General features: G+C 41.9%; 9 protein-coding genes and 1 non-coding gene across 12 annotated transcripts; 5 read left to right on the top strand and 5 right to left on the bottom strand.

The window, feature by feature from the left end:
• The first annotated feature begins 8,950 nt into the window (after positions 1 to 8,950).
• LOC136955443 (E3 ubiquitin-protein ligase arih1) lies at positions 8,951 to 18,713 on the top strand. Its single transcript, XM_067249153.1, has 14 exons — positions 8,951 to 9,378; positions 10,513 to 10,580; positions 10,828 to 10,972; positions 11,231 to 11,323; positions 11,655 to 11,710; positions 11,863 to 11,929; positions 12,457 to 12,563; positions 12,738 to 12,780; positions 12,909 to 12,980; positions 13,401 to 13,531; positions 15,560 to 15,617; positions 16,115 to 16,375; positions 16,478 to 16,590; positions 16,808 to 18,713. Exons 1-14 carry the CDS (start codon positions 9,103 to 9,105, stop codon positions 16,890 to 16,892), a joined length of 1,575 nt encoding a protein of 524 aa, XP_067105254.1. The 5' UTR covers positions 8,951 to 9,102; the 3' UTR covers positions 16,893 to 18,713.
• Positions 18,714 to 18,793: 80 nt separating this feature from the next.
• On the top strand, positions 18,794 to 22,785 carry LOC136955448 (very-long-chain (3R)-3-hydroxyacyl-CoA dehydratase-like). Of its 2 annotated transcripts, none has more exons than XM_067249158.1 (11): positions 18,794 to 19,184; positions 19,854 to 19,896; positions 19,990 to 20,063; positions 20,250 to 20,414; positions 20,583 to 20,634; positions 20,864 to 20,974; positions 21,167 to 21,294; positions 21,445 to 21,557; positions 21,657 to 21,763; positions 22,008 to 22,139; positions 22,402 to 22,785. In XM_067249158.1, the coding sequence occupies exons 1-11, from the start codon at positions 19,104 to 19,106 to the stop codon at positions 22,476 to 22,478; spliced, it is 1,083 nt and encodes a 360-aa protein (XP_067105259.1). In that variant the 5' UTR covers positions 18,794 to 19,103; the 3' UTR covers positions 22,479 to 22,785. The 2 variants fall into 2 exon arrangements, with proteins under 2 accessions (XP_067105259.1, XP_067105258.1); XM_067249157.1 differs by having other exon boundaries at positions 18,794 to 19,196.
• A 1,810-nt stretch (positions 22,786 to 24,595) lies between these two features.
• Positions 24,596 to 32,913, top strand: LOC136955442 (sodium/potassium/calcium exchanger 1-like). The gene is made up of 7 exons (XM_067249152.1): positions 24,596 to 25,564; positions 27,375 to 27,483; positions 30,948 to 31,076; positions 31,215 to 31,462; positions 31,727 to 31,816; positions 32,066 to 32,232; positions 32,664 to 32,913. The coding sequence occupies exons 1-7, from the start codon at positions 24,596 to 24,598 to the stop codon at positions 32,911 to 32,913; spliced, it is 1,962 nt and encodes a 653-aa protein (XP_067105253.1).
• A 1,461-nt stretch (positions 32,914 to 34,374) lies between these two features.
• Positions 34,375 to 66,739, bottom strand: LOC136955458 (C-myc promoter-binding protein-like). Its single transcript, XM_067249167.1, has 32 exons — positions 66,415 to 66,739; positions 65,071 to 65,317; positions 63,482 to 63,551; positions 61,479 to 61,648; positions 59,694 to 59,989; positions 59,291 to 59,357; positions 59,055 to 59,113; positions 58,762 to 58,906; positions 58,374 to 58,549; positions 57,333 to 57,433; positions 56,094 to 56,309; positions 54,337 to 54,482; positions 53,977 to 54,015; positions 50,637 to 50,770; positions 50,413 to 50,545; positions 50,074 to 50,280; positions 49,706 to 49,834; positions 48,098 to 48,242; positions 46,677 to 46,796; positions 44,638 to 44,757; positions 44,211 to 44,366; positions 42,887 to 44,058; positions 42,089 to 42,302; positions 41,095 to 41,204; positions 40,573 to 40,748; positions 40,069 to 40,236; positions 39,188 to 39,374; positions 38,681 to 38,935; positions 37,918 to 38,035; positions 36,987 to 37,149; positions 36,777 to 36,841; positions 34,375 to 36,627 (listed from the first exon to the last, which is right to left on the bottom strand). Exons 1-32 carry the CDS (start codon positions 66,723 to 66,725, stop codon positions 36,491 to 36,493), a joined length of 5,952 nt encoding a protein of 1,983 aa, XP_067105268.1. The 5' UTR covers positions 66,726 to 66,739; the 3' UTR covers positions 34,375 to 36,490.
• An 8,611-nt stretch (positions 66,740 to 75,350) lies between these two features.
• trnaq-cug (transfer RNA glutamine (anticodon CUG)) lies at positions 75,351 to 75,422 on the bottom strand. Its single transcript has one exon. It is a non-coding gene; the product is annotated as a tRNA-Gln (tRNA).
• Positions 75,423 to 79,001: 3,579 nt separating this feature from the next.
• Positions 79,002 to 87,643, bottom strand: LOC136955455 (calcium and integrin-binding family member 2-like). Its single transcript, XM_067249165.1, has 6 exons — positions 87,295 to 87,643; positions 86,489 to 86,523; positions 83,365 to 83,476; positions 81,779 to 81,926; positions 81,473 to 81,668; positions 79,002 to 80,034 (listed from the first exon to the last, which is right to left on the bottom strand). The coding sequence occupies exons 1-6, from the start codon at positions 87,343 to 87,345 to the stop codon at positions 80,013 to 80,015; spliced, it is 564 nt and encodes a 187-aa protein (XP_067105266.1). The 5' UTR covers positions 87,346 to 87,643; the 3' UTR covers positions 79,002 to 80,012.
• Positions 87,644 to 88,149: 506 nt separating this feature from the next.
• On the top strand, positions 88,150 to 92,333 carry LOC136955447 (isocitrate dehydrogenase [NAD] subunit alpha, mitochondrial). The gene is made up of 11 exons (XM_067249156.1): positions 88,150 to 88,217; positions 88,570 to 88,632; positions 88,802 to 88,885; positions 89,007 to 89,121; positions 89,454 to 89,641; positions 90,345 to 90,478; positions 90,600 to 90,702; positions 90,796 to 90,860; positions 91,050 to 91,134; positions 91,416 to 91,568; positions 91,837 to 92,333. The coding sequence occupies exons 1-11, from the start codon at positions 88,191 to 88,193 to the stop codon at positions 91,918 to 91,920; spliced, it is 1,101 nt and encodes a 366-aa protein (XP_067105257.1). The 5' UTR covers positions 88,150 to 88,190; the 3' UTR covers positions 91,921 to 92,333.
• Positions 92,334 to 92,643: 310 nt separating this feature from the next.
• LOC136955454 (ras-related protein Rab-8B) lies at positions 92,644 to 102,084 on the top strand. Of its 2 annotated transcripts, XM_067249164.1 has the most exons (8): positions 92,644 to 92,843; positions 96,957 to 97,017; positions 97,414 to 97,474; positions 98,764 to 98,841; positions 99,111 to 99,200; positions 99,327 to 99,392; positions 99,507 to 99,557; positions 99,679 to 102,084. In XM_067249164.1, the coding sequence occupies exons 1-8, from the start codon at positions 92,720 to 92,722 to the stop codon at positions 99,769 to 99,771; spliced, it is 624 nt and encodes a 207-aa protein (XP_067105265.1). In that variant the 5' UTR covers positions 92,644 to 92,719; the 3' UTR covers positions 99,772 to 102,084. The 2 variants fall into 2 exon arrangements, with proteins under 2 accessions (XP_067105265.1, XP_067105264.1); XM_067249163.1 differs by having other exon boundaries at positions 99,507 to 102,084.
• A 536-nt stretch (positions 102,085 to 102,620) lies between these two features.
• Positions 102,621 to 111,069, bottom strand: LOC136955689 (transient receptor potential cation channel subfamily M member 1-like). The gene is made up of 16 exons (XM_067249421.1): positions 111,012 to 111,069; positions 110,700 to 110,800; positions 110,436 to 110,606; positions 109,889 to 110,023; positions 109,086 to 109,226; positions 108,518 to 108,813; positions 108,136 to 108,364; positions 107,715 to 107,846; positions 107,478 to 107,609; positions 107,153 to 107,281; positions 106,774 to 107,025; positions 106,324 to 106,498; positions 104,979 to 105,123; positions 104,510 to 104,712; positions 104,150 to 104,282; positions 102,621 to 103,884 (listed from the first exon to the last, which is right to left on the bottom strand). The coding sequence occupies exons 1-16, from the start codon at positions 111,067 to 111,069 to the stop codon at positions 102,621 to 102,623; spliced, it is 3,696 nt and encodes a 1,231-aa protein (XP_067105522.1).
• Positions 111,070 to 112,405: 1,336 nt separating this feature from the next.
• Positions 112,406 to 115,434, bottom strand: LOC136955450 (transient receptor potential cation channel subfamily M member 1-like). Its single transcript, XM_067249160.1, has 7 exons — positions 115,396 to 115,434; positions 114,608 to 114,803; positions 114,170 to 114,383; positions 113,813 to 113,937; positions 113,501 to 113,672; positions 112,822 to 112,996; positions 112,406 to 112,676 (listed from the first exon to the last, which is right to left on the bottom strand). Exons 2-7 carry the CDS (start codon positions 114,785 to 114,787, stop codon positions 112,541 to 112,543), a joined length of 1,002 nt encoding a protein of 333 aa, XP_067105261.1. The 5' UTR covers positions 114,788 to 114,803; positions 115,396 to 115,434; the 3' UTR covers positions 112,406 to 112,540.
• Between the last annotated feature and the right edge of the window lie 4,819 nt (positions 115,435 to 120,253).

The raw sequence follows: 120,253 nt of genomic DNA, 5'->3' as shown, positions 1-120,253 counted from the left end.
GTAAAATATTTGAATTCTTTGCCGGGGCCAACTTACAGGCAAGAGGATGTAACTTTAGACCTGTCCCAATCCGACTGTCCCTCTCATTCTCTCTCTCTTTCTCTCACCCTTTCGTCTGTACATGACAGCAGCCATCAGTCAATAGGCCTCTTCGATGTCTGCATTTAAGAGATGATTACACAGGGCACACATTATTATGTTTACCAACCCCTTCAATTTGCATTGCCCTTTTTTTTCTTCTGGCATCCAAATTCCATCTCAATTTCTTCCTGTATATTTGATCTATGTGATTGCCCCCCTGTTCAAAATGACTACCAGTATTTGCAGAAATGCCCTGTCGCCCATTAACTCCCACTTACCTCTTTTCTTTTTTAGATCATCCCTTTTTCAATGACTGCACAAGGAAAGTGGTGGCTGACAGAATAATGATGCTTTGGTTTGGTCAAATTTCGTTCATTCATGAGGGATCCTATGAATTATTAAGTGTTCAGAATCACTGTACTTAAATCATTACAGCACCATTTACATAAGCACATAAAGAGGACATTCAACAGGGACTACAAGAGTCATGCCACTCAGAAGCAAGGTACAAGCAAGGTTTGCTAAAAGCCTGCCTATTAGAGCCTAGTTAGGACATTCATCTTATTGCATATTCTGAAGCACACAAGACAAATTTGAGTAGAAAGTACAGTTACTTGAAAATAGCTATAAGCTATCATACGGCTTGTCAAGCAACTATCATATAGTTGCTTGTAACACAAAGCCTGCATTTTGGCGCCTTCACAACTTTCTGTTGATTTCATCATTTGTTTGTTCCTTCATACAGTTGAGTGGCTTCTGTGAATGATCTTAATCTGAAGAGGACGCGCTCAACAATATGTACCAGCTTGAATTTTCTGTATTTTCTGTTACATGGCACAAAAAGTGGCATCAGTCTTTGGCATCTGTTTAAGTAATAAACCTTTCTTTTGTTTTTATGTTTGTGTCGTTTTTCTGTAACTGAAACAGGAAAGAACTGCAGCATCCCATAATAACCCAGATTATTTTAAAGATAGATTTATTTTGAATTGTTCAACATTATTCGTCATTAAAAAGATTGATCAGAAATATGTTATGGATAGAATATCTTTGCGCACAACTTTTCATTATCCCTGTACTACTTATATTCTCACTGAAACCCGTCAGTTTATGCTGTGAATGTATTAGTGCACAAAGTGCTTGGAGAGCATATTAAGTGTGAATGTCTGCAACCAAGGTCTCAAGCAAAGATGCAAAAAAGTGTGTCACACTGCAAAATATTTACTGGTTGCTTCAGTTCCATAGGATAGGAGAGAAAAAAACAATTAGCCCAAAAGATTAACAGTGTGGTCCTTGTGGCTTCTTCAGCCATATGGTGGCTGCTCTCTGCATCCTTGCCAGACTTTGTGCTGACCTTTGCAAGATTTTATCATGATTAGTTTCCTCTGGCTTTTTTCTTTGATTTATATAATTAAACACTTAAGTGGTAAGTCATTGAGGGCTGTGGCAAGGCTGTTGCACATGTCATATTTGTTGTCTATTTGGCTGTTGTTTTTCTGGAATTACTTGAAAACTGAGTCCAATATATTTACATCAGTCACCCATAGCTAACATAAGGAGTTTCTGTATTAATTGTTTTCCTTGAGAAGTATTCTTGGTCCCATGGTAAATGTGAGCAGTGGTCCTAATTTATGACAGTAATTATTGATTCAAAATGCTGTCTTTAAAGTACTTGGTAATGATATATAAAATGTACTCACAAATAATTAAAAACATTCCACAGCTATATAAACACATCTGCATGAAAGAGCATTCAATGCAGGTCAGTTTTCTCAAAAGCCACAATATGAACCTTTCACCATGGCTTCATGGCATACGTTTAGCATATACTGCAAAAGAAAATTGAATAGCCCTGCTAAAAAGGATAATGATCCCTAACAGTGTGATGGCATACATTTGAACAAAATATAATGTAATCTAAGCAATATCTAATCTGACAATCAACAGGTATGCTTTTTATGAAGGTATATGTCGAAATCTACAAGTCTACAATATTAATAATACAAGGTTAATAAACATTATGCCATTGCATTTGAGTGTACAATGTATACAATTTATGAAAGTATTTTTTATTTATTTTTATAATGTTAGAACATTCAAATATACAACGTGTATTGATAATTAATTCTGAAATCATTAATCAGCTATTCTTTTAAATCCACAACTGGCATAATGGGTGATAAACCTAATCCCCTGGTCTTTGGAGTATGTAGGATCCAAATTTAGAAAATGAAACACAATGTACCTGTTGTTCACAAAATGACCACCTGTTAGTAGTTAGATCAGGCACAAACAAAGTATTATGGTTTACATAACAAGCTCCTAGCAAGCAATGCATATGACACCAACACAAGTTTTAAGTGTAGACTTGCTTAGATGAGCAGGCCAGAGATTATGGCAAGACAAAGAGATTAGAATGGGAGCAACCTAATATTAGAATTCAAAGTATGATTAGAGCTGCTGTGTTATGTAATGATATTAACGACCGCCTATTAGATTTTGCATATATTGAGGACATGTCCTTAGTGACACCAAGTCTGACCATTTATCACTTACCCTACCTTATTGCTACTATCTTTTTGCAGTCATGTTTTACTGTATGATTTTTTAAATAATTGATTACAATGACAAATATTTTACCGTTTTTAAATTCCTTCAGACAGCTATACATTCACTTTTATTGATGGAGTTGGGTGCAGTGTCACATATATTTACATTTAGTCATTTAGCAGACGCTCTTATCCAGAGCGACTTACAGTAAGTACAGGGACATTCTCCCCGAGGCAAGTAAGGTGAAGTGCCTTACCCAAGGACACAACATCATTTGGTTTGCATAGCCAGGAATCGAACCAGCAACCTTTGGATTACTAGCCCAGTTCCCTAACCGCTCAGCCACCTGAATCCTTTTATTGTTTTAATGCTTAATCAAATTCAATATCACTGTTTCCATTTTATGGATTTTTATTTAATTCAATAAACAATTTTTGAATGATGAATACACTGTATACCATATGTAAAGTTATACCAATACAGCAAGTATAAAAGTTGAATTATTTAATCATTTCAGTAAACTCACGTCAGGCACTGTGGCAGACTCTTTGATTACGTCACATTTTTTAGTCTTTAAATTATAAATGGGATACAAAAGAATGCTGATTCATCCTCAACCAGAAGGCTGCTAGATGTGATCTTCGGATCAAGAGCAGATCTTGAGGCACAGAGGAGGAGTTGGGGTCCTAAATCTGATATTGCTGGTGCTGACGATGGCAGTGTGGCGGTTACAACTTTGGTGTGTGTTTATGTGTGTATTGTATGTTTGTGTGCTTTTTTCAATGTGTATGTGTGTACAAGTTTGTTATATAACCAGGTGACAAAGCTGTCTGTGGGATCTGACCTGTAGAATTTGAGCCTCTTACCTGTACGTCAGGGGAAAGCTCCAGGACGTCAGATTCACAAGCACCACAAAGCTCAGGCCTCCCTTGCATTCAGCTTATGAGCAGATCTCAATAAAGATTTCGATCCCTTGGGTTAGAACCTAGGATCTGGTTATGAAAATATGACCCTGGCACTCTGACCCCGCCTGATGTGGACCCACATGAACCTTGACCACTGTGTCCACTTGTCCACCGAGATATTCTTTGGAAAAGTAGTTTGGTCTTGAACCTTTATCAATTCAATTAAATTGAAATTAATTTACCAATTACTGTAACTTGGCCTTGGATGCATAAGTATAAGACATGACATTGAGTTTTAATCCTCACTTAAATTACAAAAGTAAAAGTTATGACTGCAAAGTGGAATCATCGACCAAATTTCCACAATTAGATAACATAATCGCTGGGACACAAAAAGGTTCAAGTAGAATTCTTCCTCCAGTACGAACCTGCTTCCACAGCAAGAGCTGACACCCTGTCTCGACCTAGATCTCTGACAGTAAACAGCTGCTTCCCAAAGCGACGTGGTGCTGCCATCAGCAGAACAGCCGCGGAGGAGGAGAGCAGGTGAGATGGGGGTATAGATGTGTGGGGAGGGGGTTCAGGGCTGAGGGAGATAAGTGTCAGATTGGACCTCCGTTGAGCCTTTTGACGGAGCTCATACCCCCTGTGCTTGTTTAGAAGATCCAACAGCACGTTAACAACTAGCTGTTACTGCTGCTCACACAGCATTGCGTTTAAGGGATTCTATTTAGACAATGGAAACAGTATTACTGACAACTTGCATTCTCTGCCAAGCCCATCCTAGGCCAAATATCAGCTTTTCATTGTAGTTTAGCAAACAGTGAGCTTTAATCAAGGTCACCGCTTGCTTCAGTCAGAGGTTTGAGTTATTAGTTTGATTGAAAGTTCATTCATTCATTCAAAACATAGATGCTGAAATGCGTTTTTTAAAATAATGTGGTGGAGTATGGTCTAGAAAGCCTGAGGATTTTCTTCAGGGATTTCCACATCCATCTTTATCCATTTGTTTTTTTTAAATGATGTTACCTTGAAAAGCATTGAAATATATTAACTTCACAGTTAGAGAATACATGACTCTTCTTCTTCATTCCCAATCAACCTAAGAAGAATTGTATGTAAACCTTTTAAATATCAGCTCTTGTCAAATAGTTGGATTAAAGATTTGGGGTAATCTATTGTTTTCAGGACCGCACATTAGAAGTTACAAGACTTGAAATATAACTGTTGCTGAGTTCACACTGTCCTAAAAATCCATGATGAAAAAAAGCTTTAGTTGTACAAATGTTTTGGTAATACTCCCAGTAAAATTATAGATTGACGATATTGATTATTTCAACAATAATGATGAGTCAAATATAGGTTAGGGCCATGAGATATTCAATTGTTTTAACAAAATCTGAAAAATGAATTTTATTTATTAACTTACTACGGTAAGATTGCACAGAAAGATACCACATAAAGATGTAATTTACCTTAACCATCACCATCGAGGAGCCCCTTTGAAATATGGAGAAGTAAAATTGTTGCAGAAGATGGGAATTACCTTATATTATATCCAAGTACATTAGTTCTGTTACAACTGGTTTATCCAACAGGTGGGTTTACAGAGTCAAACAAACAGTTTAAACCGTAATAGGATGGCAATTATTAGTAACTGATCTAATTTGCAACTTTTTGTTAATAATTGCTTGAATAATGGTGAGGTGTTCATTTTCTTATAGGACTTTTGCAAACAAATGTATTTTTTGTGGATAAATGTGCTTAGCTAAAACCAATTCAACCTGAAAAGGCAAAGCAGATAAGGGTTATATGACAGGGGGTAGCAGGGACCTGGTGTGGGCGTGGGTCAAACTAGTGGCCAGCTGGGATTATCCAGAAGCCCACCATCTGCCACCATGAGCATAATTATCAAAATGAGAAAATCAATTGCTAGTAAATATCACAGGCATGTAAGCTCATTTCACCAAGTAAATTAAACATTAGTATGACTTAACTTAAAGACCATTTACTGCTGACAGAGGACTAGTGGGCTTATTGTGTGTTTGTGTGTGCGTTTATATGGGTGTGCGTGTCAAGATGAATACATTTTATACGTAATATCACTATATAAATATTTGACATTTGAAAATGTATTTTTATGTTATCAGGGTATGTGTCCAGTATATTCATTTAACAGAGTTTGGATGGATATATGGATGGAGCGTAACAATATCTTCAAGCAAAGACAACAAGTCTGTCTTGCGTCACACCAACTCAAAAACACTATCATGAATGCACTCACAGATGTCACACAGATGTCTTCGAATGAGTCACCCTAACAAAACCAAACACATTCCAGTAACAAAAGCTTACTGACAGTAATTCAACCAGATGCCCTACTTGGCACAAGTTTGTCAAATTCATCATATTTCTACCTAATCATCCATATCAAGATTAAAACATTATCTTTTCATATGAGCTATATTAGCTTGAAACAGTCCGTTTTGTAAACCCGCTTAGTGGTTAATCTGAGACAATGTTATTAAGTATAGACCAATAATGTGCTTACGGTAAGGGGAAAATCAACTTTATGTCCTAAAATATGGTCTAATCCATTTATAAATGGTACTTAATGGGTAAATGGATTTGCAGAAAACAATATGGCTGCCCTTAGATGCAATAGCAACGGCTTGTGTGATGTTGCATAAACCTGTTGCAAGCCAAGCCAGATCCAGGGATCTGGTCAGGTATTGTTCTCTTATCTATTGTGACGCTATGAAGAGGCGTTGGTGGAGGATTATGGAACAGTGGCACATGTCAGGGAGTGAGAGTGTGGTTAGGAGTGTGCCAGACAGACAGAGCCTTATGGGTCTTAGTCTATGACACATGGGACACACTTCAAATATGGGTGATACTAAGCGGCAAGATTTAAACTGGCTGGGCCATACACACGTGAAATGCTTCACTCGCAGATGGTGCAGCAACAGCTAATCGCCTTAAGAGATATGGATGGTAATTATTTGGGGACTGAGATTCTCTGATTCAAGTTTGTATGTTTATTGAGTTAGAGTAAATAAGCAAAAAGTTGACTTAGCAAAATAAAATAAAATTGTTGATTTACAATTATAATCTCACACAATTTGTTACAAAAAGACCATTCCGATACACAAATATCCATTTGATGGCATGATTCAATTCAGTAATGTGAAGTAGCTTCATCAAATAAAAACAAAACCCAATTAGCTTCCAGGTGAATTAAGACGATTCTCTGGACACAAATATATGATTTCTGGTTAGCTCATTCACCCGAAAGCTACCAGCAATGTTCGGGCATTCACACTATCACATTGACTGGCACTGTATGCTCAGGCTAGATGAAAGTCAGCCATGTCATATAATCAGGACTGGAACCTGAGCTGTGCCTCCACAAGCCACTGTGGCCCCACTCATTATCTTATCTCCCATTGTAACCCTCTGTAATTCCCCCTCTCATGATTGATGATGTCGCTGTCTGATTACACTGGGACAAAACCTCCTGAGATCACCTTTCCTGTCTGTGGGGTGGAGGAGTGTGTGTGTGTGTGTGTGTGTGTGTGTGTGTGTGTGTGTGTGTGTGTGTGTGTGTGTGTGTGTGTGTGTGTGTGTGTGTGTGTGTGTGTGGAGAGGAGGGGTTAGCGGCTGAGATGAGGGGCCATTTTAGTTACTCTCTTGCCACATGCTGAGCTACGTTCATCTGATCATACACTCATGGCCTGTCACCCGACCAAAGCAAAATGTTGTTATTTTTTTCAGACTTCAATGAGTTTTCCAGTGTGTACATTTTCCTGTAAAGCAAATGTCTAAGGAAACTCCTTTTCCATACAACCCATGATGCACAAACTGATATTGATAAATTCCAATGGAAAGCCAGACACAAAACTACCACTGCGATTAAAGACATAAACACTGGTGGAACCATGGTATAAATCATTCAAAATGAGTGTCTATTGGCTGAGATCAGGTCACTGCCTTGCCTTGTATAAATCAGATTGGTAACCTGTGCTCTTTATAAGCCAGACAGAGAGTCCCATCTCTCTATGCCCCTGGTGGGGACAGATGCCTCATTATCCATGCCACTGGGGACAAAGCCAGACCAGCACCCGATGCCCCCACAGCGGCGTCTAGTTTCCCAGGTGACGACACACGCCAACCCCAGGCCGCTGTCGAACCGGCTCATCTCTGACCTCTGCGAACACAGGCCACTCACCAAATAACATTAAAGATTCAGAGGGCCCAAAGATCCCCATCAGGTGTGTTAACAACAGCATTGTCCCTGTTACCCCCCTGCTCAAGATCCAGTCTAGAAAGGCACCTGTGTACCCCCCCCCCCCCCCCCTCGACACACATAATGCCAAGACCCCCTCAAAGATACAATGACCAACCGACCAAGCTTTATGTGTGTGCGTGTGTGTGAGAGTATTCAGTATGTACCCCAGGGAGCTTGTACTGAAATTAAGTTGCATTTGCAGTTACATAGGCCTACCAAAATTGAGTATTGCAGTCACTTCCATTGGTTAACTACAGGCACTATTTTTAAGTAACAATTTGTTACATACATGTGCACTCAAAGAGGAGAAGATTAAGACAACTATGAACAGAAGAATGCAAAAGAAGGATGAGTTGACAATAAGAAAATGCAGAAACTTTTTTCTTCTTTTTTTCTTTAACACACAGCGACATATATTAAGAAGAATACAATTTTATTTTTTACCTTTCTTGCACACAAAGCTCTACAGTAAAGTCAAAAGTAAAACTAACAATCATAACAAATAATTAACAGTAATAATAAGAACAGACTCAATTAAATTAACATTATTAAACCTGATTAACCTATTGAAAAAGTAGGTTTTAAGCACATTCTTAAATTGGCCTAGCGAAGAAGCATTTCTGATAGAAACAGGTAGTGAGTACCACAGTCTTACTTCTAAATAAACCTATTATAATATAGACCAATAGTCATTGAACAGACTGGTTGATTGTACAGCTCTCCCTCATCACTTTACAATTAGGTGGCTAGCTACGTGGTGTCATCTAGTGGTGAGAAAAAGCTCTCCTGTGTCATGCTCTTATGCAGGGCAAAAATACGCTGGAAAGATTTTTTGTGAATGGCACAAGTGACATTAAACAACACTCACTCATATTTCCAAAGTAGCCTATATGCCAAATGTGTCCTTTTAGACGGTATACCTTAAATGGGCGCATTTTTATTGAGACATTTATTTTGTAACGCATTACACTTCAAATATTCATGTGATACTAAATCACACCATCATTAAAACAGTATAAGAAGTATATTGAGGTTGAATATGAATAAACAATTTAAACTTCACAAAAGTTTTTCATATGTAGTGACGTAAGTTGGCCGTCAGTTACTGACGCCGCGTCTCTTTGTTGGTGTAGCAGCAGCTGCGCTCATGTTGTTGTACTCCGGCTACGGAAATATTTTCCCCTCTCGAAATATATCGTCTCCTGTTACGGCGAAGTCCACACATATATTAACGTTTTCAGTTCATATATTACTTTGCTATAATACGAAGTTGGCAGAGTAATGGACTCAGACGAGGGTTATAACTATGAATTCGACGACGAGGAGGAGGAATGCAGCGAAGACAGCAACGAAGAGGATCCCGACGACGACACCCTGGAAGTGGAGTTGGTTGACCCTGTTGTGGCCGGTGGTGAACGAGATGAATGTGGGGAGACTGGTGGCAGTGGCTTAGGCCCCGGCCAAGACGAAGAGGACTATCGATTCGAAGTACTGACTGCTGAACAGATCCTTCAGCATATGGTGGAGTGTATCAGGGAGGTCAACGAGGTCATCCAGGTGAGTGTTTGGAGGCATACTGATCTAAGGAAAGGCCGTGGATGTTGTATATCGATAGGCCGCAGGTTATTAAACATAAACACAGCGATGTCGGCTTGCTAGTTGTGGTAATATAGGTGATTGAATGTTAGGTACGTATGTTGGATAACTACCTTGTGTATAACCCACATTCACTGATACATGTGTCAACTAAGCGATTTACTGGCAAATATACTTGTCGGGTAAATTAGCCTACGTTAGCCTAGCTTGTTAAGCGTAGGCGAGCTTGTTAGCTAGCTAGTTGTTGGCTAGCAAGCTATCTAGGTCAGGAACTTTTGTACAGTAATTGACATTTGGTACAGTTGGATAGTCAGCTTGGTAGTTTACTGTCATGTTATGTGAATTATATATCTAGAAATCCAATTGAGAATCAACGTGAAGTTTGCTTATATTAAGCTAACTAGACTAGGTTGTATGAGACTGATACGGTTGGCCAAGTTGGCAAGCTCTTGAAAGCTAGTTATCTAGATAACTATCTCGTCTGAAAGCTTAAATTCGCTAGCTAGCTGGTTAGCAAGCCGACATGCTATAGCACAACTAGCTGAGAAGACAGAAGATCCATCAACCTAGTGATCTCGATAGTCATGTCATTACACTTAATATCGTGTAACTGGACAATTAGGGATGAAAGTAGGTCAGCATGTTTATGGTTCAAATCGTTTATTATTAGTTGAAGAGAATGTTGATTTTCATAAATATTAGTAAAAACTTTCTTTGGGGATTAGTGCTACAGTAGCTAGCAAGCGGGAGTAGCTAGCTACAAATTCCACCTGAGTCACAGCCATCTGACATGTAAACTAATTTCTGTGGTTGCAAGCTATCAAGGCCTTAAACAACATGGCCGAATTCAGAATCTTTGCTACTTCTGCCAGCCATTAAGTTTGACTTCAATGAAATTAGAAGGCTTATTTACGTGTATTGGTTGTCGTGGTTAACTTGCCTCCATTAAATGGAAGTAATGTATTCTATCAAGTATCTCCGACATGTGGTGTTATTGCTACAACCTGTCTTTAACAAAGTAGCTTTTGGTTTGTGGCATAGACTAGTTATATATAAATGTTTGTTTTTTTTCTCCCAACTTCTACTGTTCTGTAGAACCCTGCTACAATAACAAGAATACTTCTTAGTCATTTCAACTGGGACAAAGAGAAACTGATGGAAAGGTTAGTTTGTGAATGTATTATTAATCAGCCATTTTCTGTACTGAATTGACACTAAAGCTTAATATAATACAATTGGTTGCCATGGCCAGAAACGTATCTTAAATTTTTTGTTCAATTAGGTTATTGATGGTTACATTTCTTTACTCTTGCTATGGGACCCATGAAATGGGTTTCATTTAGGTTACAACTTGAGTACTATAAAGTATCATACCTTTGCAAAAATGTTTAATACTTTCTTGTCATCCAGGTATTTTGACGGGAACCTCGACAAGTTGTTCTCAGAATGCCATGTCATCAATCCCAGTAAGAAATCAAGGACACGATTGATGAACACAAGGTCTTCAGCTCAGGATATGCCCTGTCAAATCTGCTATCTGAACTACCCTAACTCGGTTAGTACCAGGAACACATTTTTGTCAGTTCGTTATAGACACTAGTTTGATTCACTTTGCAATCACAGCCAGTAGCCCTCCTTACTATGTACTTTTTGAAAAACAAAGTCTTACCCACAACGGTTTGCTTAAATGTATAGTCTCTTACAGCATGTTTTGCCAAAATACTGTTGTCATGCTACTTAAGTTGGCGTACGATAGCGATGTAAAAGTCGTTCCCCCCCGAATCGTGTTTTAAGAATTTGTTTCCATTTATAGTACTTCACTGGCCTGGAGTGTGGACACAAGTTCTGTATGCAGTGTTGGGGGGACTACTTGACTACTAAAATCATTGAGGAGGGAATGGGACAGGTAGGAGCCACACAGAGTGCTGTTATCCCCTCACACAGTTGATGTTTTGATGATTTATCTGTATGAAAGTAGTGTGAAGAATCCTATAGCTGTAAAAAAGTAAAAGTGTGCTGATTCCAGCATTCAAATTATTGAGCCACAATTTAGTAATCTCTTAGTTATCAAAGGATATGGTTTCAATGCGTTTGTTAGTTTCTTTGCATTCTGTGCATAGTATGGATTTTCCAGTGGCTCCCAGATCAGTTGTTTATTTACATTTACCTAACAGTTGTATAAAACCAGATTCTCTACTTATTTATCTGTTAAATTTCATTTTTTTCTCCTTTTAAAGACAATCTCCTGTCCTGCTCACAGCTGTGATATATTGGTGGATGACAACACAGTCATGTAAGTAATCAGTTGCAAATAGTTACTTTTCTTTTCAAGTGAACAGCAGGAGCATACACACCCCACAATACCAATTTAGTGGGAAATTATGTAATTCTATCCATCAAGTCATGATAAAATCTCCCTCATCTACAATTAATTTATTTTCACAGGCGACTGATAACAGAGTCCAAGGTTAAGTTGAAGTACCAACACTTGATTACCAATAGTTTTGTAGAGGTAAGTCTAATAGAGCATTCACATATGCAGCGGCGTGGGTTCCATGCTGTGCAGTGCTGTGTTGGTATCAATTTAATGCTCTGTGGGGATGTTGACAAAGTGAAACTGTGCAGCTAGTTATGTTCATTAGGTATTGGTCTACTTGTTTCCGTGGTCTGTTTTATAATAAACAGATAAACTACATTCAGTTTAAATCTCGGTAATCATACCCCAAAAAATTATATTGCATTGGGACTATTATAACAGGAAGTAAATGGACATCGTGCCTCAACATCACTGAGAAGTGAAACATTTCTCATATTTTTTTCACCCCCTTTTCATTGCTCAAATCCGATGCTCCTCGTCTCCTCTCCCAATCTGGAATTACTAACGTATTAACGTATTGCAACACACCATTCTATGCCACTCTAATACAGTATATGTGAATGCTCCATAAGGATCTGGAAAGCTTGACATATACACAGACTAAAAATGATTGATTAAATGAATCTTCTGAATCAATGCTCCTTTCTGTTTTCTTGTCTCAGTGCAATCGACTGTTAAAATGGTGTCCAGCACCTGACTGCCATCATGTTGTCAAAGTCCAGTACCCAGATGCCAAGCCTGTGAGATGCAAATGTGGACGGCAGTTCTGGTAAGGGATAACTAGTCATAGTCAACACATCATAGTGTTTTGGCGGATGGTTAAAAAAAAAAAAAATTCTCAAGCATTTTCTCCATGATTAGTTACATCTTTCATTTTGGAATGTTAAGTCAGAAAGGATCAGTGTATTGACCTGATTTTATTCTTATTTACACACCATTGCAGCTTCAATTGTGGTGAGAACTGGCACGATCCTGTCAAATGTAAGGTATGTTATATATACAGAACCTGCACATGGCCGTGGCAGATACTCCAAAGAAAGAGTTCCTTAAATATTCTTACGTATGTCCTACATGATTTTAAACTTTCTGTAAATTTTTTCTCCATATTATTTAGTGGTTGAGAAAATGGATCAAAAAATGTGACGATGACAGTGAAACGTCCAACTGGATCGCAGCAAATACAAAGGTATTTAAAGGGATACTTCACTCAAAATGCAAATTGACCTCACTTTATGTACACAAAGCAAGATTATTCAATCTTGAGAGTCAGAGACCAATATATGGCATAGTTTTCTCAGTGTTCTCACCCACCCCTTTCTTAATTGTTGAATGGAAAACAGTGATGGTGCACTGACAAATGATGGCATACTCCAGCATAAATATGTAGTTGGATTATGCCATTGCAGATCATGGCACTTTTATTGTCATTTTTTCAATGTTAAGTTGTGGGTACGCAAACTAGGCCATACAATATGTCATACCTGACTCTGACATGAAATGAGGTGAATGTGTATTTTGAGTGGGCTATTCCTTTAACCATCTTAAAACGTATTTGGTCCACTGCAATGTGTGACCGGACAAGTCAACTTTCAACTTTGGCCGTCAGGAGTGCCCCAAATGCCATGTGACCATTGAGAAGGATGGAGGGTGCAATCACATGGTGTGTCGAAACCAGAACTGCAAAGCAGAGTTCTGTTGGGTGTGCTTGGGACCCTGGGAGCCGCATGGATCTGCTTGGTGGGTGCATTTCCATCTCAACTAGAAATTTACAAGTTTCACCTATTCTGGTGACCCTTTAATTTGCTTTGCTTGTTGTCCACTCCCTAATTAAGTTTGTCACTGCCATCAAAGAGTTTTTATCTTTTTGTCAAGTCCTACATTTCCACTCCTTAAGTCATCTTCTTTTATATATATTTTTATTATATATAACTTAGCGCTAGATCACACAGTAGTTGTGGGTAAAATACAAACTGAGCACACGGTCTGTCCTACTTTGTCTGGGTTAGTTATATTTTCTATGCTAGCATTCAAAGGAAGCTCAATGTCTCAAGCTCAATTTGCAGCAGACAACCCCGGGCATGAGTTTACATTTACATTTAGTCATTTAGCAGACGCTCTTATCCAGAGCGACTTACAGTAAGTACAGGGACATTCCCCCCGAGGCAAGTAGGGTGAAGTGCCTTGCCCAAGGACACAACGTCAGTTGCATGACCGGGAATCGAACTGGTAACCTTCGGATTACTAGCCCAATTCCCTCACCGCTCAGCCACCTGACTCCCAGACTTAAATCTCCAGATAGTGATAGTGGGCAGTGCAATTATGGGATGTGTTGCCAGTGAATTTTATATATTGTTGAACAATTGGGCAGGATGAAGGACAGAGGCTGAAAAGTTATGTTCGCTCAAGCATTTGTATTTCCTCCAACTGTGCCAGACACATTTAGACTCGTATTACACCAACACAAATATACTTTTCAGGAAGCCTGCCTAACCAAAACAAATGGGGAGTCTAACAGTCTATCTCAGTTTTCATGTTATCACTTGCATGCATGGCCAGTGTGAGCTACTCTCAAGTCAAAAATGGTCTTAAAAGGAAACATGCAGAGTAGTCACCATCTGTCCTGTCCCCTGAGACACGACTACTTGAAAAGTGTGTGTGTATATCTTTTTTTACACACAGACACACGCATAACTCCTCAAAAAAGTTCTGAAACTTTATTTCGGTCGATTATTCCTCCCCTTCAATAATACCAATTGGTATTGTATTTTATATAGCTGGAAAGCCTGATTAGTCACCTTTACAACGAGGTACAACTTGTAAGGATCGTGCATTCGTGGAATGAGCAACACAGCTAACCGTGTGGGTAGCTGCCCAATATTTGTTTTTGCCATAATCCCCTGGAATATTCTTCTTTTGGTATTCACTCTCGTTTTGAGCTTCAAGTGGGATCAGCTTGGGCGTGCTGTACGTGCCAGAGTGACCAACGCAAACATGTTGGCTGAATTGCGACAAATCCTGGTTGAGGAATGGGATGCCATCCCACAGGATGGCATCCCATTCTGACCAGCATGGTGACCAGCATGAGGAGGAGGTGCCAAGCTGTTGTGGCTGCGTATGGATCTTCCACACGCTACTGAGGTCCCTGACAGTGTAAAATGAATAAAGTGTAAAAATGGCCAATATGTGTTTGGTTTTTTCCCTTATTACTGTGGGAGAGTTCATCCAATCCACCAAGCAACTCGAAACGAGAGTGAATATCAAACAAAAGAATATTTCAGGGGATTTTGGCAAAGAATTTTGGGCCGCTACCCAGACGGTTAGCTGTCTTGCTCATTCCACGAATACACGATCCTTACAAGTTGAACCTCATTGTAAAGGTAACTAATCAGGCTTTCCAACAATATAAAATACAATTTGATTGAAGAGTCAATTTAGATTTATACTTTCAGAATGAGAAAGAAGTTGTAAGAATGTAGCCTGCATATAGTTGCAGGCTACATTAAGACATATTGACTCAAACCAACCTCAGATTCACATTCTGCTTTACAATGAAAAAGAATGATCAGTTCAAATGAACTATAACTCATAGATAAAGCCAGATACTAAGGCCATTCCAAATTATTATGTCACACTTATTATCTTCATCATTCAGCAGGTGCAGGAAGCTATTTTGAACCTTGTGCCATACAAAGATATTTCTACGTATTTAATCACAGCCGTTGCAATTTTTCTCACACTCGGCTAATTAATTGCTGTGTTTTGTAGGTACAACTGCAACCGCTACAATGAGGATGATGCCAAGGCAGCGAGGGATGCCCAAGAGGTAATATGAACCATAGTCTTAATGAACCTCATTCTGGCACAGTACCACCACAGACAAACATAGTGGCCTCATAAACCTACGTCTTCTTTTTGTCATTCATTTATTTCATTCGTTTTGTTTGTAGTAGTGATCTTCAGGTTCCTTTATTTTACATACATTCTCCGTTGGAAGTATTTACTATCAACATTTTGTGGTTTGGATTTTTTATATGAATACCTAGTGGTATTCATAAAGATTAAATAGTCCCTATCCTTTTAAATGTTTAGTAAATGCAGATGATACATCTGTTATTTGTATGTAGAACATTCTTCTTTCTGTAGCCTACACAAGTCCAAAGTAATGAGCCTCAAAACTAGCACTCTTTAAGACCCTTTGCCTTTCACACCTAATGCCTTGTCAGTGTAGAGCACGCTTGCGTTAGGCGTGTCTCCCTAGTCTGCCAGGCCCAGCTACTAGTTCTGATTAAGAGCCAGGTGTTGTGCTCCGTCCTTCTCCAGCGTTCCCGAGCTGCCCTGCAGAGGTACCTGTTCTACTGCAACCGCTACATGAACCACATGCAGAGCCTGCGCTTTGAGCACAAGCTGTACGCCCAGGTGAAGCAGAAGATGGAGGAGATGCAGCAGCACAACATGTCCTGGATTGAGGTGCAGTTCCTGAAGAAGGCCGTGGACGTGCTGTGCCAGTGCCGCTCCACGCTCATGTTCACTTACGTGTTCGCTTTCTACCTCAAGAAGAACAACCAGTCCATTATCTTTGAGGTAGGAAAGAGTCAGTTTATTATGCACATCCCATACACTCTGCAATTGGCCTTAGCAGAAAATGTTCAAGATAGTGTTTTATAATTCTATATATATTTTTAGAACAATCAAGCAGACTTGGAGAATGCCACCGAGGTGTTGTCTGGGTATCTGGAGCGGGACATTTCCCAGGATTCACTGCAGGACATAAAACAGAAAGTACAAGACAAGTACAGGTGAGGGGGCATTTAGTCACGGGGACAGCTATCCCTAAAACTGTAATATACCTTGAGGTTTACTTGCTATTTTGTGCACATTAGGTCGTCATCTTTGTTGTAAATGTAACGTTTTAACCCAAACTTTCAAAGGCATGTTTGAAATGAACTGTTGAACTCCAGTGAACTACCTTGGCTTGTTTGCTAGGTTTTCATTGACCTTTGTTCACTACCTTAGATACTGTGAGAGTCGGAGACGAGTGCTGCTGCAGCATGTGCACGAGGGCTACGAGAAGGACCTCTGGGAGTACATTGAAGATTAAGGATAGACTTTTAAGAATCTACCAACTAGAGTGCTGATGCAAAGCGTTTGGGGCAGCACTGGTCTCAGCCATAGCTGTTGATTGTCCCAATATTGCGTTTCTTTTGTTTGTTTTTTCTTCTTGGATTTGTTTTATGGCAAGATTAAATAAATTATATCAAAATAAAAAGATAGACTATTTAAAAAAGAAAAAAAGGTTAATTGTACAACAGTATTGTTTGTAGAAAATTTGATCGTGAGGACGAAAAAAAGAAAAAAAACTCCCCCTCAATTGGTCAAGTTGTAACATCATCACTCCTTTTCAGGTCATTTTTATGTTTTTCATTTTTCTTCAAAATTCCCTTGTGTGGTTTTGTGTCCAGCTCAATGCTACATGTTCAAGCCATGTCTTGTTAGATCCTGTTTTGGGTTTTCGAATGTTGATTTGCTGATTGTAAGGTGCAAAACTATGGTTGTAAAGCAAAAAAAATAATAAGCATAGGGTGTGCAGTATAGAAAGATTTTTTCTTTTCCCCAAATGTAAATAATGCATATGCATGCGACAGCAAGTGTGGCACACATTTCTTTTTTTTCTACAACTTAGAAATATTTATTCTTTGCAAATATTCAGTATAGTTGCTGCGTAGAAGACATGTTCCTCTTGCTTCTTTTGAATCAATTCTTTGTTAGGGTTTTGGAAGCTGCATAGCTAGTGTACACAGGACGCTGGAAACGGTTATTTGATGTTTGCTGGAGTTTGGATGAGGTTGTAACAGGTTTAAAACTATTCTGACTACATGTATGGAAACTTTCATGAAAGGATTCCTGTAGGTATGACTAAACCAACCTTTTTCTAAAATCTTGTCCAATTTTGGTCCAGAAACAGGCAATGCAGATGTTGAACTTGTAACCCTGGGTTTGAAAAAAACAAAATCCCTTTGGAGGCATTTTGAAAGAAGAAAACTGGACTAGGAAAGGAGTCCTGTCTGTTTGATCCTTTTTGTTCACCTTTCTCTCTGTATTGTTTACTAGCCCTTCTGTTTTTCCCTAGACATTCTAATGTTACGATAACACACTACCAACTGTTTCATGAGAGCCAAATTGAGTGACATTCACTCATTGTTAAAAGAAAAAAGACAAAAAAAAACACTTTAACAGACTTGAGCTTTTACTCATATGGTTTTGTATGCACCTTGGTAATGAGGAAGATGATTATATCCTGAAAGCACTGTTCAACTTTGGAGTCTGCATTATCTAGGTCTAAAGAACTAGAAGCTGTGACAGAGCTACAGTCAATGCTTCCTTGTTTTCCTTTTCTTATTGTCGTGACGAGGAGTATTGCTTTCGATAGCACAATACAATTGGGCTATAATAACTGCTTTGTGGGCTTTAAGGAAAGTCTTGTCATACAGCTGCATATTAAATAAAGACAAACACGCATAGAGATCTGCTTAGATGTCTGCCGTAAAGCGCTGGCATTTAGGCTGTGATGAGAGTGGCGTTTACACTGGGTTGTACAAATAGGCTAAAAGCCAATTACCTTTGTAACACTTTCCAGTTTTTTTTATGAGCTTACGAGGTCCAAAACAAGACAGCCCTGGAGGTGTGGTGAGGCACAGCGCTTTTCTCTCAGTGTTTGTTGGCATTTAGGATGTTGATGCTGCTGGCAAAGAAAGAAATCTTCACCAAAGCGTGAGTCACCTGAAAAATGATATTTTTATCTCTGTTTCTGACACTTCTGGGAAATAGAAGTTCAGATACAGTTGCTTTCATGTATTGTAACCGTTCTTACAAAAAGAAGTCCTATTTAAGTAAATGTCATTAAAAAGGAACTGTGTAGGTCTTTTGTGTTCTGTTGATATTGTAGTTAAGTACCACCTCTCACTCTTAAAAGTACAATAAACAACCAATAATCAAGGCAATTATGTAAATAAACAACCAATAATCAAGTCATTTATGTAACCCACCTTTAGCCAAGATTTGTATTGTGTCAGCAGCAACACTATTAACATACAGTGAACATACGACTGAAACGCGCACGTAGGCAGTGAACGTGCTGGGGCTGGGCCAGTCAGAATGTGCCAGTCTTGGGAACGCCCAGAGAATGGAACGTCTCACTTCTGTTTCCTGCTTCCGTTTCGGTCGTCAGGATGGACTATGAGAATCTCCATCCTCACTTTAAAGTGCACTGCTTATGATATTTTTTTAAACACTGAAGCTATAAACCACAGCGATGCAGACACTCACACCACACGTGTACTGGGCACAACGTCATAGCGAAATTTACCTGCGCGTTGAACTCTGTGATGCCAAGGTAAGCGAGCCAGTAAGTGATGATGATGACCTGTCGAACCCTCAAACCTACAAAGTAAGACAGCTTATATTACTGCAGCCAGCTATCCAGTAAGCTAAAGATTCCGGCCACGATGGATTGATTGCGAAAGGGCTCTAACTAACTAGAAAAATGTATGGCTCTTTGAATGTCATCTTGTCATGAACTAGTGTTTAATCATGGTTCCAAAACATATTTGGGTGTAATTGCCATCAGCCCAGAGGGTTAGCTAACTTTGCTAGCTACAACGTAAGGCTTAGCTAACCAATTGATTGCTTGCCTATGATTGCTAAAGAAGTACATTTAAATGCATTGCATCCTGAAACATCCACGAGCTTGCTCGTTCTTCTCTCAGACCTGGTACGATTGAGTACCTCATTCTCTCTCATTCCGCATATGTTTGACTAACAGATTCCTTATGAAAGATTAATAGTGATGACTGACATGTCGTATAGCATTACCTCTCTTTCTAGCAAGTCACTGAATATATGCATGATGAATTAGTGATAGTGCTCGGGTAACACGGTATCTATAGATTCATGTTCATTATTGTTAATTGTGTGCTCCATCCACTCTTGAGTCACACATTCTTATCTTTCTAGGGTGGGTCATAGCTGTAGTTGCTCATTAATAAATTATCCTCCGTTTCAGAATATTGACATCAGTGTGCAAGAGAACACCCTTCAATTTAGAGGTTGGCAATTTATTGTATTCTATTTGAATTTTTCTTGTGTACATTTATTTTATGCAGCAAAAAATATTTTTAAATATATGAATTATTTCTCAGCACGGGGGCATGGAGCCAAAGGAGAAAATGAATATGAGTTCAGCCTGGATTTTCTAGGGCCTGTAAAACCAGAGGTACCTTGTTTGAATTTTTACATTAGACTACCAATCTTTTTCAGCAAAGAGCATGTGGAGAGTAAACTAAATGGCAATAGGGCACATGCATCAGGATGTGTGTGTCAGGAACAACTTTGTCAGAGCTCATAACATTCAGTCTGCTATCATCTCACACTGTCTCACTGTTTGTGTGTCCCTCCACAGGTGCGTCACAAGTCTACCCAGCGTCAGGTGAACATTTTGGTGAAGAAGCAGGAGCACTGCTGGTGGGATCGACTAACTCTGCAGGAGAGGAAGCCTCTCTTCCTCGTCCCAGACTTCGACCGCTGGCTGGACGAATCAGATGCAGAGATGGAGCTTCAGGCTAAGGTGAACCCCTATTTGGTTGTCCCTGTAATAAGTGGGTGGGAAAGAAAAATGATTTACTGGCTTACTTTTAAGAAAGACAAGAAAGACATAATGATCTGAGTTTTCTTTATTGATGTTTTCTTTTGGCAAAGTTGAGGATATTTGTCCATTTAAAACTTTCTTTCCCAGGAGGAAGAAAAAATAAACAAGGTCAGCATAGAATCAAGAGTTCGTAAAGATCGTGAGTACCCAGTTGCTTCTACTTCTGTTTGACACTAAAGGTGTCCTTTTTATATTTTGATATCATGGTCTTCATTATTTTAGAACTTTTAATTCAAATATTATATTGAGTCATACTGACAATACTATCCCGGACATTTACTGTACATTGTCTTTGCTTGAATCACTCATGTAATAGTCCAGTTGGTTTGCTTCCATTTTGTAATACATTTCCTGTTTTGACTCTCCAGCATACCTTGGTCTGAAGAAGGGCTATCTATTTATGTACAACCTGGTGCAGTTCCTTGGCTTCTCCTGGATCTTTGTCAACATGACTGTTCGCCTGTTCATACTCGGTCAAGGTCAGTATTCAAGGTCAAAGACAAGTAAAAAAAATACAGTTTTCTGTTCTTGGAGAAGATACAATATGCCTTTTGTTCTGACAAGGGAGTGCTCTCTATTTATAAATATGCTTATTTGAATATACAATAAAGCAACACTGACACTGCATTTGTATTGCAAATGACTGAGGACAATACTTCTTTCTCTTTTAGATTCCTTCTACGACACATTTCACACCACGGCTGATATGATGTACTTCTGTCAAATGATGGCTGTGGCTGAAGTCATTAACCCTGCACTGGGCCTGGTCAGGACAGGGGTCCTCCCAGCCATGATTCAGGTACAGGACAAAATCATTCATGGTGTCCCAGGCACATGTAAAGCCCAAATCAACATAAATTCGCATTCTGGATGAGAAGTGGCCCAAAGAGAGAGAATGTTTCCTGGCACAGAATTTCGGATCAGTGATATCTGTTTTATTAATCGACAGGTTGCAGGGAGGAACGTGATCTTGTTTGTCATTTTTGGAAGCCTAGAGGAAATGCAGAACAGGCCTGTTGTCTTTTTTGTGTTCTACTTGTGGAGCTCCATTGAGATCTTCAGGTATTTGTCTACTACAATTGGCTTTTGGACAATATTGCAGGTCTTAAATCTAACCACATAGCTACATGGTAATACCATGTGTTCCCCTCTTTGCTGTAGATACCCATTCTACATGCTGGCATGCATTGACACTGAATGGAAACTTCTAACCTGGCTGAGATACACTATCTGGATGCCACTTTACCCAATGGGGGTTGTGGCAGAGGGTAAGTTGGACAAAATCAATGCACCTATTTATAAGCAGCTTTTATTTTCTTGTATATAATCTTAAAGATGGGGGTTGCACAACACAATCTTTCCCAGCCTGCTTCCTAGAAAAATCCATGGTCACTGTTTCCTCATTCACCCAAACCACATTCAAACAATTTTTCAAAGGCTTTTATGAATACTTTATAATACATTTTATGAATCCCTCTGCACCGATATTTCTCCCTCTGTCTCTACATGTAGCCGTAGCTGTGATCCAGTCTCTGCCGATCTTCGACGAGACGCTCATATACAGCATTCCCCTCCCCAAAGCCCTGGGCCGGTCCTTCAGTTTCTCATATACACTGCGGCTCTACCTTCTCCTCATGTTTTTGGGTGAGTCATTGTTACAGAGAAATCCCACTGCCTCTCCAACTGCCACACACTCTGGCCGTCAGACAATGAAACACATGAAGGACAATGACATAGCACTCTGGAACAGAAGCAAACATTGAGGTTTGGTGTGGCCTCAATCTTTTGGCTAAAGGTGTTCCATTTGTATTAATAATTTATTTTGCCGTAAATTCCCGTTCCAGGATAATCCTGGCAAACAGAATAATCATGCAGATGAAAATGTGAGTTTTGAAATCATTCTCAGGTCTTTTCATCAACTTCCGTCACCTGTATAAGCTGAGGAGAAGACGATTCCGCTCCAGGAAGAGGAAAATGAACTGAAGACGAGGAACATGTCCTCATTCTACCTTCACCCCCCCCCCCACCCCCCACCCCCCCCCCCCCCCCCCACCCTTAAACCAGAATGGATCTCCTCGGTCTCACTGCTGGTTGCCTTCTCTCACCTCTTAAGCAAAATCACTCCCCTTCATTTAGTAAAGTTTATTTGAAATTATCCTGCCATGGAAGGATACACTGGCCTGTTACACCCAGTAAAAACACACAGATCAGGCAGTATTAGACCTAGTCTATCGAAGGGCAAAGTGGACACTGTATTGTCATGTTTGTAATAATAAAAAAAGTAACTGTTCTAATTGAGGCTTGATTTGGAGCACGCAAATCACGGTGAAGTTCATTCATATCATTGGTCATTAATATGACTTGTGTCAAGTAATTTACAAAGCCATATGGTTATTTACATTCATGAACACGTATGTACAGTGAATGACATTGGAGAAAATCTTGTGATACTGTGTTATGATACTGTACATGTAACTGGACAGTACACAATTTTTTTTCCCCCACTGGACAGTCACTACATAATTGTATACCTTTCTTTTTTGCTTAATATTTATTAATTGTTGGTAAAGACATTCTGTTTTTATCTCTTGAAGCACTATTGGTCACTGAAAGTATACATCTTCAGCAGAAAGGCTTTTCGACTGAATACTGTAGAAACTTCCCTTTTCCCAATGTCAGTAAATAGGTTCTCATAGCCATGTGATGTGAGATGTACTGTATTCATCTCTTTGCTCTTATTCTCTGTCACTGCTGAATGTTCATTTGCTTACTGACCGAAGACCCAGAACCTCTTGGAAAGTGGACAATTAAAAAAGGGATTATTGAGTTGTTATCTGGTTATGAACGGTTGACAGATCAGCACTGCATTGCTGTAATAAAGCTGCGTGGGGGGAGAAGTTACATTTGTGTATTTTATATACAAAATTCCCTAGAAAACATTTAATGTGTGCTATTAAAGCACATATCAAACTAGTCCAAGCTACAGAACTACCACCTTTGCAAGGGATGCTCTCACTGTTTTCCTTTAATTCTGTTATAAAATAAATCCTGTGTCACTAAAACTCATCATTCCCAAACCAAACCCCGCCTGCCAGACCTCTCAATTGCAATTATTCCTTGGTGACCGAAGCAGACGTGCTTGGATTTCATTTAGCGTCGCAAAGCCTACTTTATCATGACTAAATCAACTGCAATTCCTTGAATTAACAGCACAGTATATGTGTTAATGAGAATTTGAGAGCTGTACACCTAATCCTCTTACAAGACTACAGGTATTATGCTGAGCTACGTTGCAGAATTGACCCGCGGTGCGCCCTTGTAGCTGCCCAAAATCTAGTGTCAGCATCTCTCAATCCATTACGCACAGCTGGAGTGACCTCGGATACAGAGGACTGGGAAACAAGCCTGGGAAATAAGGTAGGCTGTGGTTATGTGTTATAAAAAATTACTACGTTGTTGTTTTCTTATAGCAGAGCCTAGATTAAGATTTTTCTGGAATGTATTTGACCTTGAATCGCCTCCTCAGCTGTCTTTACAATATTTAATCATCTTTTGCAACATCTCCATACGATTTTTTGGCACTTTAATTCACACGTGCACACTGGTTCGTGGATTGAATTTTAATCATGGCTGTTAGGATTTCGTTATCTAGATATCATCACGTTCTGTTTGGTTCTTTTGTCACTGTAAAGACTAAATAACATGCCAAATAATCGCGAGACACATTGTGTTGTTTTGTCTAATACACGTGGCTTTTATTTTCTGCTCCCATCGAGAAAACCGAAAGCTCCTGTTATGTAGCCATAGTAACAGGTGGCTGTATCTTTCCCCTTCTCTACCTTGCCGTTAAGCATATGGCTACTGAGGCTGCACACGAAGCTGCGTGGATAAAAATATAAAATAACATTCATTTATCTGTTCCCTTGTCCTAGGTTGATGCTGGGACATAATACTACACCCAGAAAAACACAATGCTAAAGTGTGTTCACCTCTCCCTGGGCTGTGTTATTTTGCCAAATGATAGTGCCAGGACCAAACAAAGTCAATCATGTGTCTGACATAATTTGCGCTTGGACTCGACAAGCGTTCCGGCAGTGACCATGCATCTGCCTCAAAGAAGGAGACTCCATCATAGTCGCATACTCTTCTTCCTCTCAGGTGTGTTGTTATGCTGCATCTACACACTAACTTTCAAGGCCAGGCTCTCAGAGCCATGGCTAGCCCTCCAGACAGCGAAGGACGCTGGGGGAAAGGAGGACGATGATAGCGTTTTAAAGATAGACACACGGGACCTTACTGTGTCTAATGTGACTGAGGTAGATGTTATGTCTGAGAGTACCCAGGCACCCCTAGTAATAACCGTCAACAGGACTGACCTCAAACACTGTATCTATGTGGACCACGAGCCTCCAGAGCTCACTTCAGCTCCAACTCCCACAACCCCTGCACCAACCACCATCCCTTCGAACCCCGAAGAACCCCCTCACAGAAAGGGAGAGTATCCAGAAGACATCTTTTCCGTGGAACAACGTAAAGAAGGCTGGGTGGTTCTACACATCCTAGGGATGATCTACATGTTTGTTTCCCTTGCCATCGTTTGCGATGAGTTCTTTGTGCCTGCGCTGGGCGTCATTACTGACAGGTTGAAGATCTCTGACGATGTCGCTGGGGCAACATTTATGGCCGCTGGTGGCTCGGCCCCTGAGCTTTTCACCTCTCTAATAGGGGTCTTCATCTCCCATAGCAATGTTGGCATCGGCACCATTGTTGGCTCAGCTGTCTTCAACATCCTGTTTGTGATTGGCATGTGTGCCGTCTTCTCCAGGGAGATGTTGTATCTCACCTGGTGGCCCCTGTTCAGGGATGTGTCCTTTTACATTGTGGATCTCCTAATGCTAATAGTCTTTTTTCTGGACAACACCATTATGTGGTGGGAAAGCATGATGCTAGTTGGTGGGTATGTGTCCTACGTGAGCTTCATGAAGTTCAACGTTCAGATTGAACATGCTGTCAAGACACAGCTCAACAAGCACATGAGCAGCGTCAAAGCCCTGGAAGAGCCAGAGAAGGTTAGTAAATGTCGAGAAGAAATTGACATTACAAAAACACCAACTTGCTAAAAGAGCCTCAAGTAATAACACCCATTGACAGGAAAAATATAGGTGCTCTCAGATACAACAATAGCAACATACAGACAAATCACAGAACAAGTTCAATATCAATGTGGTACACCTTTGTGGCAAACTTTAATGCGTAGCTATGCAACTTGAGACAAAATGTTCCCTCAAATGCAAACAGAAACTGTAGCCACTGTATGCATGCACTGAACCGTTGACAATGATTTGCCCCTATGTTTATTCATCTGGGCCCTTGAGCAGGTCATGGAGAGGCAGTGTTTGTGTGGCAGCCTTTGATGAGGCTGAGCTGAATGGATCCCAGGTGTCAGTGGGTGTGTGACGGTGATGAGATGTAAAGTAATGTGAATGTCATGTCTGAAGCACTCATGGAAACATGGAGAAGCTTGCTCAACTGCCTTTTGCTAAATAGCCTCAATAGTCCTATAAGTTTCTGCTCCATTTATGTTCATGTGAATTGATTTTCTTTCAAAAAAAAGAAGGAGCAATAATTAAATTAGGATCGATCCGTGAAGAGTTGATTTGAGGTTATGGTCTTCAACTATGACAGCAATGACATATTGACACCCACTGAAGCATCTGCACAGGGCACACCATTGTTAAACCCTTGGTTCTGATGTAATGCTAGAATAGAATATAGCCTCTATAATGGCCCTCACAGAACCTATAAAGCTACCATAACGCTCATTAATTTCCATCCACACACTCCAGAAAACACTCCTGCAATCAAAATGTAATGAGTGTAGGAAGAACGTGACTCTGCACCAAATGGGTGTCTTGGGTCAAGGAGCTCGGCATTTTGCTTGGAGAATAAGTACCCTTCAAGTCCATTCTACAGGCTATCTTTCAGTCTCTTACGTCTTACTAAAACATAGCATCTAAAGCGAGATTAAGAAAGAGATTTCTGAGTTTTGATTTGATTGCCACTGTGATTTAAACAGGATCTGTTTGCCTTTTGTAACTTAATGGTTTGCAGGTGATGTATTGGTTATCATCAAATCAGTAAACTACACACAAAGACAGTTTCATGGGGAGCTAGTATTTTGGGTGTGGTGTCAGAGCTGAAAATCTTTCAAATGCTAAAGGAAATGTGATTGTGCTTTAAAAACATGCTATTCTTGTTCTATTTGGTCTTAATGGTCCACAACAAATATTACATTGTTTCTTTCATTCATTGTGCATCTGAATGTGCAGGAGAGTGGACCACAACCCCCTCCGGATCCGAAACAAAACAACCAACCAAAACCACACAACCCGCCATCGCCACAGCCTGCAGGGGACCATGCCAAATTAAAGGTATTCATTTGAAAAAACACACCTTTTCGCACACTTCAACCATTTAAGGGAGTCAGGTGGCTGAGCGGTTAGGGAAGCGGGCTAGTAATCCGAAGGTTGCCAGTTCGATTCCCGGTCATGCCAACTGACGTTGTGTCCTTGGGCAAGGCACTTCACCCTACTTGCCTCGGGGGAATGTCCCTGTACTTACTGTAAGTCGCTCTGGATAAGAGCGTCTGCTAAATGACTAAATGTAAATGTAAATTTAAAATGCACCAGTCTGATGAGAATCCAAAATAACTGTGGAACTTGGATGTTCTTCTTGGATGTTCTTCATAATTGACGCTTAGATGTTTACTTTAATCAATTCATGTTTGTTTGTGACCCAGTTTTGTACGGCTTGTCAGAATGTGTTTGTATATGTGCTCAACGTCAGTGTGAGTGTGTATCATGTTCTCCTCTTCCTTAGGTGAAGCCTATTTTACAGCGAGGGGGCAGTAATGCTTCCCTCCACAACAGCAACTTGAGGAACACCATCTTCCAACTCATGATCCACACTCTGGACCCAGTGGGAGAAGGTAATGTACGACTTTCCTGGATTTTGTAAAGAAAAGTAAATGTTTATACACTGGTTGATCAAATAAAGTTTCTGTTTCCTAAAAGAACAGTTGTGGCTTTGATCCAAACACAATTGTCTGGGATGTCCCAGCAGCTTTTTTAAACCTCCTACATTTTAGGTAGTTAGCAGAAACCTTCAGAGATTGGTGCACATTGTTATTGGTTGGCTAAAATTAAACTCCTTTTGTGCAGGGGAAGATCTATATAAATATTCATGGGGTGGTAGGAGATTTTGAAGGGTTGGATTTTGACTTAAAAAAATTGTAATTTGTTGATGGTCCCTAAACAACGTGTGTGTTTAGGGACCGGTCGTAGCGGTGCTAATCACCGGTTAAAATAACACAATACTGGGCGTCCGAATATCTGTTGAATATCGAACTTCAAACTAACTTTACCACGGTCATCTGCTTTCCCAAAGCATTCACGAGTTAACGTCATTAACCTCAATTCAACTCCATGCCGACAATTGCTTCCTTGAGTTGGAGTCTCCTATGGTCAGTTTGCGCCTTCCTTGCGTTCAAATTAAAGCAACTTCGGTCGGTGTTGTGGGGAGGGTGGATGGAGTCGTCTCGTGCTGCATTTACTTGCATTCGGATATTAGAAATTCGCTCTCGCAAATGTCCGATGAGCCACAACTTTTCTTTGTTTTCAAAGCTGCCAAATGGGGTGGCAGCTGGGGTGGCAAGGCTATTTTTAGGGTGGCAGTTGCCACCTCATGCCACCCCGGTAGACCCGCCCCTGCTTTTGCGCAAAATGAAAACAAACTTTATTGCACAGGTAGTGCAAGTACAGTAGGTACAATTATAAGTGAATCTTGTGAATATCATCTTACAATGCCAGCCTGTCCTTCATACCATGAATTGGCCATAAGAACTTCATTGAAACAAACATGCACAGCCGGTAAAAAACTTGCAAAGTAGGAAGGAACATGTAGAACCTGATGTTTAAGTTAAAACATATTTGAATAATTATTCACTAAATCTACCCCAAACCCTAACCATAACCAGTCGTTGCCTTTTATTAGACTTGTTAGTTTGATGGTAATTTTTTAATTTGATGTCACAGCTTCACCCAATGCTAATACTAACAACCAAATGACACAAAGACTCTTTCTCACTTGGGTTGGGCTCATTGTGGTTATTTAGGATTGCTCCTGAGTGGCTTCATCTCAAGGACTGTTTAAGAACTGGTAGCCCGATGACTGTTTAAGAACTGGTATCCCAAGGACTGTTCTTCCTCAGCCGCACCGCCCTCATTATTTATTTGTACCTGTACCTTCCGGCAAGGGAGTGACCTTCAGTCTGCCCTCAGGCTGGCCAGGCCCTCTCCCCACCTCACCTCTCCTAGCTGTGGCTGATCCTTAATCAGCTTTTCAATACCGGCTAATAAAAGCTGGTTAAGAGCCAGCCTCCTAGCAGCTCAATCTCTTTATCTCAATAGGACTGTATTGTTCTGTACTGGTCACAGCTCTAATGTGATGAAACTGCAAGTCATTGTCACTCTTGCGACTTGCAGACAGGAGAACTTGGGTTTGAGACTTTGAGTCACTCGTAAGTCGAGAAGAAATTGACTTGAGTCTCAACTAAGACTTGTGATCAGTTGACAGCTCTGTAATTTACACATCTATTTGCTCCTGCATGTACCTTGAATCAATCATTTTACAGCAACTCTGTTACATACAAATTGCATTAACTGGCCAATTACGAGTTCCGTAAGAGCAGCTAAATAACTTATAGCTCTACTGTAGGTAGAGTGTTGTCAGAGATGTTACCCATGTCTGTATGTTCAAATACGGTTTTTGTACAAAAACCTTTAACCCTCCAGATCCAGATTTGGATATCACTGGTCATTGTGTGTGTTGTTGTGGATTTACTATGACTTTAGTTGTTGACACAGTACACTGTTACTACAGTGTTAAATGACAGCTGTAAGAGATGTGTTCTGTCGTTTTCATCATAGATACAGTCTTTAGAGGGGACATTAGAGGCCCCGGCCAGAGGAGAACTAGACGAGGTAAGAGGGGCATGAAAACGTTCTGCTTATCAAATCCTCACCTCATGCCACCCAAACCCGTTCTATTTGGGCTCCATACTCTTCCAGAGTTTTTCCGTTCCCCTGTAATGGAGAGTGGTGTGATGCTTTTGCATGCTCATTCACTCATACATGATGAGTAAATAGGTGCATCGTGTGATTGTGGTGACTGTTCTCCGTGTCTGAAAATTAGATACAGCCTTTAACGGAGATGTCAGGGTGGAAGGGTCAGTGCAAGGGAGAGGTCAGTTGAATAATGCTTGTTGTCATGTTTCGTGGTTTTCAATGGTGTTGTGACATGTTGTTTTTGGCTTTTTCGCAATTCTGTTATGTAAAGGAATATGCTGCAGGAGTTATTTATTCAGCACATTTTCAGTAACAGTGGATTTAGTTGTGTATTGTTTGTCTTGTGACTGTTGTGTGTCTTGGCTTTGGAATGTTTTCTAAGAGACACATAGCACTGTGCATCAGTTGCATGTTGTTGTAAAGATCTGTCAGAAATATTCATTCTGTTTGGGCAATGTGTTGCTTGTAGAGGTGACAGGCTTGTTTCTTATGGCTGATAAACATTTACCTCGAAGCTGTGAATTGTATCAGGGAGAAACTTTCTTGTTTGCAGTGAGAAAAAAAATCAAGACTGAGGTGTTGAACCCCCAGGTCAGAGAGAAGTTAGAATGCAAGTCCCACTGCAAAGCTGAAGGTGAGATGTGAATTGTGAGTCTATTGTGAGTCTCTCCACCACTGTCTGGTCTTGGTCTCAGCGTCTCACATCATCTTTATGTTTTGTCTGTGAATTGTAAGTAGTATGATGGAGGGTGGGTTGATTTTGGCTAGTTCCCCTCAATCAGTTGGCCTCTCAGTGTGTGTGTGCAGACGTCACAGTGAAAGGCAATTAGGTGCTTCAGTGCCTGGGGTGATTGTTATTGCCACTTGCACTGGAGTGTAGCAACAAGGGGCCCTGTGACCATAGCCTAGAGTGGCCCCTACCCAGACTCAATCAACTCAGGGATTAGCATGCAGATGGGTACTTTGTGTGTGTGTTTGTGTGTAAAAGAGAGCTATTGTGTATATTTTGAATGCACGTTTATGGGATGTTTGTGCATGAGCAGGGGTAAATATACATTTCAAAACAATAATGACTAAAGAATAATATATTCATATTATGATATAATATAACATGTGCATTGTCTAACTAGTTTGTGGATTTAAAGTAAGTTATAAATCAGTCAATGTGTGTGCAGTGAATGACAATTCATGATCGAACTATCCCCTGCTGACCTCAAACAAGGGATTTTTCAATTCATGAATTGAGATAAGTAAAATTGAATTGAATTCCAATTGTCCCCAGCCCTGTCGGGTTGTGTCTACTTTTTCTGTCCTCGTTCAGGTATAGACAAGAAGCCTGATCAGGCCAACTCTGTCAGTGTGCAGGTGAGCCCCGTGGCCGAGCCCTCCACATCTGAGCCCACCAAGATGGAAGAGAAGGAGAAAACAGAGCAGCCAGAGAAAACAGAGCAGCCAGACAAACAACCAAATGAGATACTCTCTGAGGTGGGAAGGTCCTACTGTAATATTTTAAATAAATCTCAAAATGAATTTCAGTAAATAATTCTGCCTATGTGTTTCTTCCCTGTTTTGAAACAGGTTGCAGCAGTCTGCCCAGGTGAGGATGAAGACCTGGGGGGCAGCGATGAAGATGAGAGCAGTGATGATGATGAAGATGATGACGATGACGACAGTGGGGATCAAGATGATGAAGAGGCGGGGGAGGAGCAAGAAGAGGAAGAAGAGGTTGAAGAACCACTGTCATTAGAATGGCCAGAAACTAGGCGCAAACAGATCACCTATCTCCTGCTGCTGCCCATTGTGTTCCCTTTGTGGCTCACTGTGCCTGATGTTCGCAATCCAGTACGTAACACAGACCATTGTGTTTCTACAATACATCACCTGTGTTCATGGACTGTGTTTGTATATCCCTCAATGACTATGAAAGTTTATCTGGCCCTACTAATGTTCTGCACACGTACAGTATTCACTTTGTTCATAAGCATGACAGCAGTCTATCATTACATCTTAATGTATTTCTGCTTGTGAGAGTTCAGAGCGCTTTTCAAACACAGTGTTGTTCTACCTGAATGCATCTAATGTTGGTTACTTATTTTGTTTTTGCAGGGATCGAGAAAGTACTTTGCTATGACGTTCATCGGCTCTATCATGTGGATTGCAATATTTTCTTATCTAATGGTGTGGTGGGCTCATCAGGTTAGTTAGTCGAGAATTATGTGATTTTGTTGGCTATGGTTTTTGTTTGTTTTTAGGCATATATGTAAACTGGAATCAATACCGCTTCCATGGCTAGTGAACATACTGTTCAGTCCATCTCCATGGAGATCTGCATACAAAAGCAGACAACAAAACAGACATTTAGGGATGTAACTCGGTACACAACGTGTGTAAAGTTGACAAAAAACATTTTCTGCATTGTGTCAACACCATCTTCACCTGCCCTAGGTGGGTGAGACTATAGGCATCTCAGAAGAGATCATGGGCCTGACCATCCTGGCGGCAGGCACCTCCATTCCGGACCTCATCACCAGCGTGATCGTGGCTCGTAAAGGCCTGGGAGACATGGCTGTGTCCAGCTCGGTCGGCAGCAACATCTTTGACATCACTATGGGGTATTCAACATCATTATCATTTTGACATGATCCTAGTTTACCTGCTGTGTCTCCGCCATTGATGTTCATATTGACACGCATAGGCGAGGTATAGTTCTCTGAAAAGAGGTAGAGGCGTCACATTCCATGTACCTCGACCTGTCAGTCCTTGGCGGAAACCATATGGATGTATCCATAAGTGGTCTAAGTGAGTGAAATATTCTGTCATAGTCAGTATTACTGCGGGGTGTTTGGCATGTGTGCTCATATATAAAATGTATCTGCTGTACCTACATATTGTACATACAGTATGTACGTATATGCATGTCGCTTGTTAAATTTGCATGTCGCTTTGGATTAAAACAATCAGCTAAATTGAATAAACAAATTGAAGTAAAATGTGTGTAATATTGACCTTTGGTTTGTTATCTACGCTGTTTTTCTGACACTAGCCTTCCAGTCCCCTGGCTCATGTTCTCCATGTTACATGGCGGTGTGCCTGTGGCGGTCAACTCCAACGGCCTCTTCTGCGCCATCGTGCTGCTGTTCCTCATGCTGCTCTTCGTGATCATCTCCATCGCAGCCTGCCACTGGAAGATGAGCCGTGCGCTGGGCTTCACCATGTTCCTGCTCTACTTTGTGTTCCTGATCCTCAGCGTCATGCTCGAGGACCGCCTCATCATCTGCCCCATTTCCATTTGAACACAAGCAGGACTGCAGGGGGTCAGAGAGCACAGCTTCTAAATGAAAGAAGTACGGTCTAGCATGCCGCACTGTTAAAAGTGATGTATGATGGCTTACAGGTTTAACCAATTGGTTTGGTACATTAGGTCAAACAAAGTTTAAAGCTTTTAAAACAGTTAACACAGACTTACACATTTTTTCATCAACGGAACAATACAGTATTGTCAGCTCTATTTTAACAGCTGTACAAAGCGCTTTTGTTTGAGTAATTGTTTGCCCCTTTTTTTAAGTATTCCACTCCACAAGATGTCTTCATTATGTATTTTCTTGTATGCAAAACTATTTTCATTACTGTTCTGGAGGTGTAACCTCATATCTGGCCTGTTCATCACATATTGTTGAATTTACCATACACTATAGGCACAAACTGTAGAGTATCAAATACACTAGCAGTTATTTTTTTACTTTGATGAGCAAAGCTTGTGTGAAATCTGAATTAAGTTTTGATGTTTGTTTAAAGAGGGAACTGTTTCAAAATGACAATGCATTGAATGTCGTCAACTGAAATTTGTCATTATAATTTAAAAAGGTTATTGAAATATTTCTATATGTTGAAAACTAGATTATAGTGCAACTTAACACCATGTTGATGGGGAAAATGTTGTTAAAATCCAACCTTTTTTTATATATAAAGGAATGTATCGTTGATGTAGAAATGTGGTATTATTTTGACAAGATTAATATTACAGTCAAAATGGTGAGTGTTAACAGAATGTGGCAAAAATGTGTGCAAGATTATTATTTTTTAATAATTATTTAAAATAAACCAGGTCATAGTTAACAATTCACTTCAGAACAAAATGTCTATAAGGTAAAAAAAAAGAAAATAATCCCTATTCACTGTGAAGTGGTTGGCTTGACATGAAACTGCCTTCACAGGCTCACATTTTATAGAAGTTAGAATTGGGTAGTGTTGTTTTCACAAGAATCTGTTTTATTTATCCCTCACTCACTTTTCTTTTAACAGGGAAACATTGCAAAACATTATACTACAAATGTAATGGTAGTCCATGTAAAAGTAAAAAATGCTGTAAAATCCATAAAAGAATACTAATAACACAACAAATGTTTGACAGGTGCACAGGCGCTTGTTATGTCCATAGAATGTTCTGTCTTGGAAAATCATAAAAAATAAAACACTTGTAATCATTGTTGAATCACCTGTCAGAATTATTGTGTTGAATGTAAATTGTGAAATGCACTTGTGTGGGTAAGATGGATACAAATGTATTATTGATAGGGTAACTATCAAATGCTGTACTTACAATTCATGCTGCAATAAAATTATTTTAACACATTCAATTAAGGTTCAAGGCACTGTATTTTAAATCAAGCCTCGTCAGTTTTATTACTTATCTAATATTGGTAAAATAATATTCCCGTCGATTTTACTGAAGGACAGTGAAGGAACTGACTACGCACAGTATAAGTGTTTTTATTTACAGTCAAAGATCACCCTGAAGATCCAGTCAAAGGTACATTATCTTCACCAGATCCAAAGACCTGTACAAGTACAGATGTGTAAACACTATGAAGATTTACAAAATGTTTTTTTCTACAAAGGTCAGATAAAATATACATGGACCTAAATACAATGCAACATTTACATTTTCTTTTAAACAACAAATATATAACACACAAACTGACAGCACAGCTTTTGCAAGCTGCTGGTGCCCTTTTACTTGTTACTTCATCTTCTGAACTCATAGGGTTTTGATTTTACAGACAGGCTGTAAAGAATCTCAAGCTTTCAAAACAAAAAAAGTGACACATCCTGATGGATTGCATAGCACTATTCTAGGCCTGGTGACCTCAGCTGTCAATCACTGAAGTGGCCAGTGCTCATTGGACGCTACTTGATAAGAGGTCCTCCTCCAGCCATCACATTAGTCTGTTGAGTTTTGACTACAAGTCAAGAAACATAACTGTACCTCACTTCAAGTGAGAAACCTCTTTAATGTAAACCCATGAGATGAACAAAGCCACTCCGTTACAAACACATTCTGATACAAGAGGGTATCAAAATGAAGTTGTAAAAATACATTTAATCCTGGCTTTGAAGGGGTTCCATTGCTTGATGATAATGCTCTGCTACACTTAAAATGAGGGGTTTGGGGCACAATTTGAAATGCGTGCCTGTACAGTTGACAAAAGCCGAGCTTTAAAATAAAGAGGTGTCTACTTCAGGTGGTGAGAGACTATTCAAACAAACATTCTTTATCATATTTCAAGGCAAAACTGTGCCTAAAGGCTGAGATTTGTCCTATTCATTTGAACTGTATCAACACAGCTACTGATATCCTGGTGCATTCATCTTTTGTCTTCACTGAAGTACTGCGTGTATCACATAACATTCTGCTGTGCTTTTGCACAACCATTAACTGGTTTTGCTGATCCTACCACATGTAGTTTAAACTATACTGCAGTCTAATGTTAATACAGAATACTTAATTAGATATTTGTCTGCAAAATGAACATGTAAAGCTTTTAAGGATGTATCAAGGAAAGGATGAGCTTTGAGTTCATCCATCTGGACGACAACTGAACTGTTCCTTAGATCAGTATGGTTACTTGGACCAACACTGTACAGTTTCTGATGTGTGAGAGAGGGGTAATCAGTTACTGTATCAACTGTGGTGTGATTCATCACATCTATAACAGACCGTAACCACATACCATCTATCATCCATACAATCTGTTGTACCATCTTTGGACAATAGAATGTTGGTTTGCTGAGCAAAAATACTAGAAACTACTGTACAGAAAATGTATCCTCACTGATTTGTATAGATGTCTACAAAAAAACTCATGTAATATGAAGGGAAGAACCACAGATATTTAAGACAGAAATAGTAGTATTGCATGTGTATTACATTTGGGTAGAAACAATATTCTCTTCATTGGACCACAGACCAAATGCAGTTAATGTGTCTGACTATATTAATACTAATACTGCTGTCTGACGTTCCATTTTCTACAGCATAATGTCCTATTGAGGAAGTAAAAAAAAAATTGCAACAATAAAAAGTTTAAAGCTAAACCTTCAAATGTTTCCCGGTAACATACGTTTTCGTAAAAGAGGAGCACAAATTCCACATTATAAAATTGACTTTTGACCGATTTAAAATGACTTTAGTGCATCCGTTCACTTCTCTATTTTAGAAATTCAGATGTTTAAACTGTGTCTAACTTATGCAAGTTGTGAGTATAAAGTCTCTGCCTAGTTGTACAAGTTGATAAACAGGATGCTCTAGCAACAGAAGCTACATAACACTAACATTGGTTTGTCAGGGATCTCCTCATCCCCACTGCTGCTTGTCTGCTCATTACGTGGGTGACCAAAACACGATCTCCTTACGGTCACTCACATTCACAGGTTCTTTTTTCTTCCTGAGCTTGTCTTAAAGTGATCCTCTCGTCTTCTGTCTTCAGTTACCTGTAGTCTTGGTTGTGAGCTGAGCCAGGCGCACGAGGGCGTGTGCCGTAGGTCCGGGGTCACACATCGAAGGTGAGGTGATTGGGGGGGGGGAAGAGGTTAAAGGTAGGGTTCGCCAAATGTCTTGCGGCACTCCATGACTCCGGTGCTGGGGGGACGGTCGCAGTTATGAGTGAGTTTGACCAGGTTTGGAGTGAGGCGGTCATATGCCATCTTGTACTCACGGTCAAACGCGTCTGAGGAGGGAGGGGAGGAGAGAGTGAGCAGACCAATGTCATGTTCATACAAATAAAGAAGGATACTTACATTGATAATACCCATTTCCATTGGACGTAAACAGTAGAAGTTAATAGATACATAATTTGTATGGATTAATGGAACTCACCAATATCTATATTATCCTTTCCCAAAGCTACCAAGGACAGGAAGAGAATATCTCTGTACAAACTCCTGTGAAACACAGAGCACGACAACAGTAAACAAACACGTTTCCTTCCCACCGACTTCTGCATCATCCAATCAAGTGTATATTGCAACATTCTACGAAGCCCTTCAAGGCCTCCTCCATGTTTCTATGGCCTGGGCGCCCCCTGACCTGTGCCTCCTGACGCCCAGCGTGTGGCCCAGCAGCTGGAGCAGCTGGCCCATGGGCCGCGTCACGTCGTTCCTCTGGATGCTCTTCACCACGCTCTGCAGGAGCTCCTCCCCAAACGGCCTCTCCTCCTCCCTCACCGGCCGCGCCAGCGGGTAGCCCACGTCTGCACAGGACACAGGGGCAGGGTGGGGAGAGAGTCAGGGTGGATGTGGCCGACTCTTCCACCTCGTGTGTACGTTCAAACACGCACACGCCTCGTCATATACAGTGTATATTCACCTGTATGTACACTCACACAAGCAGCAGACATAAACCAAAAATGCAAAACTCTTCCTCAAATACATTGGTGTATTTGAGATCCAACAACATTACGACAAACATAAAGCGTTCCATAAATAATTGATCACCACCACTAATATGAATATAATCATAGTTTCACTCGAATCACCACAAAGACCATCATTCCAACCATGACTAAACAAAAATGGAGCTGCTGGATTGACAACACTCCATCTGTATATCCAGCAAAGTTGTGTACGAAAATACATTTTGACAACAGAAATGCACTTGAAAGTTGGACTTTCCAAAACATACTTTTTAAAACGCACAAAGAACAAAACAAAGGACAGGTAACAAACAATGGGACTCATGTGGAAAGCCCAGGACGCAAATCGACACTCACTGTCTAACAAAAGCGTACAATTATGCCCTGCAAGACAAGGAAACAAGACTTCTGTTAGCCAATAATCAGAGGACATCACAGTCATGACATGTCCCAGACTCCTAGTATGGCATGTTCCTAATGCAAGATTGGAACAAGGTTTGGATATGTTACATAAAAAAATAAAATAAACTGTTTTAAAATAGACAAAATGGCCCATGCCTTTGGAAAGACGTGGTCTGAGTCCCTGTGGCGAGGGTGAGGACTTACTGTGTGTGTTCCAGAGGATGTAGAAGGGCTGGACGGGGTCCTGGTGAAGCTTCAGGTTGTCCCACAGGATCTGGATGAGCACGTGCTTACTGTCCTCGGACATCCAGCTCCGGGGGACCTGGGGGCAGGGGACCAGGGTCTTGAGCCACGCGTGCAGGAAGACACAAGCGTATGCAGACACAGCACCTCTTGCACTGTACACCAACAACCCCACTGAGGAACACATCTCACAACTTCATGTGAATCATCATCATCACCATTACAAACTAATGAAACGTAAATCTGCCTGTTCTGTGCCCTGTTCCTCTGAGGCAGTAAAGAAAAGACAGAGTTTCAGAGGTAAGGCAGTGTATTTCTGGATGGAAGGTACTGAATCTAAATGGTTGTGATTGCTCTCCAGCTCTTGACCGCTCTGTCCTTGGAACATGTTGAGCCATACGCACGCCAGGACAAAAGAAAGTACTCGGTTCGCTGTTTGAGCCAACCGTTGTGCTACTGTTTTCAAAAAGCTTTATGTTTGTTTCTATCACTTGACTAATGGAGGCTGTGCCACTCTCACAACTCTTGCCAAATGGCAGGAGATAATGCCTGTTGGTCCAGGTTACAGTCATACGAAACCTTATTAATCTATTTTTGGAGTTTTGCCAAAGATTCTTAATCATACAACAGAATCAGGATTCCCATATGAAGAAATGTTTCCCCACGCCTAGTGTATCTATCGAGTGTGTGCAGTACGTGTGTGTGTGTGTGTGTGTGTGTGTACCTGAGAGCCCCTGTTGCAGTGCTCAGAGGTGAGGATGAGGCCTGGCAGGTTGCTGGGCAGGTCCAGCCGTCTGAAGTACCACACCAGGTTCCAGTAGATGATGGGATGGTGGTCCACCATGTTGGATGCTGTGATGACGGCGTCGCCCTCGTTCTCCAGAAGACTCTCCAGCTCTTTCCACAGCACCAGGGGGCTCAGGTAGGGCACCGTCACGGGCTCAGGGTTGTGAAGACGCCACTCCATGCTCAGCGGGTCCTGGGGGGTCGGGGGGGGGGGGGGGGGAGAGAGACAGGAAGGACAGAGAAGGGAAACGGACATGGTTAGACCTCCCGATATATTGTTTTTAGTCAATGGTACAAACAACATGAGGTGTTTGTTGAGAAGTACGTCTCAGGATTTTGAGGGTTTATGAAAACACACTTTACGGAGTCAGTACATATTGTGAGAGCGTGCGAGAGAGAGCGTCAGAGTGTGAGTGAGGGTGTGCATAGGTGTGTTTGTGCTCACGGTGGCTTCGTTGAGGCGGCTGGGCAGGCTGCCGCTGGTGGGGAGCCAGTGGTTGAGTCTGGGGGGCTCGTCCATGGGGCCGAAGGCGCTGACGCTGCGAGCCATGGGGGCCCCCGGAGACAGGGTCCCCTGGCGACGCTCGCTGGGGATCTCTATGCACTGGGCTCTGGATGAGGACAAAACTCTGCTGGAGAAACACACACACAAACACACACACACATACAGAAAGACACATAAGCAATCTGGTGGATCCTCACACAGGCACACACACACAAACAGATAAGCATTTGTTTTGGCAGACTGGTACACAAGCCCACGACATGCTGTAGCAGGAGCCAGGTGTGTCAGATTGGGAGACTGCTGCTGTTTTACAATGCAGATGAACAACATGTGGATGCTGAGCGGCGACTTCAAAAGCATTCTCTAATGAGACAACAGAAGAGGGTCGGGCCTCTGGCTGAATATCCAGTAAACAGACAGAGGGCCCAAACACCTGGGCAGGTCCCTCCACGCTGGCCTCGTCCAGCCTGGTCAGGGCTTTTCAAATCCAATCACATTTGATTTTCATGGTGTTTTACCTACGACACAAGAGGCTAAGCTCATGCAATGTCTTGCGTGACCATAACCAATATCCAAAGCCGTCGCAGCTTGATTATGTCAGCTTACTGGGCGGTTTTCTTTCAGGATGAAGACCCGAGCACCAAGTCAGCGCTCCTATGTAGCTACTTGGCCTGGTCTCGGAAAGGGTCCAGAGCTTTATGATGGATTAAGTACTCAAGACCATCGTCATTAGTGAACAGAGAAAAGCTAGCTGGTCTACTCTAACAAAGGGTCACTCTAAGGAGGACGATTCAACTGGGGTTGGGGGGGGGGGCAGTTACCTGCTATTCCCCACACACTCCTGGATGGTGATCCTGGGGGAGGGGGGGGAGAGGGCGGTGGTGGGACAGGGGGTGGAGAGCGTGGACGTTCCCGTGTCGAGGCCCGTGGACACAGAGTAGGAGGAGGAGGCCGCCTCGTCTGCAGACGGGCTGCTCTTCAGGAAGAACCTGGAGGGGAGGGAGGGGAGGAGAAATAGAGAGGTGGAGGGAGACGAGGAGAAATGGAGAGAGGCAGATGGGAAATAGTGTTTGTGGTAGTGATATGATTTCAAAACAAGGGCAGATACGTAGAGAAGGGACAAGAGACATTTAGTCTTTTTTTTTTTTTGCAGACGCTCTTATCCAGAGACAGAAGAGAATGATAGGGAGAGAGAAAGGGGAACAACAGGAGAGGAGGACGAATGGTAATATGAAATCCAATCGGGAACAATCTCTTAAATGCAAGGGACATACATGAACAGCATTGTCATGTAAAACGAGTGCTGGTGTTCAGCGGTGTCGTACCTCCCAGGGCCGCGCAGGTCCCTGATCTCCACGTTGAGGAAGGGGAGGAAGGGGTTGCCGCAAAAGGGGCAGGTGGTGTTCAGGTTGGAGTCGTCGGCCGTCCAGCCGGCCATGATCTCCTCGTCGTACACCAGGCAGTCGCACGTCTTGCAGCGCGAGCAGCTGGAGATCAGCAGCTGGACAGAGACAAGATGGCGTCAGGAAGAGTCGGGATAGTACAGCTCCCCTGACTGAGCGATATTGTATCCCCATGGCTCTCTGACTGATATGTTGGTTTAGCTAGTTCTCACTGTCACTGTGTAAGAACTTAATAATATTAACAGTAATAATATAATGGCAGTAGTAGTAGTAGTATTAGTAGTGAAAATACTACTAGTAGTCGTAGTAGTAATAGTCCTTACAGTTACAGTATAGTAGTGCTTGTAAACCTAGCAGTACATAAAGATGCAGTACTGGTTGAAGTACTAGTATTGAGTACAGTGGTTGTAGTGGGGATTGCAGTAGAGGTAGTAATGATGTCACCTCCATGGCGTAGTTGTGGAAGATGCTGGTGTTGCTGGTGTAGAGGGAGGAGCCCAGGTCTGACTGGGCCCCCTCTGGGAGAGAGAAGCCAGGAGGAGAGAGCACACCGCCTGGGGACACACACACACAGAAGAGAGAGATGTGTGAGGGAGAGGTTTTTGTTCATAGGAACAAAGGGCGAGAATAAGAATGAAAGGTGTACAGAGAGAGGGATGGAAAGGGAAAAACAGAAGGATACGGGAGAGAGAAAGAGAAAAGGTCAAGCAAACAGAGAGAGGGACAGTGAGAGAGAATAAGATCATGAGGCTTTGCCTGTTTACAGTCTGAGGATCATACTGTTCAGTCTGGGGATCATACTGCTACAGTATGTAGCTTCCTCCCCATCTACTTGGTCTCCTCATTGACAGTCAATGAACACGGTCCAACATTCTGCATGTTAACTAACTGTCAGTGGAACGCAAATCAGTGTCTCAACAGGCCGAGTGAAGAGCTCCAATCAGAGTGCGTTCATCTTGAGCCATCTATAGGTCTGATTGTTGGCTTTGCAATTGCACGTCATCAGTCTAGTTTCATACAGTCGTGTTAGATGCTGTAAGGTTTGACGGGGTTCTCCAGCTGTACTCTCCCCCCAGACTGCCACAGTAGACCATCACAGTGACCTACTGAGGGCATCATTCAAGTGTATTTCCCCCCCCCCCTCCCGTCAATTCATGGTAGATTGGCCTGAAACAAATACAGGTAACCTTTTTGATGAATGTTTTGCATAAAAGGTATTTTGACGGTATGTTCAGTGTGTCAGCTATGTGAGTATCTGTGCTATGGCCGTACCATAACTGAGACATACCAGCCAAGTCTTCTGTTGTATGTTAACCATGTCTAGTTTTGGTGGTAAGTCTGGATGTCACAGTGTCTGACTGTGGGGGAGAATCTCTGGTATGTACTTAATGTAGGTATGTACTGTAAAGCTTGTTCTAGCAGCTGAGGCAGGTCTCACCTGGGGTCCGGCCAGAGCTGGAGCCCAGGGTGGGGCTCTCCAGCCTGGAGCGGATGGGGCTGCGTCTGGGGCTCCTGCGGGGCCCCGCGGGGCCGTTCCTCTGGGGGGAGATGGGCCCATCTGGTTCTCCGTAACCCTCCTCATCCAGCAGGGAGCAGCAGTCTGGGTCTCCCATCCCCAGGGAGGACACGCTCAAACGGTCACTGTTACCATCCTAGAGGAGAGAGCGGGGAGGGGGGAGGGAGAGGGGAGGGAGAGTGGAGGGAGAGAGGGGAGGGAGAGAGGGGAGGGAGAGGAGAGGGGGGAGGGAGAGGGGATGGGGGAGGGATAGAGGGGAGGGGAGGGAGAGGGGAGGGAGGGGAGGGAGAGAGGGGAGGGAGAGGGGAGCGAGAGAGGGGAGGGAGAGAGGGGAGGGAGAGAGGGGAGGGAGAGGGGATGGGGGAGGGAGAGAGAGGGGACGAGGGTGGGGAAGAAAGAGAGCGAGTGGCAGTGAGAGATGGTTGATCAAGGAAAGGGTGGGGGGAGGTGAACATAAGTAGGGAGAGAAGACAGAGAGAGAAAGAACAAAAGGAATAATGGAGGGTAAAGAGGTCGGAAAGGGAAGGGAGTCATTAGGGGGAATACATTTGCATGGAATTTTGACATTTATAGTTTTTTCATCAAAGCAACAGGTTACAAATTGCTGTATATTCTTTGAGTAGCCACCTGGGGGCAGTGTAGTTCTGAATGACTGTTGCTGGCACAAAATATCACTCAAGTACGTATAGAAAATAACTCAATAAAAACATCCAATTGTACCTTAGTGGGGGTGGTGTAGGTGGCCAGACGAGAATACCAGCGACTGGCCTTCTCCGCAACGCCTTTTCCAGCAGAGAACATGCTGCTCTTGAACACGTCCAAGGTGGGGGTGAGGAGGGAGTCCAGGGCGAAGGATGAGGATGAGGGCGAGGCTGTTATCCCCTGGCTGTCGCCCACCACCCTCTCCCTGTAAGGGCTGGGCCGGGGGCTGGGGGTGCCTGACCGAGGGCATGACGGGGAGGACCAGAGGCGCTGGCGGGAGGCTCCGAGGTGGGACGGCGAGGGCGAGTGGTAGGTGCTGGAGCGTGGCACGCCCCCGGTCCTCATGGGGGAGCTGTGGGGCAGGCTGGCGCGGCGCGGGGCGGAGAGGGTGGACGCGGGGTGGAGGAGGAGGGGGCTGGAGGGGTCCTGGAGGTCCATGCTGGGGGTGCGGCTGCTCAGGGGGCTGCCCATGTGGCTCATGTAGAGCTCGATCTCCCTGGCCAGGTGGCGGCGGACGGTCGGGGTGCTGACCTCGTCCTCGTCACCGTCCTGGTCCTCCTCCTGGTCCTGCTGCGACTCCGACTGGGCCGCCAGGAGGGAGAGCGGGTCGAAGCCGGTCTGAATGCCGGTGCGTTTGACGGTGCCCCTGGAGGCCGGGGGGGTGCCTTCGCCGGCGTAGCTGGCGCTGCGACCCACTGCTTTCTTGGCGCTCTTGACGGGACCGACCTCCATTGTAGGCCCGTCCAAATCGAGGTCCTCCAAATCGAAAATGGCATCCGTGTTGCCCTTATCGTCATCGCTCGACTCCCTGTCCTCTGCATCCTCGAGGTGCTGTTGGACCCTGGAGGCGCCTGGTCGACCCTCCTCTCCCTTCTGCCCGCCCAGCGCCAGCGAGCGGGGCCTCGTGGTGAAGCTGGTTCCCGAGAGGATCTTGGCATCGGCGCCCAGGTTCTCTGCTATCCTGGCGGGGTCGGTCTCGGCCTGGCTCATGCCCAGGCCCAGGACTGTGCCGCCGCCCACCGTGTCCCCGCTCAGCCTGCGCGCGCGGACCGCCTGCCAGTCCAGGGCAGGGCCCCCGCTGGCCGAGGACGACTCCTCCAGGGCGCTCTTGTGTCTCCGGCGCAGGCTGTTGCTCTGGATCACCCCTATCTCCTCAAGAGAGGAGGTGAAGAGAAGACCGGCCACATGGCCTGGGGAGGGAGGGAGGGAAAGAGGGGATAGAGATGGAGGTGGGAAGGAGAGAGAGAGAGAGGGGGGGGAATGTATTCATATTTATATCAATATCCACTTAGGCAAGTAAAGATATGTCCTGACATTATTTCCTTTAATAATGTGTTATTACCCGAGCTGGTTGTGCCTTTGATCTCACAGGCTGCGTTGTCATAGGGACAGTTGCCACGGACAATACCAGGGCGGGGCTTGAACGGAGCGTTGACTTCTGGGAAATCTAGCTGGGGCAGGCAGTCCCCACTGCCCTTAGCACTCTCTGTTTCTGACACTACGCACGCACGCACACACACACACACACAATAAACACCTGAAGTAGAACGGCAATTTTATAACGACTTGCAAATAAAAATCCACTAGAGGGTGGCAGAGATTCAAATAAAGCAAGCTAGCCCTCGATAGAACAACCTCTCACTGTCGAGCATCAGTGTAAACAATGACTCACGTAAAAGAGTGTATGTTTAGTACAGTATGGAAATGTAAAGCGCGAAAGGAAGTAGATCAAAATATTTGGGTATAGATGTTGCTGTGGCAACACTCACAGGAGCTGCAGTCACTCTCTTTTTTGTCGTCCTTGTCGGGGATGGCGTCTTGGGTTGTGGGGTCTCCTCTACGAACCTCCTCTTTGGACAGAGAGTTGTAGCCCAGGTCTGACTGATCACCTGAGCGAGCGAGGGAGGGAGATTCAGGTGGGAACGAGAGACAGGAGAGGGAGATGATGAGCAAGAGCCAATGAGAAGGAGAGAGAGGAGACAGAAGCACATCCACATACAAGTCACGTACTGTGCAGTCAACACCACTGAAACAGGGGAATGAAACATGTCAGAAATAACTCTTAGCTAATGGCTGCAACCCTCTAGATACACGAGTACAACTACTGCTACAACTGACAATGCCTCCAATGCACAACACAACAACATGTAGAGTTCTTCATGTCCTAGCAGTAGCAAAACAGCGAGTGTTAAAATAGCTAAACCTAAATCCTGTCTCTTTAGTAAAGCTACAGATGAGGAAACAATAAGAAAAGAAAACACTCCAGGCCTTAGCCAAGTGAGTTCAACTGTCAAGTTCTCCCTCTCTCTGCATTGGCACCTGGTTCACCTCATACAGGTGAGTAGAGTATGATATGCCTGCATTACATCAGTGCTCTATACAGGCAGAGGGAGCAGCTTCTCTGCTTTCATCTGGTGAGATATCTGAATAAAAGAACAGGCTCATCATCCTCGGGGCTTCAGAAAAGTTAAGTTATGGAACTTCAGAGCCGTGTTACAGAGCATAATAAACTAGGGCTATACGGTACACGCAGTATGACGAAAGCGGCTATCTGTCGAGTCGATGCTATTTAAGGCTCTGTCTTTCCTTTATTCCCGCCTCAATTTCTCCATGTCTGTCTATCCATGTTGCTGCACGGTGGGGAAGCCAGGTTTGGGTCTCCAGGCAACGAGCTGTCAGATGATGAGCACTCTCTTTCATCTTTCCGGCTTGTCCTCTTTTCAATAAACCATGAGGCTGCACGCCTCTGGATTCCTACACAAAGCATCTCCCAGCCAAACTGATGACTCCTGACTCGCGCAGTGAGCAACAAGCTCTCCCTCCTTTGCAACACAAAAGCCTTTTTCCTGTGTTATAAGGACTTTTATTCTCTAAAAGTCTCCCAGTAGAGGTGTAATATCCATAACAACCATCCTTTCAACGTAATCAAAATAAATAGGCCTCCTGGCTATTTCTCAGCTTGCACACATCACTTTAAGAGCAGTCAGGTGTAAAACAACAAAAGAGAGGGAGGGATAAGCTGAAGGAGTGTAGTGGACCAGAGGTTGGCCAGGCCAGTGTGGCCACAAAAGCGCAACAGATACAGGGACTGAAAGAGAGATACGGACATTAGAGACACTGATTCTTCTCTTTTATCAAAGGGAGCGAAATTGGTTGAGAAAAACGATACAAAATCAAGAAGACGAGAAAGAAGAAAGAAGAAACAGTAGAGGAGAAAGAGGTAAAGGTGTGAGAGAGCAAGAGAAGGGGGAGAGAGAGAGGTGGAATCCAGTTCTTTTCTGCCAGAAAGGCACAAGAGAGCTGTTGAGAGAGACAAGTCAGACAAAGGAAAAGGGATTTCCAGACCGACACACAACAGACAGAGGTTTACCTGAGAGGTGGGGGGGAGGCTTTTTGGGTTCAGAGCCCCCCCTGTGTGAGAGGCCCCCCCGGCCCTCCGAGCCCATACCGCCACCCCCGGGGCCGACTGCATGCAAGGGCACACACAGGCAGGGCCAGAGTAAGGGGATGGGTTAGAGGACAGGGCACAGAGCACAGAACATGGGAGGATCAAACAGCGACGTGGGGGGGGGGGGAGATATGACAAAATAGAAGGCAGGATCAGGCACGATGCGAGTGGAGGATGAAGGAGGAAAGAATGTAGAGAAGGGAGGGAGGAAGCCAAAGCGGAGGTAAGAAAGGAGGAGGGGAGGAAATCAAAGAGAGGGTTCAGAAGAAGGCGGAATAGAAGAAAAAAAAAAAAAGGCGGAACAAGATGGCGGATGCCCCCGAGGGTCGTGGCCAGGCAGCCGCCATCTTGAAGGTGTACCTGTGCTAGATCTATCGTCAGTGGGGTCTACTTTGATGGAGTCAGTGGCGAAGGGGCCCTGCTCGGCCGTGTTAGAGCTATCCAGGCTGCCGTGACTCACAGCGTCCAGGTCGCTGCCATCTGCCCAAAGACAACAAGGCGTTAAAGGAAACTGGTGCCCATCTTTTCTCCAGGGTTCTCAGTTTTATATAAGGCCTGGATGAAGTTGACCCATGAGACACCGTTCTAAGATCAGATCTGTGATCAGATCTCCTTTTATCAGAAGATGCAGTTAAGGTGCAGATTAAGCTGATCTGTGTCTAGATCTGTGTCCTGAAGGCCAACTTCAACCCAGAAAGTTAGACTCAATAGTGAGATGCCGTTTAGGGTCATCCTACTTTGGAATGGCTGCTTTGTGTCAGTTAAAACAGACTAACCGACTGACCGCTCATAAATATACGCAAATAACAACTGCTGTGAATGGTGATGTGGACTGGCCTGTCTTGTGAAGGATTAGTGTATATAATGCTGGATCTGAGCTTGCTTTTAGATGGACTTCTGAGGACAAGCAGTGAATAAAGGACCTTCTGTGAGGGATGAACAACAGATCCTATGGGGAAAAAACACACTAACCCCATCATGTTAAAGTTGTGCCTAAGCCGGCGATGTCTGTGCGGGTGAAGAAGGAGAGAATGCGTGAAGTAGATGTGCTCTTGGCTGGAGAGATCAAGTGAGTCCAACTCAATTACGGACAGATGATGAGGCCAATACAAAGATAACACTAAGGGAGAAGGGGCTGGGCCACTTAATCAACTCCACGTTCTTGGTCAATTAAAAGAAGGTTGGGGGGGTCGATGGAGCAATATCTGGAATATAATTGAAGTTATATATGTGTGTCCTGACCTACAGGTCTACTGGTCTATACGCTAAGTTGACCAAAAAGGGGAAGGAACAACTCATCATATTTCTCATGAACACCTCACCTCTCCCACTGCCCTTTCAAACATACTTAAAGCTCCGACTCTAAATCAATATTATGTTAATTGGAACCATGCAGAGTGCTGTGCTCAGTCGGGGTTAAGTGAAAAGAAGGGGGTAATTGCTGTAGGAAGCAGGGGACTGCAGGCAGAGGATTTGGCGTGCTCTCTGGAGGGGAGGGGCGAGGGGGTGGGGGGGCACTAAGCTGCATGCAGAGGAGCTAGGCTGTGTAAAGTAACACTCAGACTATTGTTTTTCACTAGCTTAATATGTCTATTTCATATATCATAAAAAGACAGTGTAAATGTCAGATAAAAAAATCTGGATTGTGGATGGTGGAGTTCTAGTGCTGCTGTTGTATAAACTGTTGAGGAAAACAGCAACAGCCGGTGGTGTTCCCCGACAACATAACATAAGCAATATTTCACATTCACGAGGAAAGCCTTGTTGAGTCATGCGTTTACCTGACAACGGGCTCTGGGTGGGATGGGCCTGCTGTTTCTGTAGCGCTCGTCTGAACTGGGCCACGCCGAGGACCACGTTCCTCAGTTTCATCCACAGGAAGTAGCCGCCTCTGGTGCTGGAGGGCCAGGTGCTCTCCAGCACCGCCTGGAGAGGCAGAGGGGAACAGGAGGATGGGAAGGAGAAAAGGGAGTAAAGGGAAGATTAGCAGGAAGGAAGAGAGGAGAGGTTTGAAGAAGGAAAGAGGAGAGAATATGGGAATTTAGTCAAAAGAGAGGGGGATGAGGACATCCCTCCGTCCCCCAAGGACGGAGGGATGGAGGAGCAGAAAGGAGAGGAGAGCGATGAGAAACAGGAAGGGAGAGGAAGGGGGAAGGAGGTTCAGAGGTGAAAAAAAGATGACAAGGTGAAGAAAGGAGGCAGTCTATGCATACCAAGCTACGTTTGAAGGTTACAATAGGTACACGCTATCCCTCACTCCCACAACAACGTATTTTGGTCTTCTGTCTCAAGTCCACATCACACAAAGTACAAGACCTCCCACACAGGAAAGGAACACTGACAGAGGCACGTACACAGCCAATTGCTATGCAGTTCTAGCAGGCAGTGGAATAAGGGAAGCTGTGTTTATTAGTGAGTCGAAGCTGTCCCTGTGCAAAGGCTCTTGATAATTGGCCAGGTGAAATTAGGTTGCTGAGCTGAGACGAGCCCTACGTGCCGTTGTGATGACAACAGAGGCTCGCCCAATCCTCGCAGGGACGCTGTCTGGAAGAGCCAGTCAGAGTGTGTGTGATCCAGACAGCCGCTCGCCCTGCCACCAGGACACGTTCCCCACACACACAGTCCAATGGGAGAGGGGGGCATTCACCTCTCACAGTCCTGCTATCGGTTCATCTGTTAGCACACATATAGGCACACAGACTGCCACACACAGCCATCAACAGGCTGCCCAGACACAGATTAAAACCTTGCATGCAAAAACAGTCTCATCCTCCGTCTGCTTCAGATGATTTGCGTCTGAGGAAGATGGGGGAAAAAATCCTACCGTAATCAGTGCCTCTGAAGCAGCCATTGATTACCGAGATAAAATAACACCGCCCGTGGCTGCCATTTGTCACCGAATGTCACAGAGGCAAAGATAATAAAGGACACTGATGCAACCTTTACCAAGGCCACATTGGCTGATAACCGCAAATGAACATCAATCGACTCATTTCTTTTTTTTATTACTGCTAGGTTGCCAGATAGATGGCGGGTTGCCAGGTTTGAAGACTCACAAGTCATCTTGAAGCCATGTGTGATTACAGAGGCTGGGGTAACAACCTTGGAGGATTGAAAATGTCAGCGTATGTTACTTATCTAAAGGCAGACTCCAGACTGCCTGATCAAAAACATAACATTGATGAGGTAAATAGCCAACATTTTGATATCGGTCCAAAAATAAATTCAAAAGACAAGGTCTTCTTTGAAAACTTTAAGCATCTCTAAAAATCTCTCCAGGAAAGTTTTAGATTAATAACTCAAGTCTACATTTAAATATCACGGGGCGCACCGTCCGCCTACGAGATGTTCCAGTGCTTTGCCTGATCGTTCCAGAGTCAGGCCCTCACCTTGTTGTAGTAGCCGTAGGTGATGGCGTTGGGGTGGACCCCGGCCTTCTTCATCTCAAAGAGGACCCTGACGGCCAGGACAGGCTGCCCGTACTGACCACACAGCTGCATCAGCACCCTGTAGCACACCTGGGAGTGCAGAGAGCGAGAGAGAGAGGAGGGCTGCTGTATGTTACCCTGGCTTTGAAATGTGAGATGATCACATGATGACTGATACAGATGATGATATGGGCTTTGACACTCAGTAGAGTACATCACAGAACAAAAGAACATTACAGAGCATCGTAATCTTTATTTACTAATATATATTTCCCCCCAGTTTTAGCCTGACTGACGGCTCAACATGTGGTTCACTCTCAGCCTTGTACCTCGTCCGGAGGCTGCAGCTTCTTGGTCTGCATCTTCCGCAGGACGTCGTAGGCGGTGCGCAGCGCCCGCACCTTGGAGTGGCACACCTTGACGTAGGCGGGCAGGCAGATGAACCACAGGCCGTAGCAGTGGCGCAGCAGACACTTGGACCACATCTGGGGGATGGACGAGTACTTCTTGGCGATCTTCTGGGCCGACTTGATCTCCTGTGAAGACGAAATGAGGTTGGGTATACTTCACCTGTTTACTGTTTTATGCGTGTGTGTGTGTGTGTGTTAATGTGTGAGTGTATGTATATATGTGTGTGTTTGTGGGAATTTGTGTGTGCTTTCATGAACCTGCTTGGTGCGTCTGAACATGGGCGCGGGGCTGGCGGGGCAGCTGGGCCGAGCGGCGAGGCGAGAGGCCGGGGTTCGGAGGCCCTCCATGGGGTCGAACAGGTCGAGACTCAACACCGGGAAGCCGTCGTAGCTGTAGGAAGAGGCCCAACACGTCACGCATGGTGAGGCGAGACAAAGCCACCGTCACCTGTACACCTGACACACTGACGGAGCGGCCCTACCTGTAGCACAGTGGGTACTCCTCCCCCTCGGGTAGAGGGGGCAGCTCTGGGGGCGTGATGAACACTGTGTGCTCGCTGCGTTGGGATTCGTCGATTTCTATCAGCCTGGTTTCCTCCGGCTTATCGCTGTCCACCTGGGGGGGTGGGGGGGGGGACATTGTAAAACAGGATTTAATTGGGTTGAATAAAAAGACATGAAAACAATATACAGTTCAGAGCTGGTACAGCCTCGCTCTCCCCAACAATTCAGTATGAGCTTGCTCCTATTGATAGAGACAACTGTGTCTGTGCTGGTTGTTCACAAGAGCGGAGGACTGCGGATGACCTCGTTTTCACAATTGCACTCTCTCTGTCTTCCCATTTCTCTCACTCTCTACGTCTGTCTCTCGCTGTGCGCAGCAACTGTCAGACAAACTGCTTGTAGAGTGGGGAGTGTGGGCTCCATCTCAATTGCTTTTCGCTCTGTACTCCCTGATAGTTCCTGGTGATTCACTCATCAATCAGTGTCAATCCTCTGAAGGGTCTACTGATGAGGTTGAAGTGTTTGTGCCAGTGTTAGAGGTGGAGCTAGCGATAAAGTTAGTGGTTCTGTCTAGCTTTATTGATGAAGCTCTATTGACCAAGCACAGTGGGACTGTAGCGCATACAAAAAATGTGTTGATGTACATAACCGGCCCATTATTCTTATCATTATGAGTGCAGGTTTTGCATTAAGCACGGCAAACACCCGGTGTGGTCTGCCACTCCATCAGTGCCACCCACCCTCAGACATCTTAAAAACATTTGGAGCTAAGTGCAGCACCAGTTGCTTATCTAATCACATACGGCCACAGATGGGCAGAGAGCATAAACTAAAATTCAACAAAAATGTTTGCTGTATTTGCTTTTTCTATTTGATAGCAAAACTTTAAATGCTGCCTGATGATGAAAAATAAAAGGAAACCAAGCCTTTTCATTCTACTCTCAGTAGCAGAATGTTAGCCCCTGAGAATCACAAACATAATCAAATTATATGTGCACAAGCTATTGTCAAAACAAGGATGTAATTGCCATTCTCATCTCTAATGCACAAATCCTTTCTATCCCCATTACCTCATTCTTTCTATATCCTACTCTTCCTAAAATGACTCGTTCTTCCCATTGTGGGAAAAAAAGATTTGTATATATTTTTTTTTTAATTATCTCTCCTTCAAATATCTCTTTATACTGGCACCACAAAAAAGACAGGTATATCATTTCCTAGCCTCCACAGTAGAAAGCAATAATTATAAGAGCATTAGCACTAAGTGCTTTTTGAATGGGTACTTTACTTCGCTGTCTGGTTCTTAAACAAATGGGCTTTTAGAGACCAAAGATTTCTACGGAAAACACACCTTGGCGGGAAGATGGTTGAGAAACTCTGAGTTACGGGCTTGATGATGTCTGAGACTGGAATATGTGTACATAATATTTAAATGTAGGTTTTATTATTTATATATCTGTATTTTTTAACCCGTGTGTGTAGAAAGAGAGAAACAGAGAGAAATGGCAGAAAGAAAATGTACACGCAAGCTGTAGACACTTCAGAAAGGGAGGATTTATGGAGTGCAACAACAAATCGATGGGTTAAAACGCTGGTGGTTGAACTCAATAAATCTACACCTGGCAGGAGCTCGGGTCAGAGTACGAGCGGGCTTCTGATGAAGACTAGCTGAGATCACAGACCACCTGTCCCATCACAGACCACCTGTCCCATCACAGAACACCTGTCCCATCACAGAACACCTGTCCCATCACAGACCACCTGTCCCATCACAGACCACCTGTCCCATCACAGACCACCTGTCCCATCACAGACCACCTGTCCCATCACAGACCACCTGTCTCATCACAGACCACCTGTCCCATCACAGACCACCTGTCCCATCACAGACCACCTGTCCCATCACAGACCACTGCCGTGTTATCTGGAAGAAAATACTACCTCTGGTTTATGTTTTAAGCACTAGTACAGTTTTGGCACAAGTATACCTCAACACTTCCTCAAAAAATTTAAATCTCTTCTTGAGTGTAGTGCTCAAGACAGTTATTGATTAATATACAATTTATTTTGTCACAAATAAGGTTTAACTTCACGAATAAACAGCAAGAGGAAAATGTACAACCTGCTTCAATGTGTAAAAGGTCACTGAAAGTGCAGACAGGCAAAGCAAAATAACCACTTAGAATTGTTGAGCTTGAGAAGCAAAGATTAGTTGTTTTTCTTTGTTTCTGCCTAGGAACATTGAGTCCTGTTGGACTGAACATGCAGCTCTCTGAGGGAGTATGGGAATATTCTGTGTGCGCGCAAGGGGACAGGGAGTGACAGTTGGGTAAAATATGTACAGTACGTAGACAAAGCTATTTAATCTGAGTGTAGAGGGTGTTTGCGTGTGCGTGTGCGTGTTTGTGTAGCAGGGAGACTGAGTGGGATGAACTCTTAGGAGCTTGCGTAGTCCTATGAGAGTGGACCTCTTAATCCTACCAGGGACTCCATAGCACAGTGAGAGTATCAACAGGGATTACCAGAGTATAAATCTGACACTGAGGGAGGAGATGAGTGAGTGTTACTGCTTACATCAGCCTGGGAGAGGGGAGGAGGGGAAGAGCCTTGCATGTGGCCCTCGATTCAATTACTTCAAAACGGTCAATTACAAAGCCTCATTGTGGGAAAATGATATTTTGGTGTCAATTATCAATTTAACCTCTAATAATCAACATCTTGCATGATATTATCCAGATGTGACATTACAATCCTGCTAAAAAATGATTTCACTCCCCGCCTTTATCTCTCAAACACAGAAAGACAAACACTCTCTGAAATGCAGCAGATCACTTTTGATTTTAGGTTCAGCATTGAAAAGATCTCTCCGGGCAAACTGACTGGGTGAGACAAATGGAGCAGTTTAGAGGAATCGTCTCATAACATAATGTTCGATCAAGCATTATAGAAGTCACTGAGCTGCAATAAAGCTCTATAGTACCTTGCTGGAGTCATGAAATGTTTGGCCCCAGAAATCATTTTTCTGCGATCTGCAGTATTACTGTAAGTGCTTAGGTGGCAAATTACACAGTAGCTTACAACTCAATACAGGGAGAGTGTGGAAAGTGCATCAAAGAGTTCGAGTTGGAGGAATTCTGCTTTTGGTTGCAAAACTGACAGGCCCTTTATGTGCGGCTCAGCTTGTAACTACAGGCAGGACGTGGGTCGCATGTTCACTTCTAGTCTGGATCTGGTCACTGGACTGGACTACAATGTACCTTTTCAATGTTCAACACAGTGAGGTCACAGTGAGCGCAGCAGGCACAAAAGGACACTTACCTTGCCTCCTTTTTCTGCACTGCGCTCTGAGCTGTACAGCTACTCGCACAGGCAGGCAGAGAAGAGGAAAGAGGCAGAGAAAGGCAGAAAGAGAGAAAAAGAAAGAAAGGGGGGGGACAGGAGAGGACAGGAGAGAGGCATGTTCAGTTTAAACGATAGGTGAGAGCAGGCAGGAATGATGGTCACAACTAATATTACTGGAGACGAGTAGTCATACAGGATAGACAGAATAGCTAGAGAAGAAAACTTGAAAGAAAAAAGGAAAAAGAATGGTGGGGAGGGGAGAAAAGCGACATTTGAATAGTTCAGGAGAATTGGAGAGAGGTTGACGCAGAGGATGATTTAGAAAGCTGTGCTCACTTTGTCCACACAGTCGTCGAAGAAGGCCAAGCTGGCGTCTTTGTCACTAACGAAGGAGCACTCCTCGATGAAGCGGATGAACATCTGCGTCTTGGTCATGAGGGAGTAGAACTTCTGGTGTGAGCGGTCACGACTCTTTAAGAAGCCTGAGGGAAAGAAAAAGGTCCATTTACTGGAGAACAACTGTTATTTATATCAGCATCTAGCGCAATAATAACAGTCTCAATACATTATGATTAACACTAAAGCAAGACCAATGAAAAAGACTAACTACTAAGGAGACAAAACAATTGCACAACAATTTGTGAAAGTGACACTTTCTAATAGGTGGTAACTAAATGTGATACACTACATGCCCATGACTATCTGGTTCAATCTATACTTTCAGCAAACAAAATGAAACTATTTCATTTAGTCTCAAGGCAAGAGTAAACCGGGTAAACCAACCTCACAAATGAAAAATGGATAGCACTGAACATAACAGATTCCCACACGATGCACACCAACACAATGTTGTATAAATAATTTAAAGATGCATAAGGATATGGCAACATCCAGCTGGTGTGACTAATGGCCCTTATGGTGTGAGAGACCAGGATAAACGACAATTGGCTCTCAGTGCAGTTAAGGAATCCAAGCCTCTGCACTGTGTCCTGGTGGTAAAGCACATAACGAAAGCGGATTCTCTCGAAACACACACACACATTCACACACGCACAATGTGGCCCCCAACACAGTGGCCTGTCACCTGACAGGCCAGTCCCCCTTGACGCAACTGCCCCTTTGGCACCTGCCTGGGTATGAATTAACCTTTCCAATTCCACGAAGCTAGCATGCACAGATGGACTGGCACGTGTGTGTGTGTAAGTAAACAATCGGAGCCAAAATTAAAGTGCAGTTCCCTCAAGTCATTATATTATGTATAACACTGCAAGGGTCCATTCAAATCTCCAGTGCTTATTCTGCATATCCCATTTCTCCTATTACACATGGCCTTGGCTCTAGTGAGTCTTTCACAGCAATGAGATCAGCCCAACTCATTTCAGATGTTGTATTAGCGAGCTTTGAGGGCTTTGTTCCAGACTATCCTCATGAGCTTTCAACAGCTGTAACTCTTGCTCACAAGCTCGCTGGACTGCTACACACACACACACCTTTCAAACACCCAAATGTTCCTTCCTCCAGTCCCTGAGAGAGGCCTCTCATGCTTTAACCAACACCATCTGGGTCTGAGGCAGACCAGCTGTATTGGGAAGGGAAAAGGGGAACTATGGATAGTTGGGGGTAATTTTATTATCTTCTGTCATAAACCTGTCGCTACTAATGATGTAACGCTACACTGCCCGTGGTTCAAAATGGCTCTATATATATATACACACACACACAGAGAGGGAGTAAATAATGACAAACAAGTGTGATGTATATTAGACAAAGCACGTATAAATCTCTGGGACGAGGGCCACAGCCGCAGCATCCATCAAGATGGAAGATCAACAGGTGACAACAGGGAGGTATATTCTAAATGATGTCAGAAGGGCTTTCCAAAGCTTCTTGTTTTGATCATGTATTGTGCTTTTCCCCTCTGGGCTGTAGTGTTACTATCAGAGTCTTATGACAAACAATTAATATGCCATCTTATGCTATTTATCGTGAATTTATTCAAAGATTTTGGGGACTAGGGGCAGAAATGACGACCCGTTAGAGATGTGCCTTTAAATGAAACCTATAGTTAAAGCAGGGCGAGAGTCTGTCCTGACCTTGCAGGTCGAAGAGAGAGCTGGCGTCGGTGGCCTTCTCCGAGGGAGCTTGGGTGATGGGTCGCAAGTAAGAGCGGTAGCCCTTCAAGATGGCCGCCATGAAGCGCAGGAAAGCCTCCTGGATCTCCATCTCCAGCGTGTGCAGGCTCTTGCCGCAGCTCAGCTCGGACGAGTCGCTCATGCTGAGTTCCAGGAGACCGTCTGGCCTCTGTTGGCCTGGAGGGAGGGTGGGACAAGAGAGTGGAGGTTAGTCGAGGATGTTTATGTGCCATCCCATTGACCATGGGTAGAGCAGGGCTGGCTTGCATTTATGCAGGCACTGCACCCTTAATGCACTGTATTTCCCTATATAGTGCACTCTAGTCGAATTTGGCATTCAATTGAGGAACCCATCAAGTGCAAAGCATTTGGAGGAGCACAAACAAAAGGTAGATCACATAGCACTGCAATGCAGGTTGAACACAGTTCTGGAGCCAGAATAGTTTCTTTGATTACCATTGATTCAATTTGGTTTTTGATGGATGTAAAGTGTAAACAACAAGAACCAGGAACTATAGGAGATTTACTTTCAAGAGGTCCTTGAAGCTATGAAGTTGCTGCCCAGACGGGTGTATTGATATTCAATATTCCGGGCAAGGCACTCAAGCAGCAAAGGCTTAGATTTTCAGCCTGGCTGCATCTTAAAACTAAGAAATTATTTGTTTCCCACTCCCCCCCTTCCCGACTCAATAAAAAACAGGTCCCCTTGTTTCTTTGGAACTACTGAGCTTCATAAATAACAGAGGAAAAACTCCACAATGACATAATGAGGACAGTAAGAGCTGGAGATGAGAGTGGAGAATAAAAAAGGATGCATATTTACAAAGTATGTATTGGCATGTAGTGTCAAGTCATCAGAAATGTTGAGTGTTGAAAACTACCACTAAAAAACAACTACATCTTTTATTAAGGAGTAGGGCCTAAAGCAGCACAAGTTTACTTCCTTGTGAGCCTTACAGATGAACCAGAATATTCTCGTCCCATTTAATGGAACAATATAAAAGGTATAAAACAGTGATTTGATAAAGTTTCCAACATGACTGGACCTGTGACCTACCCTGGTTACTACATATGCTTCAAATCTGGTCTGACGACATAAAAGCTGACTAAACCAGAGACACATCTGGCAACCCGTCAATACTTGACCCTGGTTTTGGTTCCTTTCCTGGGTTTTTGCTGTTCTGTTCATAAGTTACTCACCGTCCACAAGTTGTTGGTAGAGATGGTTCAGCACATTCATCAGGTTTTTACAGGCTTTCTTTGGCAGGATCTTCCAAGTCAGGGCTCGCTTATCTTCATTGCTGTAAAGCAAAAGCACATGGTCAGCTCAGGAGAGGTTGGGGGAGCGTTGAAGGGTGTGCCGGGGACCACCCTGGTTTGCTGAGTGTGTCTGGCAGGCTAAGTGACCACAGGGTATCAGGCAAAACATCAAGACCAAATGAAGCCACCTGACCAAACCTCACTCTGTGGTACGTGTGCTCTGTTTACATTGCAAGTCACCACTTCCCTAGCTTAAAAAGGGAAACAGGTTGGCAAGCATGAGGTCTATTAAGGAATATAGTAAATCAGGTGTCCAGTACAAAATAAAAGGTTTGGGGTTAGGTTTTTGTGGCTAGCATACTTTTACATTGAACTGTACTCTATTCTAGTCCTTAATTTTTACATGAACGCTCTAAAGTAACAGTTTAAAGAAACTCAACTTCAAAAGAATTTCTGTTGAGTTAAATCCACAAGGTTACTCATGCACAGCTGAACACATCTATCCTGGTCTTGATTTCAACACATCATTGCTAAAGTGTTATTTTTATTTGGTGGTAAATCCCTTCTCTTTTTGCCCCATGTTCACAAGCTCTATTTGTGACGCGAGTGCCTTTTTCAAGATACTTCAAAGGGATGGGTTGTGAAGGATAATTGGCTGTTTTCTTGGACCCGTGACAAATTCACTTTGAGTGTTCGAGGAAGCCCAAAAATATTCATGAACATTTTTTAAACCTTTTATTTATTGAAAATTTAACTTTACTATATTCCATGCAACTGCTTGAGTATCTATACATTACACCCAAAAAAATGAATGAATCTACTAGATAAAGTACAGCATGTGCATCCGGTCTGTATATTTTTGGAACTGGCCTCAGTCATCAGCATTTACCTAACCTGATATCCGGGCCTCCCAGTTTCTATGTATAATGGAACTGACATATGCTACACCCTAGCTCAGAGCGTGGCAGAAGCAGTGCTCACTGGGAGATGGTGTTTGTGTCTAGGTCCACACAGCTGACGTCCGGCGGGGGGTCGTAGAGGTCAAAGTAGCGTGAGTCCACGCCTACGATGAAGGGGCAGGGGGCGCTCAGCACATCGGCCAGCGCCAGCGGGCAGAGGGGGATGTACGGGCACGGCCAGTGGAACGGAAAGATCATCTGAGCTCGAGAAAAGGAGGGAAGGATGGCAATATTGGAGGTCAGGATGTTATTATGTTTCCTAAACTGTGTCTACAAGTATAAATGATATTTCCATTGGTACAATTGCACGTGTTATAGCTATAATGATTTTGTGCTTCTGCTAAAAATGATTAGCAAATCAAATAAAGAATCTAAAAAGACGTTTGCTTTTTGGTAGAGTAACTCCTCACAGACACCAGAGCCTCGGTGACGCTGGTCAGCACCGCGGGCCGCAGGGAGTGCACCAGGATCTTGTGTTCTGTCACAGCAAACACCAAGAGCGTGACGGCGTTCTCTGGACCCAGGTTCTGAAGCAGCGTAGAGAACCGCCCCCCACTGCAATACCCCCAAAACACACAATGTTTTCAACTTGACATGCATAGTACCCAACAATCACCTGTTTCAAAAAGGGAATAGGAAACCACTACAAGGTGAACAGTGTAAATCCTATAGGTCCTGTGGGTAGAACACCAAACAACCTTACCTGAGAGGTAGAGGCGAGGAAACAGGCTGGCTCAACATCAGACTGTCGTGAGGCGAGAGCTATGAGAGGAGAAAGTGAACAAATCAGCATGCATGGGTATCACCTCAGACCCAAAATGGCGGCGCGATGCATCACTCGGACAGGCACTACTTTGTGTGTTTGTGTGTCTCCATGTTCAATAAAGCGCCTTGTGAAAAGATCCATACATGTAGGCCGTAACTCATCAGCAGACTCACCTGCACCAGGATCCTGGGCCTCTGTGAGGAGGGGAAGGGGACCTTGTGCATGAACTGGGAGATGTGCCTGGAAGGAGGAAGAGATTGGGAGGTTTGTGAGGCCAGAAATAACTCAAATAAATATAGTGTGGGGGTGCTTCATCTGTCATCACATCCCTGCTGCATGGTGCAGATTTGGTAACTGGGCCGTAAAACACGGTTGGCATGAGTCTAACCCTCATACAATGTGTGACCAAAACCTTCCCCTTGTTGGTATTGAAACGACTTAAAACAGGGCTGGCATCATTTTAGTTGACAGGGTGGGGGAAAAAAAACTTAAAGGAAAAGAGCTACAACATTATTTTGTCTACAAACAAAACAAAGAAACAAGAGCAGGTTTCATTCAGGGAAACTGAAAGCTCACTTCTCGATGGGCAGGACGTGCGGGCCGGAGATGGAGTAACGGTAGAGGAAGGTGAGGAACTTGCGGAAGGCGTCGAAGAAGGGCCAGTGGGAGAGCAGGCAGATGCACTTGTTGGTGTAGATGGAGCGGGGGGGCGGCACGCTGGCCGTGGGGCCGGTGGGAGATGTGGGGGTGGCTGCAGTGCTGGGGGGGCTCTTGAGGGGGTCAGGGCCTAGCATGCCCAGCTGGGAGCGCTGCTGGTCTGTCAGACACTCCTGTGGGTAGGGCTCATAGAACTGGATGGCTGCTCCATACACCTGGAGAGGTGAACACACAAGCACATACAGACAGGTGAGTCATGAGGAAGGGTTTCCCTGAATATAGCCAACCTCCAATGGGAATCGAAGGAAAAATACGACTAAATGTCTCTGTATCTCTTTGCATCACGTTGGCTGTAATCTGTATCAGATTACTGCTTATCTGTTCTGTGGGTCATATCCTAACCTTTCTCAGGGGGGGATGTTTTTGCCTTTGGCAGTGTGACACACATACGCTCGCAAAACACAGAGGCGGGTTCCCGTCCCTGTGATGTGTTTGTGTATGATCGGGTCAAAGGCCTACATGCCGACTTCTAAAGGGAGCAACACCTTTACACAGTGAGAGGCAGCGGGCCGGCTTCCCACCGTTCCTCTCTCTGACCTTGCCCGGGTACGACACAGTTCAGTTTACAACACACACACTGCGCTCAGCAAAACATCCACAGCACAACGGCTAGGCAAACACTTGCACAAGCGCACACAAACACGCCTTTCTGAAAACACACACGCACGCACGCATGCACGCTCTCTCTTGGGGGTTCGCTCAACAGTCAGCAGAACCAAACACGCGGGGCTGCCCGCCAGCCCTCGTCTCTGACCCCTAACAGCCCATGTTTAGCTTTCCAGCCCGAGCGGCTGCTGCTTTCTAAACAGTAGGCGGGGAGTGGGGTCAGTTGTACTCATTTACACCAGAGCTTTTGGAACATATTTCAAACATATACCAACCCATGGTCATAACCCAGTGGCCCACTTCTGTGGCATGTGTGTGTGTGTGTGTGTGTGTGTGTGTGTGTGTGTGGGGGGGGGGGGGGTTAGATAGTGGGAAACTAATGGTGCCTGTGTGCTGCTTCTGAGTGATGATGCAGCTCTTGTCAAGTACTTAATTCGACCAGTCATCAGTGATGTAGCGAGAGCCCTGCTGTCCACTCTGGACAAAGACCTTTCAACTTGATTTTGGCCATCGATGTAGTTATGTTCTTTCAACATTTGGAGTGAGCCGGTTTACAGCAACGACAGACTGCAACTTCTGGGTGATACCTAACGAGGAGAGCCCTCCTGTGTGCAACTTTGCGAACCCCCTGCTAGGAAGTAGTACCTGCCAGCTTGTGGAACTACTGACTGGGAGATGAGACTTGCAAGTAACAGCTCCTGCACTTGGTGTCAGAGAGACATCTGCAGGGTTTAGCCAACTAGCAGTGAGAAATGCTTCTCCCTCACACCTAGGCTACTGTTAGGGGAAAATATAACCGGGTGGAACTGGAAGCTTCTTTTAAAATAGGGGGGGTGGAGGGGGTTCTGACACACTGAACTTCTCTTTCCCTTAACCACTATTAGCTTTTGCACTAGTGCCCCACATGGGGAGTGCCTAGATGTGTCAACAGTGTGGCTGGAACACAATACAGGAGGCAGTGTATGAGTGCATCTAATGGAGGAATCTTTACAAGCAGATAAGGTCAGTGGTGAGGAAGCATGCTTGAGTGAGTGTCACCTTCTCTCCAGAGGATCCGGTCAGGACGAAGGTGGAGAATACAGGGAGGGAGTATTTGGTTGATGCGGGCCAGCACTCGATAGTGGCCCCCATGGGCAGGCAGAAGAGAGGGACCGACTCTGGCAGAGGGAACGACTCATAGTCCTCTTCTGGGTATCTGCTGAACAAACCTAGACAAAACCCCAACAACAAGAGAATTAGACAGCACTCAAATCAAGTTCTGTAGCAGCAGAACGCAAATGTTCTCCTGTAACTAACAATCAATTAAGGTCCCTATGGAGCATGGTTTGTAAAGTGCTAGGCTAGTTCAATTAATCACAATCACTATCATTATGTGCAACGCTAAGTAATCAATGTTTGGCAACAGACTATGGACTTGAAATAAACCCTCACTCCCTGCTAATTAACCCTTAGCTAAATGAACAACATAGTATTCATACCATGTGAATGCTTGTTTAACTATAAGATTTTAGGCCATTTGGATACTGAGAACCTTGTATTCCCATATAGAATATTTGGCAAAAAAAAACTTTTAAATTAAAGAAGTCGTTTTAAAACAGATCTTTGTGCCAAAGATCCAATGACATCTGTTTAATTACAGCCCTAGTAATACATCAGCTAACATCGAAGAGATGAACTGAACTCAACATGTGCATTCAGTTTCTAGGTATGGTTTCCTCAAGGCTCTGCTTTGGGTAGCTTATGCCAGCGACACATCCACACAGCTCAGATGAGATCACTGTGTTCAGTCTGCAGCCGCACACTCCAGACGTGCTCTGCTGAGATACCAATCAGCCACGTCAGTGTGAAGGCCACAGATGGTCTGGGCCTTGGGTGTTATGACAGCATAAGTATTCAGGGTTGGGATTTTGGTTGAGTCAATGTTGTATAGATGCATGTCAAATAATGGTCTGGAAAATACATTTGAGGCGGGTCTATAAAATAAAAGTGGGTTAGGGTTTGGTCGAGCAATTCAAGGTCTAGACTTACCAAACAAGGTTGAGATAATGTTATGGGAGTTAGCCTAGAAGTTGCATCACCATTGAGGTTTGGCCTTAATGTGGAATTAGTTCATGCTGTTATTTGGTATCATAACAACCTTGTGTGTGTGTGTGTGTGTGTGTGTGTGTGCGCGCGCGCGCGTGTGTATTGAGACCAACAGAACTGGGTGGCCAGCATGAAAACCAAAGCATCTCCGTTGTTTGAGGATTTTATCTCCCTGTTGTTGGAAGTAACATCTGGTTCTATTTCCCACCCACTGGCACAACATATTTGAGAGGGGAGAGTTAAGGACATTTTAGTCACAATGAGCAATAGAGGAATCACTAAATTAGCAGCAGCCCAAGTCTGCTGGGGGAAAACCCCAGCATGCGTGTACTTAACCAAGAACCCTCCGTCTGACACCTTAACACGCCGTAACACGCCTGTGTAGCAAAGTATACCCTCACATGACCTATTTCAAATCCAGGGTGTTGAACATTGGACTTGATACTGCCTTACAAGCACGGAAAATGCAACGATTTACTGGTTAAAAAGCAGCAAAAAGAGTTTATTACAATCTGTAATTCTGATATAACATTCATGTCATTTCTCAAAGGTTGATCAGAGGCCATTCTCTGAGAGAGAAACACGTCTTCAATGTAACCATCCTCAACAATGTGGCCACTGTGTTTCTAAACACCTGGTGAAATGAGACTTCTCTACCACGACACAGCTATGATGACCATGTTCACAAAACAGAACCTAGGATCTTGGACAGTCTTTAAAGATTACAATGCACCACTTAGACCAGATAGTGATTATCTATATGAACTTAGGATATTGGGAATTATGAACTTGGCGATTGTATTTACAGAACATAGCGATTGAGCATTGAGAATTCCAGGCTTACCATAACAAAGAGAAATAGACACAAGGCCCACACAGACAACTGGCTGAATATTGCCTGATTTATTGGGTGCACTTTAACGTTTCAAAGGGAAAAATATTGAAACATCCCTCACCTGCTTTGTAGGCTATCATGTTGGTTTTGGCCACCGACTTCTTATAACACAGATATACAGAGGAGCCCCACTGAAAACACAAGGGACAGTTTTTTTCCATGAGTGTATGAATTCCACATTAGAACCCATTTCTCAGTTAGTCTTTTCATGTCATTGACTGAATGCATCATGTATAGAAAATCAAGCATGTTTTCATTGGTCACTTTACTGAACATTGAACTGTTGAACATTGAGTGCAGATGGTATGGTCTCTTGTGCATTCCCCACTGTGTACTTTTAGCCACAATGTTTTCTCTAAACATGAATACACGCACACTGGGGGACTACCATGTTGCCCAGTGATCAAAGCAGACCTTGCTGACACAGCAAGGTCATCTTTTTATAATACTGAACAGCCGCTGTGTGTGTGTGTGTGTGTTGTGCAAGTACATAAACCATAACACAATACGACGGGTAGTGGGTAGAGGGTGTTTTGCGGCATTAAGCACAGACCGAGGGGGGGGGGGGGGGGGGGGGAAAGAAAGATGTATTTGTTGAGAGGAAGAAATGGTGTGGATATGCTCCTGTCATTAAGGAGACATGGAACATGGTTTAGGGTTGAAGAGAGACGCACAACTCTGCAGCCTAACAGTATCCTGAGGGCCTGACTGTGTTTGAGAGGCTTCGTTTCATAATTGGATGCACTTGCTGTTGTCTCCATCTTGATATAATGTCCCTTGGTGCAACTTGCACCGAAAAGAGAAAAATGAACTAACAGAAACAGTTTTTCTCTTTGTGCATGACAAAGCTGAGGAAAAATAGGCAAAATCTTGCATGCTGGTATTGTCGGGTACCTCAAACGCTTTCTTTTAACAACCAGCATAACTTCTGTGCATTTCTGTAGTGTGACGAACAAGCTGGGTCTGTTGGTCTGCACAGTATAATATAATTCCCTGCTCTCAATCTAAAAATGTATGTTTATGTTATATATACAGTGTTTCCTCTACCATTATATTAGGGGGGCGCCACGCCACACCCCCCCCCCCCCCCCCAATGGAACCCCCCGCCCCCCTGGAAGGTCAAGTAAATAAAATAAAAAAATTACAAAATAAAAAAAGATCACAAAATAGGTCATTTAAGGTTACCTTTCCTATAAAACAGGTCTATAGCTTGCTCTTTTATTAAACAAACTAAATGGCCTTATGTTATTTATCTTATTTACACAACGGCATGTCATTTCTGTCTCATGGTCGGGAGACCATGACTCCCCCAAAAGCTGTAAACCTAGGGAAAACACTGATATAGAACACCCCCGTTTCCAAGACAAGCCCCAATTCACCGTGTGGCAATAGATGCTTCTCTTGCCAGGGAGAGTGAGAATTTGTGGTGGCTCTTCCTGTTGAACATTTTTACAGTTTGCATGTCAAACAATGGGCATCCTGATACAATGTCAATACAAGCATTTTTTTACGTTTTCCTCCTCTGAACAAGACCCAGAGCTCGCTGACCTATCAAGCCTTTATCACGACAAACATTCTTTTGCATGCAAAACTCAATGTCAACATGACCTCCCTGCTTGTCCAGAGACACACCCGAGGCAGCCATCTTACCAAGCTGCTGTTGAGGTTCTTCTCCACCTTGCAGAAGGTGTGCGGGGGAGTCTCGCCCTTGCCCGGGATGATTATGCAGATGTCTGTGACGGCCAGGGCGGCGTGTGGCTGGCTCTCAGGTGCCCGGCGGTAAGTGATGTAGATGCGTTGGGACGAGGTGCTGCTGATGTTTGCTGGACGGCCAGAGGGAGTGGTCTGGATGATGTGGCAGCCCTGTTTCAGACGCTCCTTCCACTCGTACAGAACACTGGGGAGGGAGCAAAACGTGAGGGGTAAGGGGAAACATTTATTAAAAAGTGAAGCTTCAGTGATAGGTCATTGCACGGCTAGCACTACAGTGATCAGTATATACCTTATTTTTTAGCAAGCAACTATACCGAAAGGCTTTCAGTAGGTTACAAATAACATGGTGGGAAACTGTTCCAAATGAGGGGTTGGTACTTCACAGAAAATGAAGCTGTGCATAAATTCCCAGCCTGTTGTGTCTTTTCCATTCAGGTCACGGTGACATTCAGGGGCCAGTGTTACATTAGTACAAGAGGGAACGTTTCAGAGTTCGAACAATGACTTTGATATATTATGAAGCTAAGCCTAATATTTACCACCGAGCTTGGGAAATTGGGCCATTTCCACTCAAGCTCGGCAGCAATGGGGTGAAGATCTATCTCTATGGTAACCAGAGAGGTGGTCTGGGCTTTGCCGCCATTTTGGGAGAACATGCTAATGGCTAATGGTGGGAGCCGACGGGGAGAGTGTGTTTACTCGCCTTCGACCTTACACCACCAGACTCAATAGACTCGCTCGCACACAAAATAATGACATACACATTCCATTTTACCCCATACAAGAACCTGAATACATGGCCACGCACGCTGTCATTCTGTTTATGACACCCAACCACAGACAAAGCTGATTACTACCTCTCACAATGCAGTCGGAAGCACAAGCTCTCTGGGTAATCACCAGATAAGGCCTGTCGGTACAGAGGCTCTGTGTAAGCGCCTGATAAGCACTAAACATGGCAGGTTCAGAGGCTAGCCTAGCACACTTAGCCCTGTCCTCGTCTGCCTCTCAGCGCGAGATGTGAGGGAGCCCTAGGTTTTCTGCTTTTCGTAACGAGGCTGCTTCAAAACAGTTTCGATGGAAAAGGTTCAGCCAATTTAGTAACCCCACAGATGTAGTCCTAGTTCAAATTAGTCAGCCCTACTTCTGAAGAAACGAGGAGATTACCATTTTCAATATCAATTCCAGAGGTTTAGTGCAGCAAACTTAATCGTGGTTATAACATCACCGCGTCACTGTTTGGACGTCACACGCTCATCCTCTCCAGGCTCTTCCACTCACCCCAGGTCGGTGAGCGGAGGCTTGTCACGCCCTCGCCGGTAGCAGAGGAAGATCTGCGGCGCCATGAGGCCGCCGTTGTTCAGGTCGGCTGACAGGCCCGAGGGGGTGGTTTCCACACAGGTGTAGCCGGACGGCACCTCCTCCCCCAGCGACCGCATCACCACGGCCACGTCGGTGATGGGCGCCTTGGGCTTGGCCATCTTGTGGCAGACATCATCGAAGTGGATTTCCTGGTCCAGCGGCGTGGAGGCGTCTGTCAGGCCGGCTACCACAAAGTAGTCTGCTACGCGAGGGCCTTTGTCCTCCATCATCTCCCATCCCCGCCGGCTGTCTGCACATGGAGAATGAGGGGAGGGGAAGAAAGGGAGGAAAGGAAGAAGGGTGTGGAAATGAGGGGAAAGTGGAGAAAAGAAATGGGGCAGAGGTGGAAACGTTTATAAAAATGTATATCATTTTCTTGGTGCTCCTTAGCCTCTTTGTCCTCACTAAATGGATTTGCCGTACAAGTCCAATACAAAGAGTTCCCAGGAATGAAGTCATAAATAAAAACTAGTGAAACAGATAAAAACAAAGAGAGAAGGAAAGGAATGGGGCGTATCAGATACAAATTGATTTAAGGAGAGGTATGTGAGGACTGACTGACTAGGTGTGTGGTTCTTCCCTTTGGCATTTAAGAACAATTATACACTGTACAGGCATTAAGCCTGGAGATTTTGAGGCTTTCTGCATATTTAAAAAGTTTTCATTTTGTATTATATTAGTCAAAAGCAAACAAAAGATTTTACTTCTGCAACAAATGTGTCTGCTGGGATGGTAATAGAAGTTTACAGTAACTGGTGCTCAAGCCTTTGGGTGTGGTGGAATATACTCTGATTTCAGTATGTCTTCAATTTGCCTTAGTAACCGGATTCATCCTTCAACTCCCTGACACCGGGTGGAGCACAGGGATAATAGTCTGTCTCAATGGGTAAACGCAAAGTCATGTCACTAATCTAAGCTCTCCTGCTGTCTTCACAAGAGTTCAGAACACAAACCTGCTTAGTTTATGCACAAATGTATTTAGATATATACTGGAGAATACATCCCGGACTAATTTTATGTATTTTCCTTCCTTTTTTTAAACACAGGACTACATCCTGGAAAATGTCAAATGTAATGGTGACAGGCATGTTGAAATCAAAACCATGTTCCCCACTTGGCGTGTCTAAAGCACAATTGAGACCTTGTATTTTCAATTCCTGATGCTCTAGAGAAACAGTGGAAACTATTTTTTTTATCTGGGAGTAAAAAAATGCTACAAAATTTAAAGGAGTCAGTAAGGCTATGCCTGCGATTCCAAACAGTGAGGGTGTGGAGAGTGTAGTCTAGCCTAATTAGCAGGGTGTTAGCTTAATGTGTTGGCAGCAGGCTAACTTCAAGGTTGGCAACACAAAAGGCCAACTCACTGAGAGACAGATCAGTGTTAACTTAGACTGTCAAGCAAACCCCTACTTCTTTACCTTAGACTTGGCTTTAACTGCTAGCTTAGTGTTTTTTTAGTGCAGTTCCAATAGTGCTTGAACATTGCTGTTGTGCAGTAGCATTATTTCCAAATGAGCAAATGGACATTAGCTATCCTCTACTGAGTCCTACAGTACACTAGCTTTGACCATGGCTGTGTGAGGGGCAAAGGCAGGGTCAATGAGGCTGTTTTTCATACCATACTGGGAAATAGGAGACAAGTGTATTCCGAATCAATCACCCCTCCCTCCATACCTCGACTGTCTCATCCAACTATTGACAGATGGACAGAAAATGCTTGTTCACTGTGTAATGCCACTTCCACTCCTATTACAAAAAGATCATCATTTTTTCCTACTGTGAGAATGCAGACTAAAAGTCATCTGACATAAGACAAACGGAATTTGATCCCACATAATGCATAATGGCTTATGATCTGAATGAAGAGGTTTCTCTATTCTGTTCAAATAGTCAACATGCGTTCCATTGTATTTGCAAGGCTTGTCCCTACTAAAAATAAGTTATTAGCCTTCGCAATTAATCAGCTGTTTGGCGGGACCAACTTTAGATTCAGTGTACAGGGCATCTTGAAATCCATGGTGAGACAAAAATAAACTATGTGGTTGTATTTCCACAATCTTCTGACCCAAAAACATGTGACTTCCAACCGAAATCTTACCAGCCTAGTCCTCACTACTTGAAGACATACTTAGGGTAGCCAAGTCTGTGATGGTTTTAATCCTTCCCTTTTTCCGAGTGGCGTTTCATTAATCCACATGATTAAAGGGTCCGTCATCCCCTTTCTGTTCCAGTGGATTGATGGGAGTGGCTGAAACGCAGCCGTGAAAAGGGCTGCGTGTAGACGTGAGGGACGGCCCATGTTGAACACGTACAAGTCACGGATGTTTCACATGCACACACGAAACACGCACAGATTAAAACCCCCGCTCTCCCACGCAAGTAAAACTTGGAGTGTGTGTGACCTATTGGCACGAATCGCACACCTCCAGAAATGTGAGAGGTTCCATACTGCAGGGTGCTAAAGCGGGAGCAGATGTGCATGCGGCTAAGGACAACAACAGCGCCAGCGTACCCCAGGCAGCATTCCACCAGTTCACAGGCATTACGATGGGCAAAAGTCAACACAGAGAATGTGGGTGTGTGTGTGTTGACATCCTCCTGCCTAGACATTGAAGACAGACTTAGGCAGACTAATTCAGGACTGTGGTACAAGGTAGGGGACGCTGTGGGTCAGTTCTGGTATCTGGGTGGTGATATGGCCTCTAGCTTACTTACTCTTGTAAGAACATCAGGTGAGCCATAATTACAGAATAGTTATCGACGAACGCCGATAGATGTTTTTTCATTAACTTGCCTAGGGCTTCAAGGGGTAAAGCCCCAGAGTGGATTTCTTGCTTTATCATTTAGTACATTAGACCTTGCATTTTGAAACTAACTTATAAAATAACTGAGCAGTTTATACTATAGCCTACAAGAATGCTTATCAAAAGCCATAACTATTGGCTGGATGGTTTCAAATGAGAAGTCTGCCTCTAGTTTGCATGAGCCTAAAGATAATACAGGCAAAAAGCCTGGTCTAGCGCACTGTTCCTGTGCACGTCGAAGCTCCTCTTTTAGACCACACAGCCACGAGACAGGCCAGAGTATGCAACTCATCCTGACCATGCTGCTAGTCTGCTAAAAATACAGCGCAAAAAAGGGACAAGAAAAAATAACTGCACTGTGACGTGCATTACATAAGCATTATATATAGGAACCCAATCCTCGGTTCTCCCTCTCTTCCCCATCCCAACCCTTATATCCCTACTCTCTGCCTCGCTGTCAGAAGTAGAATACCTCCAGAATTGTAGATGTCACCATGGCAACCCAGGAGACAAAATGACAGATCATGAGACTTGTTCTTATGATGACCTGCTCCAGTAAGCGGTCGGAAAGATCATTGTCAAGTCTCAATAGATTAAGGACAGAAATTAGATCTTCAAATTCTGCAGCCACTACTCGGACCACAAAAAGCACAATCTCTACACTCTTAACATTGAAACTGAACTAAAACTGTAAGTCACTTGAGACTCAGTCTTCCATTTCAGCAGCAGATTCTGCATCCCAGTGAAAGTGGGCTACGTGGCTGTCCCCCTGCTCTATGCCAGACCAGCTCTAGAAGAGCGCTGGAGAAAATCCAATCTCTGAGTCTTCTTCCCACCTTCCTGCAAGTCCCAGCAGACCCTGAAGGAGCACTGTCCGCCCCTGTAAGGACCACACCAGGAGTATTCCTCAGCAGTTCTGTGGCATGACAGTAAATATTTATGCTGTTCTGAATTATTTACCATGCTAGCATGACAAAGGAAAAGCAGACATCTTTTGTCCTGAGACAGGTCTTTCCCAATTCTTTCTAACTCTCTGCTTTTCAAACCGAGCAAAGCAATGTTTCAGTACCACCCATAAGGTAGTGAAACACTGATAGTGCTTACAACACTGATGTTGTGTTTTAGTGATATGGCTATAATAGTGCCAATATGGGGTGTGCAAACCCTAAAGTACATTAGACTGGCTCTCTACTTTCAAATCAGATTTGGTCTGTTACGATAGTGACAAGAAACTCAACAAATCCAAAAACCTTCATGTGGGAAGAGCCTGGGCTAAACCCACTTGACCCCCACGCCCTAGCAAGGCTACAGCTCGTTACACAGTGAGAGAGGGGGGGGGGGGGTAGACCCCACAATAACCCTGAGTCCTTGATCATAGGGGTTTGTTAAAAGATAACATGATAAAGCAATATCCTCCAGCTGTCCAAAGCTCAGTAGTGCCAAGGTTGAGGGAAGCCAATAAAAAGTGCTCTCTTCCAGGGTCTCAGAACGCCCCTGCTGGTAACACCCAGCTGTGTGGATGTCCAACAGAGGAGTGGACATGGCCAAGGAACGGACAGCGCAGGTTGCACACTGACAGGAGAGTACAGGGTCTGAGGGAGGAGAGAAGAATGGCTTCACTGAGAAACAGAAACATAAGTCAGTAGGAAGCCTCCATGACCAAGCATCTGCCTCTAGTTTGTCCAAAAAGGGTGGCGTCCACTTCCCGTCCCTCTCAGACAGGCACGTAACCCCATCTTTTATCTGGAGGGAGTTTGTTATACGGTGATATATGTTTGTTATGTAATTGAGGCGTGAACAGAGGCGAAAACGTGAGCAGATTTGTTGACAGGAGTTTGACTTGGTTCCTTGACAAAATGCATGATTCAGGAATAAGAGCCTGTAAATAGGCAAGTACATTTCCACAAGGGAATACATTACAATAAAGCTTTGTGTTGTGCTGTGCATCTCTAGAGGAGGGTAAGGTGGCACAATCTGGGCATGTATAGAATTCAAGATTTACAGCATGTCCTGGTTGAACAGCCAAACTGGAACATTGGTCATTGGCATAAATCACTGTGAATGCTTGTTGGAAGTTATGGCTGGATAGCAAGCAACAGGCCAAGAGGAATGACACTAAGAGCTTCCTTGGATACCCTTTCTAACACAAGAGACTGAGATGTCTCGTTTCAATTGAACACATTGTGAGACACATTATGTGCCTTTTCACTGAAGTATTTGGATTTGAAGACAAATATATTTTACGTCTCCCAGGGGCAGAACTGTCAAACCAAAGAATGCCTTTGACTGTTCAACTGCTCACAATAGTAAGATTTCCACATTTCAGAAAGAGAGAGGAGAAAGAGAAAAGAGAGATTCAGATGTTTTGTGGCTCTGAAGTTAAAAAGGTTGTTGGATTGACAACTATAGCCTCATCTTGTTTGTTCAGGTATATCTGAATAAGGGCATTGTGATTCATAATGAATGTTGTGTTCAAAGTAGGCTACGCACAACAATCCTCAACTTCCTTAGCCAAGTATAAATTATCTTCAACAGAAAGTCCCTAATGTAAAATGTTACAGCGGCCTGGCATTTTAAGAATGTTGCTGGTTTTTCCACTTTGTGTGAAGAGGCTTTATTGTTTTCTCTTCACAGGCAGAAGGTTTGCTTCTCTATCACCATATCACTCTTCAAGACCCAGTCCTTGTGAAGCTAAAGTGAGATTCTCAAGGTTAGGCAGTGTCCTTTATTGACATGTGGTGGCAATAATTACTGCTGGCTTTGGAGACAACAATAATATAACTTTTTCTTGTAGGCCTTGAAATCTGTGTTCAAGAGAGGAAAAAGAATCTGATGTTCTTGAAGATTTTCTGAGGAAATGGCCTTGCCCTGCCCATATTACTGCTTGCCCGGCAACAGGTTACTAAGCCCTGTCAGGAAAAAATGAATTGGACAAGCGGGTAATGAAAAGCACAGTTTACCAGATGTGGCAGATCGTCTCAGAGTATCATCTCAGTGGAGTTCCACACCATAGTTTGGCTCATGGCCCAGAAGGAATGAAAGTGTTGTCTCCAGGAAACGGCATCTCCCCCAACCTCTAAGCATTTTACTTTCTAATTCCCCATAGGTAGAAAACATTAAGAGAGCATGTGTGACATTAGGGCAGTCACATCCCAGAGCACACACTTTTTGTATAACTTGTTTTATTCCAAGCTTTCTTGTTTCATACTGTAGGAGCTCTGATGAGGCAATGTGACTTATGAGGTCAGGTAATAGTTTTCTACTACCAAGCTTTATTTTCAGTGTCTAAAAGAAATAGCAGTAATGAGGAGCCATTCAATGGTCTGAAGTTTGCTCTCAGGTAGACATCTGCATGAAAGTACAAGAGAAAGAGACCAAATACGACCTAGTGTAAACGACAGTGAAGGTTGTCAAGTTAAATCAGAAGTTTCATTCCTGGGGTGATCCAGAAAACATAGTAAATAAAAGACATAACTAAGGTTGGGCCTTCCTCATTTCAAGCAAAATGCTAAAAAAAACTAAGCCTAACCATTCTACCTTCTGAAATCACTTCACCAAAATTGTGTTTGTAATGTCAAATTAAGCCTAACTGATGCTTTGGGGTTCAATTAACGTTTAGTCTGTGGGATGCCCTGATGGTATGTTTTCCTCAGGTCTGGTTAGCAGAAATTTCCACTAAGATTTTATTATTTTGGTGTCTTAAAAGGCCATTGGTAATGTGCAGTTTTGCTTGGCGATATGAAAACCATTCAACTGTAGGTCACTGTAGGTCATAAGTAGCGTTACTTCTGCAGTAACGCTACTTCTGTAAGACTACTTGACATTCCTGTCAATATTAGTTCATTTGCATACTCACTTGTCTGCAAGTTCCATGTGTTTTGCTTCTGTAATTCACATCTTGTCCTCCTTAACATTCCACTGTGGGGGACACCCACAGGAAACGCCAACATACACGGGCCAACCACACAGACTGTAGACATTTCAAGTATTCTTACACTGTAAGCAACTGAGTGACAATTGCAGCTCAAGATCATGGACATATGTGATCCATACAAGACCTAGCTAATGTTGGCTACTGCAGTTTTTGCAAGGCTGAAGCAGGCTAGGTATAAAATGCTTCTTCAGTTCATTTGTATGGTGAGGTTACAGTCTGATAATAGTTATGTTATGCTCAACTCTAGTTCTTAAATCACAGGGTAACACTGTGACTGATACATGATTTTGACCAAATGTGCCTGTCCTGTGTCACCATTAAAACACTCAAGTGTTAGAAAATTATGATGCATTCCTCATTACCCCTTAAGCTAACATCATTGCTAGTGTACTCGGGTTGGGTGCTTATCTCCACGTCATATCAACTTTTAAATTGAAGTGTCAGGTGGCTGAGTGGTGAGGGAATCGGGCTAGTAATCCGAAGGTTGCCAGTTCGATTCCCGGTCATGCAAACTGACGTTGTGTCCTTGGGCGAGGCACTTCACCCTACTTGCCTCGGGGGGAATGTCCCTGTACTTACTGTAAGTCGCTCTGGATAAGAGCGTCTGCTAAATGACTAAATGTAAATGTAAGTGTGCATCGAGTCTGCTCTTACGGTATCTTTGCTACTATAAATTGTTTTGACTCAGACAAAAGCATTTTCAACATATATATTTTTTATATGCGTAAAGCCAGAAATTGTCCATCTCAATTTGCAAGCGGGTTATCTTAATAATGCGAATGTATAAAGGTGATTTCCATCGTAGTATTGAAGTTATCCTGAACTCTATACTCTTTTCCAAACTGTCAGAAAACAGTTTGAGCAGGAATACCCTTTCTGGATATCTTTTAACACCGTGAACAGAGTAAAACCTCACGTGCTGCAAATGAACACAACTTGTTTCCTTAACTAAATCAGTTTATCATTTGTGGCAGGGTACGCAGTGGATATTAGGCTGTCACGATTCTGTTTATAAAAACTTTGTAATAAATGCGGCAACTCAAATAAATCAGCTACAACGGTTTGGGAAATTGGCTAGCGACGTATACTCCGCAAAGGGACACTCAGCGAGGGTAAGGACTGCCTACACAGCAGGGACAATATGGGTCAAACTATGACATGCCACTTTACACATGATTAGCTATCTGTGGCCTGCTAAACAAGGCAGTCATTGATAATTATTTACTACAATACCTCAATAAACAAGACCAGTACGCCGAAAAGATAGGCCTCCCTGACAAGGCAGAAGGATACGAGTTGGATGTCTAAACGAGCGAGCTCTAGTATAAACTCAGAGCAGTCAGTCAGTAAATAACCACAAAATAACGGTTCTTAATACTTACACCTTTTGCAAATGTGACGAGTCTTCTCACAACTTGAACTGGTGTGGCTTAAAACCCCACTTTCATAACAAATGTAAATATTTAAACAAGCGACAAGTGCTTGAAATACAATTTACTGTCCAGCTCCGGCCGATCCGACACTACCTTCCGCCATTTTGGTTGTGATGAGGGTATGAGGGTGTGGGGGGGTGCACCTTTCGCGCTGTACTCAAATCTGTCTCAACGTTTGCTTGGTTTTTGCCAAGCATCATCATAGTTTTACGCCGATACCATCAGGTGGGTGCTTTTGCAATCTTTAAATTTGACAGTCAACTGCCTATGCCCCTATTTGGTTTAATGTTATTATGAAATTCATACAATGAACAGTACCAAAAAATATTTATTTACTGAAAGTCTGTTAAAATCTACAAATAGAAACTTGAAGTAGCATGATGGTAAACATTGTACTGCGGTTTACTTTTATAAATTTTATATTTATTTTAGGAACTCAACTATTAAACTATTCCACAAAGCATACCCCAGATGGTGTCATCTTTAGTCCGTGGTTCCATGGACTATTCTGCCAGCTAGTGGTTAAGAGTTGTAAAGGCTTCCTATTGATGATAATACATAACGTGCCCTTCATTACACTCCGTTTTGTCTCAATGTTGCGCAAGACTCCGTTTCTGACTATAGAAACGACGCTTCGGAGAAAGCAAAACTTCATAATCGGATTCTCAGATGATGTTAAAATGTAGGTCCTACCGAGATTTGAACTCGGATCGCTGGATTCAGAGTCCAGAGTGCTAACCATTACACCATAGAACCTCGTGTTCACCGCAATAGGAAACAGTGAATTTATTCCTGTACCTCTTTGTAATAAATGTTATGTATCCATATTTAGGCTGACACTAGCAGACATTGTACACTGGCTAACAGAGCTCCAGCCTCACGTGTGTGGGGGGGATTTAGAGAAACCAAACGCTAAACATTGGGCAACAAACAAAAGAGGATATTATCACGAAGTGGTAGTACAGCAACATTATTGTGTTATATTGATTTGCAAAATAAGCAGAGATGGTCTGGCTTAATCCATGATCAGTCAGATAAATGTCTGGGTTATTTCATGTAAACTACAGAATTTATATACTTACCATTATGTTTGCTTGTCTTGATGTCCTGGTTGATTGAGCTATACATTTCATGCTCAGTGCAAGCCAAAATAATGCTTCGGCTTAGTTAATGCTCAGTTTCATTTAATTTTAACATTAACTGACTTTAGTTTTTTTAGCCACTCAAAGATAACACCATCTTTGTACTTCCTTCCCACAATGAGGTCAGGTGTAATTGGAAGCTCATGCTTGTAGACATTAGTGCTGTGTACTTCTTAATGGCTTAGCCTGAAGCTAAATGTCATGCAGAAATGACTTGACTTTACCACTGCACATTAAATGTTAAATTCATTTCTTATCTGTGCACTTTGAGCAGGTTAACAGGGTGGTATAATAATAGTTTCTTGGAGAATATGATTCCATCTGCCTTAATACAATCACTCAGAAACAGACGATTAGATGGGCCCGTCAGCGAATCAAATGTGGCACTGTTGAGAAGATGTGCAGGTGCATGTCTGTTGAATTAACATATTTTAAAGCTTATGGAGGAGTTATATCTCTCTTGTCGTGGCAGCAGCTAGCCTTAAATGTGCACAATGGTACTTTTTACCTACAAAAATAAAAGTTGGAAGTGTGGTCGAATCAGTGATGAATATAACACTGGGATGTGCACTGTGGGCAAAAGATACCGCATCCTGCACAAGATCATGACTGTTAAAAGGAGATTATAACTCACAAAAGACACATACACACCTGCCAAACTCTGGGACAAAACTGCAATAAAGTCAGAGAAGAGACAAAACAGGGGTGAGTTTTAAATTGTCTCCTGTGTGAAGTCTCATTTTCTACACCAGCAATCCTGACCAGGCTTTTAACAGGGATATTACAAGAGCCTTCAGACAGAACCCCCTTTTTCAATTTTGCCATAACTGGCCCTTCTGCGCTCTCCTTGGCCAAGATCCAGCTGTAGCTAGCTTCATAACTCAGGGCTTGGCGGGCCCCCTGGACGTTCCCTCTGAATGCGTTCTGGCATGCACAGGTACAAAGAGGTCTGGAACACTGTAATGAAAACTAAAGGTGAAATTTGAAATCAGTCATCCGAGTTACAGCCACAGTGGCCATCGTGGGTTGTTGAACTGACACAGGGACGTAGAGGTCAACACAAATGTATTAACGTTAGGAACCTATTAGCGCCCAAAATAATTGATCTGCAGTGTTTAACTGACTCTCTAATTTAAAAAAAGTTGACATTGAGGCTACCATAGCAGATTTGAGATTAATTACCCTGAAAAGAGACCGCCCATGGCCCAAACTGTTTTTTTGTGAATTATTATTGTTCAGTTGGTTCATTCAAAGAGCAAAGCATAGCAGAGCTTCTTAGAAATAAATATATACAGAATGCTCCATGCTATTTTACCCAGGATAAGCTTTTTTATCTAATCGAAAGCCCAACTCCACACTCTGGTAGCTTTTTTGCTCTTGCCGTAAAGTGTAAACAAATCATCGTGCCAAACACGTCCACGTATACATTTTTGCTGGTTAGATATCCCTGAGATCCCAGGATTCATGAAGTCTACAAAAGTGAGTTGAACCCTGTCACAGATAATGGGCAGGAACAACATCTTCATCATATCAAGGATGTTATCAAGATGTCAGCCACAACAGCTGCACTATTTCATGTCTGAGTTTTAAATATTTACTGCAGGCTTCACATCATAAATAACAGTAGAATATGGTAATGTGTTAGGATGTGCAACATAGAGGGCTTTTCTCCATACTGAAAAAGGTAAGGTAAATTCATCTGAATATTAGGTCTCAGAATTCTTTCAAGGGGCTCTACCAGAGTTAGCTCCAGGGGAAAGAAGGGTTGTGTATTGCCTTCCCAGTTTAATGTTACCCACTCAACTGATAATGATGGCAAATTGCTCATTCACAATAACAAAAATGTCAACTGAGATACCTAACCTTGCTTCTGTTTTTAAGAGAGGATGCATTCAGAAGACAAATACAGCTGTTTCTTCCCAGAGGACAACAACTATCCAGTCTGGAAATTCCATTATTTGGAAACAAACAATGTATGGAGGTGTCCTTTGACAGTTAGGAGCCACACGTGTAGTCTGAAAGCTTATATAAATGTAACATGGCGCCACAGTCAGGGAATAAGATGAGACTGACTGCAGCGGAGTGAGGGGGCTAGTGGCTGCAGCATCGAGGACACAGCGTCACCGGACTTGGCCGAGCGGCGTAATGAGAATCAATGTCTTTATGGCCGCTTTAGTGCTTCAGCGATATCCCTTTCACTATGGAACTCTATAACAGAGACTGCAAGGTATTGGAAACCAGACCCAGCAGATGCTAGGCGAGGTAGAGAATAGCCAATTAATAGAGCAGCACAATCAGTGTGATCTCCTCTGCCTGCAAGTACGATAGGCATTCTCATAAAGGGAGCTGGAGGGGATGTGATGAGAAATTAAGTGGTTGTTAAGCTTGGGCCCATGCTTAACGGCCATACCCACACTGGAAGAAAAGTTTGGAACTTGTCCCGTTTTCCAATTTCCTCCTTGTCCTTTGAAGTATTAGCATTGGGTCTTATGTAAGGACGAATTTATTCAATTACATTCAGGTATCTGCACTGTTGAAAATTGCTTACTGGCTATATTCAAATTACAATCCATTTTCACTGGTTGGCTAAAGGAGGATGTATGGGTTTAATGGCTACATGATGTCCTTCTTTGGTTTTTATAGATGGTATAGGTTGCAGCTCAAGGAAATTTACTAGTACATTGCTTAGTGATAACTTATTTCCATAAAATTCATGCACACACAACAGTAGGTGCATATGTAGAGTACCTCTGTTGTAAAAACAGCAAGTGTGCATTAGCATAATTATGGTTTCTAATAGCATTCATAGCATTTTCAAATGGGCATTGCAGAGAGAAAGCATTCATCTTTCAGTTGCAAAGCATCTCATAAGAACACATTCTAAAATAATGTACAGTATGACATCCAACTCTTTTCATCAAGTACTTTAAAAACTTTACATGACCAATTATTTAACTAAATACATTGTCTGCACTTCTAGTGCTAACGCTGCAATGTTTAGCAAACTTTGTGAGGTTTGAAAATGTTGAATATCTTTACAGTTTATTTTGGAATTATCCCATTAATCCAAAAAACAAAAAATTCTAGCCTAATCTGTCATCTTTTGAAATATGCACTTTATTAAAGGTTAATTTTCCAATAAAATAGTATTACCCAAAGTTGAAAAATCAGCTGAAAAACTTCACTGCACATCTTGCAACCGAAAATGTATTTATTCAAGTCTAGCCAAATGTTATAATAATATTGTAAATACTGAAAACTTCATTCATAAGTAAATTACTGCTATTGTATCAGGTTTAGAGGCATGAAAAGGTATCAAAGCATGACATTATGGTGGAGACGAAGCCCTTCCATCAACTGAATAACAGTTTAGTATGATTGTCAATATGCTCCATTATGTTAGACAATACTTGATGAGAAATAAAAAGATATTAGCAATTTACATTGGTCTCATGCACATCATGAAGACAGATTGCATAGCTCCTGACTGTTCTGTCTTATGTGCTAAAACTGTGCTTTTATACTTTGTATGCATCTTTCTTTCTGGCATACACTTCCACTGCAAAAGCCCTTGAATTATGTTGTCCATTTTTTTGTCAGTAATTAAATAATGGTTACATGTAAAATATCACCTTCAAAAAAATCTGCAACAAAGTCCTAGGTTTGCTATTAAAACCCTTGCACATTGTGTAAGATAAGCACTACTGGTATCAAAATGAGCCCATCTTGGTTCACCCTCTGTCCACCACCATTGTTTGTTCCATTAGAGTTAATGTCCATCTAATTGTACAACTTTAAGGAATAAGAATTGATTACAGAGAAAACAATCATGCATTATTGATTTTCTCTTTCAAAGTGTCTAATGTGATACTTCCTGTAGAGCATGAATTGGCAAAAAGGCCTGTGCTTCCATGAAAAAGACCCCCAGGGTACACAATTCTGTATTCAAAACTCTTGGTTCCACTTTTCAGATTTTATCACAAAGGTCACATTGAAAATATACTTCAATGTTCAGATAGATCCCCACTTGTGTTTGGTAGGACAGGCACTGTGCTTCAGTGAGACTGAGGTCAGGGGCCTAGCTGTGGTATGGTGATAGGGATCCTAAATGTCAAATCCCAAGAAGTGTGCCTTGTGATGACTTCAGAGGAAATGTAGTTCTGCATCACCTCCATAGCAATGTTCTGTTCCTCATTGAGTTTCCTTAGATTCGTATATGGAAGGTGCTATAAGTAGACAATAAGAGTAATTGTTAGATATACAACATAATGTAATGCATTTCACACATTTACAATTTTCCCTCTTTTCAATGTGTCTCCAGGACCTGACATGATTAGACTGGAAAACATGGCAGTAATTATACATTTTCTTGTTTGGGCTAACTATTAATGCCAAATGACCGTAAATAGACTAGATATCATATTGTTATACTGTTGTCGTGTGTAAGATGGGTTTTCTGAGATGTTATTTTGCCAATGTCATTTTGTCACAGGACATTGATTCTTCAGCAGCATGACTGAAGCCAGAGGAGAGTACCACCAGCTGCAGTATTAATATTTCAATTCCCAACACCTTTCAGAAAAATCCAAAACACTCATGCTTGCTAACATTTTATGCCATTTCCTTACCATTACTTTTCTCTAAAGCTTTATGTGTCACTCTGGAAGACTTTCAGTTAAGATTTACAAAAGCAACTTCTGAAGTGAGGAATAATGCCAGGCCAGGGAGGGGGATCACAGAACAGAACTCCAATACACCCATTAACCTACAAGTATGCTGCTAATAGTGCTACTTAAAGTGAAATAGAGGCACTGTACTGCCATTTTACAAGGGTTGGCCAGTGAACTATTACCAATGTCACATTGGACTGCACTGCCTTGACAGGTTGATAGACAGTTTATTCTCCCAAACAGTAGTAATGGCAGTCTTTTGCATGGACTATGTACCTCGAAAGAAGACTGCTGCCCCATTTCAAGTAGGTGTGAAATAGAGACTAAGGAAAATACTTTATAATTGAGTTTGCAAAAGGTGCTGAAATTCATCAAAGTCTTTGAGAAAAAACAGCTTATGGTCTTTAAGGTTTTTCGTTTGAAAATGAGGAGAAATGTGGTGGGATGGCTTATTAATGGGGAATGCACCTCTCTCTTAGAGCTACCAACATGCCAGCTATGGCAACCGAACATTAGTCTTTCCCAGAGCTGTAACTTAAAATGAATTCACCAATGATAAACAAGGAAGACAAGTTGAAGCCAATCTAAAGCTGACCCTGTGTGATCGACAGATTTACAGGTAATTTTATTTCCAAGATAAATCAAGCTTTCAGAAATAGGTGGCCTTCCACTGGCTGTTTCATCTGCATGGTTTGGTACTGAAATAAAACAACTATTTACAATGACATGATCAATCACCCAAACAATTGATCAAGCACTATTGACTCCTTATATTTTTGCTGAATTGCAGAATACAAAGTCTCACTCATTTGACTCCATTCATCAAACTCAAGACTCAATGTTGTGGCTGTTTTTGTCCTAACATGTATTTCTGTAATGTACAAGTAACAACTTTGGCCTGAACTATTTAACAAACTTGAATACTGATGCAGATTGTTCTATCATAGGTACTTTTCCATCGTAAAGAATCCCTGTCCTCTTGGAATCGCTGTACCTTAAGAAATCTGGGGCTTTGGAGATCATGTTCTCAAAGTCAGCAAAGGAGAGCTTGCTATCTCCATCCAGATCTGCCTCCTCGATAGCCTTGTCACACACCAGGTTGACCTCCTCCGGAGTCAGCTCCCCTTTCGTCAACTTCGTCAATGTCTTCTCCATGTCCTCCTTACATATGAAGTTATCCACATTGAAATCTGTAAGCAAGGAAAATGTCACAGTTAATCAACAAGAAGAATGACTGATGGTGCCAATAGCATGTACTTTGACTTCTGACAACTATTCAGTCAGTGACATGGAGGCTCACCGTAGATCTTGAAAGCATATATTGTCTTCAGTTCTCGCGGTGCTGTTTCACACAGTACAGAGAACATGTCTACAAAGTCGTTGAAACTGAGGTTGCCTTCGCCATCTTCTGAGAAGGTCTCCACAATGCGATTTCTAAAAGGATTTTCCTTGAAAGGGAAGATACAGAGAAAACAGCTTGTTTTGACCAGTCAACTCTGTTGCACTGACATGACAAACTGAACCAGCTTGATGAAGTAAAATGTCCCCATAAAGATGATATTTTATCCCTCCAAGTGCTATGAAACACGCAATCTTGCACAACATGTTTGCATAGAAAACAAGTACTTAATTGTGATACAGAACAAGACTAATGCACATGTCCAATCACTCTAAGAGCCTGTTTAATCGTATGTCCAGCAGCTCCTGATCTCACTCTCTCCACATTGCGTGCCAGGTTCCATTCATTAGCTAGTCATGTACTGTGCCGTCTCCCTGATTGCTATGTCAGCAAAGTGGCTCTTATCCCTCACCGTCAGCTTAGCTAGGCTATAGGCTAAGCTTAGCTGTAGGCTATAGGGTACACTCGGCTTGCCTAGGCTAAACTGAGCTAATTCATGTCAAAATCTGCACAGGTGAAACACAAATTTACGACTGTGTGACCTTTGGTGCCATTTTGGCTATGCTTGTTGTCAGGGAACCATCATTCATGCTTCCAAATGGCTCCAGTCTGTGGAAGTCAGGCACTGGGATGTTTACAACCACAGTGCTAGGTGATGGGACACTTATCATGTCCCTAGTATGAATGGGCTATGGATACTGTCTCTACACTCTTAATCCCCAGGGTGAAACATGTTATGGGTATGATTTGATGAGACAACATGCCACTTAATGTGACATGGGAATGGATGCAGTTTTATGGAGTGAAAACCAAAGTAATTGATTAATTTAATTGCTATAGTGTACAATTATAACATGAAGCTTTACCACATCGATTCTTATAGAGGGTTTAAATGAATAGCTTCTTATGTACGAAGCCTGTCATGACCTTGTTGGAGTTGTGCACTTTACATCTAGGTGTATTAATCTTTTAATCAGATGCAGCTGACTGTCTTTGGCTACTGGAAGACAAATATTAGTATGTATCCAGTCTTGGCTAGTTTTAGATGAAGACTAATCTAGAATTGAGAATCTGTACTGAGACACTTTTTGTCGATGACTAAGCTGAATCTCAGTTTGAACACTGCTGTGTCTGTTCAGTATGTTGCTCTCAACATGTAACAGGCCAGGCTGGGGATTGGCTGGAAGGGTGGGTGACATATTGAGGCTGACTAATCACAGTCGGTGCTGACTCAGCAGAGAGTGAATGGGATGTTTCTCACTGGCAGGGCTATCAGAGCAGTAATGACTACGGCCTCGGACACATGAATCCTCACTGATACAATGTCACTACTAACCCATTTCACTCCAACAGCATTTATTTCCCATAGGAGATTGTGTTTGGACCAACTTTTATTACACTTTCAGGTACTTTAAAAACGTTCATGGTCTACATTTTACATTTAAAAAATGGTATCATACATATAAACATAAAGAAGACATGCATACCTGCAGTTCTGGCATGCTGATGATCAGTGCCATAGGGAGTTTGATATCTGGCTCGTTGGTGTAATCCATTGGAACTAAGTGGGGAGCCAGCTCACGGTATCTGGCATGTAATCTTCAACAGAGAGAGGGAACACATGATGCACTGCAATATGTTAATATTTCACTCTGCAAATGATGGCACACTTTGTGTAAAGTATACTATATCTGCATATCTTTAGCGTAGAATAATTAATTTGGCCTTAAATCAACATCGTATGGTTTATAAATGGGAAAGGAATAAACAGATTAAGTTATTAACAACCATGTATCTTAAACCCATTCAACTGCTTTTTTATACCAGTTTGATATAGTGTATATTATTGGTAACTATGGTAAATAACAATATTTGAGCAAAGAGCAGTCAGTCGGTCAAAGATGTGAGGAACCTTGGCTGAAACAGAGCTAAGAAGTTAAGGAGATGTTTACAGATCACATTTTAAATGAATACTAAAACCATTGCTTATTCTTCAGCAACTGAGCCTTTCTGGCGTTTATCTTATGTCTTCAGGGCAGTGTGTCACCACTTCTGGAGAGATAAATCCGTCTGCACGCGGGAGCGGCCAAACAGCTCTGTAAATTAGCCTTATCAGGCCTTTGAGGTAGTCGTGAATGTACTTTATATCACACCATTCTGAACCTCCACACATCTCCACTGAAGGAAACAGTGAAATGCCATAAGGGGAACTTAATGTCTCAAATATCAGGGGGAAGCAATTCAAGACCGAAGACTAAATATGAAAAACACATCACCATTTTTGCATTTTTCAGCAAAGACACAAGGCCACATGAACATTTTGTGAAATTATTGTTTCCAAATGTTTTGAGAAATTACTATATTTCACACTCCCACAATCCTTTTACTCTCTTTGTCAATAAAGGTAATTCCTTGGTCAGATGATAAGTTGTGAATTGCGTGGGAAACTAATGCCCAAAACCTGCTCTATCACCACACAAGGGGCCAACCTTTTCTGCAAATGACCAATCAGAGGTTGTCTGGGGTGATCCCAGATCAACGTACTTTTCAGACTATAAACCTGAAAGAGATTCTCTCCTGGCAGGCAATTAGCATAGAGCAAAGCACTCCTGTCTTTAGAAAATGAATGAGTTTGGGAAGGATTCCAGAAGATACCGCACCTTGGCAGGCTGGTTTTGTGGTCCTAATCCATACAAGGATAAATCTTGATAGCAGATGGAACAAAACAAAATCTGACCACATGGATCATTTTGGCAAGATACGCCTTTCTTCTGTATAGGACATAAGTTACGATAGATCTAACTTAACATGGAAATCGTTGTTAGTCTTTATCATTTGCACTTTTCCAGACTCTAGGTAACTTTACTGATGGGGTACAATTATATAAACCTAAGTGAACCTAATGGTTGAAATGATGTTACAGCACAGCCACACATTATTATCAATATAAAATAAGGACAGGGACTCCAGTGTACGGTGTATTGCCTGATGACCTTTAACTGAACCGTGTCCATAAACCATCAAATCCAAGGACAGAGAAAAAAATGCTATTTCAGTTCAAACAAGGGAAGGGAAACTCATACAGTATCCACTATCGCCATGACCGTACCTTGGGAACAGACAGCACTCAAATGGCTCTAGATAAAATATCTATCAGTTCACAAATAAAACCTCCGCTTTATATCAGGACCACCTACACAGTCAGTCTTCCTGCCTGCCCGCTGGTCTGCAGTAGAGCCCAGCTCATGACTTTGTGTTACTGGCGTTTCATGTGACTCACACTCCAGGCTGAAGGTTTATTGGCCCATTTGTGGCACATCTGTGCTTGCGGCAATCCATCTTGGGGGACTGTGTGTGCGTCATACAGCAGGACCCAGTGCTATCTTGCTGGGAATTCGTTCAACTCAAGTCTCCTGATACAATGTTGCCATGATGAGGATAATGTACCCTGAAGTGGTGTATGTTTTACAATGCCAGACAAAAGCAAAATGTGAGGATAAAATTGTCTGGTTCAACAGAGAGAGTGATTTTGACTATTAGCACTACTCCTACTACTATTAAGAACAGCTTTAATTGTTTTAAATATTTTAAATACAACTTAACCACATAAAGGTATGGTTACATTTACAATTGAACTTAAAATATATTCTTCATGTTTTAAGATAAGATACAAATTACGTGAATTAAAGGAACACTTCAGTAGTTTGCTAGTTAATGATGCATGAGGTAATCAATACACTATTGTAAACACAAACTCACTAAAGCAAAGAGACGTAATGAGCTAGCAAGAGAGCATTGATTACGCAGAACACACAATGAGTCAACAATTATCTGACTGTAATCTACAGTAAACTGATTCTCCAGAATGCTTCACAATGCAATATACTTAATCATAATATAAATCTCTGAAGTCATAATCCCATTGACTATGTAACATTTTGAAAGCAGTATTATGGTCATGACCTACATTTGAAGAAAACAAACGGCTGACAGAGAAAAAAAAACACCAGCCCCTGGCAACACTACAGCAATTTAATTGCTTTAGAATACTGAGGCCAGCAAAAACTAGCATGAGACAGAGATTCACTGTTTTTGGACTAGCTCCAGTTACAGAGGCAGTTTGAAGTTGAGCAACAAAAGTGGGGGCTGTAGAAAACCACTGGTCAAAAAACGATGAAGAATAGACAGTAGATTGGCTATTAGATTGATGTGGGCCTAATTATATATACATGAGTAATAAAACCATTGGATGATTCTTGATTTACAGTCTAAATGAAAGTTCCTTTGCCCCAAATAACCAGCGAAATACATATGTAATTACAAACTGTCCCTCAATTGTTTTTATTTAGAAACAACTCAGAAAGTATCTGGGCCAAGCCATTAAGATAATGGTTGAGTTGATTGTGTGCTCAACACCACTGAGACATACGTTTTATCGATGTGGTTGGCCCTGGCCCATTATGACTTTCTTATGAAGTGTCAAACATTCATGTTCACGTGTATTTAAGTTGTTGAAACAACCACATGGTACAACAGTCCTTCATTACAAGCTACTGAGACGACCTACAGAAGGTCTTTAAGCTGGGGTGGTAAAGCAGATATTTAACTTACCGTAGGATCTCTTTGCGTGTGAAGAAAGTGCAATCCTACAAGAGGAGCAGAACAAGACAATTGTGCAAGATTAAATCAGCAGTGGTAACCAGATATGGCTCTGCCATGATGATATGATAACGGCCAACATTTGGTAATGCGTCTGAGATTGTGTCCAGCAGGTCTGTTGTTAGACAAAGATAAAAGCCTAGTCTTAGAGGGAAACACAAGAATATAGCCAATTACACTAAATAGTTTCTATTACATATACTATAAGAAGCAGATTTTTTTCCAAACCAGATTCCATTACGAAGAGGCTTTTTGGACAACTTGGAAATCAATTGTAAACCATTTCTAAACTATGTATTTTATGGAATACCCATACCACTTTTGTAATGGCTCTCACACGGTTCTTTGTAGAACAATGAAGTAGCACCTGTGAGAACAATGTTAAGAAGAAACCAGCGATGCTTCATGCAGAATGGGAGCTTGGACTTGATACATTGCTGGGCCAGGTCTAACCTTTGAAAGTACTATACAAGCCTGGATCAATTAACATTATAACATGCTATACTATATGAATAATGATCATTAGATGAGAATAATTAACGTTCCATAATAATGTAAAAATCTATATTGGTCTCATGAAGGTGTGTCTCTCTAACCTGAAACACAATGCATCACGCATATGATGTTGATGAAAATCAGTCCAATGTATTATTAATAATATTTTTTTTAACAGAAGTCTAAAATGGTAATGTGAATACAAAGGTTACATTATACATATTCAATAATAAATAGATAAATAAATATAACGCACATCTTACCTGATATGCCTCGAACTGTTCATCAGTAAATATTGTTTGCTTATTACCCATCCTAGTCGAGTAATTTTTCCATTACACAGACACATTACATTGGAAGTTCGTGATGCTTTTTCTGTTTTAGTAATTTAAGACGACATCATGTTCTCTGCATGAGAACATGATGGATGCATTCTCCAGACATATAATTTTTGATCGGGTTTCTTGGATTATTGGTATATTTACAAACAAAGTAGACGTCGTTGCAGAGCTCGTTATTTTAGACGAAGTCAAAGACAGAAATTCCTTTTCAAGCATTCTTGGAGTAGAGTGGCTCGCGCATTGAGTCCTTGTTGAACGTTGTTTCATCACTGGATTGTTTCAGGATGTTGCACACAGAGCAGATGAAAATGATGAACCACCAGGTGGCGCCATTTAAAGGTAATCTGCTATCAAAGATTAATATAATTTTATGAGTGTGCAGTAGCATTGCAACAAATATGGAATGCAACGATAACACCTATATCCTGTAATGCCAGGTAGTTATTAATAATGTTCTTATGAATTTATTTTTAAACTCAAACAACAAAGTAGCGGTCGTAGTAGTAGTAGTACAGTTTTAACAATGCACTGAGAAACTACATACTTTCTAAGTCAGTTAGTAGGCTACGGATTGAGATGAAAAGCATTAAAGTAGTAGCACTAAATGTATATTGCTGTGCGTAATATGTAGTACGTAAAATGGCCCACTTGAACTTTTTCAATCATAAAATAACGTTTCAAAAGCAGTTGCACTTAACGTGGGTTATATAATTTACTGGCAACCTTGTAAAGACTCGATACTGGACTTCCTGTATGTGACGACATCAGCTTACACTCCGGAATCTCTAGAACAGCAGTAGTAGGACCAAATCACAAGTATGGCTGGGAACGCGTGGAGGTCAATGGTAAGAAAACCTGTATGCCTTAATCAATTACGCCACTATTACCTTAATTTTTTCTATTGAATGTGGGTGTATAGGGTCTCTTCCACTTCGGTGCTTGGTGGCCTCTGAAATGAAGTATGCTGTCCACTAATACTATGTGAGGCCTATTCTGTGCGTGTCCTTCAGTGTCACCCAATATAACGTTTGCAATCTATGTGCTATGACATACCGGTCTGATTGTTTAACAAAACAATGTTTTTGGGTAACATGTTTTCATGTTGCTATGCTTGCCATATGTACTGTGAGTATCATATATCCGCACGCTAGACTTAAGCGATCTATAACCTTCCGTTTCTTCTTGTTCTCGCTTCAGGTGTACCAAGTCATTGGGGCTCTAAAGAGACCTTTAATAGGTTCGAAACCTTTTTCGAGGGGGGTAAGTCAACTTGCATGCTTCTCAAGGGTTCTAGAACTTGCACATAGGTCTAGTGTGTTTGCTTGGTGGATGCAATGTCTTCTCATTTGCTTTGCATCTGAACAGGTCCCTGCTGACTCAGTAATCCTATAGAATGTAAATAGACGGGACTATAACTTGCGTTCCACAGATCCAAACGGTTACACTCATTCCTGGAGATGGGATTGGTCCAGAAATCTCATCAGCCGTCATGAAGATCTTTGAGGCGGCTAAAGTACGTTTTGAACCACCAGCTCTGTCCATTCTCACAGACTGTAGGCTAGACTTCATAAGAGAGTAGATGCATCAACAGTTCAGACGCTGTTATAAAATAATGCATAACATTCTTTCCAAAGGCTCCTATTGGGTGGGAGGAAAGGAATGTAACCGCCATCAAAGGACCTGGAGGCAAGTGGATGATTCCCCTTGATGCAAAGGAATCTATGGACAAGAGCAAGATCGGTTTAAAAGGTACCTGTATGAAAAGTGCAATCCTCAGAATGTCTCTCGCTCCACTTATAAACCAATGATGATACTTCCAGCCCCTTCTTAATGTCCCCACAACACTATTACCATGAGTCCAGTCGTTATTATGGGTAAAGCTGGTAAAGCACTTAACATGATATCAAGAGGTCCCAGGTGAAAATTCCCCTTATCTGTTGTTTTGAATAAAATATGCTAAATGAATGCATTATTATTATTTTTTATTGGTATTGTTAGTTTGTACACATTTGCATTATTTATGTTTTATCAGTAATGAGAAAAGGAGCCAAGTGGAACTTGACATTCCTTACTTTTTAAAGGGCCCTTGAAGACCCCCATTGCTGCAGGTCACCCCTCCATGAACCTACTGCTGAGAAAGACCTTTGACCTGTACGCCAACGTGCGTCCCTGTGTTTCTATTGAGGGATACAAGACCCCCTACACCGATGTCGACCTGGTCACCATCCGTGAGAACACTGAGGGAGAGTACAGTGGGATTGAGCATGTGGTAAGGACATTGTTTCACGCCATAAATTAATAGTGTTGATTTTTTTAACAAAGACAAGTCGCTGATGATTTTATGATTTAATGTACAAGCTGGACAAGTGATGGGAAGCCAGCACAGAACCTCATGGCTTGTAGGCAGCTATATCAAATATGTTTTTCTAGTTGTTTAGGACTCATTATTGTTTAGTTGTCAATAATTGTGTTCTCATAGCCTTTTACACTGTTCCAGCTGGATTTGAAAGGGAACACATAGGTTATTCCTCAGGTTGTTTCCTAGGTAAGGTGGAACAGCTGAACGAACTAGCCCATTGTCTGAAACTTGCTTAGTGCTTAAAAGTAGTTTTAACAAGATTCCCTTCTGTATGTTCATCAACTTCTGCTCTCCAGCTTGTCCTCCTTTGCTCATTTTGTCATCATCGAGTGGTGGTTGATGGTGTTGTATGTCATTGTTCAATGAATCCTAAAATCACTCCCTGCCAAATCCTATTGTAGTGTTGAGATGTATTTCCCTCAAATCTAAGGACAAATTTACCTTAAAATTCTGTTATTGTTGTCTTGTTCCCTTGCTCAGCTGGTATGCCACAGTTATCGCTGTCCCTTGAACATGTCTATGGCTAAGCCAATCTTCCTCCTCTTACAATGTAAGAATGCAACATATTCCATGGTAACATTTGTGTCATATTAACATATTCTTTCTGTTGTAGATTGTGGAAGGAGTGGTGCAGAGTATCAAACTGATCACTGAAGATGCTAGCCGGCGTATAGCTGAGTATGCCTTTGAATACGCCAGGAACAATCAAAGAAGCAGCGTCACTGCAGTACACAAAGCCAACATCATGTTAGTATGACAAGGCTTTCATTTTATTCCGAGAATACAATTACATTAAATGGCTTTCAAAGATTAATAGATTACCACTAACTAAATAATTGATTTAATTGTGCTTTATTCTTTTGAACAGGCGCATGTCCGATGGACTTTTCCTGCGAAAATGTCGGGAGGTGGCAGAGAATTTTAAGGACATAAAATTCACCGAGATGTACCTCGACACAGTGTGTCTTAATGTAAGACCAACCCCATATGCAACAATGTAACTGTTAAGTGTTTCAATTAGTTCAGTTATCTGATCTCAGATTTCAAAATTCTTTCTCTTTCAGATGGTACAAGATCCTACTCAGTTTGATGTGCTTGTGATGCCCAACCTGTATGGTGACATTTTGAGGTCAGTGTTCCTTTGAATGCCTATACATTGAATTTACTAAAACTATTAAACACATTAATAGCTTAAAAGAGCTTTGATCTTATCGGCCTAACCTCGGCTTGTTTATTTGTGTGCATTAATGTCACTATACCATTCTGTTGAAGACTGTTATTACTGCAGTAGTAGCTAGTGTATGTATGTCTGTTGCAGTGATCTGTGTGCTGGACTTATTGGAGGTCTGGGAGTTACTCCTAGCGGCAACATTGGAGCCAATGGGGTCGCCATTTTTGAATCGGTTTGTTTTGCGCTATTTGGGCCGTTTTCATTAATAGTTCAATTGTTTCTTGAACAAATGCAAGACACTGTTTTGTCAAGTTCTTTCTTGTACACTGTTAAAAGTCTTATCTTTAGTCACATGAAAAGTGACCAATAACATGGCCATTGCATACCCATACAAGTCACATAATAGCCTTGATTCCAGCCAGTCAAATTATACATTATATTTAGCAAATTGGAAAAATGACTATTGAGTTACTACTGTAGTAACTGACACTTTTATGTTATTGTGGCTTCCAGGTTCACGGGACAGCTCCCGACATAGCAGGACTGGACATGGCCAATCCCACTGCTCTGCTACTGAGCGCTGTGATGATGCTTCGCCACATGGGTCTCCATGGATACGGCAAGAAGATTGAGGCAGCTTGTTTCGACACCATTCGTGACAAGAAGGTGGGTATTTATCTGGCAAAATGTAATACTAAATTGCCTAAATTAGTTTAATATTTTTAGTAAATTGCTTAGAATACTATGATACTTTTAGGAAATAGTTGAATACATTGTCTAGATTAAAACAATCGTGAGTTGTGGCTTGACATTTTTTGTCAAACTGGAGACATTGCTTTTATCTGATATCGGCATCAGTAGTTTCCATGGACATGGGTGGTATAGCATTGGTGATTATTGAAGGGATAAAAGGTTCATGTTTTTTCCTCTTCAGGTACTGACTAAAGACCTGGGTGGAAACTCCAAGTGCTCCGAGTTTACAGCTGAGATCTGCCGTAGAGTGCAAGATATGGACTGAAACTGCTGCTAATTCACTGTTTGTTTAATACATGACAGTACATGGGTGAAAAGTTGATACAACTTGTGGATACAAACTCAACAAAAACTTTCACTAATGAAAATCATTCTTAAAATATATGTACGCACAACTTGACTCACATATTCCAAAATAGTGGGGGACATTTCAGACGTCTAACTTATATTTGGTTAAATATAATAGCAGTCCTCTGCATGTGTTGTCTGACAATTCTGATAGATATTTGCTATTTTTTTTAATGGTAAATGTTACTGCTTAAATATCCACTATTTATTATTTCTACTTACTTTCTCTGGATTTTATGTACGAAATGTATCAATGTATCAAAGCAGCTGCTTTCAGTTCAAGAGTTCCATATATAAAGATAACTTGAAAGACAAAAAAGGATTCATGTCATTTTGTCAGACCCACAGAAAGTTGAAAGATGTAGGCTATGACCATTATGTATGCAAATTAAGCAATTTAAATGAGAAATAGACTAATATAGTTATAAACATTTTTAAGCGTTAATAAATTATATTTCATGACAAAACTTTAAAATTACCTGGATAACCGGGATAGAAAGAATAAAAGCAAGGTTTAAGAAACGTTAAAAAAAATCTGGCAACCCAGATGACAAGGATGCGCCCGCCTCTTATGTGTTGACGTCATTAAACTCACATTTCCCTGTTTCCTCTTTACTGTATGGTTACAGTGTATCAAAGAGGTGTAGCTAGCTGGACCAAAAGTGTCCAGTTTCGTTAGAGACAGTCAAATCAAAGGGATTGAAGCGAAAGAGGATATGGCAAAAACATATGATTATCTTTTTAAACTGTTACTAATTGGAGACAGTGGAGTTGGAAAGACATGTCTCCTGTTTAGATTCAGCGAAGATGCATTCAACACTACCTTCATATCAACAATAGGTCAGTTTTCTGTCATTTATTCATATTAATTTAAAATGGAGTTCTGTTACTTACATAACGGTGATGAACAATGGGAAGCAAGCTAACGGACAGCTGAGTGTTTTGTCTTACGTTGTCTTTTGACCATTGTGTGCACGTTAAAATAGTATGAGGAACGAGGCCCTCGCCTGTCTGCAGAATAAGCACGAGTTGTCAGAATGAATTTCATGAATTTAAGTCAGAGGTGATGTTTCGTCTAGCAACGTGCAAAACGGAAACAACCAGTTATTGTCATGTAGCTTATCCTTACCTGTTGGATGTGTACTACAGGTAGACTTGTGGGCAGAGCCCTGGTAGAAATAATGCACATTTGATTGTTTCTTCTTACTGACATCAAAGTTGGGTTTCATACAATTGAGTGTTAGAATTTCAAATAAAGGTAAAGGGAAATTAGACCTAGTTACGAGGAAAATAAGAAACATTCCATTGTTCAGTTAAGCCTTCTTGAAGATAAAATATGCAGCCTGCATTAATTTGAAGGAAATTAGGCAAAAAAGATAACTATGTCACTTTGTTTCATGTGCATTATTGGACAAAACCAATGTATTCTCACATTAGAATCCAGGTTAAAAAGTGGGCTAGTTTAAATAATTATTTTTACTAGAATGGCAGGAAGGTGTTGGTTACTTGTGTTGATTTTAGTAAAACTGCCTTTCCCTTTTATTTTTTTTATTTTTTGTTCCCATGACTTTACTTCACTGCATTGTTCACTTGTGAGCTTATACATCTATCATAAAAGCAGGTTATTGAAGTCTGTCAGAAAGTTAATCTTTGTAACCCAAGAACACAAAGTTCACTCGAAACTAACATCTATTGATTTGGTAAATCATCATCTTAAAAAGACAAAGCTAAAATGTGATTACAGTTGATCACCGCATTCATTGTAAAACAGACTCCTTTAGTGAAACAAGGGTTCAATATTCTACCTCCAAAGAAGTTGACTAATGTAAAGTCAGATTTAGCTCATGATTTAACTCAGACTTGTAGACTTTCCTCTGCGTCAGAGTAGACAGGTGGTTGAGTTTTTTCAGGTTTCTATGTCTTTAGTCTTCCTGAAACAGGAAGTGTGAAGAGGCTCTTTCTTTCAACAGGATGACAATGTTATATGAAGATAGAGGCTTGCTCTAGCCCTGTGCCACAGTATAAGCTAACCACAGGTACAGCACATGCACATGTAAATGTGATGTCTGTTTAGGTGGTTCCTGTGGTTAAAGTTGCTCAGACACACATTTAGTTTCACTTCAACCCAAATTGGCATGCTATGACAATTGTTGACATAATAAATTGAAGTATTGGTATAGCCTACGTTTCTAGGGTGGGTGACTTTCTCTATTCACTGATTTGACCCAGAGACATTAATGTGTAATCTCCTAATCAGCGTTGATGTGCTTCTTACTAAGGAAAAAAAATCTTATCACACCGAAAACATTCTCGTTGCTAAGTAAGTCCTATATCCTCAGGATGAGATGGAGGCTCCAGTTGGAGATAAACTATTAAGCTACTGGATAGCTGTTAGGCAAACCCTTCCTCCCACCTCTCCACTAAACCAGCTGCTACAACAACCATAATGATCCCATCCTATTCAAAAGTGTCACAAATGTTCAACTGGACAGCTGTGCTGTTCAAAATGGCACTGTACAGCATGAGTATTGGGAACGTTGTATGACTAAGAGGGTGAATATCTAATGATCTCCCACGATTCAAGTCCGTCCAACAATGGTCTGTGGAAACAGAAGCTGTACTGTCAGAAATCTGCTTTGAGTCTCGTGAGTGTCAGCTGACCAGCTGTTGTGTTCAGGGTTGGGCTTTATGTGTGTGTGTCCGTTATGTGTAGGCTGTGTGAGTGTGTTTGCATAGTTGTATAGGCTAGGCCATCAGTGTGTGTGTGTGTGTGTGTATAAGTGTTAGTGTATGTGAACGAGCAACAACGTGTGTTTGTGCAGCCTGTGTGGGTCTGTGTGTCACTGTGTGCTTATCCCACATTCTTCCGCCTGTTGGGGAGCTACCAGCCGGTCTGTCACATCCCTTCCTCTTTGTATAAAACCCTGAGAGGAGAGGTTAGTGACCTTGGGGCCGGCTCCGCTGCAAGCTTCCCTAATGACCACCACCAACCAGGTTCTTCTTCCTGGACAGTGACTGAGGGTGGAGGGAGGGAAGAGAGAAGCTCTGACCGCCAGTAACCCCCCCCCCCCCCCCCCCACCCCATGCTGTGGAATCAGAACCACCCACCAACACTGCATGGACACTCTGTCTTTCTCCCTGGTGGAATGCTCCAGCCAAGCCCCTCGCAAAAGAACGGAAATTGAATCACAGCCATTGGAATTCACCCGCTGTGGAGTTGTTTCTAAATAGTGAATTCTCCTCATTGTTGTTTTTTTTGCTGTTGTTGCTTGTTCTGAAAGGAAGATGGGCAGATGACAATTCGTCCCATCCTTGACGGGACTTTTACTCCCCTAATATGAGTTTAGGATGACTGATTGGTGAGGTTGAAACAAAGCTAGCTAGTCTTCATCCTCTTGGAAGATGGATTTTTCTGTTGGTGCAGGAGAGGAAGTTTGATACATTTGGTGTTGTGAGGAGTGTTTCAAAACCTACTGTAGGCTAATAGCACAGCTATTCTGTAGGTTTGTCAAGCCTAATTTGGGCCAAGACCCATGCTCATTATTAGATAGTATACATAATGCAGTTTGGATTGGAATTCAATAATTATCACAGATGATCTGAAGTGAAGACATTGTTGTTAATTACATGTTTTTTAACCAGTTTTTGCTGCAGCCCACTACTTCCTGTCAGAGCTGCTTTGACCTCTATTTGTCATGCAGCACCGGAAGCCACAGGACCATCTCATTATGCTTTAATATGGACACTTGTTCCAGCCTTCGACTGATAATTGACAAGGGTCCTCTCAGGTTACCCACCAATGACATGCTCTGTCCTTTCCCATGGTCTATTTTAATGGCGGCTCTTTTCTGTAAGACATTGAAATGTACGAGGGTTAGCCAAACGCAGAGCAATAGTGCTAATAGTGCTTTGGAGTAATTGGCAAGATGCTACCAAATTTTATTTGCAAGCAATAGCTTCTCATTCTCTCTCTTTCGCTGACTGTCCCACTCTCACCAATATGGCCATTGTTAGTGGAGATCTCTCATGAAGCAGACAGCTGTCCAGGCCAGGGCCAGGGTTCCTGCTTTATTTAGCCATGTCAGTTTTGGGGCCAGTGGGTGTCAGAGGGGTTGAGGATGCCTGACAGCCCTGCATGCTCTCTGTGCCGGGAGAACCAGGAGAGATCATCACCAAGCTAACAGCATTCACTTGAGCACTTGGAGGTTAGGGTGGACACCCTGGCCTGCCTGTTGCTGCATTGGCATGACTATCAACTGACATCAGTGGACGTGCTCTCATGTCCTGTCCCCCACCTGTAGTTTTGTCAGAAGTAAGAAAAATATAGAACTTACTAAGGTGTGTGTGTGCATTCATTACACATTGCTATACGTGAGTATGCATACCCTAAAGGCCACACTGGTGATGTGTTGGTGTGTAATGGAGCTGGGCAGTGTGTTATATGAGCCTGGCACAGTGGGCCTCCCTCAGGCACGCGGACCTTTAAGCCTGATTTTAGACTTTCCCCGCAAGGGATCCCCCTGAGCTCTGAATGACTCCAAAAGTTGTGTGACCCAATCACACTTGTTCTACCCACTTCTTATCCTTTCCAACATTGTGGATTGGAAAGACTTTGACGTAACATCCCTGTGCTTAAATTAGGTCTGAACTGTTTTATCTGAGGCAACCAGATTGAGGTACTGGTGTGCTATGTGTTTGTGCTTCTGAACCAAAATGCACCAAAACAATTGACATTGATGCACAGGAGGCAAGAGATCAGGGTGAAATGTGAGAAAATAACATTGTTTTATTAGGCTGATTAAGCTAACCCAGGTGCCTTTGACTGAGACAGTTAGTATTGGATATATGTAGTGTTGTTTTAGCACTCGTTTTTAGATGACTTAGACTTCTTGTTCTTAATTCACATATCGATTGATTCATATTGATTCATAACTTTCCTTCATTCCATTACAGGTATTGACTTCAAAATCAGGACAATTGAGTTGGATGGGAAAAAAATCAAGCTTCAGATATGGTAAAATGTCTTTATAATCTTTCTCGCAAAGACCATTGACTGATATAATTTGTATGTACAGTATACATTCTGTTACAGTAGCCATCCAGACCACATAACCAGTACTAGTTGAATCATTTGCCAGCAGCGTTAAGTAAATCTGATACATAACACAGTACAGTGATTGTTTGTGTAGTTAGGTTGATGATGATGTAGATTAAGTGTGTCTTTGTGGGGGGGGTTTGGGTGTGTACATGAGTTTTGGCTGTGTGCTTGTCTGCATTTGCGCTCTTGCAAATTTGTGTACATTCTCTTGACCTACTTATCATTGGCAAATTCAAAAATGCAAAATATCCCTGTCAATGTCTGTTCCAAGCATTGTGTTTCACCCTTCTTATACACTCTCTTCTCACACAGGGACACAGCTGGCCAGGAGAGGTTCAGGACCATCACAACAGCCTATTACAGAGGAGCGATGGTAAGACCCCACCCCTCCTATTCACTCATTGGACACAGTATCATTGAAGCAACCTTTTAGGTCTGGTTTTTAGATGAGCCCTATCAGACAACGGGACCTAACCTGACTCAGATTGGTATTGAGTCAAACATAGTCCAACTATTCTCCGGTGGATGTTCTGTCATGTGTGTGTCCCTCCACATGTGTGCGTGTTCCATGACTAGTGAGATTAATTATTAATTATTTACTGATTTTATGAAAAGCACTTTGAGCTGCAATTCTTGTATGAAATGTGCCATATAAGTAAAGTCTTATTATTATTATTATTATTATTAAGTAGGTTTCTTCGTCTAGTCTACACTTAACACAAATGAAGATCTAAAATGCTTGTTCTAAGCCCAGTCAATAGATAAAGACTTACAGTATGTGTTGCGTTGAAAGTTATAGAGACCTTTTAGCTTCTGGCATTTTCACAGAGAACATATACAGACAAAGGTCACAAAACATAGTCCAGACGAGGGACTGCTAAAAGGTTGGATCAGAGTGATGTGTTTAGAAAGCTAACACCCCTCGGTTTTCTGTTCCTCTCAATATGTTACCTTGGTATCACAAGCTCACAGTCCTAACTTATTTCTCTATCAACAGAGGCAATAACAGATAAGCCATTCACCCTCAATTCCTATCTCCCTCTCAGGTATTTGAAGAGCAAAAGTCATTTTTAGTGCTGTAAAGCGTTGTTGGTGATCATGAGCTCATTGTATATATATGAAACACATGTTCTGAGTGAAGAAACACACGTGACTGTGGAGTTCCCGCCCTCATCCCCTTCACTGCAAGATACTCGACCAAGAAATCCCCCCAGTTGATAGTGTTGTTCCTGTCGGGGCTGTGCATATTGTTCCTTCATGTTGGTCACACCCTCTCAATCCTACTGCGCTTGGCCTCTCTCTGGTACGCCTCCCAGCTGGGCCTTTTCACTTCGTTTATTCTGTGGTCAGTTTAACCATTGTTGTGTTCTACAAACAGAGAACAGACATGTAATCTAATTCCCTGCGTTTCATTCCTGAAAGGTTCTGAAATGCTCCCTGAGTTGTGTTGGGGACTTGTGTTAGATTATATAAATTTTGGGCTTCATAAATGGTCTTGTTTTGCCATCGTGGGACTTGACAAGTTTAAAGACATATAGCACCGGAACAGCACAGACATCCTTACTGGGTCATGGTTTGAAGGCTGAAAGGTTGGGCTTTTCCTGTTCATACCCCAATGTGTGTCACTTCCGCTGACATCACTTCCTTTCCTTTGTCCTGCAGGGCATAATGCTGGTGTATGACATCACCAATGACAAGTCATTCGAGAACATCAAGAATTGGATCCGTAACATAGAGGAGGTAAAGCTAATTAGCAAGGCTAAATCACCACTGTGGAGCAGTTGCAATGATCCTCGAGAGGACCCACAAAAAGTTTAATTTCTTTATACTATGTTGTCATCTTCTGAAAGATTTGGGTATTGCATCTAAGCACCTTTGAATCTCGGTTTCAAATGAACCTAAACAAAAAGGCGGTCATTGAACATTTCTCTGGGGGGGGATTCAGGTGAAAGATGTGCTAGTCTTTATCAGAGACATGTACGTAATGGTTCTCTCTGTTCCCCTCTTAGCATGCTTCTTCAGATGTGGAGAGAATGATTCTGGGGAACAAATGTGACATGAATGACAAGAGGCAGGTGTCCAAAGAGAGAGGAGAGAAGGTACGCAAGGTTCATTGTGGCACATTTTCTTTTGCAGTGTCTCGTAGTTTGGTTGATGACCATTCAAAAATATTTCGGTTGACGATTATGATCGTTTGGTCTTAACATATGACTCAATCTACACAGTTGGCAATTGACTATGGGATCAAGTTTTTAGAAACCAGTGCAAAATCCAGCATAAATGTGGAAGAGGTGAGTTCGACTGTTCATCATCTTGTAGTCCTGTGTTTGTATAGAAAGAACAATTTGTAGTTTATTGTGCAAGCCATACACTTTGACCAGTGTCTTTGTGTTTTATTGGAACAGGCCTTCTTTACCCTCGGCAGAGACATAATGACAAGACTCAACCGAAAAATTGTATGTTTACGACCCTGTTTACGAGCCTCTTTACAACCCTTTTCAGACAAGTTCAGAAGTATAAATAATAATAATAGTTTTTGTCCACTTCACATTTCATGTCACTGTCTCTTTTTTCCAGAATGACACAAATCCTTCAGGAGGGGGTGGACCCGTCAAGATCACAGAGAACCGGTCTAAGAAGAGCAGCTTCTTTAGGTGTTCGCTACTCTAGTTGCACAAACTCCACACACTATCACAGCCTCCACCTGCTCCTCCTCTTTCCACACACATACATGAGCACATAAACACACGCTCAGTGGGCCTGGGCAGGGCTAATCTCCTGGTTGCTGCTCTTCTATTGCTGCTGAGAAGCTGAATGTTTTGCAGCCCCCACACTCTCTTGAAGAAACATCTCTTTTTGAGAAAATATACAACAAAAACTAAAGAAAAGGAATGCTCATCATCATTTACTCTGTTCCCCCTCCCCATGCTCAACCGCCCTTCCTTAGACTTAACAGTTGTTAAGTCTCCAGTCCTCCAGCTATGACTGACAGTTAATGTCCCCTTCCACTATTTTCGAATACCCATTTGGGATACCCATTGGGAATACCCACTTGGAATACCCATTTGTGTTGATTTACTTTTCTATTTATCTAAAGCTGCCTCCCCTACTTAAGTTTTTGCACAGTGCAATTAAAAAAAAATTGTGAAGATCGGCCCCAGAGGGTCGGTCAAGTTGCTTTGTATTTCATCTGCCTGCCTCTGAAGAGGAAAATCACAAATCATGACTGAAGAATGCCTGTGAAAAAAAACTTGGTAGCATGACTTGATAGGAAGTCCCTTTTTAATTGACCAAAGCTGATTGCATCTCATGGTGTTGAACACGTTGACATGCATTGTACATCTATCCTTGCATTGATAATTTTCTAACATCATTGTGAAGTCCCTGGATGCTTGGAATGTTTTATAGAGAGCGTCCACATTTCGGAGGGGATTGGTGTGGAGCAGAAACTGATTTTTACCACTTCTGACAATACAGTGAGGGTTGAAAGAGGTTATTTTGCACTTTGACTAAGGTTTCATGTCGTTTTGACTGTAGGATCATTATTGTAATTATTGCTACCTTTTCCCCTCAATCACTGCACTGTATTAGGACAGGCTCTATATTACACTGTAGAACAAATATGTTTATTTCCATAATGTGCAATACTACATAGAAAGTCTTCCCTGACCACAGCCCTCTGTATCGAAGACTGATTAGACTGTAAATCTTTGACCAAAGCCAATGTCTATTTAACACCTGTGATTTCAGAGTTTGACGTAGCGATATCCAATACTTAAGTGTCTTTAAAAGCCTTGAATGTTTTTGTGTTGGATCTTCAGCATTCCATTCACTGAAAATGGCCTTGCTAAAAGGGTTGAGTACTGTTTTTAAGTCAACAGTCCTGAAACAAAAAAACAATAACTTTTGTAGCAGATATTGAAGGAGCAGCGTGTGTAAACCTCTGTAGTGAACTGTTATGTGTTTAATGCAAAATTTGTTATCTTAACTATGGTATTATATTTTTGTATTATATTCTGTAAAACTTTGGACTCACATTTTACTCTTAAAGTACTTGTGAACCATAGGAAAACCACTTAATGCATGCTTATATTTGCGCATTGATTGCAGAAATAAGTTGGTGAGATTTTTTTACTGTTCCTATTATGATAGTATTTGATCACTCTTAAAATCTTCTTCTTTTATTCCTTAAAAAAATTGTTAAACAATTGTTTACAAAACCACTGCAGCAGTATTACTTTATCTTTGTGCTGTGTGTACTGACCAATGTCAGTGTGTATGTTGTGTCTGATACAAGGTGCTTTTTACAAATACAGATTATGTGTCCATTGCCAGTTATCAAGGATAGTTAATTTTCATTTTTCATTTTTTAACATGCTATCACATTTATGTGACGTAAAGTTCATGAGTGTAACTATTCTACCATGTAAAACCTTTTTCAAAACTTTCTGAAGTTTTCTTTTAAAATGATGACTATTCATACTGCTATCAGTACATCATCATTCCCTTTTTATCATACATGTGCCTCAGAGTTGTAATAAATTCAAGTTTAAATCAGTGGATTGTCTGACAGTAGGAAAAATACTGTCAAGTTATTTCTACACATTTTCAGATGGTGTGTTTTGACACTGCTGAAACATTTTATTGAAGGACATTTGAACGCTTGAGTTACATTGGCCTATGTGTTTATTATTATTAGACCTGTTCTCGTCATGCAGTTATAAAAAACAAACATTTATCATTTCGGGACCATCAAATAACATTTTTGAATGAATAAACATACAGAAATATGAAGAATTTTTATAACAGTGTAACAATGAAAGCTAACTAGTGCTTTGATACCCTTACAGTCAAATCTGAAAGACACATTCAAGCGAGCTCATTCCTCATCTGCATACTTGTACGGAGCTTTTAACTTGTCTTCCTTGACCTTTTGTCCATTCTGTAACATATCAATCTAATTGCAGTGTGAACTGACATTGTTTAAAGAATAAATAACTTTGTTTTTATTCATTGTGTTTTCGCTATCTTTGCACTTAATGTCTATAGGTTATGTTTATTGTTGCAAATGTGTGCTTGTTCATTAGCTTTTCGTGGATGCTTTATATTTACATCATATGAACATGTTTTTTCACTAATCAATTAATCATTGGATGGTATAATAATTTCAGAACTAAATCTGCATTACACAGAGGTAGCTATACTTTCCCTTTATTCCCCAAACACATCAAAAACATGTCAAAATGCACTTATGCCTCCAAATACACTTGCATTGATTGATGACTTTCGGTGGATTAATCAAAAGTCATTAACAAATGTAAATTAAGAATATTAAGTATTCTGATTTGTTGATTTAATTTCATGTGTTCACCATCCCCATACTTATCCCAAAATATCTGATCTCTAGCTACTATAGGTTTGAGTTTGTGCATTATGATATGTAAGATTAACTTTCCCTTTATAATTAACATAATAATATATCACTCAACATTACACGACAACATGTCCACTAGACAGTATCAACAGTCTTTATCTTGATTGGTGTCCTTAGAGTCTTCCCAATCTTTTTTCCCGGATCTTGCAAAAGCTAATGCCAGGTCCCTGACACTGCTTGCTGCCCTGGGCTTCTCCAGACTGTTCCCTCTAACCTTAGCTTTTCTGGGGTTGGTGTTCAAGCTCTTTGACCTGAGAGATGGATACAACCTGTCTTCTGCCACTAGCAGATGATCAGTATCCTTGGCCTCCTTCCCCTCCTTGTTCTCCTTGGCCTCTTGGCCTTCCTCCCCTCCATCTTGCTTGCTCTCGACAGTCTCTGGCTCTTGTGTATTTGCTAACACTCTTTCATTTACTGGTATTCTCCCTGTAGTTTGTCTAGAGGGGGGTGGTATTTCATTGGAACTCACTATCGATACCATGGGAGAGTGGCCAAATGGACATGGGTGAACTTTGTACTCAAACTTGGATGCCCAGTCACCCATGATAGGGGACTTAATCGCCTGATCTGTAGTGGAGCTGTTGTAGTCCATGGCCCACTTAGTCCTTGCTCCCTCGGAACCTTCTGCAGGTGTAAACATCATGCTACTCATGGATCTTCGGCTGGAGGACGGAGAATTGCTGAGGGTCTCCGAGGGACAGTATTGCAGAGTCTTTGCCCTTTCCAGGGGATACGAAATGGCCGCTTCCAATTTGATCTTCTCCATGGACACCCCGGCTTTCTTCAGGGCAGCATCCATCAACTCCGTGCTGGGCTTTGGTGGAGGTTCTACAAGAGCAGGTGCTGGGCTCTCCTGTTTCTCTGCATCACATGGTGAGATCAGGATGTCCACACTGGAGATGGATCGTCTCCTGTCCTGAGGGACTATCACATCCAGCATTGCCCCATACTCTCTGACTGTAGTATTACCATTCGAAGCAGGACTCAAATCGTGAAAACTCCCCTTCCCCTCTGGACTCTGGCTTCGTTTTTCTCCGGACTCCTTGTCTCCATATTCAGAATGCCGATCATCGCTGTTGTCCAGGTGGTAGCGATAGATGCTGTAACCGTCTGCGCTGTTGATGCTGCTGTGTCGAAGTAGGGCGTTTGGTTCACCGACAGTTGAGCCCCCGGATCGTGTCCGGACTAGGTCAGCGCGGTCCACCCCGGCCAGCTTCTCCAGGGCATTCATCATGCGGCCAGAGAACTCCTCCAGCTGGGCCAGTCGAAGGTCCACCGTCTGCAGGGAGGCCTTCATGGAGTGCTCTCTCTCGTTCACCTCTTCCAGGCGCATGGACATGTTCTCCACCCTGAGAATAGACAGGAGAGCACAGTCACGTCGGTGTTAACCTGCTGAAGAGCAGTACACGTTAGGTTTGTCTCAGTATCCCAGTACAACATCAGGTTTGGATCAATTACAAGTATTTTAAAGTTTGGGATGTTTATTTGATTCAAGAAAACCTTAATTGAAGAGAGGAGCATTACTATGACTAAACCAAGCACTCCACATATTTGAACCAAGTCTGTTCTACATGACCATGAAATTAAGAGTTTGTATTCAACCGTTGACTTTACCTCTGAGATGTGACTCGAATGCGTTCGTTGTTAGATGACTGTTCCTCATCCTCCTTCTCGCGGAAGTACTCTTCCACACACTGCTCCTCAAACTCATACAGGCTCTTAAGCTCCTCTGAGTTCAGCACAAGCTCTGTTGAAGGCAAATATCAACTTGAACAATAGAGTAGCAGTGTCCCACCTTATCTTCTCGTAACACAACACACATACATACAAATACCTAATTAAAGCCCATTCATCTTTCATGATAGTTTTATGTATACTTTAAGTCTGAGACATTCATTTGTTAACAGTGCTACCATTGTTTGTTAAGTTACAGAGCTGTTGTTGCGACAATAATACGATGGCCACAGCACTCACGGAGGCCTCTGTCTCTTTCATCTTGCTCTCCCTCCTGTCTTCTCTTGCAACGGCAGCAGATGCGTTTGAGGAGGATGTAGATGTGGCTGAAAATAATGAGGGGGGGAGGCAGGATTGGCCGGTCATGGAAGGTCATGATCAGCTGGTAGCGCTGGAACTTCCACACCTGGTTGGAGATGGACTTCACCTCAAAGAAGGTGTTGCTGTCAAAAGAAGGAGGATGCAGTTGACCGGTCACTTCAATACAACTTTTCTGGGTTCCCCAGAAAAATTAACTGTTGTAGAACCTGTATATCTGACAATTATAAACATTTTGTGAAAATAATAACCAACAGGACCATGTCTTTTATACTTTACAGTAGACAAAATTACAGCATACAAGCAGGACAAGTCCTCTGAAAAAATAGAAATTGCAAGTGTTCATGCTTTCCTTCGGTGCAGTATTCAGTCTACCATTGTCCCAACTTACTTGAAGACAGCGATAAGAAGGTTGACTAGCAGGATGTTGGCCACCAATAAATAGCAGGCCATGATGGCAGGAGTTAGCCAGGCACCGGGGATACAAGGTGGCAGTTTTTTTCCGTCCTCATCATACAAGTTGTCACCACATGGTGCTGGGCAAAAGAGGTTGAGTTTCAATGTGTTTTGTATCGATTTATTGGTAACTTTATCGGAATATAAGTAGATTTTGCTCTTGCTCTCATACAGGTAAATATGTAATTATTTATGGGCATTATAGAAAATAACAATGGTGGAGGAGGGCAAGGAAATGTTACTCACGGTTGATTTCCATTGCATAGACTAGCAATCAGTGATGCAAGCAAGAGAAAGAAAAGCAAAGGCAAAAAGTAGAGAAAGAGAATAGTACAACAACAACCAGGCAATCAACCAATCATCATTCTGCCAGGAGGAGCACGATGCATCACTGCTTCATACATGTGTCTGCTTTAAGTGAAATTAAAATAGAAAAGGAATTGACCTTCCACTTGTCAATATTATTTTCAGATTTGTGTGCACCAAAACAAATTTGGACCACACAAAGGATCCTTATTTTAACTGCTGTCTGGATCAGTGGATCAGTAGATTTGGATCAGTAGATTATGTTTATTCTGTGGTGCTTCATCCATGTAAATGTTTTTGAATGAAAGCTTTAATCAGTAAGAGATTCTACTTTTGTGCTGTCTTCCTCTAGGCATAGTGCAATAGAACAATTTAATTATAGTACTTCTAGCAGGCAGATGATCATGATAAAAGGCTGACACATTTTACATAATTAAAAAACACTTTTGGTTATGGAATTAATGTTGATGATAATTCTGTCAGTAGTGTGTGCTGTGTATGCACACACAATCTCTGAAGTAGTTATGTAATTGATTAGTGCACTGTGTAAATGGAGTCCAAAGGATTGAGCTTAATGCTTCCATTGGATGTTATGGATTTTAAAATGAATATTTTGACCACGTTTCCCTGTCAGCTGTTGCAACACACAATCTATTCATCATTGGAGACCTCTTAATAGCAAATATCTTTGGTGAAAGTATTAAGTAATTTGCTGTTTGACATTTCCATAAGCAACATATTCATAGAGGAATAGTGAATGTACCAGCAGAGGGAGCAAAGGACCACAAACAAACACACACAATGCAATCACAGTAATAGTAAGGAAACAGTAACAGTGAAACTGGGGCTGGAGAGGCAAAGAGATTAAGACTGAAAGGTTTATGGGGTGAAAGGGCAATCATGGAGATTAAAGTACAACTGATCATCCGCCCATGAAACAGGAAACAGAATCTTACTATGAATTCTAGTCTTACGGTCTATCGAGTCCGCAAACACTTCTCCATAGATCATCCAGTAGGGCATGTAGAAGATGTTCCGGGCCAGGCGCCAGGTAGGCTCCTCGTCAGGGTGAAGGATGGCCTGCCGTGCCACGCCAAAGCTCATGAGCACCACCAGCATAATCACCACAAAGTATAGCATGTCAATCATCTGGAAGACAGGAAGATGAACGCCCATGATATCAGTCTCGGATGTGACCACCAGAGATATGGATATTCTACTTCACTGAATTTCCAAAAAAGTAATTGAACTAACCCTTGAGTTTTTGATTATTAACATAACATTCATGTTTTGTGTCTCAGGTTAATAAAAAATTACACCTGAACTGGGGAAGTGGAACCAGAGAAGATGAACTGGGGCAGCTAAGCTGAGCAAATGTTCAATGAAAAAAAGGTTGAACAGTCAAATCCATGTCTTGATCTTACCATTTTCCCAATCATCATGACATATGGTCCCAGGTACTTGTTGACCCCAAAGATGTCCAGAACGCGGATGTACCAGAAGATGATGTCAATGCAGTAAATGACCCGGCCCCAACCCATGTAGGGCTCGTGCTGCAATCGCAACATAAGGCCCAGAAGGAACACAGAGATGGCTACCAGGTCTGTTATATTCCAGTACTCCTCCAGCCACACGTTGATCTTCTGCTTTAGCTTACCCGGCTCAGACATCAGGATCTAGGGGACAAGAGAAAGGTCAGAGGTTCTGAGCCAGGAATGCAATGTCCTGTGCACACATCTAGTGTAGTTCTTGTCTGAAAAACAATTTAAACTTTGTATCAGAATCGGCCATTTGCAACTTTACCTGCCTGACTTTTTCCAGTCCCAGAGTGATGATGTAAGAGATAACGATACCCTCTTGCAAGGATGGCCAGCGTTCCATCTTCACCAAGATGATGTAGTTGTATAACATGAGGTATCCAAAGTAGGTGATCTGTATATCAAACAATATCAAGGTCAGAAACAGGCATCTTGAAAACAGCCATTATCTTGTCAAGGAAAGTCAACAGAATGAGGAACATTGAAGAACATCTGACCTTTTGCATATTTAGTATACTTGTACTAAACTACACTCTGAGGGGTCAATGTGTCAGGTATTTTCTTTTTCATAATAACGAAAGAGTACTTGCAGTGTTGAACCAGAACTTGGTGAACGGGGTGTTGTAGAAGTCATAAATCTTCCTTCCAATTGGAACTCTCCTCTGCTTCTTATGGCCTTCCTCTTCATCCCCCTTCTTGGATATTGCATCAGTGTTGACATCCTAAGATCACGGACAACATCTGTTTATCAGGCTACATATTGGAACACAGTACACACAAAATAAATAATTACAGCTACCATGTGGTGGATTGCCATTCACAAATACCCTGCTGGATTTGTTGTCATCATCTTTCTCCTTAGCATCTTCATTTTCTGATGAGGCGTGATACGTGGCTTCATCTCCAAGGCGGAAATCCAACAGTAGAATCGATGGTGGAAAAACAATTCCAAAAATGACCTGAGGACCAATGAATGAGAGCGTTTTTTGACACTTGAGACCTTAAAATGTGATAGTGCAGTATAGCCTTTAGAACCAATCTGTTTGTTGTCTGTTTGTTATAATGTATTCTACAACTCCAATATATCCATTGCATGAGTCAGTCAAACTCTCAAACAAACTGCATAAGTCAAACAAAAAGTATGGTAAAGAATATGCAGCCAAACTGGTATTTGAGAGATCTCATCCCGTCTACATCTCATCCCATGTGATTAACCCCCCGGCGTGGCAATACTAGAACACCACACACCCTCAACCCATGGTTCTTTCCCATCCTCAGACAGCCCATCCACATGTCTGTCAGCAGCATCTGGCTGCAGGTGTGGGCGATAAAGTCTCTGTGTTTGGCAGCCACCGCCAGCTTCAGACAGGTGGAGTTGCTCCAGTTTTTCAGTTCGTAGGTCAGAAGCTTCATTGCCACCTGCTCGTCGTGTTTATAGGATTGGTCCAGGAGTTCGTAGGCAAGCTGGCCGAATTCCCTGGGAATCGATGACAAAGCATGTTTCACCGAGCTCATAGGTTAGATCTAATAGTGGTCACTAATCAGTTGGTGCTGTGCTAAAATTCATGCGTTACATCCTTTATCCTGAACTTCACAATAGAGGATACAAATGTTTTGATTGACTACTCACTTGGAGTTGTTTTCCAGGTCTTGGAAAATGTCATCTACAAGTTCACTCTGTGAAGACTCGTGGGCCATAGCCTTATAAAGCTTACAAGCGACTAGTGCTTTGGCCATGGCCTCCTCCCCTCTCTGCCATAAGAAGAGTGCCATCTTCTGGCGCTTCATCAGTACTGCCCAAACCATCAGTTCATGGAACGGGTACTGGAACCGGCTGACCTCAGGGTCATCTACATCTATGTCCAGTTCCTCCTCTTTCTTCTTCTTATTTTTCTTGCCCTTGCCCTTTGAACGTGGGTCATCATCCTAGTTTGGGAAAATGTAGATACCAAATATGACACCTTAACGGATATATTAGAATTTTGCTGAAATCCATTGACAGTTTATCTGAGAAATATTCAACAAATATCAAAAGACAAACCTCCATTCCCAACAGTTTTAAAGCTTTTGGCTGAAAAAGTAGGAAAATGTAGACGGAAAGAAATACATTTATGTGAGTCAAGTAAGTAAAAAAACATCAGTAAATACTGATATAATTTTATTTGGGGGTTTTGTTGAAGAAAAAAAAAGATCCATACTCTTTTCAACCCATATAGGTTGTTGTAAAGGATGCGGAAGCTCTTCCTGGTGTAGTGACAGCGATACGCTCCGCCCATGAGGAACTCCAGGACCAGACCAATGTCGATCAAGGTAATCTGGTAATCAGGTGGAAGATTTCCCTGCGATAACAAAGTCCATTAGATTATTGAATAATTATTAAAATATTTAGGGTTGGCCTTTGATTCAGCAGATAAATTCATCAACATAAATGATTATAATGGTTGAGAGAAGGAAATAACTACCTTTTTTACATCCCTGACAACAAAGTGGAGTGTGTTTGTTGGCCCCAACCTCTGGAAAGGACAAGAATAAATATATCTTTAAAGATAGGTGTATGCACAAAAACATAGGAATAAAACTTTTAATGGAACAGTGTCATATATTTTAAATATAAAACTGTGAAATACAGTATACTCAATTTAATAGAATGCACACTGAAAGCTCATACATAAATGGTGACCCAAATATTATATTTCCATTTACATTGGACTGCACGGTTTTGTTCCTCTTTAGTTTAAGTGCACTTTACTGTAGCAGATTAAGATTGATCCCAAACCTCTTCATGCAAAGGTTAAGCGATACAATAATAATATGTAAAATGTAAACCATGGTCCAATTTATTTATTTTTTAATAGAAAAGGAAAAATTTGAGGTTAAAGTGAAAGCTTTAATGGATGTTATCTGCAATGTAATTTGACATTTTTTCAACAAGCTTTTCATTCGTACCTTTCTAATTTTTGTTTTATAGAAAGCTGCAACAACGTTTTCAAAGACTGCTCACCGTGTTGTACAGTTCCTCCAGTCGAGGAATGGTGAGAAAATGGTGAATGTTGACCCCATTCTCAATCAGCAGCTTGACAAAATCCACCCTGTCCAACACAAGTGCATCCATCATGGCCTGCTCCAGAGAGTTCACCTAAATGATGGAAAAAGGGTCAAAACATGTATCTTTCTGGGGATTATCACTTAACACTGCATGCAATGTCTGTCTGACAAACTTGTCTTTGTCACATCCAGATAAATTCATTGAGTGGACGAAGCAGGTTCAGGAATCCGACCCTCTAATTCTGAATCAGTGAACACAGTATTGAAAGGAAGCATTGAAATTAATAGATCTCACCAGTGTAATCCAACATGCCTTACCAGTATAACTTCATAATTCAACAGATTTCATATCATAGCAGAGTACTCATAAAGTATGACAAAAGATAGTAGCAATAGAAGCTAAGCCTAACCTGTTGTATTGCCTTGTATGGCAGTGCACTTAATGTTCATCTTGTGTTTCCTATTGTCAATTATATGGGTTATTGCCTCTGAAGGAATTTTACCCAGTTAAGCAGCTCTAATTTCCTGGGATCAGTCTCTACAGGGGGCTCAGGTTTGGTCTTGCCACCTTTGCCCTTCTTGCCACGGGCATTCCCCTTCCCACCTCGGGGTGCGGCTGCTGGACTCTTGGGGCGGTCCTGTGATGGGGCGTTGGTGGGCAGGGCACTCACAGGCTGCAAGTGGGAGCAGGAACATTTGTCATGTCACTATAATTGTGTTCTGTGAGTATATGTATACATTCCAAAGCTATTGGTCTTCGAACTCACAGGCCAGTGGTGTCCGTACACAAAGATCTGACTGCGAGCGATGTCCACTCTGTTCCAGGCCAGGGCCAAACTCAGCTGGTCTGGGGCCGAGGCATTTGTGCCTAAAATCAAGAAAACAAAATCTGTTTCGTTGTTTTCATCCAATACAACACAATCTTTATCTGCATTTAGCTTATATTTATCTTATATTATTTACCAAAATGTTGGATGTTTCTGTGATTTTTACTTTCAGCAGTTTCCATGTGGATTGTATTATAAATGTCTACAATGTACTATGTAAATGTACAGTGTATGTTGTTCAATTCAATTTACCTTTCAGTAAAGCAGTCAATATGGACATCTCAATGTCTTGCTGTCCTTCTGAGCCCATACGAAACACTGTAATCTACGTAGAAATAGAACAATTGACTTATGGATCAATAATCCATAATTGGTTTATACTGTGGGGTGAAGCTGGAATCATTTTGCTTTTTCATATTTTCTTTTGAGTATGCCTCACAGTTATCAGTGTTTTTCAGGTGTCCCCAATAACGTAATTAATAAAAAATTTAAATCTCTACCTCATCAACCTTCATTGTTTGCTAATACTATAACTGAAAAAATGTCATAGGTCAGACAAACCATTGTCCAGTGAGCAATATAACCACTCAGTAGACAAGTGGAGTCAGTATTACATTGTGCATTGTGGCCTGAACAACAGAACCAACCCTTGCCAGTTATTGACCAACACTGCAGCACAAACTCAAACAGTGAAGGGCAAGCAAATGTCCCTTAACTTGATAAGAGTGTCTCTCTTGGTGGTGCCACAGACTTCCCAATGTATTGAAACTGCAGTGGTGTCACATGACAGTTTCTGATATAATGCAGCTTTGTGGCTGACTGCTGGCACTACAAGTGTGCAAGTCATACGAGCCTCATAAATAATTGATGATAAACTACTGCACTGGCACTAGACGCTTGTTTTACAATTCCCTCATCAGGGCCAGAATAAAGTCCTTTGACCTCTCCTCTTTTGTGTTCAACTCAAAAGTTATATTTTTCATTAATACATACATAATACATGAATCTACGTGTAATTCAGAGGTTGATTATAAGTGGAATTTCAATCAATCTGTGTACTGGTATTTGTGGCCTCCAGCTGTTGATAAAAATAGATGCAGTGGATTGTGAGATTAAGCGAAACACAGGGTTATGAACAGTGATTGTTGAACAATGGAAAATCCCCATTTAAGCTGTAAAGCTTATTCACTGCACTTATACCCTGCCAGCTAACATGGGTGACAATGATAAAAAATAACTGTTAAGAAGAATATTGATGTCAGAAGAGATTCTTGAATTCTGGCGTCCATATGTTGTGTGAAAGACAAGGAAAGTTCATGAAGTATGGATATATACAGTACAGTTCACTGGGTTCTTACACTGGAGAAGGTAAAGTGGAAAGGAAAAGTGCAAAAGGGTAATGGTGCAGAATGATTTGATGTTCTTCTTGTTTGATTTTAAGGTTATGTTCATAATATATACTTGCAGTTCAAATGACCACTGTGCGATAATACTGTATTGTATTAACATGTTTAAGTATTGTATTACAACATTTTGACAGTTTAGAATATTCAGAAAGAGATGGAAGGTTGATGGATGGACAATGACACATAAATGACAGTGCAAGATGACATGATTGAATGGTTGTTTTATTGACCATAGGCACATGAAACAAAACATTTATTGACCTTAAATAGTCTATCAATTTCCATTAAAATGTTTGGTCAAATCATTACTAAGATCACATTCTTAAAAAGTGCTGTTCAACTTTCCAGAAATTACCACTAGTCATTTGAATGCAGTCACAGACTCACCAGTTCTCTTTTCTTCATACACTCCATGACCATGAGGAAGATTTGTTGGGCCTGGCTACGGTTGTAGTTAAAGGTCTTCTGGATGGTCACCAGAAGCTGGTCTTTCACATTATCACTCACCAACCTGTGGGTAGAACAGTCATGGACAATAAATGCCACCTCGAGGACCAGACACAGTGTCTGCAATTTGACCCGGTGAAACTACAGTATGATGAAAACAATAAACATGACACATAAGAACATAAGATACAAGCACATAGACAGTTTACCCATCCTCCTCTGAGTATCTGTGGGCAAAAGAAATGATGTCAGACGCCCTCCCACTGCCGTCACACACAACCACTGGAACCGGAGGGTCCTCCCTCAAGCTCTCCAGCACGATTGCGATCACATTGGGTCCCCCTTCCAGAATCAGACACACCAAAGGGACCCCTTGACCCAGACCTAGCAAAGCCAGATAAAACAAAAACATGTTATGACAGCACAGACCAAACATATGTTGGTTCCAACCCCCAAAAATGATGGAGGCCAATCTTGCAAGAGTACTATTTAATGTGTACTGGTATTGCAAAGCTTTTGCAGATTTCTAGAAAAGTTGAAGTAAGTGGTGACAGCTGAGCATCCCTTTGCGGTCCCTGCCTTATCACTAGCTCCAGGCATAGGATGACAAAGGGAAACCCACAGGTCACATAAGGGTCACATCCTCAGGCATTTCGGGCTCCAACAATCCAACTTGACCGCACATTTAAATTACTATGATTACGCCACCTTTCAATCGCATGGAAATATTAATGTTGATAACATAGCTGAAGAACATCTTCTGTCTGCTTATGTCAATGCAGCCTTTTTTGAAAATCAAAGACAACACCAAAGGCTACAAGAAGACACTCAAACCCCAGATAGTTTTTTTGTTCAGATGGTTGAAACAATATCCTGTGGGTCACCTACGTGTGTTGATCTTCTGCAGAGATATGTGTTTCTCCAATTGTCGACGAAGCCTGACCTCGGCTCCGTACTTTCCACATGTCCCGTTGTCTGCCAGAATGAAGTGTGAATGACTGCTGTTCAAGACTGATAGCTTGCTGAGAGGGTTGGACATGGTTTGGTACGGCCTGGTTACCTGTGTGGAATGAGGGGAACTTTCAAATGACTAGATAAACTTGGGTGTTGCATAACATATTTCATCAATTTGGGATGGGTAAAGTCTAATTTTGCAGCTGAAAAACTTTGATATGTTCCTGTCAGTGCCCCTTGACTTACATCTCTGCCAATTAGATCCTCCTTGTTCTCTACAATGCCCCAAGGTGCGATCCCAATGGCACAGACCTTCCCTCTGGACTTTGAAGAGTGGTCTTTTAAAGCATCTCCAACATGGCGGATCACTCCTGAGATGCAAAGAAAAAGTATTTGTCAAGGAAAATATTACTATTGACTCATTGAATTACATATTATTAAGAATACACTACTTCTTTTTTTTTAAGGTTATGTGAATGTTTTTTGTACATCATGTAATCACTCTCTTACTCTGTTAGAACATCACTCCATTTGAACTGTCAGATACCTACTTAACTACCAGTAAGATTCTGTTGTATAATTATTTGACTGTTAGTTACGCACCGGTGCTGACTCCACCAGTAAAGATCCAGGCCCCTGTGGTAACTGCAGCCTTAATCAAGCCTTTTCCAAACACTTGCTTCAGTTTGGGCTGCAAGTCAAAGTTCTGGAGGCCCCCGTGGACAGAGATGAGAAGCGTGGGAAGCTCTAATTGCCAGTCTTTCACCATCAGATGAAGCAAATTGTCTGGTTTTGAATCGTAGGCCACACGAATGTACTGCAGAAAAGACAGGACAAACTGATTGCTATCAGAACAAGCAGAAGTGACAAGTTTCAGTGGAACCCTTGATTTTCTGTATTATGTTGATATTGTCATAATAACTGAACATCAATTACGTAACTACATTCAGAAGTTATGACACTGTTGCACATAGACTTATAAATCTACACATATATAAATAATTAAAATTGAAAAGGGCATTTGGTGTTTTTGTGCTTTACCATGGCCTTGTTGGCGTGGCCTCCCCCCTGAAACTCAATGATGCCATAGGCATCTGTTGGTGTAGCCAGTGAGTGTTTGAGGACCGACCATCGCTCATGAGGGACCTCCCCCCGCTGGTGGCCTTCCTCTGAGGCCTTGTTGGTGGCTCCAGGTAGAATGGCTACGTGCTGGTTCACCATCTGACCACAGCTGCACCTAAGGCCGACAGATAAGCAATGCAATGTGAAGGAGTGTAAAAAAAAGAAAGAACCCATTCTCCAACACAGAATGGGTGACAATGTATAGTTGAGGTCTGGGGTTTGTTTGAAAAGAATGCAACAACACTTGAGCTAAATTCACATAAGAGCTACTTATAATTCAGTTTGAGATGTAATTCAGTCAAGGAGAAATAGCTTGTGCTCGGAAAATGTAACGTACAGAATAAATGTCAGTGATGAATGACCAAGTTAAGTATCATCCGTAAAAAACAGATAATGATATGCTCTAGCGAAAAAAGCTTTTACTGCTTTCACCACGCAGCATTGAGCCTGCAAAAAGCTGATTTTACTTTTATCTTGTTTGGGTGAGATTTTAGCCCAAGGATAGTCAGCATTTTGGATGGATTTCATCCACATTATGCCTTGTTGTTGATACAATTTGTTACTAGAGAAGGGGGAGTGGTTTATTAGTCCGTGGCTGTTTAAAAGCACAGAGGTACTTGGTCAGTGAAAGCAATTATTCACCTTACCAAATATTCCAAGACTGAAAAAGAAATTGCAAGGGAGAAAATTGTAAGAGAAAAAAATACCTGTTCGGCTCTTTGCTGGGAATGATTTGGATACATTCTCGTTTTTGGAAGGTCCTTTCAATCCAAGCCTTTTGGGCCTGCCGTAAAAAAAGACATATAAAACCTTGTTTTTAAAATGCTAAAATGTACACAGGTCTATATTTTCACAACAAATGCACGTTACATTTCAGATTATGTCTCTTCTGTCCCATAAACCGAATAATTGTCTTTGGAATGTATCAAACCTTTTAAAGTGAATGTTCCAATTACAAAAAACGCCATCGGTTCTCTTTTCCCTTTATACTGTCTGGAGAATGTGCCTCCCTTATTACTGTGAGAAAAGGTGTTTTCTATTACACAAGTACCAAATTTCTTAGTTCTGGATGCATTAAATCCTCTTATGTGGGGCCTGTACCTAATCCTGCCTAAATGCGGCAGTACAGAGCAGGATAAAAACCCTCTTCCATTCTAAGGCAACCACATGTGTGTGTGTGAGGGGGTGGTGTTTACAGCCAGATACTTTTAATGACTTAGCGTTATTATGCTGTAGTGATTAAGCATGCACTCCACAGCAGGAACATTGGCAAGTATTGTAAAGCACTTTGGGAAATACATTCACTCCAGATAATGGTATATTTAACACAAAAACTAACCAATACTAGTCACATGTTCAAATAATTGTGTCAATTGTTCAGCATGTTTCTATTAATGACATAATGACATAATGACATGACATGAATGATAATTTGATTTAAGGTTCTTGTTCAATTGCAGAAAATAGTTATTGAAAGTATGTTTAACTAATGTATATGCATCGACTTAATGGTGTGTTTTCAATTTGACCACCGTATTTATGCATATACAAAATGCAAATATCAATATTTAAAAACACAAATTTGAATTTGTATGAAGTTGGTTAAAATGATGACATCCAAAAGGTTAAAAACATCCCCTTTTGGAGTGAAAAACTTAACAAATGATGGTTTAAATATTTTTTAAGAGTAAAGCAGAAGAAAAAAAATCAGAGAAATGCAATCTAAACTTTGTTGCAGAAGAGAAATTGAGCAAAAACCCAACTTCCAGTCCCAGCTCGCCAACTTGTAAAACCTGTTGAGATTGTGGACACAACACTGGAGATATAAAACCTTTCGCTCAATCAGATGAAAATAATCAATGAATTAAAATATATCGCATTTGCCTTTACCAACAGAACATCCATAGTTCATAAAAAAAAACAAAAACATTATTGGACCACCAATAAACAACTGTCCCAAAATGCTGAAAGAGACCTGTTACATTCAGTCTCTGTTCAATCATGAGTACAGTATTAGATCACCAGTCAACTCAGGTTTAGACCTTTTTCTAAATCATGCATGTTTCACAGTTAAATCAATTCACGATTCATTTACAAATGCAAGCAGACATCAATATTCCACCAACCTGTAATACATAGAAAACCTTCCATTCAAAAGATGTTTGTATTAAGATGCAGTTAAAATCATAAAAGCCACTGGAATACTTACCGTTCACCCAACAGGAACACACCAAGAGTCACTCAGCAAGTCTAACTCAACCCTAGTGAGAACCCAGCACTAGTTAGCTGTTCCCACTAGACCTCCAAGCCCAATGAAGTCTACAAGACATGAAACTACATCACTTTATGGAGCTGGGTTCATATGATGAGCATGTGAGCAGGCTCTTTGTTCAAGCAAGTCTTATGACTCCAGTTCAAGGTAATCCTTTTGGGAGTCCCATGACCCATCTCCTTGCACACAGGGTATTTTCATCCTTGGCTGGAATGAGGCACAACAAATCTACTTTGAGAACAACCCCCCTTTCCATTTCAAATCTCTCTCCTTTGGTGAACTTTCCTCTAACCATCTTGCCTTTCTGGCATTGCAACTCATAATTGTCTAGATGTAATACTTGGATAAGATGAGGGAGACGAAGTATAAACAGATGAAGAAAGAACGAGAGAGAACAATAAAAAAGACAAAAGCCCCGTAATGTTTTATATCAGAATGTCACACCCCCTACTGCTCTTCTTGAACTCTATTTGCATAATTGAGAGAATTGGACTCTGGAACATTTTGAAAGGGTCTCTTGTTGGAAATTGACTGAGGCAACTGGTGAACGTAAATGTATATTTTTTTAATGCTGTATGATGTATGAATCTTTTGTCAAATCATGTTGACCGTAGGTCATTTTGACTAGAGGTTGTGCATTTTTACACTGCAGTATATCTACACACAAGCATTGCATGTGCTGCTACAACACCACTTTTACATGTAGTTAAGTTGTCAGTATGTAACTGCATGTGTCATTAACATTAAGAAAAAGAACAACATCATTTCACTTATTTTATGAACCAAGAGTTGCTAGTGAAGTAAACGCCATTCTTTGAAAAATAGCCAAGCAGATTATAACATGTACTCTCCCCCCCTGTGATTCAGGAGCAGTCCTAATATGCCATACTTAAAGCTTGTTTTAACAGCTGAGCCGCTGCAAGACGTGGGTTCTTTGAATAGGATTAGCTTTTGTTTTAAGAAATTAACGGAATTCACGTATAACAAACTTAACACAGTATTTGTTTAATAAGGGGGAAAAATATTTTTGTGATGACTATTGAGTTCAAGAGAACAATAGACAATGGTCACTTCTTTGATTAGAAGTAAATAGGATTGAGGTTTTTGGGATTTAGACTTTGACAGGAGATTATTAGCACTTGTAAAGAACAAATAGTTTTGTTAACAAACTGAAACAAAAAATTGGAAATGCCTAAATAGCATCAGTATGACCAATGAATACACGGTATACGCGTTAGACATTGTTCCAGATGTCATGAGAAACCACAAGGTTTGTGGATCCAGTGAACACACTAATTAAAGATGACAAAGTACAATTGAATTGAAAAAAAAACACCCGGCCATGCAGTTTGAGAGATACTGCTATCGAAATAGGCATGTTTAGATTTCTGCAGAAGACCTTTGTAAGGAATTAGTTATAGAAGGCACAAAATACTTAGGGTGTGTCGAAGATGCAACTGGTGGCATCTGAGATATTTTCTCCAGATAGTGATTTCACAGCTGTGTGTTTTCCAAGCCCATAAAGACCCTGATTGTCTTCTTTGGGGCCGGAAAAAGCAGGGAGTCAGTCACATGAGGCCGACATGCCGTCGATTAGCCCTCAAATTGTATCAGGTGGTCTGTAAGACTAAAAGTCTGTGAGGGAAGGAATGCTGCAGTGGCTGATGGGATACTTCTGCTTAAGCTTTCTCCATGTTTACTTTCTCTTGGTCCAAAATATGGATAATTTATGTTCTAATCAAGTAATAGAATTTGAAACATTATATAACATAATTGTTGCATTATGTATTTTGGGGATATCAATATGTTTAGTTTTTTCAATCATTACAATTTGGAAAAAAGAAGCAATTGAAAAATAAGCATTAGACAGATGTGGTTTTGTTGCCGGCTGCCTGTGTATCCGCTTAAATGCTCATTTTCAGATCACTCCCTATTGTATTTGAATGCAGTCTAGGAGTTCATTTTATACATTTGAGATGACGGTAAAATCCCTCAAATGTGTGTAATTATGTTTTATGGGCTTTTCCCAGCCTGGTGGGTTAAGTTATACTATCCTGCATGACCATTCTACATACACAAGGGAAACATAAACATAGTCATACTTACTGATTCTGAATCTAATGTATGAATCATGACGAGTCTTAACCTTTAAAAAGTGTTTTACTGATTGACTGATTTCAATTCAGAGAAAATAAGGAATGGAATTTTTTACACACAGAAACACAGGAAGCCAAACAAACAGACAACAACTCTGTTTTGTCTCTGCGTGGTAATTTTTTCATCTACTCTTTAGTCTTTAATCTACTGCTCAAACTCAGTATTTATTGTGCACTGGGTGGAGCATTATTGTTGTGTATTAATCACATGAAAGTGAGGCACATTAGAAAGAATAAAAAGATTAATCTGGGTCAGATTGTGGAACTCTCACCACCCTTTCTCCCAGATTAACATGTAGTACTCAAATCACATCCTTGCATGGTACTGTAGGTTACTTCCTGCCTGGAACCCCTTTTCCAGGTGGAGACAGAGGACAATCACAGTCATCACTATAAGTATTGATCCAGTCCACTTGCTGAGGGAAGGTACAGCACTACACTGACAGTAACTTCAGAATGCTACTGCACTACGCTTAAAAATGTCTGGCAACACTTCACATTCACATTATGTAGCATTTAATTATGTAGCAAGACCTAGATGCAGGACGTTCGTTAAAGCCTTAGTTTACATGGTATGCACTCTACCTGGTGAGTGACCAGAGTACCCCGTATAGTAATAACAATGTAGTTATATAGAAAGTGCTCACATTTCCCCGCGATTTAGCAGTGCAAGTTATTACACAAGTAAAATTTGGTATGGGGAAGACTGGGTTTTCTAGAAGTAAATGAATGTTAACATTGATCTTGTTTTGGTTACTCAACTTTCAACTGACCCTTGACAACATTCACTTACCCATTGCACCCCTTCCCCATTCTGTGCCTATTTACACTATTATAATAACCTCTACTGCAAACACTAAATATGATTTAAATACATAAAAACCCTCTGAGTACCTCAAATGTTTTTAGTATAGGTATTGCCATGTAGTTTAGTTACCTTACTGTAAAGGGTTGCAAAATATATGTTGCACATTATTCATTTATATTCATTGTACATGTTTTCAAGTCATGCTCTGTCAATATTTTTGACATACAATAGAATGGTACTTCCAAAAATAACTTCCATCAAAATATCAATCCATTATCACCTGTTGACAACTTTCCAAACATAGTAATACATACTCGTCAACACACTCC

The sequence above is a fragment of the Osmerus mordax genome, chromosome 13 (genome assembly GCF_038355195.1).
Source record: "Osmerus mordax isolate fOsmMor3 chromosome 13, fOsmMor3.pri, whole genome shotgun sequence".
Classification (NCBI taxonomy): Eukaryota; Metazoa; Chordata; class Actinopteri; order Osmeriformes; family Osmeridae; genus Osmerus; species Osmerus mordax.
Note: the sequence above shows the minus strand (reverse complement) of the source record. Positions and strands in the feature narration are given on the sequence as shown.

Excerpts from the sequence above, each read along its gene's own strand:
- LOC136955455 (XM_067249165.1), bottom strand. The coding sequence starts at position 87,345 with ATGGGTAATAAGCAAACAATATTTACTGATGAACAGTTCGAGGCATAT. Across the intron at positions 81,669-81,778 it reads ATATGCTTTCAAGATCTACG|ATTTCAATGTGGATAACTTC; the intron begins GTGAGCCTCCAT and ends CCTTGCTTACAG. Across the intron at positions 80,035-81,472 it reads AAAGCCCCAGATTTCTTAAG|CACCTTCCATATACGAATCT; the intron begins GTACAGCGATTC and ends GTCTACTTATAG.
- LOC136955450 (XM_067249160.1), bottom strand. The coding sequence starts at position 114,787 with ATGGTGAACCAGCACGTAGCCATTCTACCTGGAGCCACCAACAAGGCC. Across the intron at positions 112,997-113,500 it reads TCTGCAGAAGATCAACACAC|GTCTGGGTCAAGGGGTCCCT; the intron begins GTAGGTGACCCA and ends TGGCTTTGCTAG. Across the intron at positions 112,677-112,821 it reads AGATACTCAGAGGAGGATGG|GTTGGTGAGTGATAATGTGA; the intron begins GTAAACTGTCTA and ends TTCTACCCACAG.
- LOC136955443 (XM_067249153.1), top strand. The coding sequence starts at position 9,103 with ATGGACTCAGACGAGGGTTATAACTATGAATTCGACGACGAGGAGGAG. Across the intron at positions 11,930-12,456 it reads TTACCAATAGTTTTGTAGAG|TGCAATCGACTGTTAAAATG; the intron begins GTAAGTCTAATA and ends TTCTTGTCTCAG. Across the intron at positions 16,591-16,807 it reads AAAGTACAAGACAAGTACAG|ATACTGTGAGAGTCGGAGAC; the intron begins GTGAGGGGGCAT and ends TCACTACCTTAG.
- LOC136955454 (XM_067249163.1), top strand. The coding sequence starts at position 92,720 with ATGGCAAAAACATATGATTATCTTTTTAAACTGTTACTAATTGGAGAC. Across the intron at positions 92,844-96,956 it reads TACCTTCATATCAACAATAG|GTATTGACTTCAAAATCAGG; the intron begins GTCAGTTTTCTG and ends ATTCCATTACAG. Across the intron at positions 98,842-99,110 it reads GGATCCGTAACATAGAGGAG|CATGCTTCTTCAGATGTGGA; the intron begins GTAAAGCTAATT and ends TTCCCCTCTTAG.
- LOC136955447 (XM_067249156.1), top strand. The coding sequence starts at position 88,191 with ATGGCTGGGAACGCGTGGAGGTCAATG. Across the intron at positions 89,122-89,453 it reads GAGCAAGATCGGTTTAAAAG|GGCCCTTGAAGACCCCCATT; the intron begins GTACCTGTATGA and ends TACTTTTTAAAG. Across the intron at positions 90,703-90,795 it reads TCGACACAGTGTGTCTTAAT|ATGGTACAAGATCCTACTCA; the intron begins GTAAGACCAACC and ends TTTCTCTTTCAG.
- LOC136955448 (XM_067249157.1), top strand. The coding sequence starts at position 19,104 with ATGCAGACACTCACACCACACGTGTACTGGGCACAACGTCATAGCGAA. Across the intron at positions 19,897-19,989 it reads GAACACCCTTCAATTTAGAG|CACGGGGGCATGGAGCCAAA; the intron begins GTTGGCAATTTA and ends ATTATTTCTCAG. Across the intron at positions 20,975-21,166 it reads CCTGTTCATACTCGGTCAAG|ATTCCTTCTACGACACATTT; the intron begins GTCAGTATTCAA and ends TTTCTCTTTTAG.
- LOC136955689 (XM_067249421.1), bottom strand. The coding sequence starts at position 111,069 with ATGGGCTCAGAAGGACAGCAAGACATTGAGATGTCCATATTGACTGCT. Across the intron at positions 108,814-109,085 it reads ACCTATATGGGTTGAAAAGA|GATGATGACCCACGTTCAAA; the intron begins GTATGGATCTTT and ends TTCCCAAACTAG. Across the intron at positions 107,610-107,714 it reads ATGACAACAAATCCAGCAGG|GATGTCAACACTGATGCAAT; the intron begins GTATTTGTGAAT and ends CCGTGATCTTAG.
- LOC136955442 (XM_067249152.1), top strand. The coding sequence starts at position 24,596 with ATGCATCTGCCTCAAAGAAGGAGACTCCATCATAGTCGCATACTCTTC. Across the intron at positions 31,077-31,214 it reads AGAGAAAACAGAGCAGCCAG|CAGGTGAGGATGAAGACCTG; the intron begins ACAAACAACCAA and ends CAGCAGTCTGCC. Across the intron at positions 32,233-32,663 it reads ATCTTTGACATCACTATGGG|CCTTCCAGTCCCCTGGCTCA; the intron begins GTATTCAACATC and ends TTCTGACACTAG.
- LOC136955458 (XM_067249167.1), bottom strand. The coding sequence starts at position 66,725 with ATGATGGAGGACAAAGGCCCTCGCGTAGCAGACTACTTTGTGGTAGCC. Across the intron at positions 63,552-65,070 it reads AGAACCTCAACAGCAGCTTG|TGGGGCTCCTCTGTATATCT; the intron begins GTAAGATGGCTG and ends TTGTGTTTTCAG. Across the intron at positions 37,150-37,917 it reads CATCCTCTGGAACACACACA|ACGTGGGCTACCCGCTGGCG; the intron begins GTAAGTCCTCAC and ends TGTCCTGTGCAG.